Source organism: Sceloporus occidentalis, unplaced genomic scaffold (assembly GCF_023333645.1).
Source record: "Sceloporus occidentalis isolate IW3139 unplaced genomic scaffold, rSceOcc1.0.p SCAF_2, whole genome shotgun sequence".
Classification (NCBI taxonomy): Eukaryota; Metazoa; Chordata; class Lepidosauria; order Squamata; family Phrynosomatidae; genus Sceloporus; species Sceloporus occidentalis.
In genome coordinates, this window is record NW_028316982.1 from 216161759 (window position 1) to 216305937 (window position 144179).

The 144179-nt window shown below is 39.4% G+C and overlaps 1 long non-coding RNA gene and 1 pseudogene across 1 annotated transcript; both read left to right on the plus strand.

The window, feature by feature from the left end:
* Positions 1–49223: 49223 nt before the first annotated feature.
* LOC149319685 (uncharacterized) lies at positions 49224–104020 on the plus strand. Its single transcript, XR_016279890.1, has 3 exons — positions 49224–49292; positions 102359–102468; positions 103847–104020. It is a non-coding gene; the product is annotated as an uncharacterized LOC149319685 (long non-coding RNA).
* On the plus strand, positions 68049–68138 carry LOC149319686 (U2 spliceosomal RNA; annotated as a pseudogene).
* Positions 104021–144179: the final 40159 nt, after the last annotated feature.

Below are 144179 nucleotides of genomic sequence, written 5' to 3' on the forward strand. Positions count from 1 at the left end.
AATGTTTGTATTGGGTAGGATTTACTGTTATACTTTAGAAAGCAGATGGAGCAACGATACAATTTTGAAGAGGCTAGGCACATGTACTATGACAGGAAAGTCACCATACTATAATAAGATTCTGGTGCATGTTTCTCAACAAATTTGTTCTCGGAGCAAAATTGTTCTCAGGGCATGTTCTCAGAATAGAGCAGTAAAACAGATAGATCATTTCTTCCACTCATACCCATGGCAGTGTTGTTGATAAATATACACTAATAAGGGTTAGCAGAACTATGTGGACCCACATATAAGTGTCTACCTGTCTGCCAAATTTATTTCCAATGAGGTAAAGGGATGTATAAATGCAGTTATTACGAAAAGCAAGCCAATCTTTATTGGCTCTATTTAGCTAGAAATCATTAGAATCAGGGAGACAGTACAATATAACAGAAAATAATTCATAATAAATAAAATAAAATTCTATCTACTTTTGAACCATTTTGGAAATGGACCATTTCTCCATAAAGCAGATATGCCAGCAATCCTTTATAATTAACAAAAAGAAGTGCATAATTTCCTGGCATCCAGAGAAAATACTACTACAGTAGAGTCTTGATTATCCGACATAAACAGGAAGACTGATAGTCGGATAGCCGAAAATGTTGGATAATCCGGAGGGTCCAAGAAAAGCCTTGAAATAACTATGAATTACAAACGTATTGAAGTTTTACTGCAGTAACAGTAAAAGTAATGTTGCAGTAACATTACAGTAACAAAATTGTAACGTATAAACAGTCCTCTGAAAATGTAAAGAAATCACTGATCAGCACTGTGATGTACAGTATGTACTGTATAAACAGTTTAGTCCTCTAAAAATGTAAAGAAATCACTGAGCAGCGACAGCGGATAATCCGGAATGTCGGATTATCAAAGGTCGGATAATCGAGACTCTGCTGTACTATACAATTAATACAAGGTTGATTATTTTAGTCATTACACCAAACTAATACCTTTGATATTAACAGAGGAGGTGTTACTATTTAGATGCCCATGCAAGAGAAAGTCCAATATGCTGTGTGTGTAATCTTCAGCCTGCTTTCAGCCAAAGATACAATTCTGTTCTCACAAAGGGTGTTTGTTAGAGTGTCTCCCCTCCATGTATTAAAATATATGAAATCAATGTATTAAAATCTGAAGCCTAAATTTTGCAAGGGCACTATGAATGAGGTAATGCTGACATTTTAAATGTACCAGATTTCATTTTGGGAGACAATGAAATCAATCTTACTTGATAAATTTTTGCTGTAATTCTGCTCTAGTTTGTTCTTTTACTATCATCTGGCCCAATCTTGAATAAACAACAAATGGCTTACGTACCACTTCTTGCTGCTCAGGAGACTTTCTGCACATAAGACGGATTGACTGAAGGTGACCAGTTGAACCCTGTAATATACTCCAATGAGGGTTAGTGGGCCAAGTAATAATAATAAAAGAGAGAGAAGGAGCATGGAGATGAGTTTTACACCAACTTGTTTTGCCGCTCCACCACATTGTGATGTATCTTCACAGTGTTCCTGCTTCTTTTCTTCACCCCAGGAGGACAAATGGTGGTCCCATTCTTCATCAGCTACTGCTACTGGGAATGTGAAGGTAAGGGGCTGGATTATGTTGTCTACAGTTTTTAGCTACCATTTAGTAAAAAGAAACAGGAGATTTAATACCTGGACGATAGGAAGAGCCATTAAGGGAGGGTGTGGCTTTGATGCCCTCCATGATAGGAGACCAGGAATTTTAAAAATAAGCAATGCTCAATGGGCCAAGCTTGGGTAAGTGATGGGGCAAAATCCTCCCCATCTTTCCTCTTTTTTCTAAAACAGCCTGTCCTCCCTCCCTAAATGCAGTGTGAACTTGGTTGGTCGCTTCGGGGCCGGATAGGAATTTTCTCCCCTTTTCCTGGGATTTTTTGCCCACCCCATACTGTGTCAGGGACTGGTAATGGGCTTGGGGCAGCTGTTAAATAGGTTTCACTGGCCCATATGGGGTTAAAGAACTATTTGGTGCACACCATTGACACCCCTTTGTGGTGACAGGTTAGGCTCTGGAACAGGTCAAGCGACCTGGAGTTGTGAAAGAACCTGTCTTTGGGGTAGACATGGTGGTTTTGCTCAACCTTACAAACTTGAGGGAATTTGGGGGAGACTTCCTTATGTTTACCTTCCTATGACTGGCTGAGGATGCAATTTGAATCATCGGATTCACCTCAGGGTCCAGTGTTTGTGCCCAAAGGGAAGGCTGGCTAGGATTTGACACCTGGCTTCAGCTGGACTCGCACCAGGTTTTCATTTTAATCATTTTCTCAAAAGTTTGTTTAAAGTTGAAGAGCTTAGCATTAAATAGGATGCAGGTCAAATAAATGGCCCTTTATTCATCCAATTTACCTGTCTGGTCCCTTTATTTCATGGTTGAGTGTCAAAAGATGAGGGCCACACTGGACCCAATATGAATTGCATACAAGCAAATAATGTTACTTCTATTTTTGTTACATCAGGCCCTTAAAGTGAATGTCTACTCTTCAGTATATCCATCCAGATAGTTAATCTATTCAGAAATCCTCGAGGATTCACCTTGATCTGTGCACAGTATGTTTTTCCACACTTGGTTTTAGATGCCAAAAAAAGGTTTGGGTGATTTGATATTTGAAGACGCTGTTGTGTTTTGCTGACATGGTCTGAAGGACAGTAGGATTATCTATTAAAATGATGAAGATTGTTCTTGTGAATATCAGCCACCAAGCTGTCTCAGAAATGATTACAGTTATTTATTTGTTTTCTGTTTTGCCCTAACAGTTTTTCACAAAATTACTGATGCCAGAAGGCTTGAAAAACATACTGTATCACTGACAATGCATGGAGGAATAGTCAGTGCGAGATTTTTTTAAAAAACAAACTTATTTCATTATTTTTCCCCAGGATATTACTGTTGTCTGATGGGCTGTAGGGAAAGGAATAAATAGAAACCGAAAACAAAAGAATGGCAGAGAAAGGTAAGTAGAAAAGATGCTAAAGGGTACAAAAATTGCTGCAAGCAAGATTTACCATAATCATTCAAGGAGGACTTACAAAAAGGCATTACAGCTACCTGGGAGACTACAGCCTAAGGCCATTTTGGCAAGCAAAGGTGGAGAGAGACCATAATGCAATAATACATTAATGGAGGATTGATCACAGAGGAACATTAGAAAGCAGAAAATTGGAGGAAATAGCTGGCATTCAATGAACCAACTAGTTCACATCCAGCTCACCCAAGTGACTATTGTTTGGACATTTTAAAAACCTTCATCATTTATGTAAACTGATTTCTTAATGAATACATTAAAATATCTTTAATACTTAGGATAATAGATTATCAACTGGTATAAACTTTTTCTACTACTCAATGTTTTATTCTCTCAATCATGAACAAACAAAGGATAATGCAAAATGGATTATAATTATTCTTTATGAAGATCACGAGAAGCTGCCTTACAAAAGGTTATTTTTTCTCCTGTCTAGATTTCTTTGCAACTATTATAAAAACATATTTTTCACAATTTACTGTAGGGTTTTTTTTAGCTATTCAGTGGTTTTAAAAAATCAGACAGTACCTGTATTTGCTATTGTACTATAAATCACCAAAGTTCACTAAAAATTCAAGTGGAAATCCAGTCTTAGCATATCTTTGGCCTTCCATTTCTGTACTAGAGGCAATTGATAATGAAGTGAAGGAAAAGTCCTTGATCATATGGGAGCACTATATATGCACTGAGCTGCCATACTGAATGTAACCCTTTCTGTTCCACTCAACACTGACACCCCAGCCTAAAAAAAAAAATCAATTGTGTAAAAGGCTCTTTTCAAATACGAATTTAGGGAGGAAAATAGTGGAAGACTTGGAAAAGCCAAAATGAAATTAATAGACTTCCTTTTGGAGCTTAAAAAGAGACAAAACACTAAGCATTTAATATTGCTGAAAGGGTCTTTCAGGTGGCCTTGGGCATGGCCATAATAGTATACACTATACAAATTGTATATACACAAATTGAAACTGACTTAAATATTGTATCTATGGTGAAATAAGAAGATATAGTTTCATAGCTTGTTTCTTCTTTTTCAGATGATATCCGGTGTTTGTTTGTTTGTTTTAAAAACCAATTCCTTACTTAGGAACACTCTAAATAAAATTAGAACTTCTTTCAAGTGAAAGACTAGAGTCTTAGCTAACCCCTCACACAGGTGATCCAATGAGAATGGAAATGCTAACTGGTCAGTCACAATGGCTTTCATGTATTTCATATAACTGGTATTTGGATTGTCACCATATTATCTTTGAAGTCACAAAAATTCTTGTTCATTTTTTAAAAAGAAAAACTGACATTGTTAATTTTATGTATTCACATAAGATGACATTAAAATATAGATTGGCGCGCTACAGATGCACCTAAAGTATGTACCGTGTACATATTGGGTTGCCCCAAACCCTAGTACATACACGGTACGTACAAAATGATGGCGCCCATTCTAGATGGGCGCTGCCATTAGGACGTCACGAATGTGCCACCTCCAAACGGGGTGGCGTGGACGTGATGTCCTTGTGCCGCACGAGGGCGCCTGGAGCGCTCTTTCCGCGGCCCCAGAAGGAGCTCCGAAATGGAGCTTCTTCTAGGATTTGCATCGCTGGCACAGCCTTTAGATGGCTGCGCCAATGACGCAAGGCAGAAAGGGGCCGAGCGGCTCCTTTCTCCTCCTTGCCGCCACCGTCGGGTGTCCTTGGGGCACTTCAACAAAATGAGGCCTGCTTAAAATGTAGGGTAAAAGACCCTAAAGACATATTTCATGCTAACAATGGCGCATTACAGACTGCCCGTTTGGGCCGGCCTGTATCTGGCCCTTTCCCCGCCAGATTGGGGCCTCAGCTGCCTCAGTGGCAGCCTCTGAGGTCCTGATCCGTCCCTTTCCAGGCCACGGGGAAGCGGCCTTTTGCGGGCAGTCTGTAACATGCCATTGTTAGCATGAAATATGTCTTTAGGGTCTTTTACCCTACATTTTAAGCAGGCCTCATTTTGTTGAAGTTAGTTTCCTATGAGACACCAAAACTGTTAGCTGTTACACTTGTAAGTCATTCCTAAAGTTGTTGATATTTCAAATCCTGCTATAACTACAAACTTTTGATCTCAGAGTCAACTAAACAAAGTGGTGATGGCTTCCTCAACTCTGAGATTAGGGGGGGAAACAAGCCAGTGTCCCCATCCTGTAAGAGTTAAGCAGACCTTGTTCTCAGAGGGTGGCATGGACAGAGGGAGGAGGGGAAAATATTGGTTTAATGTCTGACATTTACTTTACATATGCTTGCTTAAGCTGAAAAGTTCTATAAATGTTTTGTGTTTTAAGAATAAAGTGGTCCATCTTCACCAGCCTGAGCTTTTGGTCAGACTGAGAGCTTCAGTGGGTGGGATTAGAACACCTTGCTCAATGCTGTGTTTGTGTGTATTTCTTACTGCCTAACCTGATCCAGGGCTCATCCCAGCTCTGTATCCTACTTGAGGAGAAGCTAATATTTTGGTCTCTCCTGACAAGACTATCTCATTAATTATATAGAACTTTATTTGAAATATTTATAAGTGTTGATATAAACTAAATAAGGACACAGAGCAGAAGGCTGAGAAGGAGTGGCCTCTGGCTGCTCTGGCTACAATTGGGCCGGGACAACAGTGACTACATGGGCTCCTCCCAAAATGGACTGCTGCTTGCAATGCCACGAGGAATCAGTTTAAACCAACTCCATTTTGATCCAGTCCTTTGGACTGGAGGGTGATGTCAGAGCAGCTTCCTGCTGCTTTGGGAGCCTGCATCATCTAAATGTCATGCCCCCAAAGTCGTTGGAAGCTGCTTCTTTTGGCCATGTGTTCTGGGTCAAAGTTAACAAGATTTATTGACAAATAATATAATGCAGTAATTCTGATTGCTATCATTTTTGTCTTTGCTGGTATATGTTTGGTGAATACAAATGTTATTTAAAAATGTATAGATTATCCCAGTTAATTTAAAGTAATAGCACCTTTTCGTTAATTTTCAGATCTCTACTTGGATCCAGCTCAAACAGAATTTATATGAAGTAGGTTTTTCCTTCAAAATTTCTCTTTTTTGTCAGGGGCATACCTTTTGGACACTAATTGTAAATCATATCTAATTAGTGGGAGTTTTGGTCATAAGATGTAAATGTGGCAACTAATTTAGATGGCATTAAAATAGATTAAATATAGTTATTCAGGTAATGGTTACTATTCATAATTCTTGCATCCTATGGAGATAGGAAATACTTGTCTTTGAAAAGAGTTGGTGGTTTGATGTATCGAGACACCTTTTAAGAAAATGTTATTAGATTTTTTTATTTTTTTGCATTTGGTATTTTTTGTGTGCGCAATTTTTTCATACACACACCACTGTCTGAAATCCTGTTGGTGACATATCACTAATGACATGAAACTCATATCACTTAAGATATTGGTTGTTGTGAGGTGGGGAATAGAGCAGAAGAGGCTATTCACTAATTCCTTGCATTTGGCCCCAAACCTTTTGTGTGTGTTTGTGTATGTACACGTACACGCCAAAAAATAAACAAACAAACAAACAAACAGGTGCTATACAAACACATTTTTGCTCAAAAAACTCTACAGTATGAACATCATTTTTAAAAATGTGCAAATACTGTTATAATCTGACCTAGTGGGCAGGAAATATTTGAAACTGATTCTTGCATGTGACAAATAAAAAACCAAAAATGTTCATTGATATGAATGGTTGTTTCTGTTACCAAGTTATGATGGCATTGGGCTACAACAGCATACATTGAACTTATGCTACTGTCGCCCACTTTGCATTTTGTTTGGGCTGCACAATGACCAAAACCCATTCCCCTGACCCACTTTTTCATTTATTCAGAGCACCCAAAATATTAATTTCCACTTAGTGGAGAGCAGAAGTAGTAATAGAGACATTCCCATCTTTAGCTGGATTTCATCATTTTTAGCCGAATGCATAACAATGATATCATATTCAGGGATCTCTGAGAACTCCTGGGAAATCTCTGAGAATGACTGTGTGTCCAGCTAAAAGAAAATAGGTGGATGCTTCTCTGCTCCCCCTCACCTTATTATCACAGAAATGGCTGCCATGGGTGTGAGTGCACTGTCACACTGAAAAGGTGGGTTGGGAAGGTTTGCACAGGCTGACTATCATAGATACATGCCAGAGATATGTCTGCTGATGCAAGAGCTCAGTTCATATTTAATCTTGAGGCTCAAAGTGATGCCAATGCTGCTGAAAAGCAACAGTTATGGTTGCTATTAAGCTGTTTTAAGGTTTCTCTAGAGCAATTTCCCCAACTTAGGAAAATGTACTTTTACTTTTCTGGAGGACATATCTCAGAATCTGCCAGACAGCAGTCCAAAATAATTTATCACAATGTCTGATGATATGACTGATCACCATGGAAAGCAAAATAATGACTAGATTATATCTGAGGGAGAGAGAAGGCTGGCCCAGTTCCATCAGGGGCTAGCCTGAAGAAAGAGGCTCCTCCCTCCCTAACTGTCATCGTTCGGCCTCTGAGGGAGAGAGAAGGCTGGCCCAGTACCATCAGGGGCTAGCCTGAAGAAAGAGGCTCCTCCCTCCCTAACTGTCATCTTTCGGACTCTGAGGGAGAGTGAAGGCTGGCCCAGTACCACCAGGGGCTAGCCTGAAGAAGAAGAGCCCTCCCTCCGGTCCACCTGCCTTGGTCCAGGCCTCAGAGGGAGAGAAGAATGCTGGACCTGATTCCCTCCCTCCCTCACCATTCCCTTCTCCTTTTATGTCGTGTCTTTTAGATTGTAAGCCTGTGGGCAGGGAACTGTCTGTTATCCCCTCTATTGTAAACCTCTCGGATTCCCAGTGATTGGGCGGTATATAAATAAAACCTATTATTATTATTATTATTATTATTATTATTATTATTAGATTGATCCCTAGGCTGGGACAACAATGCTCTCTTCTGGATACTTTGCATGTTATCCCAAAGTACTGAATGTGGAACTAATACAAAGACGCATTGTGTCTTGCTTTTGCATCTCCCCCCCCCCCCCTCTTTTTTTGGTATTATTTTAACATGCTAAGATGGTTTCAGAATTATGCCCACAAATCTGTGATATATATGGAACAAAGCAATAATCCTTATGGAACTGGCTAAACAGCAATTAACTGAATGCAGTTGTTTAAGATTTGTCCTTCCTCTTTGTGGTGACTTTTTTTGACATTAATTCTAAATTGACCTTGGCCCTATCAGCTTAATCTGTATTTAATTCTTTGTTCAAGGCACACATTTATTCAGTCTAATAGTGTTGCTATCTTAACATTGCCATTAAATGTACAAATTGAATAAAACCTCTAACTAGTTTTTGACTAAAGATGTGCAAAACAAAGAGACCTTTTTCACAAATACATTTCTGTAGTTTTTCCCAATTGCTAATTCTGAGCAGAGCTACTGTATTCAGTGCTTTCAATGTCTACACTAATTAAGTTTCTAGTTTAACTTCTATCACAGACTACTCAAAGATTTATAACACTATGGATCAGAAGGATGTATCAAGGATTTAATAAAATGCATTGGACAAAGAAGAAGTTGTATAGCTGCATAGAATAATAAAGGTTCATTAAAGCATTGCTGATGTGGACATAATGATAATTGCTACACATCTATTGAAATTGATTTAGTGTTTAGCCTTACTTAAACATGTCATTAACTAATTACTTTAACTAAACAGACTCAGAACATTGCTGACAAATCTCTGAGAAACATACAATGCTAAATGGTTTTTTCTTCTTCTTCCTGTAACAGACTACTACATGTCAAAAGAAAAGATGGTCCAAGAAGCACAACATTCTTTTCCTGACCAACTCATTGAATAATGAGACCAGACACAGGGAACTGGGTTGTAAAATGGGCAACTTTATTAAAACTCAACCTATTTAATTTTATTTATTTGAGAACTGCAAGCCCAGGGGGGAGAACCTTGTGTAGGAACAGCTGGCGGATGGTCTGCTCCAAGACCAATTCCCCAGCTTCCAAAAGGGTGAAAACATCCGAGCCCCAAGGGCAATCCATAATTTGGGTTGCTCCCTGGCCGGCTCTCATCCAGAAGGCCAACCCAAGACTCCCCCATTTAACTCTCAAGACTTAAGTGAGGGTTTAAATCTCAGGCCAGCCCTAAAGCAAGTCTCTATCCCTTTGTGTTTAGTCTCAAGATGTAAACCTCAGTTCCAGAGACCCACCTTCACCCTTTAGGAGGGTGTTGAGGTGTTCACTGAAATGTCTATCTCCCCCCGCCTATGCCACAGATAAGGGGCAAGTATAACTTAGCCCCTATCCTCCCAAGGCTTGCCAAGCAGGCCGCCACCCCAGCTTGCAGATCTTAAAGAAAGAGGTGGTTCCTCACTTCAGAAAAGTGGATGCCATCCGCTCAGTAGAGCTCAGGCTTAAGCAACACGATATCATCGTGTGCCAAGTAGAAACCCAGTCCTCTATTCATCGTGTTCTGGATCTCATTGTTGGCCCTTCTACAGACCCTACTGAAAAGGTGTGGATCACCTCCACTGCCCCAAACTTAGCGTGGCAACATCGCCAACCCTAACAGCATAACAAAAGGCCATCTCTCATGAATGTACCGCATGTCGTAAATGGCCTGATAAACAAGGGCCCTGCCCTTCACCAAAACCAAATAATTGCTTACCAAATGTATCTCCAAAACAAGAAGGGGCAGAAACTGGCCTTTGCCAAATAACAGAGACAGGAGCCCGTGCCACCGCAGGCCATGTTTTCCTTTCCTTTCAACTATGGCCTTGTCTGATAGCCCCAGCTGGCTTCCAAAATGGCACCTCCTGGCTTGGCGGGCCACCCAGAACACCATGATGTGTCCACAGATCCACACACGGTGTTTCATCACAGGGCGTACTGCATCTGAAACAGATCAAACAAAAACACCATCAATAAGTCAGAGGTCGCAAACATGACCCATAGACTTGAGATTTCCATCGACCAATCCTCTGAATATCTTGTTGATGTACGCCCAAGGCAGCCGCTAAAGATGCAGCCCCTGTACAAAAGGAGTGTGTGGCAAATCCAACTCCCTTAAGGCATCTAACGTTTTTGCTGTGACTGACTAAAACTGGAACCTGGTGATTGGTAGCCCATCCAAATGGCATAATAAAGAGCCAGGGGTATGACCTTTAACTTGTAGGAATTTGTCTAAGGCTGTAATAGGACAGAGCAATTTATCACTGTATGATAGTAGTTGCAGCTCCCTGCCATTTATTGCCTGGTCTGATTTGGAGGATAAAAAGGACAGACTGATTGGATAGAGTAACATCTTGAAATAACAGGGCCTTATTTGAAAGATCGTGTCTTGAAGCTACCACTAGCTTGCTTATCCTCAGCACGCCAAAAAAGACAGTTAGTGCGGCTGCATGGAAAAGCATCACCTTATAGTGTCAGGGAGATTGGGTGGGAGAGCCTCAAGCAGGCTAAGCCCCGCACACTCCCTGCTAACAGCCGCAGAAGTGCGCCATTTTTATTTAAATTTCTGGACTCTCCATTGAGAGGCCAGCAAAGCCTTCTCCCAGGACCAATAGATTGGGAAAAGTATTCTCAGGTCATGGTCAGGGACAGCTAACATTGCCCATGCTCACAAGTATTCATTGCATATGCTATATTAATTGCAATGTCAATAACTTAATATTGCAGTGACTGTAACATCTGGGTTCAAATGGTTGTAGTATATAATAAGAAAATACAAGACTGGTCTTGCTACCTGAAATAAAGGCCAAAATATTGCCATTTACTATCATGTACAGAAGCAAACTGCTCTACAGTTGACTATTATTTCCACACTAGTGAAAGAACAGTGTCTTCTACTGCATCAGTAATGCAGTAATGCATCAGAAGACTACTGTAGAACTTAGGGGAGGCAATATGGAATCTATTGGGTGACCTTTTGCAATTCACACTATCTCAGTCTCAGAGGAAGGCAAAAACAAATCCCCTCTGAAAAAATAATGCCAAGAAAACTAGGTGTACCTTAGGTTAGAAATGACTTCAAGGCATAATAACAACAACAGTGACAGATACAGTTCTGTCCTCCAACAATATGGAGTGGCCAAGAATCAGGATAAATGGCTGGTCTTGCTGTCTTCCAACATCAGCCTCACAAGAGAGAAGACTGATGGCCAAGAAGAATACTCAGGCAAACAAATAATGCATAGTGCTTCCATTTTCCTTCAAGCAGACCACATGTGTCCTGCAGTGAGATAAAGAAATAAATGGGATGGCTGGTATAGACCGGCCTGAAAAACTGGATTCCACCCGGCATGGGGGTGTGGTGTACCCATGATGCATGCTCCCAAGTTGCCTGGAAGCCAGCTTCATGGTGCCTGGCACTTCAGGGCACGGTAGCAGGCTTCAGCAGCACATTTTGTAGCTTCTTTTTGGGCCAGCAAAAAGACAGATTGGGGCCATGGCATGCAGTTGCCATAGCCCCAACCTGGCTCTCCCAGGGTGGCTTCAAGCTGTGCCTTTGGGGTGGTCTGTTTCACCCCATAATCTCTGTATTAGGATGTGAAACTGCCAGGAGTCCAAGGGTTTCACAAGCCACCTCACAGGTCACCCAGAGGTCTGCTAGCCCTGTGTACAAACCCCCCCCCCCCCAAATTTACAATTTAAAAAAAACCCAAAGTGCTCTCTCCTAAGACCTGTGTGGGAAGAGACAAATTTTGTCTAATACTTTGGCCTCCTGGACTGATTTATGGCCACAACTGACTTCCCTCCCAATTCAGGAAGTGAATCAGAAGTTACTTCCAGTTTGGGGAGGAAAAAAACCTTACCAAGGTTAGAGCAACCCCCATATTCCTGCCTGCTAGAGAGAGCAGAAGGCATTTGGAATCTAAAAAAAAATATTTTTCAAACATAAAATTAAAAATATAAATCAAGGAGCATGAGGAAGCCAACCATACATTGATTACTCTATGTCAGCCTATGTTATCTGTAGTTATGGGGAGTGGTGATGATGAGAGAATTAGACAAATCCATGGAAGATAGTTTTATCAGTGTCAATGATATCACCTGTTAGTTCTAAGACAGCTTCATACTAGAGACCACTTGATGGAGTCATCCTATGGGTCCCCATGATAAGATTCCTGGAAATGTTAGACAGCTCATTTTTGAAGCCAGGACAAGGAATAAGCAAATCTGCTAGATTCACTTTCTCTCATATGAAAAAGTTATGAATGTTGATAATTTGTGATTTGTTTTTGTTTGTTTTTAAAAAGGACACCCCTGAACTAATTTTTCACCCATCACTGAACAGAAAGCTTTGATCCATTGAACAATGTTCTTCTTAAGAATCCAAGGCATCTTATATACCTTTTAGAAACATCAATATCTTTACAAAAGTGACAGCATGGGAAGATAATGGGGAAAAATCTGTTCTCTGGCATAATACATATGGTTTAAATTAATCTGATTATTAAAATATGAGCAGGAGAGAAATGAATTCAATCCAATTTTGGGACATGCTTTTGTATTATTATAGTAATTTTTATAACTTAACGTAATTTTTATCAGTTCAGCTTCAGCTGTGAATCAGAGATTTCAAATACACTGTTATTAATAGCACTGCTAAGGTCTTCAAACAAAGCTTCCTTGATTTAATCTCCCCACTAGAGTTTCAGTGTAAAAACTGGAGATGGCTCCTGTACCTTTAATAAATGTGTAGAAGAGGGAATTTCAGCAGGTGTTTCTTGCTACTAGGTTGCCTCACAATCAACAAGTGCAGCAATTACCTCTTCAATACAGCTATTAAAGCTACAGAAGCCATTTTTCTTTTTTAATTGGACAACCCTGCTTATACGTCTGTAATGTGAGCTTGCTCTTCATGTTGTCTCCCACTTAAACAAAATATAATATTTTCTAATTAATCATGTCATCTCATGATATGGGCAAATTGAAATGCTCTCAGTTTAGATCTTTTGGCCTCTAATGAGGGAATTATTTTGATTTCTTGAGTTTTTGGACCCATTTATTGGTCTCTCTGGCAATCCATGGTGTCTGCAATAATATTTATTTCAATTATAATATTTCAGATGTGTTGATTCTCTTTCTGTCAGCTTTCTTCACTCTGCAGCTTTACATAATCATACACAGAAATCAGAAATACTACAGCCTGGATGATTTTTACTTTGGTATTTAGAAATATTGTTTTGCATTTGAGGCTTTTGTCTAGTTCCTTCAGAGTTCATGTTTTGTTTTTGTTTTTTGCTAAAATCTATTCTTGGTCTTGTTTTGCAGAGCTTCTCTATAAATGACTGTCAGTTATTTGTCTGTTTAATTTCTACATTGACCATCAGGTGATGTCCATGTATACAGTTGTCTCTTTTGTTGCCTGTAGAATGTGTTTGCAATGAATAGATGGTTGGTCTCACAAAACATGATTAAATAACCCTCTTGTTTCATTTATTGACCCTAAGCCAAATATTCCAACAATTTTTTTCTTTTCTCTTTTCTGCTTATATATCCCAGTTATTTAGGATTATCAACATTTTCTGATGAATTTCCTCCTGGTTTCCAGCATAGAATCTTTCAAGCTCTTCTTCTTTTGCTTCTATATTTGGAGCATCAACTTGGATTGTATGGTTATAATAATATCACCACCAGTAATACTGCTGCCCACTAGCAATTTGACACATTTAGTCTGACTCCTCAGAAAAAGCTTGTTTGACTTAGTAGACCTTATGAACAGCAGTGCTACCAGCAGCATAGATAGGTTCACTATCTATGGAATAGATAGTACCATGACAGGCATGTTAACATACTGCTTTGGGGGAGGGATCCACTGGAGCAAATCTCTCTCTCTCTCTCTCTCTCTCTCTCTCTCTCTCTCTCTGTTTGTGTGTGTGTGTTATTATGTGTGGTTAGGCTTGAATGAAAACAATATGCTAATTTTAAAAGAAAAATAGCTATAAGCAATTTTTGAAGAAAAAGGATATTTATATCTGTCCTTGGAAATAATTTAAAAGCAAAACAAACAGGAAAGGAAAACTGTAAATAGGTACCCACAGAATCAAGTGAATAAATATACTTTTTTTCAGCAGCAGCTGCATTATAGGATAAATAATTACTTGAAATATTGCTTTGTATGCCCTTAAATGCAGTATTGATTTTTGTTCCTTTTTTGGATGGAGGAGTTATGCTGCTAACAGTTTTTATTATTTTTCCTCTCATACTAGGAAAATGCAATGATAGTTGAAATGGCTGGGTAAATTACCTCTCTATTATGAGAAAAAAGAAAACTTTTTGTATTAAAGGAAGGCTAGTAGAAACGTAGGTTGCATGCTTGATTGCAGCCTGTAGCTGAGGTCAATACAGTCATGCTAACTTGGAGTCAGCTGTGTGAAATAGTTCACTTGCTCTATTTAGATTCCATTTAGATAGGAAGTCACTGAAGATGATAGTGATAATTACTACAGCATAGATGGGAACAAATCCATTATTTTTCTTCCATTCGTACTGGACAAGCTATTCACAAAAAAAAGTATGGCCTCTGTGATTACTTAACATTGATTCTACCCTAGGGAAAGTTGGATCTACAGTTAAATCTGCATTTTAAAAATATCTACATGACAAAAAGAATTTAAATATACACTGAAGTATGTACTGTTATACATAATTCATGTCAAAAGATTTTTATATATTTATTACAAAACATACATTTAAATCTATTTTTTCATTAAATATATATTTCAATATATATATTTCCTCCTATTTCTTTAAAAAAAAACTTTGATGTTTTTTTCTGCCATGAATTGTATTTCAGAAAAGAGCAAAAATTTCTAATGGGTAGTTCTTTTCTGCTCCCTGCAGCAATCAGAATGCAGAAAGATACATAACTATATCTATCCCTTGTTTAACACATCACAGAGAGGTATATCAATTGCAAGAATGGCCAAACAAAAATCTATGAAAACTACTAAACAGTCCTGAAGAATTAGTTTGTTGGCAAACAAAATTGGGTCCTGTTAAACTAAATCCTCAAAATTGACAAAGTGGGGGGGGGGGGGGTTAGATTGATTGGAAGAATAGCCCCTTAAATTATTCTTTCCCCAATGTGTGGTTGGACAGAAAGATCATGTGGTCATATTGGCATCTGTCTGAGAGGAATGAACAAATCTGTCAGTTCCACTTTATTCCACATCATACCATATTTATTTTATCTCAAGTTATTTCTGTCCCATTCTTTTAAAAAAATGTGTCAACCCTTGGCACCAGTGCAATTCAATACTTACAGACTTTACCAGCATGGAATGAACCATGTTGCACATGCAATTCATAGGTGGTAGATATTAAAGATGAGATGCCCATCAGAGACAGAAAAAGGGGGAAGTCTCAAATTCATACTGCATATGTTCTTCAATAAACTGATTCAAAGTCAGAATTTTTAAAAAAAATATTTTTATTGAAATTTTGAGACATAGGAATACATACATCTAATGGACATGTAACATATAAGTACATAACCATATACACTTAAAGATGTCATCATCAATTACTGCCACCCACCTATTTCCCCTTTATAAAACTTTGGGCAGCTTCAGATGGCTTCAAGCCAGCTTGGGAGCATGGTGTTTACATGCACCACGAACTCAAGCTGCACAGAAGTTGCACTGGCAATTACATGCTGCGCGGCTTCTGGTAACTTGAGGGTGTAGCATTTAGATGTCACATGCCTGGGAGCCAGCAAAAAGCCAGCTCCAGAGGTAAAGGGGTGGTTTTTTTCTGCCCCAAATAGGATTAGACTTTTTTTGTCTCACAAACTCCTGTAGGAACAGAAATGGTCAGTTCTGTACAATTGTTTCCATCAAGGAAGGCACAGTTTAGCACAGGCTTCCTTGCACAAATTGTCCCTTTCACTGCACTCCTGTCCTGCTCATGACATTGGTTGCAAAATTGGAAGAACAAAACTTGTATCCTACAATCGATGGAGTGCTGAATGGGATTTTTACAATGCTAATACCTTTATGAGGATGGAAAACTAGTACCAGGTATTACTTGGTCTATTCAATAGATAATTAGGGGCTAGTCTAAACATGCAAGTTTATTATGCAAACTGCTGTGGATTTTCACATTTTTGGATTGACATTTGTCTTAACTTTTCTGCACAAATCTGCATCTATTCACCCTCACTCTGCTGAAAATGTGCAGCCATGAGAATATGTGTGAAGTGTATAGATATCCATAATTTTGATAATTTGCATCCTCATGGATATTTTTGGATAATCTGGCAATAACTGCAAATCCTTTTCAGGGGCATTTCAGGAGTTTCGGCATCCCCTCCAAAAAAAGCCCCAATTTCTATGAATCATGTGTGTCTGAATTGCAGTCTATTTTAAGAAAAGGGTGAGTATTTAATTTGTGTAGACACACCCTAGGTCAACATGTGAAAAATGAATAAACACCAACTGCCCTTTGGGCTGTCATGTTTCTTATTACAGCTGGTGCTTACAATCACCTTTCGATCAAAGCCAACACTGAAAATAATTCATTTAGATACTCTTGATGCTAGCCAGAATGTGAGTTTTTACTGGTGCAGATATATTGGATGGTCTTGACTAGTCTCCATTTCTCTAAGGTTACACCTGCTGCTGAATGAGCTACCCATTCCTACTACACCTTCATTCACTAAATTTACTACAGACTGTAGCACTGTAGACCTACCATTGAGCAAGTCTTTGATTATACTATGCTTATAAAGCTCCGGTGTACTGCAATTTTGTCAATTATTCATACATAAAAGCACCAGGGGAATGTCATTTAGGCTGATGGGGAAATGCCTTACAGTACAGAGCCACAAAGAACTTTTATCTCTCAGTGGTGCTTTTAGATTATATTCACTTTGAAGCTCCTGAAGTTAATCCTAAAATATATAGTGAGATACTCTTTTGGAAGAGAAATTTACAGTGTTTGCAGTTTGCTTACATGATCCTTCCCTCCATTCATTTTTTTAAAATGCTTTTAACACCAAACAAATCAGTAATTTTTTGGAATGCAGATAAGGACAAAAATCTATCATTAATAAGATTGCAAATTAGATCCCTTGAACTGGTGGTATGGTAATGCCAGTACCATGCTGGCATTCTGAACTGCAGTTATAGATTTGTAAGGCTCCGTAACTGCTTCCTATTTAGTAAGAATACATAGTCACAATTGTGACAGTATTGCAACAACCAGAAACAACACCCTCAGCCCACCTTCGCAGCCAGCAGCCAGATTAGGCAAAGGAGTTCTGTTAAGCTGCTAAGGAAGCAGATGCTTCTAACCCCCTCCCAGCGGTGACCAAAGCTATGACAATTAGAATCAGGAACCCTGTTGCAATTCTCTGTTACAGCTTCACTTACAGGTTGGTAATGTAATCTTCCTTACACCGATGTTGGAAGCTGAGCAGACCTTCTTCACACAATCAGGCTGCTGACTGTTAAAAATGATCTTAGGGACTGGACCACAAGATATTACTTACTTACTATGTATATGTAACAAAGGGGCTATACAAACCGGCCATTAAGCCTGGCCTGGGGGTGGAGTCGGGGTGTGGCATCCACATGACACATGCACCAACTCTGCCCCCAGACTGGCATGATGCTGTGCACCACACCACAAGGCATTACGGTGCTCTTCTGCAACTGATTCTACATGATGCAGTGTCAAAGGAGAGTGGGAAGGCCGCACACCAGCGGCTAAGGAGTTCTTTCCAGGGTGCAAAAAGGAGCTAAATCATCCAGGACAGGTTCTTCATTCAGTTTCTGGACCTGGAACCACAGTCTATGGAGCTTTTATATTTACAGAATTCAGCTTCAGATGTGGGCTTTCATCCATCCCTTTTCACCACATATGTATATTAATCTGCATATCTGTACCTTTCTTAGGTTCAAAACACACTGCAGAAATAATCAATTTTGAGTCTGCTTTTACTATCCTGGCTGGGGAATTCTGGGAATTGTAATTTTGTAAGTCATTTAGCCTTGTCTATGAGAGAGCTCTGGTGCCGTAATAGACTACAATTATCATAATTGGACCTTGGATTTTAACAAAACACCGTTTGATTGAAAAACCTGAAGAATAATGTGTAAATGTTTGAAATGTTTTGAACCTTAGTCCCCAGCTATCTTTTAAGATTATCACCAATATTTGTTCCTTTTGTGTTTAGGTTTCTTGACATTTCCTTCCAGTCCCTGAACATGTATAAATATAGGTCAACCAAAGTGCCATCTACAGGTATAGAATGCGGGAATGCATGGCTCAGCAGTACCACATGCTCGTAAAATTAGATTGGCAAAATTTTTCTCTAGAACTGGTGTAACTAATGAATATATAGGACCCCCGGATACCGCTAGATATAACAACCTCCATAAAAAATCGAATTTCAGTCCTAATGTTGATGACCCATATATTAAGGTCTTCCAAGAAAAGGTGTTAAAAGACATGTGCGATATCTTTACCTCCACCTCCAATAGCTGGCATAATTTATCTAAAATACATAAAAATACTTTGGATAATTTGCAAAAGAGGCAAGACATTATCATTAAACCAGCGGACAAGGGAGGGGCCATAGTCATATGGGGGAGGGAAGATTATGAGGCAGAAGCACATAGCCAATTATCAAATGTTAAACATTATAAGAAATGTGTGAAGGACCCCACAGATGATATTTTGAAATCTATTAAAATCATCTTAGAAGAGGCATTGAATATGGATTATATAACAAGTAATATTTATGAGTATCTATTGGATTCCCCTGGTAGGATCCCTTTATTTTATTTATTACCAAAGATACACAAGGATAAAACCCCAGTTCCGGGTAGACCCATTTTCTCAGGTTGTGGCTCAATTTTAGAACCATTGGCTACATATGTCTCCTCTTTTCTGAAACCGTTCATTCTGGACATACCATCATACATAAAGGATACCAAGGAATTTGTCAAATACATAGAAGAACTTACACCACTTGCTGAGACATTCTTCTTGGTTACATTGGATGTGGTATCATTGTATACCAATATTCCTCAGATTGAGGCCTTGGAAATCTTGGAAGCAGTTTTATTGTCCAGACCTATGGGATTTCCCCCTGCTCATTTTTTTTACATCTTATAGAAATTACATTGACTAAGAATTATTATCAGAGGGAGCCATCAGGCAGACCCAGCAACATCTTGGACTGCCTGAAGGAAGAGGCCCCTCCCTCCTCAACTGCCATCTCGGCCTCAGAGGGAGCCATCAGGCAGACCCAGCAACATCTTGGACTGCCTGAAGGAAGAGGCCCCTCCCTCCTCAACTGCCATCTCGGCCTCAGAGGGAGCCATCAGGCAGACCCAGCAACATCTTAGACTGCCTGAAGGAAGAGGCCCCTCCCTCCTCAACTGTCATCTCAGCCTCAGAGGGAGCCATCAGGCAGACCAGCAACATCTTGGACTGCCTGAAGGAAGAGGCCCCTCCCTCCTCAACTGTCATCTCGGCCTCAGAGGGAGCCATCAGGCAGACCAGCAACATCTTGGACTACCTGAAGGAAGAGGCCCCTCCCTCCTCAACTGTCATCTCGGCCTCAGAGGGAGCCATCAGGCAGACCCAGCAACATCTTGGACTGCCTGAAGGAAGAGGCCCCTCCCTCCTCAACTGTCATCTCGGCCTCAGAGGGAGCCATCAGGCAGACCCAGCAACATCAGGGACTGCCTGAAGGAAGAGGCCCCTCCCTCCTCAACTGTCATCTCGGCCTCATAGGGAGCCATCAGGCAGACCCAGCAACATCTTGGACTGCCTGAAGGAAGAGGCCCCTCCCTCCTCAACTGTCATCTCGGCCTCAGAGGGAGCCATCAGGCAGACCCAGCAACATCTTGGACTGCCTGAAGGAAGAGGCCCCTCCCTCCTCAACTGTCATCTTGGCCTCAGAGGGAGCCATCAGGCAGACCCAGCAACATCTTGGACTGCCTGAAGGAAGAGGCCCCTCCCTCCTCAACTGTCATCTTGGCCTCAGAGGGAGCCATCAGGCAGACCAGCAACATCTTGGACTGCCTGAAGGAAGAGGCCCCTCCCTCCTCAACTGTCATCTCGGCCTCAGAGGGAGCCATCAGGCAGACCCAGCAACATCTTGGACTGCCTGAAGGAAGAGGCCCCTCCCTCCTCAACTGTCATCTCAGCCTCAGAGGGAGCCATCAGGCAGACCAGCAACATCTTGGACTGCCTGAAGGAAGAGGCCCCTCCCTCCTCAACTGTCATCTCGGCCTCAGAGGGAGCCATCAGGCAGACCAGCAACATCTTGGACTACCTGAAGGAAGAGGCCCCTCCCTCCTCAACTGTCATCTCGGCCTCAGAGGGAGCCATCAGGCAGACCCAGCAACATCTTGGACTGCCTGAAGGAAGAGGCCCCTCCCTCCTCAACTGTCATCTCGGCCTCAGAGGGAGCCATCAGGCAGACCCAGCAACATCAGGGACTGCCTGAAGGAAGAGGCCCCTCCCTCCTCAACTGTCATCTCGGCCTCATAGGGAGCCATCAGGCAGACCCAGCAACATCTTGGACTGCCTGAAGGAAGAGGCCCCTCCCTCCTCAACTGTCATCTCGGCCTCAGAGGGAGCCATCAGGCAGACCCAGCAACATCTTGGACTGCCTGAAGGAAGAGGCCCCTCCCTCCTCAACTGTCATCTTGGCCTCAGAGGGAGCCATCAGGCAGACCCAGCAACATCTTGGACTGCCTGAAGGAAGAGGCCCCTCCCTCCTCAACTGTCATCTCGGCCTCAGAGGGGGCCATCAGGCAGACCAGCAACATCTTGGACTGCCTGAAGGAAGAGGCCCCTCCCTCCTCAACTGTCATCTCGGCCTCAGAGGGAGCCATCAGGCAGACCCAGCAACATCTTGGACTGCCTGAAGGAAGAGGCCCCTCCCTCCTCAACTGTCATCTCGGCCTCAGAGGGAGCCATCAGGCAGACCAGCAACATCTTGGACTGCCTGAAGGATGAGACTTCTCCCTCCTTTAACTGTATTTTTATTGTATTAACAATTTTACTGTACACCGCTGTCATCATCGCGGAATAGCGGTCTATAAATAAAACATATTATTATTATTATTATTATTTTAAATTTGATAACCAATTTTATTGGCAAACCTCTGGGGTTGCCATGGGGTGTAGGTTTGCCCCAGAGTTGGCTAACCTCTACATGGATCATTTTGAACAAACTTTTATATTAAATAATGAGTTTTTTTCTCCTCATATAAAAACATGGAAGAGATTTCTGGATGATATTTTTTGTATGTGGGTGAGTTCTGATACCTTACTTAGGGAATTTTTGGTTTTTCTTAATGGGCTCCATGACAGTATTAAATTTGACATGATATATGACCCGTGCACGGTGAATTTTTTGGACATTAATATACATACAGAAAGGGGTTCTTTTGTACCCAACTTGTACAGAAAACCAAGGGATGTGAATTCATTTCTTAGATACGATAGCTATCATCCCAAACCTCTCAAAAATAATCTTCCTTATTCACAGTTTCTACGGATTAGACGTAATTGTAATACGGTAGAAGGTTTTGAAAGGGAATCAAATATCACGTGTCTCCAATTCTTGGAAAAGGGATATCCGTTGAAAGTTATAAAAGATGCACAAGCTAAAGTTCGGAGGTTGGATCGTAGGAGACTACTGTTTGATTCTAAACCCAACAGAACATTGGAGAGAGTGGTCATTCCACTCACTTTTAATATTCACTCTCAGAGGGTTAAGGAAAGTATTGTGAAACATTGGTATTTGCTGGAGAATATTCCTGGTTATAAAAACAGACCGATGTTTGCATACAGACGCACTCAGAACATCAAGAATATATTGGTAAGGGCAGATTTTGCAAGTCCGGCTAAACAAATAAATTTGACGGCCAAAGGACATTACATCTGTGGACATTGCTCAGTGTGCAGACATAGCAGCAATTTAAAATCTTTTGTTAATATTGCTGATGGTAGAAGTTACGAATTGTATAAATTCACCACATGTGCAAGTAAAAATGTTATATACATGATTGAATGCCCTTGCAAATTAATCTACATAGGGATGACCAGCAGGGAGGTTAGAACTCGGATTATTGAACACCGGAGCTGTATTAAAAACCGAAAATTGGAAGCCCCTTTGGTTAAACATTTTGTAGAGAAACAACATTGTTTTTTTTTAATATATATATTTTATTGAAGTTTTCCATTCACTGCATCAACATTTACATTTATCACAGATTCTGAATTCTTTATATTTATTTTTTACATTAAGATACCTTCCAAAATCAAGATTTTCTACTACTGTTATTCCACTTCCCTTCCCCAAATTTATAGAATTATTTTCTTGTCCATATTTTTACATTGTCTGTTCTTGTGACACTTCTGAACATAGCCGTCAATATTATTTCCTTCCTCCCACCCTTTTTTCCCATATAACTTAAACCGTAACTTACTTATTCGAAACATTTCATATGTTATCATATGACCATGACATTTTAGTCCTAAGGTTTCAGGGTCTCCCCTTTGCCTTATTAATTTGTTTATTTGTTTCTTAATTCCCCTGTTTTCTACTAATTTACAACTATCTTTTGGTCTTTGTTACTGTATTCCCTTATAACTTCAGACTTTCAGCTAAGTAACTCAAAACCATATTTCGCTTATATATTATGTTAAATAATACCCTCAATATTTGATTCCCAGTTTACGACCTTACCCCAAACTTTCCCCATATATTCCAAGACTTTTTCCCAACAGACTCTCTATTTTATATTATTCTTATTTTGCATTTTATAAGAAAGTAGATCCAATTCCATAATCTCATAAACCTTTTCTTGCCATTCATCCATCTCAATATTTTTATCGGACTTCCAATGTCTTGCAAAAGTCAATCTAGCAGCGGCTAACATGTAAAACAAAATTTTGCCATGATTGGTTTCGTCTTTCTCATCAAACATACAAAGTAACATAATTTCAGCTCTCATTCTTAAATTAACACCCAATATGTTATATATTTCAGTTTGTATATTTTTCCAGAACTTTTTTGCTTTATTACATGACCACCATAGATGGTAATAAGTACCAACTTCTCTTTGACAATTCCAACATAAGTTCTTACCCGTCTTATACATTTTGGCTATCTTCTCTGGGGTCAAGTGCCACCTATATAAGATTTTATAATAGTTCTCTTTGACATATTGTGATGGTGAATAGCTCATTCTTTTAGACCATGATTTCTCCCACTGAGACAATTCAATATTTCTTCCACAGTTCTGTGCCCACTTGACCATTGAGTCCTTAACAATTTCATCTTCCGTGTACCACTCTAGTAATTTTTTATAAACCTTTGACATTGTTTTTGACTCTGATTTCCAGATGATTTCTTCCATTTCATTATTAACACAAATAAATCCTACCTGTTTTTTATCTTCTTTGTATCTACAACTAAGCTGTCTGTATAGAAACCATCCTATGTCCCATCCTTCCTGTTTCAAGTTTTCATATGTTTTCATAGTCCCATCATTATTTAAGAGATCTTTGTATCTAATCCAGTTCTGGTCTTTTTTAGGGTCATAGCAATATAGTGCCTCATGTGGCGACAGCCACCAAGGAAATTTAGGCGAAATTCTTTTTTTATACTTATTCCATATATTAAATATTGCAGCTCGAATATAGTGGTCATTAAAATTGCGGTTAGCCTTAATTTTCTCATAAAACATAAATCCATGCCAACCAAATCTAGTGTTTGTGCTTTCTAGCTTTAGAAGCTTACTATTTGATAAAGTTATCCATTCCTTTAAGTAGATTATGGCAGAGGCTTCAAAATATAACTTCAAGTTTGGGAGGGCAAAACCACCTCTTTCTTTTGCATCATACATAATTTTTATTCTGATCCTCTGTTTTTCCCCGGCCCATACAAAGTCTGCTAGTTGCTTTTGCCAATCTTTGAATATTTTTTCATTTTTAATGGTGGGAATTGCTTGAAATAAAAATAATAATTTGGGGAGCACAAACATCTTTACTGCAGAAATTCTACCTAGTAACAAAAGATTTAATGTTTGCCAGTTCTTCATATCTTTTTTTAATTTCTGCCCATTTACTCTGATAATTATTCTTGAATAAATTAGTTTTTATTAGTTAACATTACCCCCAAATATCTCACTTTATCTGTAATTTTAAGACCAGTTTTCTTCATTAAACTATTTTGATCATTTTTATCCATATTTTTTGTGATCACTGCTGATTTTTCTATGTTGATTTTAAGACCCGCTATTTTCTCAAAGTTTTTTAAATGTTGTAACAATTTGTCACAGCTTGTCACAGGGTCCTCTAGTGTGATCACAATATCATCAGCGTAAGCTCTTACTTTCAAGCATTCCCCTTTAAATTTCACTCCAGTGATTTCATTATCCTCCCCCAAATTAATTAACAAAGATTCTAATACTGTACCAAGATGAACAATAGGGGGGATAAGGGGCATCCCTGTCTGGTACCTCTAAACAGTGAAATTGAATCCATCCTCTGATCATTAATTATAACTCTTGCAGATTGTGTAGTATATACAGATTTTATCCAATTCACAAATCTTTGACTGGCTTTTAGCCGATTCAATGTGATAACAATAGAAGACCAGTCCAGAGAATCAAAGGCCTTCTCAATATCCAGGAAGATCAGAGCAAGTTTTCTTTCATTGTACCAATCATAGTGTTCTATCACATTTAAAATATATCTTAAGTTGTCTTTCAGTTGTCTTTTTGGGAGAAAACCGCACTGATCTTCCTGGATTATTATCAACAACACCCTTTTCAATCTATTTACCATCACATCTGCAAAGAGTTTATAATCCACATTTAACAACGAGATCGGTCGGTAGTTCTTTAAGTATTGGTGGTCTTTTCCTTCTTTCGGGATCAGGATGATGTTAGCTTCCTCCCACGTTGACGGCAAGGTGTCTCCGTTGATCGAATTCATCACTTCAAGCAGATGTTTACCTATTTCCGTTTCAAAAGTTTTATAGAATCTAGCCGTGAAGCTGTCTGGCCCCGGTGCCTTGCCTGGCTTAGCTCGCTGTATTGCCTCTTTCAACTCCTTCAAAGTGATATTCCTGTTTAATTCTGCAATCTGCTCCTCTTTCAGTTCCGGGAATGGACATTTCTGTAAATATTTCTCTACATCTGCTTTAGAAATAGGTGTCTTTTGAAACATACTAGTGAAATAGTCAAATGTTGCTTTTGTAATACTCTTTGTATCCATATAAAGTTTTACTCCATCTGTAATTTTAGCAATTGATTTTTTCTCATTAATTTTACATATTCTTTGGGCTAGCCACTTTCCTGGTTTGTTTGCATGTTGAAAATGTTTAATTTTAGCATTCTTCATCATGTTAGCCAAATCCTGTGCATTTTGCATATTATATTGTTTCTGTAACAGCTTTATTTCTCTTAATATCCTGACATTTTCTGGATTTTGCTTTAATTCTCCTTCCTTTTTGATTTTTTGCTCAGTAATTTGTTTTATATTATGTCTTCTTTTTAGTAGTATCTCATGGTGTTTTTTAATAAAGAAACCTCGGAGAACAGCTTTAAAGGCCGCCCAAACTGTTTTCACATCTGTGCCTTTATTCAGGTTCTCTGCAAAGTAATTACTAATAGTTTCTTTAGCTTGTTGCACTATTTTGGGGCAAGAAAGTAAATAGTCTTGTAATTGCCACCGAAATTCCGTACGTTCCTTCCTCATAGTCAACCCGACAGGATTATGATCAGAATACGATTTCATCAAGATTTCCACTTTATTCACCATTGCCGCAAATGATTTTGAAATGAAAAACATATCGATTCTAGAAAAAGTTTTAAATCTGTCTGAAAAGAAAGTAAACTCACGTTTATCTCCATGCTTGTATCGCCAGGTTTCAACTAATGACATTTCCTTTATTAGTTTAAAACAAGAAGCCGGCAGTTTGCCTTGGTTTTCTTTGATTGCTTTAGAAGACATCCTATCTTTAATTGGGTCCATTACCCCGTTCCAGTCACCACAAATTATAATTTCTTTATTACAAAATTCTTGCATTGTCTCATTTAATTTCTGATAAAATCTTGCCTTCCCATTGTTTGGAGCCTATAATGCCACCAAGAGGATGCTTCTTTCATTTAGTTGGATCTCTATTCCTACATAGTGACCTTCATTGTCACAAAAAAGTTGCTTAGAGGTTAGTTTATTTCATACATAGATGACCACGCCCTTCTTTTTTTGTTTGTTCGCTGAAACATAAGTGCCCAATTTTTTGTTTCTCAGCAGTCTTTCATCCTTTTGCTTTATGTGCGTTTCTTGTAGACATAGAATCTCGTAATTCTGTTTACCGAGAAGGTGAAAAACTTCCTTTCTTTTAGTTTTATTATTTAGTCCATTTATGTTCCAAGATAAGATTCTTATCTTTTGATCGAAATAAGGCATTGTCTGTTCCTGTTCTTAGTTTATTTAGCCTTAGTCTTCTTATGTTTCCTTCTTGGCTTACTTTTAGTTTCTTCAAAACTAACCTCCAGATCTATCGTTTTTCCAGGTTGTTCGTCTAACCTTTCATCTGTTCCTTCGTCATCATCAGGTTCGGAAGGTTCCAAGCCTTCCTCTCCCTCTCCTTCTTTATCATCTGAATCTGAAAACTCCTGTAGCTCTTTATCATCTGTTTTCTTAAGATGTTCCTCCTCTTTTTTGAGTTCCTCTGATCGTCCATCTTCACTGCCCTCTTTATCCATCTTTTTGATACTCTCTATTTCCTTCCCATGCCGCTTCCAGAATTCTTTGGCTTTAAAGGTTGAATTCAATTTAATCCATCTCTGTTTAAAGAAGACCGAAATTCCTTCCAATTTTTCCCATTTATATATAACATTATGTCTGATTAAGTGATTAGTGAGAAATTTATATCCCTCCCATTTTTGAAGAATCCTTTTTGATCTCGCAGTCCTCTATAGTCAATTTTTCCTGATAGCTAGTTAGTAAGAGTTGTTCTTTCACATTTTGTCTTAAAAAATATATTACAATGTCTCTGGGAAGGTCTTTATCTCTAGCAATTTTGGAGTTGATTCTATAGATTTTATCAGTGCTCCAGCTTAACTCCTGAATTGAGATATTCATGTACTCTGCCAAAGCTGGAATCAACCGATCATATATGTTTTCTCCTCTTACCTCTTTAAGACCTCTTAATTTCAGACAATTTTGTCTCATCCTTTGATCATCTAAAGCTCTTGAGTCCAAGAATCTTTCCCTGTCCGAGTCCTGATTTGTTTTGATATCCTTTACCATTTCTTCCATAGAGTCTGTTCTATCCTCCAGTTTTCAAACTCTAGAGCTAACATGACCAATCTCTTTAGTTATTGTTTCCAAAGATTGTTTAAATTCCTTCATTTCAGACCTGAAATCCTTCTTAATATCAGCCCTCAGAGTCTTTATTTCCCTTGCAAGGTTTTGTTCCATGTCCAGTCTCAGTTTTTTAATTTCCTCCAACACTGAAGATTGTTCTTTTTCTTTTTCTATTGAGTATCTCCTCTGGGAGTAATTAGAGGAAAAAAGCTGCGTCACAGCTGCTCCTTTTCTCGCAGCTGTAGCCATTTGGCCTTGAGAGCTGTATGTCTTTAAGTAATAGAATTAAAGTTACCACTCTCTTAGTATATTGGAATCTATATTTTAATTTCACTGTTGTTATTCAATAGTCCAGGTTAATAACCTATGTTCTCATTCTTTTATTTCCTCAAATATGATAGATTTGCCCTTTTCAGCCAGCAATTCCCAAACTAAATAACTATTTCCAAACAGTCAAAGAGGGGAGTTTGTCTGAAAAAAGGGGAACTTACTTTTCTTCAAAGTTCAACCAGCTTATAGTTTCCAAGCTGAGAAGGTTTTGAATTTCTTAATAAATGTATCTAATTCGCAACTTTCTCAATTCCCCTCTGCCTCTATTCTCACAGGCAGGATAATAAGTTCCAATAATCAACATTCAAAGTTCCCCTCAGTCTCTTCTCTCATAAGCAGCTTAAAAGTTCCAAACACTCAAAAAGGGGAGTTTGTCAAAAACAAAGAAGCTTTTTTTTTTCCTTCAAGGTTTAGCAGTCTTGTATTTCCCAAACTGCAAAGGTTTTAAGTTTCTTGTTACATGTGTCTAAATCAACAATAGCAACAATGTTTCTCAAGCTCTTTACTCATATGCAAAATAAGCAGTTCCAGTAAACTACACTCACTTTTTCCCTCAGGCTCTTCTTTCACAAGCAAATTAAGTTGCAAACGGTGAGGGAGGAGAGATTGTTTGGGAAAACAAAAAAAGAGTACTTCATTTCCTTCAGGGTTCCACAGTCCTTTGATTCATCAACTGATAAGGTTTTAAATTTCTTATTACATATGTCCAATAAACCACATTCACATTTCTCCTCCGACTCTTTTCTATATAGAATTCTGGTTATCAAATTGAGTAATGAGCAGTCCAAACTCCTTCCAGACAAGAAAAGAGGGGTATAAGCTATCTCTACCTGCTTGTGTTTTGTCGTCTTGAGAGGCTTAAAGATTAGTAGAGTCCTTCTTCCCTTATCTTCATCCCAGTTATTTAGGGACCAGAGTATTTCAGTAAGTTGCTTTATTGGCTTAAAAGCCTGAAGCTCTTATAACAAAGTTTGGTGCAGGCGTTTATGCCCAAAAGGCTGCTACCGCGCCGCTGGGTTTTTCAGCTCAGGTTTCAGCCTGAGCTATCTCCATGGCTCCTTGGCTTACCTCGCCCCCTCCTCCTCCTCTACCAAACTGGGGCTGGTCGCCTTTCAGAGCCTCTGCGGGCTCCCCACCGAGACCCCTATTTCTGGGGGAATTAAGGCTGCTTTGGGGTCCGTCAGAGTGATAAATTGGCCCCGCTCTTAGCACAGCACCACCGCGCAGAGCAAATGTTCCCCAGAGCACCGGGGGAGCACTCCTTCTCGCTTCCGCACCAAACCAGGAAGCTGAGAAACAACATTGTTTTGATTCATTTAAATTCTGGTGCACAGATGGGTTACCTAATATGAAAAATATTAGACAGCTATAGATATTGGAGCTCAGGTGGATCCATCGCTTGAATTCGGAATCCCCAGGTGGTTTAAACAAAAATGTAAATTGGTTAGTCTAATTATTTTCAATTTTGGTTTTCTACTGTCACTTCACACCTTATTTTTCCTGAGACTTGTTTGAGTTTTGACAGGATCAGGCTTATTGCCAGCACAGCTGGTTATATAAGACACCCTGATAACGAACTGAGCTCACTGCAGCTTTTGAATTTAGAGAGTGCACACACTTTGTGGGCTGAGGAATTGTTTATTGTAATTGTTTTTATTGAATAATGGTAGGCCACTGAGGAAGGCTTCGGCCGAAATGCGTTTGGCCCTTATTTTTCCAGTTTTAAATCTTTTTATAATTACCTTAGCATAAGTAAGGGGTGGAATTCTCACCCTTTTAGTTGTTTATTTGGCTTTCTTCCAGGGCTAACTTCCCTGGTTAGGATAAGTTTATTGCTTACACTATATTAGCCTCAGCTTTCAGATACATCTTTGTGGGGTATTTACCCTTTTAGAAAATATTTTTGTTTCCAGGGTTACATTTTCTTCAGAACCCCTTGGTTTTGGTTCATTACTGACTTCAGACAATCATTCAGAGGGGAGTGTTAAAATATATTTCTATTTGTATTGAAAATGTTCAGATGTGTCAATGATTAACTAAAGTTTACAATGGTTCCTGTTGAAAGCCAGAAAGCCTAGGCCTGGAAGAGCAAGTGCTCAAGGACATTGGCTGAGACAAAATATAAACAAAATATGTTATTGTTATGCTCTTGTGTTACATGGTGACTTCATGGGAAAGAGGTGTGTCCACTTGGTGGGAAAGTTGATCTTTTGAGAGAACAAAGACTGATGTCATATTCAAGTTTTTTTTCTTCTAGCATGGACTCTGAAAGGAAAAGATGTATAGTAGCCTGCTGTGAAAGTGTAAATAGCAATAAAGTGAATAAGCCCTCATTTGAGTGAAAATCTGTGTTGAAGTTACTTTGTTCCTGAGTTCCAGAGAAGACTGCATCTGTTCCAGTTGGTAATAGTTCAGAACCACCGGCAGCAAGAGACATCACCCATAACAAAGAATTTTTCTAACAGGGAGATACCATCTTTGGTCACTGAAGCCGTCCGAGACATAGAGATTTGGGTGTCATCAGCGTATTGATAACACCCCGCTCCATGTCTACAGATTATCTCACCCAGTGGCTTCATGTAAATATTAAAAAGCGTAGGGGACGGAATGGTGCCCTGAGGAATGCCAGATTGTAGCTCTCTCTTAGAAGAGCAACTGTCTCCCAGCATCACCATCTGGAACCTACCTGAGAGGTAGGAACAGAGACACGGCAAAGCTGTGCCTCCAATTCCTAGCTCCCTCAGGTGTTCCAGAAGGATACCATGGTCAATGGAATCGAAGGCTGCTGAGATGTCCAAGAGCACCAACAGGGTCACATTTTCCCTGTCAATGCCCAGATGGTGATCATCGACCAAGGCAATCAGGGCAGTCTCCATTCTGTATCCCGACCTGAAGCCAGTTTGAAATGGATCGAGATAGCCGGTCTCGTCCAAGACTGCTTGATGACGGCCCTCTTGATCACCTTGCCCAAAAACAGATGAAGAGATACCAGCAGATAATTGGACTTTTCCAGGGGATCAAGGGGAGGTTTCTTTAATATTGGTTTAACCACAGCCAGGTTTAAACAGGTTGGAAAAAAGCCTTCCCTGAATGAGGCATTGATTAGATAGCTCTTAACAGATTAATGGTTGTCTCACCTCCCTGGATGGCCAGCCAAGATGAGAAGAGATCAAGAGAACAAATGGTCTTTTTAACTTTACCAATCAGCTTGTCAACGTCATGAGTACTCATAGACTCAAACCGATCCAAAATAACCTCATTAATGGAGTCACTGGATGCCTCTCTTATTGTTTCTGCAGTAATGCCAGCGTCTAAGTCGGTCCTTAGCTTGAAGTAATCATGAAAACTGTCACAGCAGGCCTTAGTGGGTTGTAATAAAGGATTCAGAGTGGAAGGAGTCTGAGTTAACTTCTTTACCACCCTGAAAAGCTCTTTCCCAACAAGACTTCACATGTGTCTTGTCTGATAGGTGCCGAGTCTTTCGCCAGCGGCTCTCTAACCGTTGTTCAGCTAGGATGCCTTTCACTCATAGTCTTGTTCAGCTAAGTGTTCCCCATCCTGTATCTATACATTTCATTCTTGGCCCTAAGTGCTGTACTTTACATTTCTCTATGTTCAAAATCATTTTGTTATCTTTGGCCTAGCTTTCTAATCTATTAAGGTCATTTTGAATTTTGATCCTGTCCTCTGGGGTATTGGCTATTCTTCCTAATTTGGTGTCATCTGCAAATTTGATAAGCATGCCCTCTATTCCTTTGTCCAAGTCATAGATAAAGACTGATAAAGTGGTATTCACTGTGCCCAGGACAGAACCCTATGGCAAGCCATTGGTCACTTCTCTCCGGGATGAAAAGGAGCCATGGCTGACCACCCTTTGAGTTTGGCCGATCAACAAATTATAAATCCATTTAACAGTTACCTTGTGTAGCCCACACCCACATTTTACAAGCTTGTTTACAAGAATGTCATGGGGCCTTGTCCAAGGCTTTACTGAAATCAAGATATGCAATATCTCCCCAACTCCATCCGGGGCCAAAGAAGGCAGTAGAGGCAAGGCAGCATTGACAGAGTGTGTTCAGGAGTGGTAAGCTTGAAAAGCCATTCCCCCAGCCCTCAGGAAGACCAGCCAGCCAGGCAGGCCGAGGATTTTATCCACGATTGCTCCCACTTCATGGAATGTCTTGCCGGAGGAGATCCATCAAATCACCAACCTAGAGAGCTTCAAGAAAGCTGTCAAGATGGATCTCTTCCAGCAGGCCTTCCCAGAATAGAACCCGGCCACATAAAGCTCCCCCCACAGACATATATAAATGAAGACTCTGCCCACAGTTAATTTATTATTGTATTATTGTTTTTAGATTTTATGGTCTGTAATTTTAATGGATAGAATTGTTTAATCCTTTTTAAGGGGGGTGGTGGAAATTGTATATATTGTATTTTTTAAATGTATGCCTCTTTGATTGTGGTAACAAAAAGCGGGACATAAATTAAAGTTTTATTATTTATTATTTATTACAGCATTGCCTTCATCTACCAAACTGGTAATTTTTTCAGTAAATTGACTGAGTTCTAATGGAGCAAGATTTGAGAAAGGGCCTAGCTGGGCATCATATGGCAATAGCAATAGCAATTACATTTCTATACCATTATACTGGTCAATGACCGAATAAAATTTTATTACTATTACTATTACTTTCTATACCGCTTCTCAGTGCACTTAAGCACTCCGTAAGCTGTTTACAATGTATGATCAAATTGCCTCCAACAATCTGGGTACTCATGTTGGCCACCACCGCAGGATGGAAGGCTGATTTGACCCTGGAGCCCCTGGCTGGGATTGACCTCACAACCTTGTGGTTTGTGAGTGAGTGGCTGCAATACAGGCATTTTACCACAGCAACACTACAAGTGGATTTGTGGTATTGGCTTTGCTTCAAATTGTTTTAGAATTGCTGTATATAATGTCATTATTTCCCCCTGTAAAATTTTCTATTCAAGGCTTTTTTAGCTGAGCATTTATTGATTAATTTTTGAGATACTACTTTGTTTAATTAAGAAGTTGGATATAGGTTGCAAAAAGAAAAATGAAAGGGGGAAAGAAAAGAATAGTACCCGTTATACTGGCTAAAGACCGAATAAATTTTATTACATATTACAAGAATAGTACCCATGTGTGATGACTGGGTCCTCCAGTCATTTGAGGACTTCTTCTGAACCACAAAGGATTAATCTGGGGGGAGGTACATGCTAATGAGAGATGACATCACATGCTAATGAGCAGCTACATCATAGCTGACGTAAGACCCAACTGACCAATCAGAGAGTAGGACCGCGAGATTCAAGAACATTCCATGAGAAGCCTTTAAAAGGCCTTGGTGGCCATGTGGTCCTTTGTCTCTCCCCTTCCTCATCTTGAGGGGGGGGGGACCATATGCTTTTGTTCTCCATCTTTGTATTTGTCCTGGGAACCAGCTGTGTGCCTGCACTGAGGCAGGCCGAAGGGATGCAAGTTGAGCTAGGCAATGAGGGCCAGCTCCTTGCATCCAAGAACTCAACAAGGACTGCAAATCCCACCACTGTGTGAGTAGCTAGAAAATGTGTTAGCTAGCATGTTTAGGCTTTTGTTATATTATCTAATAGCTTGCCTGAAATGAACAGTTTGTAACTGCTTTCTGTACCTGCAAGCCAAGGGGCTTTGCAGGAATGATATCTTCTTATTCTATTCTATTTCTTTAACATAAATATCTTTCTTTAAAAGTATCTGCTGTCTCTCTCTGCTCCTGTGCACGTGCCTAGCTCGGTTATTGATTGCTTTAAGTTATCAAGGAAAGGAAAGTAGAAATCCCTCTAGCAAGTCCCAGTGTGTGCTGAGGAGGGAGATGTAGTTTGTTGAAAATTCACTGGGTGGTGGCAGCAAAAAATAGAACATCTCAAGGGGTCTCATTCAGCTTGGCAGGGAGCGGGAATGGAGACCTAGGAGACTCTAGGAGGGAAAGTTTAAGGGATCCCTTGAGGATCAAGAGCCAAGCACAGGGTGGCTGGGGTGGCTGCTGGACCCCTGGGATCATCACACCATGCTACATTTGCAAGTAGCATGGGTACTATTTGGGGATAATAGTAATAGTACCTATCAAGGTACAGGTTTGGATTCACCTGTGGTCCCACCCTTCTCTCTGATGGGTCCCAGTTCTTCCACCTGCCCAGTACTTCTTCTTTTGACCACCCCATTCTATGACAGGAGCACAGCTTTCTTGTAAGACTGATGCAGTACCAGTTCCCTACATACACAGAGCAAAGAAACTCATGGGAGTTGGAGTTGGCTAGAGATCAAGGCTGGAACTTGATAGTGAGCAAAGATGTGAAGAAGGGAAAGTAATAGTTAGTGAATTGTATTTTGTATGAGCATTATTATTATTATTATTATTATTTTGTTTTCTTAGCTGACTTAAGATGGTTTTACCTCCAAAGGCAGTATAAAAGACATTTGAAATGAATAAACAATATAAATCACAGACAAGGTGAGGGGGGATGAAAATCTTTCTAAAAGAATAATATATTATTCAACAGAGAAACACATTAGAGTTACAATTATGACAACTTTAACTAACAACCTTCCTTGTGCAAAACACTTTGTCTTTGGTCATGTCTGTTTTTCCTACCATTACCACTGTCTCCCTCCCATGCCCTTGCATCACTACATGAGCACAGAACAGGAACCTCTGCATGAATTTATCTTCATGGATTGCATTGATTGCAAATGTAGTAGTCTGACAAAGGAATATGATACCATGTCCTACAACTGCAACATAAAACCATTGTGTCCCCTTGTCCAAAGTTTCCTTTACAGGGAGTTTGGGGACATGTTGACCACCGACTTGCCTCTCTGTCGGTTAGCTGTAATATATATGTGGACAATGCTGTCTCCACAACCTCCACATCCGAAGATATTTGTAGTATTTTTTTGTGAATATGGGTTTACTCAGGATTCCTTCTCTTCCTTATCTTTCTGTTCTTGCAAACACAGTTCATGTGCCTGGCTACCTGTATGCCTATCCAGGACCTTGCTGTCTCACTTACTATGTTACTGCATTCCTCACCACATATGACTGCATATACGTTTAATATCGTGTGTATTCCACAGTCATAGGAAATTTTTTGTTGTAGTGTATCCTCACATAAAAACACCTTCCATTCTTTCAAGTCTCTTTGCAAGGTCACCAATGCTAACTGATAACAGGCTACCGCAAGGCACAGAAGAATGTGTCCATGCTGTTGTGTTCTTTCTTTGTTTTTCATTGAATCAATGATAATTACCTCTTGAGTTGCAAAAACTATAATCCCAAGTAGCCAATGCTGGCCAGGACCAGCAATATCTGTGTTAAATGGTACCAGAAGAAAGTTTTTGTTGAGAGCAAAATTTGTCTGCAGAAAACTGTAGAAAACATCTGCATTGCCTAAGGCAACACTTTTATATATGTATGTTGGGCAGAGCAGGATTTTATCATTTAACTGGGGCTGGCAAATGAAACTAGAAATAGCTTCATAAATAACTTCATCTAATACCCATTTTCCAGGGTGTAATGATTCCTTTAGTACGGTTGGTAGTTTTGTCACATATTTATGGTCTTTTACGCTTGGTTTTGTATTCCATGGTTTCCCGTGTGTTGCAGCCTGCTGTTGTTCTGTGACTTCCTTTTTTGGTGTTGAATGTTTTATTAACCCAGCCTCTTGTGCAGCCACAGAGAAATCTGCTCCTTCAATTTCTGAAATATCGAGGACTATGTCAGGGATCTTGTGGTTACCTGGAGGAAGATGTTCATGGTATGACATACTGACAATGGAATCAGGTGCTGGGCTTACCCTGTAGATCTGGGTTGTTTCCTTCCAGCTTTCTTTGATCTACCTTTCTTTCTTCTCATAAGTGTCGATAGGGAATAAGCGCACTTATCAACTGGTGCCATGTAACAAACGGACATTTGTTTTTTTTTTAAATTAAAGTTTATTATTAAAAAACACACAATACAATACAATACAATATAGTATATGACAGAGCAACTCATTGACACATTGACAATACTTCCCATTGACAATTACAGCTAACATACATACATTTTATACAATTAATTGACACACTCTCTGTACAACCCTCTCCCCCATGACCTACGAAAACCCCATACACTAATACAATACAGACAATTACAAACAACAAAAGTAAAATTTCCTTCCTGGAAGTTACTGCATGCTATCTTAAGCAATGAATTCTTCTACATTTGCTAACTCCAAAAGCCCTTTTACATTCAGGATATTGAACTTTGCTGACACCTTAGATATGATTAAAAAATACTTCCTGTGGGCGTGGCTAAGCGTTAGCAGCGTTTCAAAGGAACTCCTGAGAAACGCTGCTCTGACTTGTGAAGGGAACAGCAGACGCCCCCCCCCCTGAAAACAACAAGGGGTGAGTGACAGTAATCCTCTTGGAAAGAGGTGTCCGTGGGACCCGCAGAGGCTCCAAGGCTGGGGGTGTTCTCCGAGAGGAAGAGAGGTGTTAGAAGGGAGACCACCCAGAGATAGCACTGGAGCCACAGGGAAAAGCCCCAGCAAGGCAGAGCTGCAACGGCGGGGAAACCGCAACGCAAAATGCCCTGACTATTAAGAACAAGAATAAGTGGAAGCTTGGGGCTGTACCCCAACCGGAGAAGATCTATCTGAAGTAATAGGCTTCACAAGCAGTAAGAACAAGAGGACTGTAAGAATAAATAAACAAAGATGAGAGGAGGAGAAAGAGGAGCGAGGAGTTGGAAAAGAGAAACTGATTAAGAGAAGTAAAAGAAAGAAATCCCAAAGAGCGCAAAGGGCTTGAATCCTCCAAAAATAAGGGCCATTAGAAATAGTCACCAGATAAGCTTTGTACTAAAAATATAAAACAAGAGGCGAAAGATCTGGGAGACTTTGTTGATATTATTGCCTTTCTGTTTTTTCCTGACCGGGACTTTAAGCTAAACAAGGAACGGATCGGGTTGCAGCAGGAGAAAGCTGAATCAGCTGGAGGTAATTAGTTGCAATCCGCATAGGCAGAGATAAACTTTCCCTAATCTCTTGACACATTGTTGTTTTGAATTGCCTCTGACTGTGAAACATTATTGCTTTGGTCAAGGAAAAAGGTCATATAGAGGCAACTGGGAAGCTTAGAGAATATTTTGAAGGGAAAATAAAAAGGACTGAGGAGAAAGTAAAGAATGGCGACATCTAGAACTTTTACAGCACCAACACAACAGCAGAAACAACCCCAAAGGAGACAGTCCTTTGACCAGATGTCGTTACTGGAAGAATTAAGGAAAATGCAAACACAAATGCAGATAGAAATGGATCAGAACATGAAGAGGGAGATTAAGGCGCTGAAAGCAGACTTAAAACAGGACTTTAGATCCCAAATGTCAGAACTACGGGAATCTTTAGAAGATATATCCAAAGATATGAACAATGCCAAACAAAGAATAACAATCCTGGAAGACAAAACAGAGTCTATTGCAGAAGAAGTAGCAAAAATGAAGGAAAAAGACAAAGAGGAATTGGAAAAAAGACTTGATGAAAAAGCCTTGGAAGATTGGAAGGTTAGGGAGAATTGTCTGAAAGTAAGAGGTTTTAAAGAAGAAAAAGGAGAAAATCTTTATGATCGTTTAATCCCTATTTTAGCAGAGTATGCAGAAATTCCAAGACAGGAACTACACTGGGATGTAAGTAAAATCTTCAGAATGAATTCTGTAATAGCCAAAGAAAAGGATTGGCCACGAGACATTGATATTTATTTTCTGAGAAAAAGGATAAAAGATCAGATATTGGAAACAAGCTATAAAAAACCACTTCTGGTGGAAGAAGAGGAACTTAAAATCTTTAAGGACATCCCCAAGAGGATTTTGAGGCGGAGAGAAGAGTACAAATTTTTAACCATCTGGTTAACTGAGAATGGAATAATCTACAGGTGGGAGAAGCTTGATGGACTGTCAGTATTGTATAAACAGAAATGGTATAAACTAAATTCTGTTCAGAAAGCAAAAGATTTCTGGAAAAGGTGCAAAAAGGACATTAAGAAGAATACCGGAAAAAACGACTCCAAAAACTACAAAGAAAAATTAAGATCCGCAAACAAAACAAAGGAAGAAACGAACCCAAATGAAGATTTGGAGAAAACACCAGACAAAGCAACGGGAAGTGGAGGGGAAGAAGAAGAAGAAATCGGCAGTGAAGGAGAACAGGGACAAAACTCAGAGGAGGGAGGGATATAAGACTTATTAGATTTTTTTGAATTCTAATAGATTTAGCCAACAGAAGGCTAATTGCAATGACAGAATTTAAGGATTTATGTTTTTTCTCATGGAATGTAAAGGGATTAAATGATAAGAAGAAAAGGAGGGAAATCTTTCATAAATTAAACAGTTTGAAGTATGATATTGTAACACTGCAGGAAACGCATGTAAGAGAGAAAGATAAAAGGATATTAAGGAACCCTAAACTAGGAAAGGAGTTTATTTCAGCATATAAGGAAAAAAAGAGAGGAATTGTGATATATGTATCAAAAAAATTGGAAGCAAAGGAAATTTTTAACGATACTAATGGATTTTTTTTAGGGTTAGAAGTGAATGTGCAAGGAAGAATAATAATTTTTGTGGCAGTATATGCCCCTCAAGAGAGGAAGGCAAAATTTTATAAGAGATTGGGAGATTTAATGCAGGAATACAATGGTAAAGATATTGTATTATGTGGTGATTTCAGTGGGGTATTAGACCCACAGATGGACAGACTGACAAGCAAAAGAATAAAGATAAGGCAAGGAAAATTACCGAATACTTTTTTTAATCTGATGAATTCAATGAATTTGATTGATATATGGAGGCATAAAAAAAGGAAATGTCAAAGATTTTTCTTTCTTTTCTGAGAGACATAAATCATTTGCCAGGATAGATTTTTTTCCTAGTTTCGACAACACTCTGTACAAAGGTGAAAAAAGTTGATATTCAGGCGAGAACACACTCGGACCATAACCCAATAAGTTTAAGATTAAAGATAATAGAAAGTGAGTACAATTGGAGATTACAGGATTATTTACTGGATAATGAGAAAGTAGTTGAAGAAGCAAAGAAAGCTTTGAAACAATACTTCAGTGAAAATATGCATAAAGAAGTGGGAATGGAGACAGTGTGGGATGCCGCAAAGGCAGTTATTAGAGGGTTCTTTATACAAAAACATAAACAAATTCAAAAGAAAAGAAGGGAAAAAATAAGTAAAATAACAATGGAAATCAAGCGAAAGGAATCAGACTTAATTATATGCTCTAATCAGGATAAGGAGAAAATTATACAAGAAATAAAAATCTTACAAAGACAATACTCTATAGAAAACACCGAAGAGATAATTAAAAGTATGAAAAAACTAAAAGCTAAGCAATTCAAGGGAGCAAATAAGGTAGGGAAATGGTTAGCCTGGAGGCTAAAAAAGGAGAGAGATAAGAATGTGATAACAAAAATTAGGAAAGATGGAAAGACCTTTACTGAACAAAAAAAAAATTAAAGAAATCTTTTTTCAATACTTTAAAAGATATGGAGGAATATTTAAAGAGATGCAAATTACCCAGAATAGAAGAGGATCTTAGTCAACAATTAAATCAACCAATTACTAAAGAAGAAGTAGAGAAAGCTATAAGGAATCTTAAAAATAATAAGAGCCCAGGTCCCGACGGTTTTACTTCCAAATTCTACAAAACCTTTCAAGATGAAATAAAGGATCCTTTAACTCAAACTATGAATAACATCAAAGAAAGAAATATGCCTAGAATATGGGAAGAGGCCAATGTCTGTTTAATATTAAAGGAAGGAAAGAACAAGGAAGACATAAATAGTTATAGACCTATTTCTCTTCTGAACGAAGATTATAAACTATTTGCTAGTATTCTTTCAAACAGACTTAAGAAAATATTAGAGAAGATAATTTCTAAAGAACAATGTGGCTTCATCCCCAACAGGCAATTAAAAGATAACATTAGACAAATTATCAACATAATAGAGTACTATGAAGTTCATAATCAAAAACAAATGGCCTTAGTTCTATTGGATCTTGAAAAGGCCTTTGACAATTTGGACTGGAATTTAATGAAAATGATACTAAAACAGATAGGACTAGGGGTGGGGTTCCTTCAATGGATAAATGCAATATATAGAAAACAAACAACGAAGGTAATAATCAACGGAAGCAGAACTAAAACAATAGAAATAAAAAAGGGAACACGGCAAGGCTGTCCCCTTTCCCCACTTTTATTTGTGATCACTTTAGATATTTTCATCAGGCGTATAAATCAAGAACCAGAAATAAAGGGGGTGAATATAAAGGGTGATTTCTATAAAGTCCGATGACATTGCAGTATCAATAGAAAATCCCACCACTTGTATATCAGTTTTGTTAGATCATATTAAGGACTTTGAAAAAATCTCAGGGTTAAAGATAAATTTAGATAAAACAAATGTTATCACCAAGAATATGAGGAGAGAAGAAGAGATACAATTAAAGGATATGACAGGATTTAACATTACTAAAAAAGCAAGATATCTAGGCATTATAATAACAAATAAAAATGCAGACTTAATTTGGAATAATTACGTAAAAAAATGGGAGGAAGTGAAGAGGGAGATGAAAGAGTGGAAAAACCTGAAGTTGTCTCTCTTGGGAAGGATTGCAGCTGTTAAAATGAATTAAATTCCCAAGATATTATTTCTGTTTCGTACCATACCTGTGATAAAAAATGACAAACTTTTTGTAGAGTGGCAAAAACAGATTTCAGAATACATTTGGGATGGCAAGAAACCAAGAATAAAACAAAATTATATGCAAGATTCAACAAATAGAGGTGGGCTAGCAGTTCCTAATGTGAAAATTTACTATGAAGCATGCACTCTAGAATGGTTAAGCGCTTGGGCTAGATTAGAAGATAAGAAATTACTAAAACTAGAGGGTCATGATCTTAGATTTGGATACCACGCCTATATGTTTTATGGTAAAGCCAAAGTACATGCTGCCTTCAAAAATAATTTTATAAGAGCTTCCCTATACAAAATATGGGAGATATATAAAAGATGGATCAGTTCAGATATCCCCCTCTGGTTATCCCCCCATGAAGCATTGTTTAATACTGATGTACAAAAAAAAGAAAATTGGTTGAGGTATAAAGATGTATTAACAAAAACAGGTAATGGATTTGCAATTAAACCTTTAGAACAGATTAAAGATGAAGGCTTTAAGTGTAATTGGTTTCTATATTATCAAATGGAAGCTAGATTTAGAGTGGATAAAAGTACAATGAAAATTACAGAAAGTCTCTCGAAACTAGAAGAAATAATGTTGAAAGAGAAACCAGCTGCTCTATCAAGATTCTATAAGACATTATTGGATTACCAGATGGAAGGAGATCTAGTTAAAGAAAACATGATCAAATGGGCGATAGACTGTAAAAAATCATTGGAATTAAGACAACGGGAAATATCGTGGGGACAAAGAATGAAATATACTGTAAGTGAGGATATAAAGGAAAATTTTGTTAAAATTATGTATAGATGGCATTTATCTCCAGAAAAACTGTGTAGAATCTATGGTAATGGTCAAATCTATTGTTGGAAATGTCAAAGGGAGAAAGGTACGTTTTATCATTTATGGTGGAATTGTGTATATGCAGAAAATTTTTGGAAAATGATAGTTAAAGGAATTAAAGAAATATTGGATATAGAGTTAAAGCACAAACCTGAAATTTTGTTATTAAATATGTTGGAGGATGAGATAGAAAGAAGATTCGGCAAAATAATTTTCTACATGTTAACAGCTGCCAGATTAACGTATGCAAAATACTGGGAAAAAAAGGAAGACATTATGTTGGAAGAATGGATTCTCAAATTGTTAGAAATGATGGAAATAGATATAATCTCTGAAGGATTAAGAGATAACTTAGCCATAAATGCAGAAGCTAAAGAAAAAAGGAAGCAGGATAGAAAGGTCTGGGAAAAACTGTATAGTTACATAAGGGGAAAATGGCCTAACATACAAGACAAAATCTAACAAGGGACTTACGTAGGTAAGTCAGTTTAAAAGAAAATGAAACATTTAAGAAAGTAATATAAACAAGGAGAATGAATTAAGATCAGGAAAGTCAAAAGTGTTATCGGTGAAGTCAAAACAAAATCAGTTACGGCTAACAAAAAGATAGACAATTAGAGTCAATAAAATAAACGGTAAGGGTTCAGACCAAGGAAGTCAGTTTTGTGTTGTCTAGTCTAGGGAATGTATGAAGAGGAGTATGGAAGGAATTTTAAGTCTAGGGGAGGGGGAGGGGGGAGGGAAGGGGACGATAGAGATGAATGTTATTGGTTTATGTTATATGTTATATGTTACATGTTATGTATGTGTACTTTATTTGTAATAAATAAAATTAAAAAAATTTTTTTTAAAAAAAGATATGATTAAAAATAAAAGTGAAGAGTTTTTATAAGTGTATTCTTGGGATCTTCAGCAAGTTATATAATCATATCGATTACTGCAGGAAAAAAAGGGAAAAAAAGGATTGCAAAAATATTCTCTAATTCTCCTAAAGAAGCATTCACAATTTAGATTACGTAAATAATAAATTCTTAAATCTTTAACACATGGAGTAATACCAAGATCCTATGAGAGTCAATCAATCGAACATTTAATTTGCTTTTCTTTTTCCAAAAAGCTAATGAATGGTTTCCAGTTTTCTTTACAGGTTTCCCAATCAAGTCCTCTTAATCTACAGGTAATTTCTGAGAGGTCTAGTACTTTTAATGGCCACTTATTATAATCAATATATCCTTTACTTTTCCAGTTACCGGCATAAATTATCCTCGCAGCTGAGGTCAAATAAAAGTCTTCCAAATATTTTCTCTAAAATGTCATCCTTTACCATACCCAGTAGATAAAATTCTGGATACATATGAAATTTATAACTTAAGATTTGCTGCAAACACTTATGTATCTGTTTCCAATAGCTATTTGCATAGTAACAATTCCACCAAATGTGGAAAAAAGAGCCAGGAGCATTATTACATTTCCAACAGTTTGGGTTTACATTGGAATAAATTTTGGCTAATTTTAAGGAGTTAAATACCAAAGAAATTGCATCTTAAAATAATTTTTGCTGAGAGCGTAGCTTGCAGTATATTTAATTCTTATTTTCCAATTTTTCTCCCATTGGCTTAGAGGGATATTATGTTGCAAATCTTGAGCCCATTTAATCATTGAGTTGTTTATATGATCTTCTTCCATCTCTAAAGATAATAAAGCCTGATATAGTCTAGCAATTTTTTTAGGGGTTTTTTTTTTGAGAATAAGATGTCTTCCAATATTGACCCAGCTACCTCTATGCCAGTGGCGTTTTTGTCTTTGATATATCTCTCCTTAATTTGTCTATAAGTAAACCAGCTAATCAAATATAATAATAATAATAATAATAATAATAATAATAATAATAATTTTATTTATATACCGCCCTTCCTCAGATCAGGGCGGTTTACATCATTTAAAAACAGCATACATACAACATTAAAAACATTACAATAAAAACAAAAAGCCCCGAGTTAGCCGGTCCTCTTGCCGGTGTGGCGGAAGGAGGTCCGTAGGACAACTTAATCGGGGAATGCGTTGCCAAAAAGGAAGGTCTTCAAATCCTTTTTGAATTGGGCCAGGGAGGTGGCCGAGCGGAGCTCTATGGGCAGCGTATTCCAAAGGGCCGGGGCGGCGATGGAAAAAGTCTTCCTAGTCGTGGAGACAAGCCTAGCCCCGGGAACCCTAAGTAGTTGCTGCCCAGATGTTCTGAGGGTGCGGGACGGAATATATGGGGAGAGGCGGTCCTTCAGGTATCCTGGGCCCAAGCCATTTAGGGCTTTATAGGTCATTACCAACACCTTATATTGCGCCCGGAAGCGGATGGGCAGCCAGTGCAGATCTTTTAGCACCGGTGTAATGTGGCTGGCCCTGGAGGTGCCAGTGACCAGCCTGGCTGCCATATTTTGTACCATTTGTAGCTTCCGGGTTTGGTACAAGGGTTGCCCCATGTAGAGTACATTGCAGAAATCCAGTCTCGAGGTTACCAGAGCATGTACCACAGTTTCAAGGTCCCTCTGGGCCAGGTATGGGCGCAGCTGGCGAATAAGCCGAAGCTGATGACAGGTGCTCTTGACCGTCGCATTCACCTGAGCAGTCAGGTGAAGGGACGAGTCAAGAAGCACCCCCAGACTGCGCACGGAGTCCTTCACAGGGAGCGTGACCCCGTTCAGGATGGGTGGAACCACCGCCATTCCTGGACCAGGGGAACCTATCACGAGTACCTCCGTTTTCTCTGGATTCAGACTGAGTCGGTTTTCCCTCATCCAGCCCATTACTGACTCCAGGCAGGCCACGAGAGGAGAGACGCCATCCTCAGTCACTGCATCAGTCGGAGACATAGAGAAGATTATTTGGGTGTCATCAGCGTACTGATAACCCCGCGCCCCATGTCTCCGGATGATCTCTCCCAGCGGTTTCATGTAAATGTTAAATAGCATGGGAGACAGAATGGCTCCTTGAGGGACCCCAGTTTTAAGGGCCCTCTCGTCGGAGCACACGTCTCCCAGCTGCACCATCTGGGACCTCCCAGAGAGGTAGGACCGGAACCACTGAAGCGCAGTGCCCCCGATACCCACCTCTGCCAGGCGCCCCAGAAGGATACCATGGTCTATGGTATCGAAAGCCACTGAGATGTCCAAGAGCACCAGCAGGGACACGCTTCCCCTGTCGATGCCCAGACGGAGATCATCGACCAAGGTGACCATGGCCGTCTCAACCCCGTAACCCGCCCGAAAGCCAGTTTGAAATGGGTCCAGATAATCCGTTTCATCCAAGACCGCCTGAAGCTGGAGTGCAACCGCCCTCTTGATCACCTTCCCCAAGAATGGCAGCAGTGAAACTGGCCGATAATTATTATACACCAGGGGGTCGAGGGAGGGCTTTTTTAATAGAGGTTTTACAATGGCCAATTTAAGGAGAGATGGAAATTGCCCTTCCCTCCTGAATAAGCTCTTCATGTGTTTTTAGTCTCAATTTTTGAGTCTCACCATTCATAATCAATAGTTGTTTATAATTAATCAATTTCTCCGGTATAAATTCTTGGTTTTTATAAAAAGCTTCATTTACAGAAACCCATAAGGGTATTTTATTAAACAATCTTGGCTGATACCGATGCCATACTTTAATGAGGGCCTTCCTAATGCAGTGGTTCTCGAAATCACGATTTGCTTTTAATTTATCATAAAATAGATACGTGTGCCAGCCAAAACTGATTTTATGTCCCTCCAAGTTTAACAAGCTTCTATTTTCAAGATTACACCAGTCACTGATCCATTCAAAGCAGCATGCGTGAAAATAAATTTTGAGATCTGGAACTGCCAATCCACCTTGTTTGGAGAAGTCCTACATATCCTTGAATCTCACTCTAGGCTTCTTCCCTCCCCATATGAATTTACTAATATCTCTTTGCCATGTTTTAAAGGATTTTTCATTAATTTATATTGGGATATTTTGGAAAAGAAACATCATTCTAGGCAGGATATTCATTTTAATAGTAGAGATTCTGCCTAACCAAGAGATTCCGATCTTATTCCATTTCTCCATGTCTTTTTTAATAGCGTTCCATGTTTTTTCATAATTATTTTTGAAAAGATCAATATTTTTTATCGTAATCTCAATACCCAAGTATCTAATCTTATCCTTAATTTGAAAAGAAGTTTTTAACTTCAGCTCATCTACCTCTTGCTTTGACATATTCATTATCAACATGGAAGTTTTTTCCTTTTTAATCTTCATTCCTGATACCGAACCAAATTGTTCGAGAATTTCAATAAGATGTTGAATATCATTCAATGGGTTCGATAATGAGATGACCAAGTCATCTGCATATGCCCTCAGTTTAAAATAATCTTTTTTCACTTTGATCCCTGTAATTCCTATATCTTCTCTTATCATGTTATTAAGAACTTCCAAAGTAATTATAAAAAGTAACGGTGACAAAGGGCGTTTTTTCGTTATATTTATTATTAATTTTGTAGTTTGTGGCTGATATATTTTGTTTATCCAATTTTGAAATTTATTGCCCATGTTCATCTTTTTAATTAACGCTTTCATGAATGCCCAATTGACGCTGTCAAAGGCCTTTTGGAAATCTATGAAAATCAAGGCTAATTTTTTATCCACCCTTTTACCATGATATTCTAGAATATCTACTATGTGCTTTATGTTTTCCTCTAGTCTCCTGTTAGGCAAAAAACCACATTGATCTGGATTAATTAAATCTGAAAGAATTTTTTTAAGTCTGAAAGCCATAATATGTGTAAATAGTTTATAATCAGTGTTTAATAGAGCGATCAGTCTATAGTTAGAGATATTAGATGGATCCTTTTCTGCCTTAGGAATTACTATCGTATCTGAGTTCAACCATGATTTTGGTAAATTATCATGCCAAATATTATTTAGGACTTTAAGCAGGTGAGTTTCCAAAACATCTTTAAATATTTTGTAATACTCTGAAGGGAACCCATCTGGGCCGGTTGTTTTCCCACTTTTATTCATTTTGATCGCCTCCGCTAATTCTTGTGCTGTGATATCTCTGTCTAACATTTGTTTTTGTTCTTCAGTCAGCATCTTCAAAGTTCTGTTATGTAGAAATTTTTCTATTTGTTCATTATTGATATCGTCTTTTTTAAATAACCCCAAATAAAATTTGGCGAAGGCATTTTTAATGTTACGTTGATCAGAGTAATTTATACCCTCTATTTGAATGGAATTAATACTATTTTTTTGTGTTTTTTCTCTTAATTGGAATGCCAAAAGTTTACCAGTTTTATTAGCATGTTCAAAGTATCTTTGTCGGACCCTCCTAGTTTTCTTATTTACTTCATCCACTAATAGGATAGAGATTTGTTTCTGAATATATTTGATCTCATCTTGTAGATGTTTATTTTTTGGGGATTTCAAGAGTAATGTTTCATTTACATTTAGTTTATCTTGTAATTCCTTAAGTTTTTTCTGTTGGTTTCCCCCCAATTCTGATCCTTTTTGTATAAAAACCCCCCGCATTACTGCCTTAGAGGCGTCCCAGATTATATTCATATTAGTATCTGTGTCTAGATTTTCCTTAAAGAAATTAATCAGTGTGACTTTAGCTTCCTGAACTATTTTATCATTTTTAGAAGTAAATTATTTAACTTCCAATCCCATGTTTTATGTCCTATCGACAGTGTCATAATTATAGGATTATGATCTGACATCACTTTGGATAGAGTTTCTATCTCTTTTATATTAGGGCAAAGATCCTTTGATACCAAAAACATGTCTAACCTTGCCCAAGAGTGGTGTACTTCTGAGAAGAAAGTATAGCTTTTAGCCTTGTTGTATTTTATTCTCCATCCATCTTCCATTCCACAAAATTTCAACAGATCAAAAAAAGACTTAGGTAGCTTACCTTGTGAACTTTTAATGTTTTTATCAGAGAATCTATCTAGGGAGGGGTTAATTACCCCATTCCAGTCCCCTAAAGCAACTATGTTATCGAATGGGATTTCTCTGATTTTATTTAATAATTTCACATAGAACCTGTCTTTTTTCTCATTAGGGGCGTAGACTCCTACAATTAGTATTTTTTTATTTTGAATCTGAGATAGAACCGCTACGAAATGCCCATTTGGGTCATTCAAGACCTCCTGTGATGATATATTATGTTTAACATATAAGGCAACCCCTTTCTTTTTCTTATCCGAGCCACCCGGAAAGCACTGGCCAAGTTTAGCATTCTTAAGGAAATTTAAATCAGATTTTCAAATATGAGTTTCCTGCACACAGCATATATCACATTTTTGTTTCTGTAGGTACAAAAATATTTTTTCCTCTTAATCACTCTATTTATACCTTTCACATTCCAGGTCACAAATTTGAGTTTTTCAGTCCTCATCTTGATTAAGGCCAAGATCATACAAGCCGATGACTGAATCCTCTTCTAGACTTTTATTTCCTTCTTCTGCTGGAGTTTTGTTGAGCGAGCCATTATCAAATGATATCATTGGCATATCAAAGGGATCATTATTTAAGTTCTTAGAGGCAAATAAAGAGTCAGCAGAATGAGCAGGAATATTATGCACAGAAGCCTTGTATCCTTTTTCTCCCGGTTCCGACTCAAGGATGTTCTGGTTTTTTGCCTCTGACTTCTTAGCTTTTTTTTTTTATCTTTCATATATTTTTCCCAAAAGAACCTCGCTTGTTGAACTGTTCTCAATTCAATCTTTTTCTTTTTATACCAGAAAATAATCCCTTCCAGAATTATCTAACGATAAGGAATATTGTTCATTTGGAGGTCGTTAGTCAAAAACTTATACTCTTTACGTCTTTGCAAAATTTGAACAGGAACGTCCTTAAACAAAAGTACCTCTTGACCGTCGATTTTAAGTGGATTCGCTCTATGAATTCTCAGGATATGGTCTCGCATTTCTTTCCGCAAAAAATAGATCACAATATCTCTGGCTATTTTTTGCTGTTTAGCAATCTTCGAGTTCAATCTGAACATTTTGTCTGTTTCCATCAAGCAAAAATGTTCTTCAGTTTGTAAAAATTTTGCCAGTTCTGGGATTATCCTATTGTATAAATTTTCACCTTCTTTTCCCGCAAGACCTCGAATCTTAATACATTTTCCCCTTACTTTAGCATCTCTGATCAATTGTTCTTCTTCATAATAATTTTGCCTTACTTTAATTTCTTCAATTTCTTCTTGAGCATCTAGTTGTTTATCTTCCAAATTATCAATCTTATCTTTCATATTTTTCAAGTCTGAGGATATTTTTTCAACTGTACTATTAATTTCCTTCAGATCATCCCATAGCTCTTTCTTTATCTCAACTTTAAAAAGTTTATTTTCTTTATTTAAATTTTCCATTTGTTGGCTGAGTTGAGATGTTATTCTACGAATATCTTCAAAGTATAAAGAAAAGTTTTCAGGTGAGAAGTGAGATGATTGTTGATCAATAGGTGTTCTTCTTGGCGGATTCGCACTCATTTTTGCACTTTGCGCCTGAAGCTGGGTTTTCTTCCGAGTGTCCATAATAGTCTTATGCTTCAAATTAAACCCAACCGGCTTCAAATAATAAGAATAAATGTGTAACAATGTGCTATGGTATCTATAATAATCCTTGGTTAAATCTTGGTATCTTAATAGTTTTATTTATCCTTTGTAATATCAAAGTATTTATGCTTTTACAATATTACTCCACTGCTAGGATTATAGGACTACACTTCCCAGCATGCCAAGCATTTGCTTCCTGTGCTCCTTGTGCTTGCTCTCCTGCCCAGCTTCCTGTAGCCTCACACAAACGCAGAGAAGCTGAGAAGCCCCAATCACACAAAGGAGTTGCTCACAGGTAATTTTGAATCAAATCCTTGTTCTTACTGTTGTTATTCCTTCTATAGTAGAGTAGGTATCATAAAGAAAACAAAGGAGAGATAGAGCAAACTTGCTTACTGTTACCACTGCTTCTAAGTGCTTCTGAAGTAATTCTTTGTTCAGTCTTTTAAGTCTGCTGGGATCCCCTTTTTCCTCCAGTCTATGAAATAACTTAATATTATTTGTGTGCGCAGAGTTCCATTCTGGAGCTAGCTGAGCGTCAGCATATAGTCAACTTCCAGCCAATTAGGGACTAGGGAACCCCCAGGCCCATTAAAAGCTTCTCCTCGTATCTTGAGTAGAAAATTGGTGGCGGGTCTTCGCGGTTTTACCCGCTGCGGAGTAGTGCGGTTGTGGATGGCTGCTCCCCTACCTTCGTCCAGAGTCAAATGCCGAAGGTATTGGTGGGGATATATGAGCCCCCTCCGAAGTCCACTCCTTATGGACTATTCTGCTGCTTTTGCTGGTGATTTGAAGCAGCTTTACCCGCACCCCACGGACGAGTTTGCGGAGCCTCTGCAAACGCGTCCATTTGACCCGCTTTCCAACCCAAAGGCCCCGTAACAAACTCACATTTGAGCAGTAATAATATGATAACATTTCCCTGTACTGGTGCAGGAACAGTGTGCAGGTGGTAGAAAAAGTGTAACTGCTTGCATTTTCCTACTGCGAACATCACGGACATTGAAGGTGCCTGACTGATAGCAGAGACTGACTGCTCCAGAGTCCTTGCACAGCTTAGCTAGAGATGTCTGGCTCACGCGATAATTCTTTGACTTTTTCATACCTGTCCTGGGAGGGTTCTGATCTTGAGTGGATTTTATGTTTTCAATAATTGTTTCAAGAGGGTAAAATAAAGGGAAATCTGTGTCCAAGGGTGATTTCTGTAGGTGTAAGAATTGCTTTTTTAGAGAATAATTTCCCAGTCCACAATATGCTCGTTTGAACTCATAGAGAAAATATGTTTGCATATAGTACATTGTGAGTACCATAGCATCAACTGGTATTTCTTTCCAGTCCATCTCATCCTTAATCATCTTGTTCATGCTCTCGCTGATGTTATTAGTTGCAGTTAGGTCACGTCTGAATGCAGCAAATTTTTCAACATGGAATTTTGCAGCATATTTGGGAATGCAATCATTCAGTTCTTTATCAAAATATTCTTTAAATGGCTGACTCCACAGCACACTATATTCCTCATATTTTGACTGATATTGCTTTTGAGATGATGAATTTAGCATTTCTGTCACATGGTTTTTTAAAACCGTCAAGTCATCTTTTTTCTCACCATGAGCCTTTACCCACATCCTCACATCTCTGAGGATATGATTTCTGCAATATACCCTTGGAATCTGTGGGAATTTCTCTGCCAAAGGTTGAACAATACCTCTTTCTTGGTCTGTTACAAATGGTATTTTTTCCATTTTGTCTGTTCCCAGTTTGGAAAGTATTTCACACAAAAAATCAGCATGGTATGCCATGAATCTCTTGGTATGTAGGAGAAATGCAACAGGGAGTATTGGATCTTCTTGTAGAACAATGTTTCTTATCACTATGGGAGATAAATAGAAATCACGTAGTTTGAAAGTTGTGTCATAGGACACAAGTTGTGGCAAGGATGCATCTTCACATGAGAGTGAGAGGAGAGCTTTTGCCTTTGCAATGATATCAGGATGTCCAAAGGAAACTATGAGATTGGGAATTAGGGTGAACTTCATGATAAAATTTTCAAGATGGTATGAGAGTTCCACAAGGCTGAATATCTCATCATTGCTAATTCTTTCCTTCTGCTTGAGTTTGTATAATGCATTTTGAACCTGTTTCAAATCACGTGGACGATCAGTGGCCATATGTCTGTGAGAACTGCCCAATGATGCAATTGTTTGTAAATCTTTATAGGCTTTCAATGGGTTTTTGTGTGACTTTAATTCCATGTCTATTTTTTCTAAAGTTTGCTTCATAGTGCCAGTAAAAGGCTTCTTTGAATGCTTCCTGTTACCATGAATGGAAGGTTGGTGCAATGTTTCATCACCCAAATAGTGGATAATATATAATTTTCTTGGCTCTGTGCACTCCCTGAGGCAGTATATATGTTTCTTGAAACCATGCAGCAAGTCTTTCCTGGATCCATTTGGGTCCTTTAGATAGTAGTATCTTTTCAATACAGCTGGGGGGTGCAACCTCTTCTGGTGGAAATTTGACCCCTTTGCTGCCCATCTGTACTGGTCAAAATGATAATCATGCTCATATTTAGGAACAGGAGAGGAAGAACAGTAAACAAACACATCCTCACCCTTTGGTAGCACTGGTGGTAATGAAATAACTTTACTTTCATCTAGGTCTTCTCTCCTGAGAATTGCTAGTACTTCTTCCATTGGAAGATCATCTGTCCGACCAGTCATATATGGGTTGCTACATGGATCCATACCTGTAGTGTTGCAGTCTCTCATCTCTGTAGTTGCTGGCCCAAGAATGAGGTTAGTTGCAGATATTTGAAAAGGTGGTAGGAAGTTCAGGAAAAAAAGATCTATAATCAAACTGTATCTGCAAACAAGTCCCCAAGCTTCATCCAGGCTTCCAGAAATTAGGGGAGCATAATATTATGAAGTCAAAGGCTGTGCGATTCTCAGTCTTCTGTAAAGTTTGATTGGACTGAGACCAGGTGCCAGACATCCTCCATCTCCTGGACAGATCCTATATTATAACCTTATATCTGGGAATCTGGGAGGAATTGTAAAATGTCCTCCATTCTGGGAGAGATAGCAGCAAAGAAGATATTCCACCAAGCCCCTTCCTCTGCCAGGCCTTTTCTGCAGGGGCCTCCTTGCTGTTCAGGGTCTCTTCTCCCCAGGCAGAGTTGCTCACAGGAGTGAAGGGACCAAGGACTGAGACATCCCTGAGCTCTCCTGTCCCCTCCCCCATTCTCATCCCCAGGCCATTGGCTTCTTCCAGTTGCCAGGTAAAATTCAGACTGTTACATTTGCCCTTCAATGGAAATTGAAACTGCCTTCATGGGTTGAAGTGGAAGATGTTTTTATCTGCTAGTTACTCTTCCCCCTCCATCCTTTTGGGTGTATTATTTTACTTATTTAGAATTGTAGAATCATAGTTGGAAGAGGCCACAAGGGCCATATAGTCCAACCCGTCATGCAGTAACTCTCAATCAAATCCTGCCATGCAGAAACTCACAACCATGCAGTCCCTGCCTTGCAAGAGCTCACAATCAAAGCATCTCTGACAAATGGGTATCCAGTCTCTGTATAAAGACCTCCAAAGAAGGACACTCCACTACAATCCAAGGAAGGTGTTCCATTGTCTAACAGTTCTTACTGTCAAGAAGTTCCTCCTAATGTTGAGGTGGAATCTCTTTTCTTGTAGCTTGCATCCATTGTTTCAATCCTATCCTCTGGAGCAGAGGAGAACAGGCTTGCTCCCTCCTCAATATGACATCCCTTCAAGTATTTAAACAGGGCTCTCATATCACCCCTTAACCTTCTCTTCTTCAGGCTAAACAGCCCCAGCTCCCTAAGTCATTCCTCATAGGGCTTTATGTTTTCAAGACCCTTTATAACTTTGGTCACTCTCTGTTGGACATGCTCCAGCTTGCCAACTTCCTTTTTGAATTTTGCTATCCAAAAGCAGAGACAGTATTGCAAGTGAGGCCAGCCTAAAGCAGAATACAGCGGCACGATTACCGTATATACTCATGTATAAGTCGACCTCATGTATAAGTCGAGGGAAGGTTTCAGGGTCCAAATCCTGGATTTTGATATGACCCGTGGATAAGTCGAGGGTAAGATTTCTATAAAGAAGGATGGAAAGGGGGAAATACCACTTACGTCCCTCCTTCTCTGGACCTCTCCCAGTCAACTCTCAGGTGCTGGAGGAGAGGTTTACTTTTAACAATGGATTGAGAAAGGAAGCAACTGGATTTAAATAGAGAGGTTTTCCCTGAGGCCAGGTTTTGCAAAAGGGAGCAAAAAGAGAAGCAAGTGGATTTAAATGGAGAGGTGTTTCTTTGGGAAGCCAGGTCTTGCAAAAAGTAGCAAAAGAGAAGCAACTGGACTTAAATGGAGAGGTTTTTGGGAAACCAGGTTTTGCAAAAATAAATAGAAGCAATTGGATTTCAATGGAGAAGTGTTTCTTTGGGAAGTCAGGTCTTGCAAAAAGTAGCAAAAGAAAGGCAATTGCATTCAAATGAAGAGGTTTTTCCTTGGGAAGCCAAGGCTTGCAAAAGGGAGCAAAGAAGAAGGAATTGAATTTAAATGGAGAGTTTTTTCTTTGGCAAGCCAAGGCTTTCAAAACGGAGCAAACTGGATTTAAATGAAGATGTTTTTCTTTGGCAAGCCAAGGCTTTCAAAACGGAGCAAAATAGAATGGGGAGTGTTTCTGCTAGAAAGCCAAGGCTAGCAAAACGGAACAGAGAGAGACGAGAGTGCTTTGAAATGGGGAGTTTTTGCACTAGGAAGCCAAGGCTTGGGAAACAGAGTGGAGCAGGGAAGGAATTGGTCTTCAAGGGAGATTAGGGTGGCAGGCTTGCTTGCTTGGGGATGCTTCTAAGCACTGCCAATCAGTTGACCCTTCTATAAGTCTATCCCAACATTTTAGAGGCAATTTTGGGGCATACATTTCTCAACTTATAGTCGAGTATATACGGTACTTCTGTTGAACTAGAAAATATACATCAACTGATGTAGACTAAATTCACATTGGCCTTTATTGCTGCAGCATTACACTGCTGACTCATGTTCGAACTGTGGCCTGCCATGAGTCCTAGATCTCCTAGAATCTCTATGCGCACATAATACACATGATTTCCTATATGCAAGCAATTACCATGTCTTTCTATGGGCAAGTGATCACCATAATTCTATAGGGGTAAACAATCCCCATGCATCTCTATCAGTAAGCAATATCCATTATTTCCTATGGGCAAGCAATCTCCAATGAATCTCTATGGGCAAGCAATCTCCATTATTCCTTATGGGCAAGCAATTTCTTACGTTTCCCTATGGGCAAGTAAATACTATGTTTCCCAAAGGGCAAGCCATCTCCAATGAATCTCTATGTGCAAGCAATCTCCATTATTTCCTATGGGCAAGCAATCTCCAATGAATCTCTATGGACAAGCAATCTCCAATGGATCTCTATGGGCAAGTATGCTTTCCCTATGGGCAAGTACTGTCCTTTGTTTTAGTACGTCCCGTTTTAGGCTATGGAATTCTGGGAGTTGGAGGTTGTGGTGGGGCCCAGACCTCTAGGCTTGATGCTTTTCCCTGACTTTAGGCTATGGAATTCTGGGAGTTGGAGGTTGTGGTGGGGCCCAGACCTCTAGGCTTGATTCTTTTTCCTGGCTTTGGCTTTGGAATTCTGGTAGTTAGAGGTTGTGGTGGGGCCAAGACTTCTAGGCCTGACCTTTTTCCTGGCATTAGGCAATGGAATTCTGGGAGTTGGAGGTAGCGATGGGGTCCAGACCTCGAGGCTTGACTCTTTTCCTGGCTTGGCTATGGAATTCTGGGAATTGGAGTTTGTTGTAGGGCCCAGAGCTCTAGGCTTGACTCTTTTATGGCTTCGGCTGTGGAATTATGGGAGTAGCAGTTTGTTGTGGGGCCCAGACCTCTAAGCTTGACTCTTTTCCTGGCTTTAATCTGTGGAATTCTGGGAGTTTGAGGTTGCTATGGGGCCTAGAGCTCTAGGATTGACTCTTTTTTATGCCTTTAGGCTATGGAATTCTGGGAGTTGGAGTTTGCTGTGTGGCCCAGAGCTGTAGGCTAGACTCTTTTCCCGGCTAGGCTATGGAATTCTGGGAGTTGGAGTCTGTTGGGTGGCCAGGAACTCATGGCTGGACTCCTTTCTGGCTAACGATCATGCAATTCCGGGAGTTGGAGTTTGCTGTGAGGCCCAGAGCTCTAAGATAGACTCTTTTATTGCCTATGCCATAGAATTCTGTTAGTTGGAGGTTGTTGTGGGCCCAAGGCGGTTGTGTCCATGGTCTTACCAGAGCATGCCTGGCACATAGGCTCAATGTCCTTCGGGTCAAGTTCTTTTCAGGTAAGGCCGCGGCCATTGCCTATGACACAGCTTTATGTCAGCACGCCCCACTAAATTCAAGAGAACTGTGGGTCCTGCTCCACTAACAGATTTGGCTGCTCGTTGTGGACACCCAAGCCAAGTTTTAGCTTCCACGTCCTGCTGTTTTTTCAACCTTCTGTTCCCCCTTTGGGGATGGTTTTTAAAAGCCCCAAGAGAATTCCATCTCTTTCATCACCTCTCCCACCCTCCTGGGGCCTTGGGGAATAATGACTTCCCCGCCAGCCTTGCCTCGTTCGATATGCTTCCTCAATCATGCGATACACCTGGAAGACAGGTTTCGCCAGCTGGCTCCCGAGGCAGATCCATTGCCGACCCCTTTCCCAGAATTCCTTTGGGAGGTTGGCTGCTAGAAATAATGCAAGGAGTTTTGGCATCAGTTGCTCCCTCTACTTTCTAAGTGTACAAGCAAGCCATTACAAAACTGTGGGACTTCTTTCGTGCTGTTGGTATGCAACCTAGATGGCCTGTTGACTCTGACACTGTCATGCAGTTTCTTGTATGGTTGAAGCGTACCAACAGCATGACTAAGACTATGGCCATTCATTTAGCTGGCCTTACCTTTTTCTCCAAAGCTGGTGGTTTTGTGGCTCCATGTTCTTCTTTTCTCATGCAAAAGGCGATCGAGGGCTGGAAGCGTTTATATATCAGGGCCAAAGATGCCAGACGACCTATTTGTTTCCAACTGCTTTCTAATATTTGCTCTTTATTACCTTCTGTTTGCTCCTCTGATTACGAATATGCTTTGTTTTTTGCTGCATTCATGGTGGCATTTTTGGGGCTTTCAGGTTGGGAGAACTGGTTGCTTCTTCCAAGGTTGATGTATCATTTAGGGCGTTTAAAGCTTGCAATTTGTCCTTCATTAAACATGCTATTTCTTTGGTTGTCCACAGGTCCAAGTGCGATCAACTTGGCCGTGATGAAACTATTGTTCTTAGGAGGTTGAAAGGGTCTACTATGCGCCCTGGCATTCATTCTTATCTGTTTGTCCACTTGGATGGGAAGCCTCTCACTCGTTTTCAGTTTGTTTCAGTGTTGTGCTTGGCTGTCAAGTGATTGGGGCTTCCTCCTGCTGAGTTCAGTGGACATTCATTCAGGATTGGAGTGGCCACCTTGGCATCTCAAGCTGGCCTAGCTGCTGATTCCATCAAGAAATTGGGCAGATGGAAATCTAAGGCCTATGCAAGCTATGTTCGGCCGCACTTGGACACGTGTGTTGGACACTGACAAATTTAGGCAGGGTTGGCGGTAGGCGTTCTGGCTGGAATGGCCTTTGTGGCGGCAGCATAGGCCAGGATCTGGTTGGTTTGGTTACCAGGGCTATGGAGCACTGGTTTGGGAGTCAATAGGGATCCAGGGGCGAGCTGGGCATTGTGGGGGCCACAACATGGTTAAACCACCCGGTGTCTAGGGGCTTTGAGAACAAGAGAGCACCTGGTGTGATGGCAGCTAGTTGGCGTTCCTTAGCCCCTAGGTCATCCCAACACCTGGCGGGCACCAGGTATGCTGCTTATTGATTAACCTTCTTGAGAAATCCATTGTTCTCTACCTACAAAGAGGCCTCTGACCTCAGAGGAATGGAGACATATTGGAGGGATCCCTGTTGAGATGCAAATAGACTTTAAATTTCACAACTTTGAAAGTCTCCCTATTGCCACATGGCCAGAAGGAGGAGGAGCCTGCCTATAAAAGATATCCTCCCCAGCATAGTATCTTTATTAAGGACTGAAAAAACATGGAGGCATCTGACTATCATCTCCAATTGTGTTTTTCCCCCTCCTGTTTGGTTTGTAACATCTTGCCTGATGAAAATGTCAATGGAGCTTCAAAAGCTTGCAACAAGTATATTGTACATTTCGGTTGGCCAATAAAGGTATCACTAATGGATTTTTGTTTGTATTTGTTAAATGACCAACACAGCTACCCCTGCATGTTTTTAGTATAGTTTCTGCTATCTATGTGTCGACTCTCAGGCATGATCTATATAGAAGATTGTTTAAATTCAAAACTTGTTCTTATTTGCCATATTACCTTGTCAGTAGATTCTACACACACAGTCATAAAATCACAATGATAAGATATTTTTGTCTGTTTTTTTTTTTTTTTTTTTTTTTTATGAACAGGACCAGAAAAGCCTTGTAAACTGAACAATCCTTTCTACTAAACCAAGAAACAGCAGGTTATATTTACCTGGACAACCACTAGTTATATTTTGCTGATTATCAAAAGAAGTCATGTTGGTTGGAAATAAAAGTGAACTGAGACAGGAGGTCAAGATAGCTGCCTTTTCTCAAAAACCCTAAAGCAAGAGAGTAATTCATTGGTGATAAAGGCCATTAAAAGCAGTGTGCCCACAATTTTCCTAGGCTGACAAGGTTAAGGGGATGGTTCCAGGCTTGTTGGATTCCATAATTACATTCCAGTATTAAGTTATAAAGCCCCACAGGAAACTGTGAGATCAAAACCATCCAATATCTGCTTAAATGATTTGACACATAGAGGCTGTGGAGACACATGGTATAATGAATGCCTGGAGAGAACACTGGCACAATTTAAATATTCAGGTTGCTCTTTGGTAACTCCATACTAACTGTTAACCTGAGTCTTCAGACTACTTTGAAGGCTGCTGTTACTCAAGGAAGTATAAATACTGTCAAAAATGTGAAAGCGATTAGGATACATATATGCTGACATCTTAGCCCATTTTATGTTTTGGAAACTAAACAACTATCCAATGAAGAGTTGGTCATTATGATAATATCCTTATAAATAAATAACTAATTTAAGTTTATATCTTTCTCTTCTGAACATCCTCTTTTGCAGTTGCAAAAAGTCATAAATCAGGCTTTGCACAAATTATTTGGCCAATACTTTGAGAGCAAAAGATCTAAGAAAATAAGAGCATCTCAGTGAAAACTGTGCTGAAATAAAATTGAAAGCATTGACAGACAGGGACCATTTTTCATGGGCTGAGAACAAAGGGGCAAGATCCAAGCAAATCTAGTGTATGCTTCATTTATATTTGCTGTTCAGTAAAAGTCAAATAGATGGGTCTAACAGAAAACAGTGTAAAGAGGTACAATAGCTGGACCTGATGAGAATAGAAAACCTTGACTTTCCCTGCTTTCTGATTTTAATTTCAAGATATGAAGACCTCTAGAAATTTGGAAGCAAAGGTTTATGCTTCCAGTCACAGTTGCCATGGCCCAATCCTGCTCTCTCGGTGTGGCTCAAGATGCCCCTTCAGAGTGGTCTGTTCTGCCCCTAAGTGATCTTCCTTCCTTCCTTCCTTCCTTCCTTCCTTCCTTCCTTCCTTCCTTCTAACACTGATATTGTCCTTTTTTTATTCAATATGAAACCTATGAAACATTGCACACTGATATGTAATCCTCTATCAATTTTATTTTCTTAAAATGAATATATAGTCCCGTCCCCCCACTCAGTATGGGATATTTCAAACAACAACAAAAATTTTTTGACAGTAATCATGGTTCTATTTCATCTTCAGTTGTAATTTACCATCTTTCCTATAGTGAGATGCACAAGATATGTTTATGTTTGGAACGATTATTTTTGATTAATGGATCCTTCTTATGAAAAGATCATAGAATAATAGACCACAAGGGACATCCAGTCCAACCCCCTGCCATGCAGGAACTCAGAATCAAAGCATCCCCAACAGATGGCCATCTAACCTCTGTTTAAAGACTTCCAAAGAAGGAGATCGAGTGGAACAGTGTTAAATGTCTGTACTGCAGCCACTCACTCAAAAACCATAAGGTTGTGAGTTCAGTACTAGTCAGGGCTCAAGCTTGACTCAGACTTGCATCCTTCTGAGGTTGCTAAAATGAGTACCCAGCTTGTTGGGGGCAATTAGCTTACAGTTGTAAACCACTTAGACACTGTTAGTTCAGTATGAAACGGTATATAAATGAAGCTGTTTTTTATTTTGTTTTTATATCGTTAAGTAAGAATTTCAAAGCAAGAGAATTAGATATAGTCCAGGCAGAGGTCAGCCAATTTGGGTTTCAGGTTCACTCATGTACCCATATCCTGTCATCCACAGCTTTATTTCAAAATTGCTAAACAAATTTATGTAACACATAACAGGATCTCTTAATCATTTAAGCAAAAATCATTTAGGCTTTAGCTGATTAAAACAATATTCTTCTAGTTTGGCACTCTTTTTGAGAATCCCAATAACAAATAAGGGCCGGGTAGCCCACAATTTATTTCTGCCCATTCATGCTGTAAATATGTGGCTGTTCATTTCTGAAATGAATAATGTTTTTAAATATTAGACATAGCTTTTCTGTGTTGTACATTTCTTTTTTCAAATAGGGACACCATACAGGTTCACAGCAGCTCTGATTAAACCCAACACACTATTACCATGTATGTTACACAACTGTATTAAAAACTTTACATTTTCCTCAATAAATCCTATGCCTTTCATGTTTTAAAAGAACATTAATGGAGTACAGTAATTGAAGGCTGTGTTAATATTACTTGTGAACCATACAAGAAATATAATTGCTTTACATGAAGAAAGAAAAATCAAATTTACTCTTGAAATAATTTTACTACAAAAGAATTAATGCAATGGCCAATTAAAGGGGGCATTTGAGTATAGTTATTACACTGTTTGTCATGAAGAGGCACATCAGCTAAGGTTAAAGGTGTTATTAAAACATTAAATCCTTACACCTAACATAGATAATTATAATAAAATACTACAGATGATAACGAGAAGCACTGTAATGAAGTCTTGGCTTAATTAGAGAGAGTGTTGCTATAATATATTTCTAGTAAAATGATATATAATACATTTTCTTTTCATTGTTTCATTATGCCATATTTTAATGGTTTATTTAGCCATTTCCAGAAAGACATATGGTGCCATTTACAATACTTGCCACATATAGTATATGCATCAATACATGAGAGAAACTGTTGAAGACAACCACAATGTGCCGTTGCAGGATCATTAGGAGGTGGGCTGCTCTTTGCTGGGGAGCCATCAATAACTTCTATATCCCACCTTTCTCTCAATATAGGGACTCAAGGCCGCTAACAACAAATGTACACTAATTGTGTTAAGACATTCAGACCTCCAGAACCTCCAGAAATCTTGGTAAGCTTCCTAGTTAATATGAACAAAGAGAAAATGATTTTAATAGAAGAAATTTTGTAGCTGTTTACTCTGCGCTGGATTCCATCTTTTCTAGATAGATTTTCAGATAGGATACATGTTTGCACTGTCCTTGAATATCTGACTTTTCCTTGCTGCCTTCCTACTTTAGCATTCCTTCCCACTCTTGTCTATCTCTTTCTTACCGCCCTCTACCACAAACCCATTGTCTCTCAACCTTTGCCTTTTCTCTTTCTTGACCACTTCCACCTCTTTCTTCCCCTCTTACCTCCCTCCCTGGCTCTTACTCCCCCATCCTGGTTGCTGACTCCTTTCACTATCCACCTGTCCTTCGATCTCTCTGTTTGCTTCAGTTAGATCCTCCCAGTCCTTCATTGCCCTTTGCTGTCACTGGCTCACTTTCTACTTCCCCCAGTTAGCCCTCTTCCTCTTCCTATGTTCAACTCTCTCCCCTGGTGGTGCAATGGTTAAATGTTGGTACTGTGACCACAATGTTGTGAGTTCGATCCCCGGGCTCCAAGGTTGACTCAGCCTTCTATCCTTTCATAGGTTGGTAAAATGAGTACTCAGCTTGTTGGGGGCAATTAGCTTACAGACTGTAAACCGCTTAGAGAGTGCTGAGTTCATTGACAAGTGGTATAGAAATGTACATGCTATTGCTATTGCTCTTCCTCCCTTGTATCCCTCTTCCAGTCTCTCCTGCAATGTTCTTCATCCCCTGCTCTCTTCTGGGACCATTGGCATCTACTTCCTGCTTCTTCTTACTGGACTGTTTCTGGGTGTGGTTTTTTTCTGTTTTCTGCTCCCTATTTCTCCATTCCATTTCCCACCCACTCTTAAAACCCTAACCCAACTCCAACCTTTGCTGCCCTTCTTCCCATGCTGCAGCAGGTGATAGACATATGCAGCACATGTTCACTTCTTCCTCAGATGCTGCCACCTCTTGTAGTCTATGGCTGATCCTCTCAGGTAACCTCCAAACATGACAGACATCCTCTTTAATCTCTCAGAGAGTCAGAGGCACTTGTAGGAAACAAAAACTTTTGATTCCTCAATAGCTACAGGCAACTAGCCACACAAAGAGTTACTATTGGCTCAAGGTGTGTATGTGTATTCTATGTGTATCGGAAGATGCATCCAGCTAGCATTGCACCGTGGCTGGCTTTGCCAATAGGCAGGGTAAAGCAGCTGCACCAGTCAAAAGATTGTGTCATGATCATGAAAGGACAGTAAATTGTTTGCTAATTTATTTTTATTGTGTTTTTATTCTCAGTGATGAGAAAAGCTGATTCTGGGTTTTCTCTGGGTTGTATGCCAAAATAAATTAGTTGGCTTTAGATATGATACACCTTGATTATGCAGCTAGAATGGCGGCGGCGGTGGTGGATGTCTCTTCTGTTTGAGACAGCAAAATGATTTGTGCCAGAACATATCTCATGTGAACATCTTCCAAAGTATGCATTTAGCTCATCTGTTGTTGTTAGCTGCCCTCGTGTCAACTTCAACTCATGTCTATGCTGTGGATTCATCACAGCATCGTGCCGATGTTTCCAGGCTGTTGAGTGTGGAGGGCAGTTGCAGAGCACATGTGGAAGCGTCTCATTTGGATGCAACGTTTGTTGTGGTTGCCAGTTTTAATGGCGCCGTTAAGAGGCATAACATTCAGACGAGCTCGGTGAACAAAACGCCAGTCAGCAAAACGGGTGAAATCTCCGCGTGGAATAAAGTGGTTACTTGAGTCCCATTGCGATGTCACCTCAAAGACCTTGCCCTGGTCAGGCTTGCTCAGAAGCGTGATGGTATATTTCTCCCTTAGAAGTTCTTTCAATGAACTTTCTAACAGATGTCTTGTTTTGTGGGAGAAATTCTGGACCTCTAGAGGGTTCCCTTTGGTGACGGTGAGCTGAGGGCCCTCTTCAACAGCCCACATCCATTTGCAACCAATAAGTTTGTTTAAGTGTCGGGTTGAGTTCCGGGTGCGGGTGAAGAGGGAAGAGAAGTCACCGCCATTGCGTCCAAATTCATTTTCCAGCGAACCGGAAAGATAGGTTGCTAGGTCGCTCTCCGATGGAATTCTAGCAATTTTTGGACGACTTGTTTTAGAGAGCCTAGAGCAATAGATTTTACAGTCTTGTCAGGGCAGGTGAGAAGACGATATGCGTGGATGATGGCTGCAGCATCCCCTGAATCATCAGGGACTGCCTGAAGGAAGAGGCTCCTCCCTCTTGTAACTGTCATCTTGGCCTCAGAGGGAGCGATCAGGCAGTCCCAGCAACATCAGGGACTGCCTGAAGGACGAGACTTCTCCCTCCTTTAAGTGTCACCTTGTATTTGTATTGTATTCAATTTTTACTGTATACCACTATGATCATTGTGGAATAGCGGTCTATAAATAAAACATATTATTATTATTATTATTATTATTATTATTATTATTATTATTATTATATTTTTGTGCTTGAAGATCTTATCTCGTTCCTTCATATCTGCCCTTCCAAGTCTTAATCTTTTTTCCCCAGATATCCTGACTACACTCTCACTTTTTATTAACAAGTGAGCCAGTGTTTTTCTATCTCATTGTCTCTAACGTTTTCCTTAGATAAATCATCTGTGGTTATTATTTTTGTTTTCTTGATGTTCAGTTGTAACCTTTCTTTCCACTTTCTTCCTTGACTTGCTTCAGTAGTTTTTCAAAGTCTGATATTTTCTGGTAGCATCATCTCCATATCTTAAATTACTGATGTTCCTTCCTCCAATTTTTACACCTCCTTAGTTCAAGGCTAATCCTACGTTACCTGATATGATCAGCAAACAGGTTAAAGACACTGGGTGATAAAATGCAGCCTTGCCTGACCTTTCTAAGGCTCCTAGCTCAGGACGAGTGAGAAGGATGTCATTTCTGCAACAGCGTGATACTTATAAATTTATTCTATTTGTTGCAGGTTACATGTCTAAAGGTGTGGGATCTTTTGTTAACAGATGGTCTTAGCAAGAAACAATTAAGGATTAATGGCCCAGCAGACCATGGTTAATGATGCATGCTGTTGGTTTGTTTTTGTTTTGTATTCCCATTTTCCAGGTTATGGGCAACCTTTGCAGTGTTGAACTATAATTTGCAGAATACTCATGTTTTTATATTTTCTGAACTCTGTAGGTGTCTTTTGGAGATGTGGGCACAGAATTGTGGCCATACTATGACATTTCCCCTCAAATGGAGTGGAGTGAATGGACCACACTCTACTGGCCAGGGAGAAGAACCCTCCATTTGACTAGTTTGTCTCTTATGTTAATGAGTGCAGTAGGCCTCCTCTGCATCTTTCAGTCATTCAGCTCAGTGGGAATGATTTGGGCTTGCTCAAAAGCAAGGTCCTCTGTTCACAGGCTCTGTGTGGGTTTATTTTTTTAGTTGTTGTCATGGCAGATGTCCTCATGTATGTCAGGAGAGCTGTGGGCCTCTTCCATACATTTGGTCATTCACCTTGGTGGAATGACTTGGAATTGTTCAAGGTCAAGACCCTCATTTTACAGGCTACCTATGTTTTCCTGGAAATCCAAGGTCTGGCATACCCTTGTTTGGGCTATTTTCCCATGCCAAGTTTTGTGTGGGCTAGAGGATCCTTGATAGATTGACCTTGTCCATGGAAGGGTGAATAGAGAGGTTTGCAATGTCTTGTATGTGGGGTTGGGCCACATCCCACTATTTGTTTCTGGCAGCTAGAGCTCTATAGGACTGATGCCATTTTTTTGTCTGAAGAGGGTAATCTGTTATTTCTAAAGATTTGCTATGGCGGTGAGGGCCATGTTGGCTGGCCTGGTAGGGGAAAGGGACTAAGTAGACTCTTGTCCTTTCTGTCATACCCAGTGTGTAAGAGGACTCAGAGGATGAGCCAGAGTCCCTGGGACCTGAGTCTGCAGCTGTGGAGCCTGAGTCCGACCATAGCTCTGCTGGGCCTGCTCCAGCAGAGTGTGGCCTCTCAAGAGATTCAGCATATTCTGTCGAGGAATGCAACCAAATGGCTGCTAAGACCAGCTCAGTTCCCAAACAAACAAAACCCCAGGCTGGCAGAGCTAGTTCAAAGCAATAGACAGTCTCTGACTCCAAGTCTTGGTAATACAAGAGGTATTACCAAGAAATTTGTCCAGAAGTCCGAGGTCCAGGGTATCATATAGGCAGGTCAATAATGCAGTCCAAAGGTCAAGGGTTCGAGATAGTCGAGATGGGTCAGCAGTCCAAGAAGCAAGGTTTCAGTCCAAAGAGGAATGGGACCCAGTGTCAGGCTCAGCTTGGAGGAGGACTTGGAGAATGAGCCAGAGTCTCTGGGACCTGAGTCTGCAGCTGTGGAGCCTGAGTCCGACCATAGCTCTGCTGTACCTGCTCCAGCAGAGTCTGTGGCCTCTCAGGAGATTCAGCAGCCCAGTCTCCCTGTGGCAGAGTCTTTGGACATGGAGGAGGATCAAGGGAGTGTGCCTACCTTCAGTCAGCATCAAGCTAAAAGGAAGTGCCTTTGAAGGTCAGAGGTTTTATCAGAAACACACTGGCAATCACACTTTCTCAATGGCAGGTTATGGGGGAAAATATCAGACTTCAGTGTAATAATAATAATAATGATAAATAAATAAATAAATAAATTTTATTTGTATTTCCCTCCTCTCCTTGCGGATCGAGGCGAGATTACAGCAAAGAATAAAAACCACAATACAAAATACAATATTATCTAAAAATACAGTTAGTAAAACAACAACAATATTACTACCAATCACTAAAAAGGCCAAATCGTCATCAATTTTCCCTGCTATTAAGTCAGAGTGGGAATATTCCATAAAATCAGCTATAAAAGGTCAGGTGGTAGGCCCACTAGAAGAGATCCATTTTAAGTGTCTTTTTAAAGGCTTCTAAGGTGGTAATGAGACAAATCTCTTCCAGTAAGTTGTACTATAATTTAGGGGCCGCGGCTGTAAACACTTTATGGGAAGTTGTAGTTAGTCTAGTTTTCATATGTTCCAATAAATTCTTCCCTGATATTCTAAGAGTGGGGGGGGGGATTGTGTAGGGAGAGGCGTTCCTTAAGTAACTCGGGCACGAGCCATGTAGGGCTTTAAAGGTAATAACCAGCACTTTGTATTGCACCAAGAAGCAAATTGGCAGCCGATGAAAAGATCTTAATATTGGAGTAATATGGTCAAAGCTTGATGTTCCTGTGACCAATATGGCTGCAGCATTATGGATCAATTGAAACTTCCAAACTTGGTACAAAGGTAGAGCGTGTTACAGAAATCAAGACAAGACATTACCAGTGTTAATACTACTGCTTCAAGGTTCCTCTGGGCCAGGTAGGGATGCAGTTGGCATATCAACTGAAGTTGGTTGGTACCAAGCACTCCTGGCCATCGCCTCCACCTGAGATGAGTCCAGGAGTACTCCCAAACTGTGAACTTCATCCTTTAGGGAAAGTGTGACCCCGTCCAGGACTGATTGGAAAATCGCCGTCCCTGGACCAGGAGCACCTATCATGAGCACCTCCATTTTTTCTGGATTCAACTTGAGTTTGTTTTCCCTCATCCAGACCATTACCGACTCAAGGCAGGCATTTAGAGGAGAGATGCCATCCTTAGTCACTGCAACAGTCGGAGACATAGAGAAATGGATTTGGGTGTCATCAGTGTACTGATAACATCGCGCCCCATGTCTCCGGATGATCTCTCCTAGTGGCTTCGTGTAAATGTTAAACAGCATGGGAGACAGAATGGTGCCTTGAGGGACGCTAGATGTCAGCTCTCTTTTACGAGAGCAACTGTCTCCCAGCATCACCATCTGGAATCTGCCCAACAGGTAGGACCAGAACCACTGGAGCGCAATGCCCCCGATGCTTAACTCCCTCAGGCATTCCCGAAGGATACCATGGTTGATGGTATCGAATGCCGCTGAGATGTCCAAGAGCACCAGCAGGGTCACACTTCCTGTGTCGATGCCCAGACGGAGAACATCGACCAAAGTGACCATGGCAGTCTCAACTCCATGTCCCACCCTGAAGCCAGTTTGAAATGAGTCTAGATAATCGGCTTCATCCAAGACAGCCTGGAGTTGGAAGGCAACTGCCCTCTTGATCACTTTGTCTAAGAATGGTAATAAGGAAATCAGCCTATAATTGTTTCTTATCAAAGGGTCAAGGGAGTGTTTTTTTTTAAAAGTGGTTTTACCACCGCTTGTTTAGGCTTAGATGGAAATTTACCTTCCCTAAGAGATGCGTTAATTATAGATTGAAGTAATGCTGTTACTGCATCCCCTCCCTGAGTGGTCAACCAAGATGGGCAAGGATCGAGGCGGCAAGTTGTCTTCCTTAAATGTCCAAGGAGCTTGTCCACTTCATCGGTATTTACAAACTCAAAATGATCCAGTCTAACATTGCCCATGGACATCTCTCTTATAATTTCTGCTGTAATACTGGTTTCCAAGATCGACACTTATCTGGGAGATTTTATCAGCAAAAAAGTCATTGAATTCATCACAGCAGGCTTTAGTTGATTCTAATAGAGAGTTCAGGGTGGGAGACCGTTGAGTTAACTCTTTAACCAGCCTGAACAGCTCTGCTGGACGAGACTCTGCTGATGCAATACGAGCAGCATAGAACGAATTTTTTGCTGCATCGATTGCCACTCCATAGGAGTCAAGAAGAGCCTTGTGGCATGTCTTGTCAGATAAGTGGTGATGTTTCCACCAGTCGTTGCATGGCCTGCTTCATTTTCCGAAGATCTTGAGTATACCATGGTTTCTTATTGGAAGTAGGTTGGAAAGGATGCTCGGGAGTGATAATGTCTATGGCCCTGGTAAGATAGTTATTCTAGGTATCAACCAAGGCTTCGACAGAATCACAGTCATTCCCAACCATAGAACCCTCTAGGGCCTCCTGGAACCTTTTGGGTTCCATCAGCCTTCGAGGGCAGATCATTTTAATAGGTCCTCCATCCGGAGGGAGATCTGGGTAGTGGCCTTCAATCCCACCTTGACCAGAAAATGGTCTGTCCATGACAGGGTGGAGGTTTGAATTATCTCCGCCCACAAATGTTCCTGATCCATACTGAAGACCACATCGAGTGTATTACCTGCACAGTGTGTTGGACCTGAGACTAATTGGGGCAGGCCCATAGTAGTCATGGAATCCATGAACTCCTTGGCACCTTTTTGGTGAAGGAATGGGCTATGGAACCTCCTCCACAGACTGGGGGCTTGGGAGGTGAAGGAATAGACTTCGCCTGAGGCTGACCAGGTTTATTTATTCTTTTTTTTTTTTTTTTGCTCTCTTCTGTAAAGTGTATGGATTTGAGGGGGTTCCCTCAGTTTACCTTCCAGTAAACGGCCAGCCGGAGATCACCCAATGATAATGGATTGCCCTCAGATGTTTTACCCAAGGGAACCCTGGGGAGGTGGTCACAGGCTGACACCTGGGCCTCAGTTGGATGCTCATTAGGTTGCTCCTTCCTTTTGTTTCTTATATCACTTCTTGGCCCTTTGGCTAAGATCAAGTGTAGTACCTTTCGTTTCTTATTTCCAGGTTCAGTTTAAATAGTTTTAGGTCACCCTGTTTCACCATATTCTTTCCTAATTGTAGCCTCTTGTCCTGAGTACAGGTTACAGAGCAGGACAATCAAATATTGTGGCACATGAATTTCTTAAACAGTGATCCATCGTTTTTCATGATCTACACAACCAAAGACTTTTGCATAATGTATAGACCACAGGCTGATTTTCCTCAGACATTGTTTGGATTGCTAAATCATCTTATTATTCATCAGCGCTAAAGAAAATTCTGCCAGTTCATTTGTATGAAACCTTTCTAACATTTTAAAACCTTTTAAACATGTCAAAATGCTCTCTCCAATGAGTTAAATCTACTACTCATTTTACAATAGTTTTTTAAAATAAAATAATAATGACAATTGTGTTACAATATTTCTGGTACTAGTTGAAACTATTTAACCAGGCAGTTTAATTTGTGTTGTAGCTGTGTAAATACCCTTTGTTGGTGCTTCATTAAATCCTGACTCAATGGTTCCTAACAAGAATACATGCATCTTAGATTCAAAACACTGCCTCACTTGCAGAGTGATTAGTTTTACAGACTCAGAAAACCTCTGAGCTGCAATAACAGCATAATGGAAATCTTTAAATTGCCATAGTGAAAGTGAGCTATATATATGTAAAGAAATGCTTTCCAAACTCTAATAGTATATGGGAAGTATGGATGCAGTTCTTCACTAATTTGTTATTAAACTTAACAATGAGTAATTTAAAGCTTTCTTTTCCCCTGCTGAGAGAAAGGCTTTGAAAACTGGGTATTTTCCAAAATTATTATTAATTTTTAAATAATATTTCTGCTCAGAAAATATTTTCCTGCCAAAAAAATCCCTGTGAATTTTGCACTGAATAGGTTTGCAACTCTGAAGGTTTTACATCAGTCCAGCTTTGATTGATTGATTGATTTTTTTAAAAAAATGATTTTATTTTCCTATTTTATTAATACAAAAATTGAACACCCAAATTTAAACACACACAGCATGCACAATAACCAAAGTGGCTGCTGGGGAGGGCAGTCCCTTCTATTTGGGCTTCAGTGCAGCTGCATCCATGGCAGAGCACAAATGGAATTCTAAGGGCTAAGACAGTCTGTTCAGTCCTGACTGCCCCCTTCACCTTATGATACCAATTCCTGGTTTGCCACTGGCACTATTAAGCCTAATGGACTGGAAGCCAGAACACTGGATTGAAGCCAGGAACATTGTGAGGGAAGAATGCTTCATTTCCCTTGCAAAAACAAGACCAGGAGCAAATTGTAGCACAGACCATAAATTGATAATATCAAAAAATAATAGTATAAAGGGAAAATTAAACCAAGTGTAGCGATTCTATATGACCACCCAGGAACACACAATATGATGAAAGCAAATCACTGAACAACAATATAAAGGAAATGAAAAGATGACAGATTATTTCCAAGAAGAACCTTTTAGATAAGAAACTCACAATTTTTAGAGAGTGAATCAGAAACCACTCTCCACGTACTTGAGAGAACTAAAACCCCAAGAACTAATGGCAAGCCAATAGAGTTGTTTCAGGTTCCAGGAATCTAGTCAGATTCTAGCTAAAGTTGGTAATGAAATATGGAAAACAAAATAATGGCTCATAGATTGGACACAATTCAGTACCAAAGAAAGGGAACACTAGGAACTGCAACAACCATGTTCTATGCTAGCAAAGTGATGCTGAAAATGTTACAAAAAAGTTTTACCATACAAGAAGGGAGTAATGCTAGATATCCAAGCTAGTTTCAGAAAAGGATAAATCACTAGGGATCATATTACAAACATACCTTGGATAATATTGTTCACTGAAACATTTCAAAAGAAAATCAGCTTGTGATTTATAGATTATTGCAAATGCTTTGATAGTTTAGATCATGAAAAACTATTGGTGGCTCTTAACGAAATGATTTTGCCACAACATTTTAATTTTCCTAGTGTGTAGCCTGTACTCATGACAAGAAACCACTGTCAGGACAGAATATGAATAAATAGAATGGTTTTAAATTGACAAGAAGTCAACAAGTCTGCTATATATATTCCTGACTGTTTAATCTGTATGCTGAACATATAATGCATAAAACTGGATTAATTTCAGAGGCTGGAGGTGTGATAATTGGAGAAAGAAACATCAAAAATGTATGGAGAGGATACTATACTGCATGCAGAAATGAGGAAAGACTTGGAATGACTATTGAAAAAAGTTAAGGAAGGCGATTGAAAGGAAGTCTTATATATGAAAATTAAGAAAACAAAAGTAATGACCACAGATTTAACTTTAAAGTAAACAATAAAAACATTGAGATAGTAAACAATTTCCTATATCTTGACTCAGTCATCAATGAGAGTGAAGACTGCAATCAAAAAATCAGAAGACTAGGATTTGGAAGGACTGCTATGAAGGAACTATATAAAGCCTCAAGTACAAAGATACATCACTAAGATGTGAGGGCGATCTGGCTGTGACATCTGTCACCCCATTGATCACCAGGGTTGATTCAGCTGATCTGGCTGGCTAGGCGGGTGTCCCCTTCCTCCCTCACCGTTCCATGTGCGTCCCTCCCAAAGCTACGCGCTCAGTGGAAGAGGACGACCATCCCAGATAGAAGGAATGTACCGTTCTTCGGTCAAGGGTATAAGATCCAAAGTCAGGATTATCTTAATTGTATTTCTGATTTCTATGTGTGCTTGTGAAAGTTGGATAATGAAAAAAATATGGTGATAAGTGAATAATGCCATTTGAAATGTGGTTCTGTGAATACCATGGATTACCAAAAAGACAAATAAATGTGCTGTAGATCGAATCAAGCATGAATTCTCATTAGAAGCCAAAATGACTAATCTGAAAGTGTCATACTTTGGACATATCAAGAGAAGACATGACTTGGTAAAAACATAATAATGCTTGGCAAGGTTTCTAGGTCAGCAAGAAAAGAGGAAGATTATACTTCAGGTAGATAGTCTCCATTAAGGAGGCCACAGCCCCGAGTCTGCAAGACCTGAGATGGGTTGTTAATGACCGTTTGATTTAGAAGTTTTCCCTTCATTGGGTCACCATAATTCAAGATCAACTTGATAGCATTTAACAAAGACAACAACTATTGGAGTATTATATATCCACAATAATATTTAGTGAAGTAGCCATCCTAAATTCATTGTCCACATGTGGGCTATTTATTCTCTCTTAACTATATCAAAGGATAAGATCCAGAAGAGTTTGATTCATTCAAAGATGCTAATTTCTCAGTTGGTTGAAGACTTTCCTTGATGGAGGATAAATGCTTCTGTGAAAGAAGAAACTCCTCTCAGTTGAATCCATTTAATTTATGTCTGTCAGATTTTAGCATTAGGATCAATACTGTCCATATGTCCCCTGAGATAAATGGAGCTTATTCGCTGGCTTGTGTTATTGGATTGCAGTCTTAGGGGAAATATTTCACATTTGCTACTGGTGCATAATAACATCAGCCCTGTTTGTACTGGAGCAGGAGACTCCAGGTTATCCTGGGTCCAGAGCTGCCATAGCCCTCGTCTCTTGCAAGGCCCTACATTCTGAATTTGGGTAGCTGACTGCCCACACATCCTCCTGAGCTGCCCAGCATGTCACCACTGCTGTAGGTCACTTTGCTCTGAGTTCAGAACAAGGTATTGAGCAATGGTCACATGGCCCGGCACCTCAGTTTGATTTCTGAGTGAGTGATTGGCAGCAGCAGCAGCAAATGCTCTGGGCGGCTCAGAAAAACATTTCAAACAACCACCTGACATCAAAATGAAGGGCTCTGAATCTTCCTGGAAGATTTGGAGCCAACAGGAACTTACAAAACTGTGTAAGAAGAGGTTTAAAAAAAGGGAAAAGAAAAGAAGAGGGGACATCGCCTGGTCTGCTTGCACCAGAAATGGGCTTTAGGCCATGCATTGTCCAATCTCCCTACAAAGGGAATGAGGGAAGGCTGTTGTATTTCACCTATGGACAATCATTGAATGGTACATTTTCCATATTGAATGTCATCAGCATCAGCTGTGAGCTAATTAGTGAATGCTATAGTGGAGGAACCTACCTGTCGATGCTTTGAGGTTTCTCTTACGTTTCTGAGTCACACTGTCAATGCCACCTCAGACAGGGAAAGACAGTTTTGTTCTTACTTGAACAAAATCTCTTGAAGTTGAAAATCTAGTCAGTTATCACCCATGGTCACATTCAAAAGGGACAGACACAGTGAAACAAAGCGTATACCATCAAGCAGCAGGATATAATTTTCATGTCCAAAAAATAGGGGGTATAAAGGCAGATCAGTGGCTGGAGCAGTGGTAGATAACCCAATGCCTTCTTGGCTTTTTCACAGGTAAATTACAAATAAATTTTAGTTTATTTGGCTTTTGCAAAAGTAACAAATGAATTGTGGATTTAGCAATGAGATATAATACATTAGAAAATGGGGCATAATGCAATTGGAGACACTTTAAGGCTTCATAGTAAATGCATCAGTGGAGATTGCCATTACACGTTATCATACATATTTTTGCTGATTTCAGTTGTCTGTCGTTCATACTCAGAATGTGCTTAGACAAGGATGTGTGCTCTGAATGTTCATTCCTCCTATGTAATACAGCAGCTAATTCTCCATCTGTAACAGTAAACCCATCTGTCATCATAATCATGAGCAGAGTTTTAAATCTAAGATGCAGCCCTTAACATGTATTAGCTTAACAAAGTAACTCACTTTGGTTGAAATTTTGATTGTTGCAAATGCAGTTTTGCAAACTGAATTTTACAGTTACAGAAATTTTAAAGTTACAGTTTTTTTAAAGACAAAAATCAGTTTTCCAAATGAATTCTGTCTCTTTTAACAGTAGCAAAGAGAAAAATGTTGCTGTAAGAAGAATTCTCTATTGCCATTTCCTATTTACCTCATCAGGACATACCGCATCAGGATTTTATACCTAATCAGAACAAAGGGATAAGGTGGCCAGACTTGCTGCTCTTGTATTTTAAGCTTGCCAAGAATTAGTTAATGCTTAAAAAAAAAAAAAAAATTGGAAACTCTCCAAATACTACCCAAATACTCTCTTGCATCTTCATTCATGTGGTTAAAGAAATCACCATAATACAATCGTTAATAAGACATATTTAAATGTTTTCTAGCTGAAACATCAATATTCCCAGCTTCAGAAAGTAGCTGACACATTTGTAAACAATCAAATATGAGCATTTACCAGATTTAAGTTCCTTACACTTCACATACAAGAATTATATTTGTGAACAGTATCCCAAATACACAATTAGTAAGGAGACAGAACTTTCCCTCTATAATTATATTGGAAGCATATAATTTACTTTTGGATGGAAAGGAAATGGAATCATGATGTCTGTGTTAAGAATTGCAGCTGTTAGATGTTAGAACTAGATAAACTGTACAACCTGTTACATGATATATAATTAACTTAGCAGTTTGACCGTATCTGGAACCCCAGAAAGCAATTTTCCAGAGAAAGGCAGAGAAAAATCCATATTGATCAGTGCTAAGTAGTAAAAATTTATTGCAATGTTGTCAGTTGCCTTATTCCAAATCAATATAAACCTCACCCAAAGCTTTTTAAATGCAATAAGAGTCTGACAAGGCATTTTGGTCAGAGATTAGTGTTAAAACAATGAAAGGACCCTGAGGGGAATGACACATCTGACCAGAATGTTCTTTGTATTTTTGCTCCATGTGGCCTCAGTTTGGAACAGAACAGATTTGGCAATTTGGAACTGGGGGGGGGGGGGGGAGAGCTGAGAATTGGTCTGTGATTTAATGCAAATACTCCCAGACTTCACTACACTGGATAAATAATTTTTCTCAAGCCAGGAGGCATAAACAAAGGAAAGAAGAAAATGTCTGTTAGCAATCAAGGTAGAAGACATGAGAAACACATATATTCGTTTTTCAGCTGGATGTGCTAATGAATAAAAATATGATCATGCACCAAAACAAAGACCCTTGTGAATATAATTCAAGCAACAGAATCTTCCGCTATAACAAATTCTGTGTATTTGCTTCACACCAGAATGAGAAAATAATTGTCCTCTTTCTTGAGGCATGGTGAATAGGTTTCAGTATGCCGACTGTGCTGTGTGCTGCATTCAGAATGATTTCAGCCCAGCCTCAATCTAAATGTAGATTGTGTAACATGAAGCAGGTATCTAAAGTAGTGGAATCTAATTTGAAGCTACAACAGGAGCAAAACAGAAGCCCTTAGACCTTTGAGAGAAGTGATGTTCCATGAATCCTGATACTGCCAGAATTTAATAAACTTGGCAGTTCTGACATGCTAGTTTGCATAAAAGGGTCCCTAGAGACTTTCTGTTCCAATGGTCATTGTAATAGCTTTTTAATTATTAGGGCAGCAAATGGAACACATATGTCTTTATAAAAATCTTAAAGATGAAGGGAAGGCAAAACACTGGGGAAGCTCATATCTTTCCACCAAACAACAATAAGTGTAGAAGTTATTTAATCAATATTATTACAGCAATGAGACTTTCAAGAAGCACAGAACTTTGTTTTTATGCCAATTTTATGTAGCATTAAAGACATACAACAAGTAATTTTCTCCTGGAGTGACTGGCTAGGTACATTTTAAAGGGGTGACTTAAATAATTCAGAATGGAAAGCATGACATGCCTGGTGAGTGCAAAAGATTATTCATTTTGAAAAACAATGCCATCCATGTAAGCTTTTAATGGCTGAAAGGGATTCTTTAAATTTCTTGTACAAAATTCTAAACACCAAGTTAAGCTATCTCAATAGTAAAGTTAACATTTTGAAAACATTACACACCATACAGAATTCTGTCATGATATATTTTGATAGGCATCTCCTTATATTTAGCTTATTAGTTCAAACAAGAATGTCTATCCTGAATATTGTCCTTGTCTTTTCAAATTAATCAAGTTTTTCAATAAACCCTGATATACTCTTCAGGTTTAGTACGTATATGAAAGATACATACAGACACCTTTCATACAGCACATAACACCAAAAGGCAATGTCAGGTGCAAAGGTTCTTCTCAGAGTCAAACTAGAGATTGCATTAATGATATTGTTAGCAACTATGGAGTTTATCACAATGAGGTACTTCCATGTGCTAAACGTCATGCAAGCGCCCCCCCCCCAATGTCACACAAGTGCTATGGGTGTGATCCACCATGGCGCTATGGAAATGTAATTGCAGCTCCCACTCCATTCCCATCATGCACTCATAACCAGGGGAGCCTCCTGGAGCACTTTTCTTATTAACGTGACGTTTGGAGGGTGCTTGCATGATGCTTAGCATATGGAAGGACCTCCGTGCGATAAACTCCTATGACTGGTATTCAGTACTGCAGTGACAAATTCATAACATAGAGTTACAGAACTGTAACTTATTGGCATTCAGAAGACTATGTATTCTTACTGGAAACCTATGTAAATGCCTCCCCGGTCCACTTTAAGAGCCAGTAGCTGGATTGGGTCCCTAATTCACTGGTGGGAGGGTGTACACTAGGCATATGAAAGTTGAACTTAAAAAATAATGTTTCCTTTATTATAAATCAATGAACTATTGCTTAAAAACAAATAATAAAGTGTTAATTCCTCTAAGTTTTTTTTTAAAAGTCACCCCCAAATCAAAAATCTTGTTCAGTTTCAGCAGTCACATAAAAAAAAGAAGTAATGTGCCTTAGAAGAATGTTCTCTAGAAAATAAAAGCAGAATACCAGTGCAAACACAAATTGTTGGGAGATACCAATGTCTTGGAGGAGAAATTAAAGATAGAAAGGAGCAAGTAATGGAAATGTCTAAGGAAATTACTAAATTATGGGAAAACACATTAAATTTCCCACGTGTGTCAGATCAGGTGATACAATCAAAGCTTGTCAAGGCTAAAGATTTATGATGAATATGTTAAGAGGGGAATATATGATGCCCTGTATAAAGTTTTTGATATTACAAAAATAGAAGGGGAATGGTTATCCAGTAAAGACAAAAAAAAAGTACCTTCTTCAAATGGAAAGCCAGGGAACAGTTGGGTACTTAACAAGTAAAATTGCAAGCAAAGATACAATCCACCTATCAAAGAGACAAAAACCTCAAGATCTATCACTACCATCAACATCTTATGATCTTGAAGTTACTGCTAATGGATCTGAAACTGAGTCTGAAGAATCTGAATATGGAACTGATGATGAGAATACTTCAAAAGTGCCTAGGAAATACAGCAAAAGTAAAATTGCAACCAATCTAGTAGCATCCATCCACAGGTGAGTCAAAAAGAAAATCAGCTAAAATATGCAAATAGTTGTCAAATGATGGAAAGAGGAGCTATCCATTATAGAAATACCAAGAAGTAATCAATGTTCAGAAAGAGCTATTAAAGTGGTGGAAGAGCTATATGAATAAAATAAGAATAATAAATAAATTTTATTTATATTTTCCCGCCTCTCCCAGGTGGATTGAGGCAGGATTACAACCCAGTATATATATACAATAAAAAGTACATCAGTAAGATATATAGCATTTAACAGTTAAAACAATGTAAACAATACAATCAAAATGATGGTGGGATAGAGTGTTCTAATCCTAAACAGAGGGATGGACCACTATTTCTTATAGTAGATTGGGAGGGTAGGCTCACCGGAAGAGATCCATCTTAACTGCCTTCTTAAAAGCCTCCAAGGAGGTAATAAGACAGATCTCTTCCAGGAGGCTGTTCCACAATTTAGGAGCCACTACTGTGAAAGCTCTTTGAGAAGTTGAGACTAGTCTAGTTGAGTATAATTCCAGCAGATTTTTCCCTGATATCCTGAGAGTGCAGGGCGGATTATGTAGGGAGAGGCGTTCCCTTAAGTAACTTGGGCCCAAGCCATGTAGGGCTTTATAGGTAATAACCAACACCTCGTATTGAACCCAGAAGCTAATCAGTAACCAATGAAGGTATTTCAGGACTGGTGTTATATGGTCAAAACTTGAAGTGACCAGTCTGGCTGCCATATTTTGGACTAATGTATGAAGTTTGCAAACACAAGGACAAACTGTAACTACGGTTCATCTTAAGTAATAAGAAATGAAAAAATGTTGGTTTTTGTAAAGGTATAGTGTTTAAATGTTTATAGTACAACAGTACATGTTTGTTGTGTGATAAATAAATAGGCTACTATGTTGTTTCTATGGAAAAATCATGTATTCCATTCTTTTTAATTTAAGGGTCACCCTTTTTAAAGACAAATAAGAATTAATAGGTTCTTAATTGTTTTTAGACAAAAGTTCATAGAAAAATAATACAGGAGTATGAAGTTGTGAAACTGTCATACCCCTGGTGTAGACACATCCTCCTCACACCCCATTCAAAGCTGAATGAATCTACTTTGCCCAATCTGGCTGCTGGATTTTAAGATGAACTGTGATGAACAAAAATATTCCTCCCTCTCTCCATGGCACTCAGACTTATTTTAAAAGTGTCTTCTCCTTCTGAGTTTAATAGGTACACTAGCTGTGCAATTTTGTTGGGACAACAGAGTTGCTAGTTGCCTTACTTTCAACCTGTTGCATCACTAGGTCTGGCTTTCATGTCAGTGTGAAGGTGAATCCTCCTAGGATGGTATGGACTAAAAAAATTTCTCAGTTGAGGAACTAAGCCTAAATCTTACTTCCTTAAACATAAGAATAGCTCTCTGATGTGTCCTTTCCCTTTAGTTCATGCAAGTATTTATTTGGCGCAAGAGGTGTTCTTGCCCATTTAAACAGATGTGAAGATAATGCTGGCTTTCCAAGCCTAGTTGTTGAGTGAATGATTGTGCCACAAAAAACTCCCCATAGTGCTAATGCACTAGTTTTTGAAATGTCCAAAATTTACTTTCCTTTGTGTGGTGTTTCTTCATGAAATAAAATGAAAGAAAGGAAAAAACAGACTGGTGCAGGGTTTTGTTGTGAGACATTTATAAGCCCTTGCCATCTCTTTAGATAGCTTAGTTACCTTACACATCTGATTATAGAAATATCCTTATGTTCTGTGAGGAATAAAAGGGAGATTTGCAGCTTTGGACAAAAGAAGACGTGGAGTCCAATACTAAGCAACAGCTGCTGTTTACTTTAATGCTACTTCTTCACTATAAAACACATCTCAGAGATACATTACAAAGGAAAGAGATATCAAGGTCCAGAATGTAAGAGCAGATAACAGATGTTATGGTCATATGGTTAAATTAAAATATGTGCTTAGATAGAAAGTGTATAAAAGATTTATAAGAAACATATACTACTTGATCCAGGAAGCTTATCTGGATTGGATGAAGCACATTAACATTTACTTTTTCTGCCAAGAATACTGTTTGATAACAATTAGTATTGCTCAAACTAAAATTAATAATCCAATGAATACATTTTTAAAGTTAACTAAGGCGAGGTACAGACGGGCAAAATGTGGTGTGGCGGTGGCGGGTACTAGGGTTAGGGAGCGCGCACCATGCAGACGCTCCCTAACCCTAGTATGTACTGGCAGCGTCAAAATGGCGATGACCTGTCTACACATTTTGACGTGATGGACACTTACCGTCCACACGTCGAGGCACACTTGTGACATAATGAGTGTGCCATTGGAGCACTCGGGCATCACAAGTGCGCCAGAAAAAGAACGTAAACCATATGCATGTGTTTGATTATCTGCTTCAATTTATAATTATTGTTATTATTATTGTTGGTGTTATTATTATTATTATTATTATTATTTATATAGCACTGTAGATTTGCACAGCACTGTACATAAAAACAATAAATATAAAAGAGTAAACCTGCCTATGGCATACAATCTAAGAAATAATAGGGTAATACATATAAAATACATAGCAATACAGGAAATGGTTCAATAAAACAGGCAACAAAAAAGAACATCAAATAGCAAGTGACAATCACGCAATGCCTGGGAACGCTTCTCTGAACAGGATGGTCTTCAACTCCGTTTTGAAGATGGTTAAAGAAGTGATGGCCCTTGCTCGCGGGGGAAGAAGGTTACTATTATTGCTGCTCCTACGGGGCAACAACAGAGACCACAGAGGCATTGCTTTTTATGCATACCTTCTCATATGTATAACCTATTGAGATTAATGGGATATAACTGCTTTTAATGCTTGGCATCTACCCTATCCCTGTCATGGTTTCAGGCTTAGAAGCAATTGTGGTCATTGTGATCTAGTTCCAGAGATCTGCCGGGACTTTGACAGAATCACCAGCCAAGGCAACTTCCTAAAGAATCATGAATCTACAGTGGGAACTTGATATCCATGGATGATCCATTCACGCCCCCCCCCCCGAAGATACCAAAAACTGTGGGACCCCAAGTCCCATTGTCTCTAATGGTGCCACTGCCATTAGGGACAACAGGAGATCAGGTAAGTCCCTGTTGTCCTCCAGCACCAGGGGAAACGGAGCCAGGATGAAACTAGTGATAATGCTGGTGCTAGTATTCCTTCTCCTGCTCTTCTTCCTTCTCCAGGCTCTGTCTCTGGAGCACCTGGATCATCTCTAGAGGCAGGCTGAGGAGAAGCACAGCACTGCCATTTCCAGATCCTCGCAGCCCTGCATCCCAGGCTCTTGCCAGAGTGGGTTCTGAATACCTAGCCTCACCAATGGGGAAGAGCTGATGATGCTGTGGTGGCTGCAGGGGCTGTTGGGGATTCTCTACGGTTGCTGCCTGAAGCACTTCAGCTGTGTGGCCTGGACTTGGGAGGGAAGCACTGGACCACTAACTGGGAAAAGGGCCCTGGAGCTCAGAAGGGAGTTCCCTGAGCCCCTCCCAAGGAGACTGGTCTGGGAGAAAGGGAACACTCATGATGACTCGTTTCGTGGAGCACCTGTTAGTGGAGATGGTGAGGGCTTCAGCTTCCTGGACTGGAGTTGGAGACAGCACCAGATGGGGGAAGAGGGACAAGGCACCCACTGCAGGGGACCCTCACCTCCTCCTCTGCTTCTTTTGCTCCTCCTCCTGCTTTGCTGCTTCTTCTTCTTCTGCTCTCTATTTCAGTTCATCGTCTCTGAGGACATAGCAGCAGCATTCCCCATCTTCCTTCTTTCTCTTTCTCAGAAGCAATAATAATAATAATAATAATAATAATCGTGTTTTTTTGTGGGTTTTTCGGGCTATGTGGCCATGTTCTAGAAAATTTTCTTCCTGACGTTTCACCAGCATCTGCGGCTGGCATCTTCATAGCATGCTTTGCCTGGAAAAAGTTGGGTGTATATATACTGTGTGAGCCTGGGAATGCAGGAGTGATTTGCATGTGTATTGTTCTGTGCTGATGGCCGGCCTCAGGCTGGGAAGCTAATGCAAAAGAGGATTAATGTCTGCTAATTGGTGATCAGTTATCTGCTGGGAAAGCCTCTGACTCTGAATGGTTTTCCATTTGCATTTGCTGAGTCCTTGTTTTGCTATTCCTCAGGACTGGTAGCCACATTTTGTTCACTTTAAGGGTTTCTTCTTTCCGGGTGAAATTATCCAGATGTTTGTGGATTTCAATGGCTTCCCTGTGCATCCTGACATGGTAGTGGTTGGCATGGTCCAGGATTTCAGTGTTTTCAAGCAGTATTTTATGCCCAGGATGGTTTGTGGCATGTTCTGCTACTGCTGATTTTTCTGGCTGGCCCAGTCTGCAGTGCCTCTCATGTTCCTTGATTCTTGTTTGCAGACTGCGTTTGGTGGTCCCTATGTAGACTTGTCCGGGGCTGCATGGTATGCAGTAAACTCCTGTGGATGTGAGAGGGTCTCTCTGGTCCTTGGTTGAGCGAGGCATTTGCTGGATTTTCTTCATCGGTTTGTAAACCATTTGCAGGTTATGCTTCCTCACCACTTTGTCTATTTTGTCTGTGACTCCTTTAAATAAAATAATAAATAATAAAAACTTTATTTTTAGCCCACCTTTCCTGGGATCAAGGCGGGTTACAACAGCGAGAAGCACAATACAATCAATAAACAATAAAATTAAAAATACAAGAATTACAAAATATAAGAACTATTAAATACAGGTAAGAATTATCCAACGAGCACAGATTTACAAAAACAATGAGGAGAGAGAAGGGGGTTACATTGATGTATGGTAAAAATACCTTCCCTTTGGATGACTGCTTGTCTCCACTCCTCTGGGTTTTCCTGGGCCTGACAGCCCTTCTGATGTCTGAGCTGGAACGACCATTAGCCTGTAGAGCCTGATTAGAGGCTGATTTTTTTGCTGCAGCCACTATTGTTTGTTGTTTATTAAGTTATATTTTATACTATAAATTGTTTAATTGTATTTTAAGGAAGGTGGGATTGGGGGATATGGACTGTATATTTTAAAGTTGTACGCTGCCCAGATTGTGTTGCATAGAGGGGTGGGATGATGATGATGATGATAATAATAATAATAATAATAATAATAATAATACAGAAACTCCACGTTTCCATCAGTCTAAAACCATCAGGTGGTGATTTGTCCATGACAATGGGACTATAGAAAGTTCTTTCACACCCAGATCACCATAACCTCATCGAACAGAGAAGACTAGCTGCAGAATGTGTCCCACTGCATGTGTTGCATCAGATATTACTTGGGAGAGACACAGGGTCATCATAGAGAATATGAATTCCTGAGCCAGTCCCAACAGAACAGTTTTAGCATTAATGTTGGATGCCTTTGCGCCGCACAACAAACTGCAAGGAGATCAACACTATTGCCTACACAACTAGTTCAGGAAGTGAGACAGTTAAGCAGCAGGAAGGGCAATACACCAACAGAACTCCTATACCACCCATCTTTAAGTATACACAAACCCACCAGATTGTGGGGTGATACATCTGGTGAAGGAATAGAATCATGACAGACCACTGCAATTCAACTTCCCCCTGGCCTCATCTGCTGTTGCACATAGAACCCAGGAGGACAACGGTAGGAGAGGTCACTCCTGCCCTTCATTCACATAAGGCCTTATTGAGAGCTTATAGCAACCACTCTGAAGAATCAGCAGCAGCAGGTACCACAAGCTGGGTGTTTTTAATCTTTTCAAAACACCACTCTCATCCTACAATTATTCCCTCACTCCTAACATCCAAAGAAGAAGGGATAGACCCTGAAACCTGAGAACCCTAGTCTAATGTTCTCTCTCTTTCTGCCTTTCAAAATCTAACTTATTTATATAACACAGACCGAATTTCTCACTCCCTACTCCCTTCTTTCTTTTTACTGATGATGTCTACACAACAATAATTCTATTAATTTGGAATAAAATTTAGATTTGATAAATTAAAATATGGTACAGATGAAACCACCCATAGAGTAGATGCATTGGGATCAGTGGGCCTACTTGAGATATGTTCTCAGTCCAGGCTGGAAGCAACCTGATGGAAGCAACAGGTATATAAAATTTGTTTAATGATTATTTGAAAGTGTTTTTGAAAGAGTTTTTGAACAAACTCAAGAACCATTTTTATGGTTAAAGGATAGAATTCTGTACATTTTAAAGATAGAGGCATATGCATACACCATGTTCTCATAACAAACAACACTACTTTTTCACCTGGTGACAATGCACTAACTCTATGTCAATTATAATGGTAACTCACCAAGAACCTTTCTCAAAGAGATGAAGTCTTTCCCCTTTATTAGCTTTTTGATCTCACAGACAAAGTGCAGTCAGTGAAGGTGTCATTCTTGTTCTTTAGAAAGAAGTAGATTAGTCCATTTCCTCATGGGGGTTTGCAAAGTCCTTCAGTAGACGTGACTAGAAGGGGAAGAGGCTGAAGATGGTGGCCTAAGGGAATAAACTGCTGACTTGATAAATCTTTAGGTCTTAAGAGGTCATCTCTTGATGTCTGGAAGAAAGATTGACTTACTAGCAAATATGAACAACAGCTTCTACTACTATGTGCATTTAAAGTAGAGAGGAGGGGGAGGATGTAAGGATGGATGGATGGATAGATATTTGTCTATGAGTCTAATAGTAAAAAAGAGGGAAATCTCTCTTTTCTGAGCATCAGGTCAAGTAGCAGGGAAAGAAAATCTAAATAGTTCTGCTTTAAACCTTTATCCTGACACTGAACCATGGTTGGATCATGGTTAATTTTCATGGTTAATTTTCACCTCACCACAGTACTATTAAATCACATGTTTTTCTCTTTGTAAACATTTCTGATGCTCTCCATATCTTAATGGGATTATTTTTAAATTTCATTGTGGATTATATTTAATGACATTAGGGATGGAATGGAAATTCATCAGTTTCTTGATAATTTGCAGGAATGCAGGGGGGAAAAAATAAAAGCAGCAAATTGAAAGGTCCTGCAAATTGAAGGAAACTTTTGTGTGTGTATGTGTTCCTAGCAAAACATAAACTGTTTGTGTTTGAATGTTTTGAGAATTGAGCAAGAGTTAGAGAAACCGTGCAGCTTTCCACAACTGCCCTACACTTGCAGTCTTTTTGCTGTGCATGGAAAACTGTGCTATTTTCTGAGGGAGGGAAACCCCAACCCACTTACCTTTTTTCCCCTTCCCCCCCCCCTTTTTTTCCCTTTTGCTATGTATTTGGGATCCATCCCGGTCCCTTGAAGCAACCTGCCAAGAAAACCCTGAGAAATATTCTTCTTAGGGTCACCATAAATCAAAAATGACTTGAAGGTACACAACAACTTGGAAAGAGCGCACAAAATGCAAAACCAAATTGCATTCTGTACCCCATAGAAAAAATATGATGAATATGACATCATGGCTGCAGCCTTTACTGGTTTGAATGTTGTTATATCCAGAAATGTTTTTGACTTTCATACACATATTTATTTCATTTTCACAGTTTCATAATGATGTTTCTGGTGAGTAGAATAAAAAAAATCTACCACACAGTGTTATAGATTAATTATTATAGATTATTTTAAACCCAGAAGTTTTATCCAGAAATCAGCAGGGAGACCAGGAAAGGAAACAATTTTATTTTTAGCTGCAGCTGTTGTCCCCAGAAGGAAATACATCCAAATTTCTGTGGCCACAATTCTAAAAGGAACCAAGTTTTTATAATATTTTGAATAAAGAAAACTAGAAATCACATTTCATTTGTTACATTGAATTAAACATTTACACATCATTGGATGTTCAGATATTACACCGAAAATACGTCTCTAACCTTTGTGGCTCCCATCAATCAAATCATTATCTATATGTTTTCTTTCACTGTCCTCAAACTGTTTATGCAGTACTTCCTTTTATTTGGGATAGCAACTTAAAATGTGGAGCCATTTAGAGTTGTTTAAATTCTTAAACAGAGCATTTGACATGTCCTAGAATAACAATCTTTGCTCTTAGTTCATTTTCAGCACTATAATCTTCAGCTCCTAAGCATAAGTAAAATTCTGAATTTTAACCATTCTACCACAACAGTAGAACTACTTCTATTTATATGTAGTAACTTTTCCAGAAAGAATCCTCACTGAAATTGATAGGACTGTATAGAGTAGCAGAACTAGTTTTATGTCTAATTACTTACATTTTCCAAAAAAATATAGAAAGACCCTGAACCACCTATTTCTTGTTTAAAGCAAGAAGTTTGAATACAGAAACAGTAATATAAATCTAGAAACACACCTGCTGGCACTGATCTAATTGGAGATTCCTCACTAAGCAAGGTTATGGATCTGATGGCTGATAGGGCCCTTTTACCTCTATGATTATGTGATTCTATATGGCATGTATGTTCCACACTACACATGATCCTAGAATCATAGAATCATAGAGTTGGAAGAGACCGCAAGGGCCATCCAATCCAACCCCCTGTCATGCATGTAGTGTTTGGATGTAGTGTTGAAAGATGTAGTGTTTGGATCTGTATACAAATTAAATATCTGTGCAATATGCACACAGATTACACCTGTACTGAAAGCAACATAGATCTATAGATACTATTTATGGACAGAAGAGGTTTTCCTCTGTGAGACTATTGTCTTTCCATGATCAAAGTCTTCTCCCTGTCTATTCTCCATTTTAGGCTGACTGGATGACTGGTTGAATAAACTGAGCATGAGTGTGTATCCTCAGAGACATTTCCTTCTTCCTAAAAGATGTTTGGTCTACTCAAAGATGTTTGCCATGAAAGTACAGCAGACATGAATGGCAGCCAGGGCAGGGCAGCTGACACTAAAATTTTCCTAGAAAAGTTGGAAATGTGTTATATGGGCATGGAACCTCTCCTATCCATTCGAACATCATGTTGTGCATGATGTTCAAAGCCATCAGTTATGGACTATTTTTTTAGTCACTATGCAGTTGTGTAGTGCAGCCTGGTGGACTGGTCAATGGATTGGATAATTAATGGACTGGATGAAGGTAAGCAAACTGAAGCTTAATCCAGACAAAACAGGGATGTTTCTGGTCAGACAGATCTGGGGAAAGAAATTAAACCTGTATTAGATTAGAGTACCTGCCTTAGGAGAAAAGACAGATGTGGGTTAGGCTAGCAACAGCCAGTCACGAGCCAGCTGACAGTAGCCAATGAAATGCTGGTTGGGAGGGGATAAAAACCCCATCAGTGTCAGTTAGAAGTTAGATAGGGTTTGGTTTTCAGAGTGATGGGGTCTTGCTGTGTCCAGAGAGGGACAGATTTTTTGGAATTCCAGGGTACGACTCTTAGGGCTAAAGTGCAGAAAAGAAGGAGTTAGACAATTTTCACACCTGGCTCCAGCACTGCTAAAACATCCTCCAAATGATCCTAAAAGGTGGGGAAAGAGCCTGTGTCTGAACTCTAGATACCCTTCCTGAATCGCCATGGAAACTTGTCTCCCTCCTTTATGTTCCTGAATTGTTCCTGGGAGATGAATTCCTCTGAACGCAAAGTTTGCATTTAGAGGAAATCTGCTTCCCTTGCAATGATTCAAGGTCGCTAGAGGGAGCCACATTTCCATAGCAATTCAGGAAGCACTCCTGGCATTCAGACACAGACACTTCCTTTCCCTTTTAGCTACATTTGAAGGACATTTTAGCAGTGATGCAGGCAAGTTGCCAGCGCCAACGCCCCCAAGCACCGGGAGGAGCGTGCTCTGGGCGCGAGGACTTTTGCCTTGCTGCTTGCGCGGCGTTTGGAAGGGGGAGGAGCTGGTAGGAGTGGCTTCCTCCAAAAGCTGGCCCGCCGGCCCCTGGAGAAACGCCAGCGCCAACGCCCCCAAGCACCGGGAGGAGCGCGCTCTGGGTGCGAGGACTTTTGCCTTGCCGCTTGCATGGCGTTTGGAAGGGGGAGGAGCTGGTGGGAGCGGCTTCCTCCAAAAGCCGGGCCGCCAGCCCCGGAGAGACGCCAGCACCAATGCCCCCAAGCACCGGGAGGAGCGTGCTCTGGGCGCGCGGACTTTTGCCTTGCTGCTTGCGCGGCGTTTGGAAGGGGGGAGGAGCCGGTGGGAGCGGCTTCCTCCAAAAGCTGGCCCGCCTGCCCCCGAAGAGACGCCAGCGCCAACGCCACCAAGCACCAGGAGGAGCACCTTTTTTCCCCCTGCGCTCTTGGAAATTGAATTAACATCTATCTTGGCATTGGCCTATCTGATTAGCAATAGGGGAATAGACGTGAGGAAATAAGGGAGAATTTAGTATCAGCATTTTAGTTGTTAAGGACTTGATATTCCAGCTATTGACAGATTATATCAGATGTCCACACAACCGTAAGTTGTGTAATTTAAGTCATTATATGGCATCATTAGGAACTATAATATCAGGTTTCCTCCTTATTTTTTGTCTTATATCTGGATGTATCTTGTTGCTTGACCCTATTGAGCTACAACAACAACAACAATTGGAATATCTTGTGGAGGAGGCTATAGATAAGAGTATGGAGCCTAACTGTATTGATGTAGAGACCAACAACAACTATGGTGCTCCGATAAGAGTTGTGCGGGGTGTGGGGAGATATGGCGTTAACAGGCTGATTAAGACATTTAAAGGAAGTTGAGATCGATATCTGACACCTATCCTGTCTTCCAGTCACCCTGTTAACCCGAAAGAACCAAGGACTGTCCCAAGCATACCACAGACCCCTACCTTGCTCCTATGTAATGCCAGGTCAGTGAAGAACAAATCTCATATTATATACGATTTCTTGGATGAGCAAGCTCCCTGCCTGGCATGCATCACGGAAACCTGGCTGGGGGAGGATAGCTCTGTGACCTGGGCCAATGCCCTCCCAGCCGGGTATGCGTTGAAGGAGCAGGTCAGGGAATGTGGGCGATGGGGTGGTGTGGCAGTGGTCCATAAAAGTCACATCACCTTGACTAGGAACTTGGTTCCGAAACTGAGACACACCGAGTGCATTTACCTGACTCTGAAAGCCAAGGACAGTCTGGGGATTCTGTTGGTTTATCGTCCACCCCGTAACCTAACAGACTCCCTGGCCGAGCTGACACAGCTAGTCTCAGAGCTGGTGTTGGGGTCCCCTAGGCTTTTTGTCTTGGGGGACCTCAACATTCCCTTCGAGGCCGGCTCATCCGACTTAACCGGTGCGCCTCAGTTGTTCATGGAATCCATGACAGCCATGGGCCTGTCCCAACTGGTTTCAGGGCCAACACACTGTGCTGGTAATACACTCAATGCAGTCTTCAGTACGGTCCGAGATTGTCCGTGGGTGGAAATTAATGCTATTTCCCCCTTGTCATGGATGGACCACTTCCTGGTCAAGATAGGACTGAAAGCCACTATCCAAAAAACCCTTGAGGGTGGAGAACCCATTATAATGGTCCGCCCTCGAAGGCTGATGGAACCCAAAAGGTTCCAAGACGCCCTAGAGGGTATTATGTTTGGGAACGATGGCGACACTGTTGAAACCCTGGTTGACAATTGGGATAGGAACCTTACCGGGGCTATAGACAGTATCGCTCCCTAGCGTCCTTTCCAGCCCGCTCCTAATAAAAGATCCTGGTATACTAAAGATCTTCACCAGATGTAGTGGGCTGTGCAACGACTAGAGCGCTACTAGCGGAAACATCAGAACTTATTTGACAGAACACTCCATGAGAACATGTTACGTTCCTACGGAGTGGCAATCGATGCAGCTAAGAATTTGTTCTATGCCGCACGGATTGCATCAGCAGAGTCCCATCCATCAGCGCTGTTCAGGGTGGTTAGAGAATTAACTCAAGTCCCGGCCACCCTGAACCCTTTACTAGAACTAATGATAGCCTGCTGTGATGCTTTTAACAACTTCTTCGCAGATAAAGTCTCTCAGATAAGGGCTGATCTTGACGCCAGCTTTCTGACAGAACCTATAGTAGAGGCATCCAGTGACTCTGGTAGCAAGGTTATTCTGGATTGTTTTGAGTTTGTGAGTACTGAGGACGTAGACAAGCTCCTTGGATGCGTAAGGAGGATGACTTGCCCACTCAACCCTTGCCCCTCTTTGTTGACCATGCAGGGAGGAGATGCCATAAAATCTGCTCTCCATCTGATAATAAATACATCTCTTCGGGAAGGTACAGTTCCATCATCTTTGAAACAGGCAATGGTAAAACCTCTTTTGAAGAAACCTTCTCTTGAACCCCTATTAATGAGCAATTATAGACCGGTCTCCTTATTAGCATTCTTGGGCAAAGTGATTGAGAGGGCAGTCGCCTTTCAGCTCCAGGTGGTCTTGGATGAAACTGATTATCTAGACCCATTTCAAACTGGCTTCAGGACGGGTTACGGAGTTGAGACGGCCATGGTCGCCTTAGTTGATGACCTCCATCTGGCCACCGACAGGGGTAGTGTAACCCTGTTGGTGCTCTTGGACATCTCAGCGGCCTTCGATACCATTGACCATGGTATCCTTCTGGAATGCCTGAGAGAACTGGGTATCGGGGGCACTGCGCTCCAGTGGTTCCGGTCCTATCTCTCGGGAAGGTTCCAGATGGTGAGGCTGGGGGACAGCTGCTCTCGCAAAAGAGAGCTTACATCGGGCGTCCCTCAAGGCGCCATTCTGTCCCCCATGTTATTTAACATTTACGTGAAGCCTCTGGGAGAGATAATCCGGAGTCATGGAGCTTGGTGTTATCAGTATGCTGATGACACCCAGATCTATCTCTCCATGTCTCCGACTGATACAGTAACTAAGGATGGCATCTCTCCTCTGGACGCCTGCCTGGGGGCAGTAACGGGCTGGATGAGGAAAAACAAACTCAGGCTGAATCCAGAGAAAACGGAGGTACTCATGATAGGTGCTCTGAATCCAGTCAGGGAAATTTGTCAACCTGTCCTGGACGGGGTTAAACTTCCCCTAAAGGACAAGGTTCGCAGCTTGGGAGTACTCCTGGACCCATCTCTACAGTTATCATCTCAAGTGGATGTGATGGCCAGGAGTGCTTGGTACCAGCTTCGGCTGATACGCCAGCTGTGTCCCTGTCTGGACTGAAAGGACCTAGAAAATGTAGTACATGCACTGGTAACCTCTCGTTTGGATTTCTGTAATGCGCACTACATGGGGCTACCTTTGTATCAGGTTCGGAAGCTTCAGCTGATTCAAAATGCTGCAGCCAGATTGATCACGGGAACAGCTAGATCAGATCATATAACTCCCGTATTAAAATCTCTTCACTGGCTGCCACTTCGCTTCCGGTCCCAATACAAAGTGTTGGTTATTACCTTTAAAGCCCTAAATGGCTTGGGCCCGGGTTACTTGAGGGAACGCCTCTCCCTGCATAATCCACCGCGCACTCTCAGAACTACAGGGAAATTACTACTCGAACACCCTAAGGTGAGATTGGCGATTACTCATCAAAGAGCTTATACAGCAATAGCGCCCACTCTCTGGAATGCTCTTCTGGAAGAGATCCGCCTCAGTGAGACACTGGAAGCCTTTAAAAAGGCATTAAAAACCTACCTCTTCCTACAAGCTTACCCTCCCAATTCTTTGTAGTGAAAGTACTCCCCAATTGATTAAGCTATGTATTTTTTTTAAATTTTAATTTATATAATTATGCTGTTTTTAGATAACTGTATTTGATTGTTACATTGTAATATTATTTTTAACTGTTTTATATTGTATCATGACATTTGGTCATAATTTTATCTGCTGTACACCGCTTTGATCTCTGGAAAAGCGGTATATAAATAAACAATTTATTATTATTATTATTATTATTATTATTATTATTATTATTATGTGTGAAAATCTTCTTATATCCTGTGTATAACTCTAGGTGAAGGAGCTTTAGAGATGAAGATATCCTGAGGAATATAGTTAGCCTGACTGGCAAAAATATTACGGATGGTTTGAGTGTCATTAAAGATTGTAACCTTGCGATTCTGTGGAGATTTGTATAAGGAAACCATTATTATAACAGTCATAACTAAGAAAGAAACTTTATCATCTGAAATAAGAAACACAAGTGTTTATAACAACATTTATTTATTTATATTCATTCAAGTAACTTGTTAGAAACATCTGTACAATAAAGTTTTGATCTTGTTTTGGAATACAGAGTATCTACATCTTGAATTACATCCATGTTACCATTGCAAAGCCCTTTTTGATAGAGTTTTTTAGTTTGGGGACAGCAGTGGGGTAAAAAGCCCAGGGTGCTGTCATCCAGAAAAACATAGTGGTTAAAGAAGGAGTGTGCATCACACTGACCTGAAAATGTAGATTTACAGTTTAGGGGCATTCCTAGATTCAGCATTGAACCTAGAGGCCAAGTATCAACAGTGGCCAGGATTGCATTTGCACAATTGAGCCAGCTACACCCATTCTTAGATAAACTGGATCTAGCCATGATAGCACATGTCTTGGTTATAGCTTCTTTGTATTGCTGTATTGTCCTTTATGTCAGGCTGCCTTTGAAATTTTCTCAGAAGTTTCAATTGGCTCAAAGAGTTCCAGCCAGATTGTTAACTTTAGCTGGGTAGAAAAAGCACAAAAGCGCCTTGTTGCAACAGTTCCACTGGTTGCCAGTCCATTTCAAAGAACAATTCAAATTTCTGGCAGTGACCTATAAAGCCCTATATGATTTTGAACCAGCCGATTTGAAGGACCAAGCTATTTGAACCAGCATGGTGTAGTGGTCTGAATGTTGGACTAGGATTCTGGAGACCAGGGTTTGAATCCCAGCTCAGCCATGTAAACCCACTGGATGTCCTTGGACAGGTCACACTGTCTCAGTCTCAGAGAATGGTAATGGCAACCTCCCTCTGAACATCTCATGCTAAGAAAACCCCATTGTAGATTCACCTTAGGGACACCATAAACCAGAAATGACTTGAAGACACACAACAACAAACACCTGAAAGATCACATAACCATTTATTGGTCTATTAGACATCTAAGATTTTTGGAGAGGTTCTTCTCTCTGTCCTACAACCTTTTCAGGCTCCGTTGGTGGGAACAAGGGAGGAAACCTTTTTGGCCACACTACAACAACAAATACTTACATGCTCATATATACATACCCTCATATTTCAGCATGTTTTTCCCCTTCATTGTATAACACCTTATAACCACTTATTTTTATCTTCTTTTTTTAATTTTACATCGTATACATTTTCTCAACCTTTCTTCATTTCACATCCTTTTCTTCCCTTCACTTGCCTCTATTCATTACCTTTCCTTATCTTTCTTTGTTTGAATTCTAATATATTCCTGTAAGTGTTGGAAATCCCTCAGTCCTAACAACAATGGTGTACTATGATTTACTCTGATGCAGAATAAAACTTTTCTCAGTCTAATGAAGGTTTGTGTTCCTGAGGTGAAATTTGCTTTATATATTATTGTAATAGTCTATGCAATATGACATCTTGAAGACATCACTCTCCAGAGATGCTCTTTTATCATTTTTGCTGTCAGATTCTTCAACATGAAATTTACTGCTAAACCTCAAACCTTTTTCTAAATGCTGCTTTACATCACTAGCTACAATTTGTCAATAAACCCAAATATGTATTTTGAGTGATAAAGAACACTTCATTGAAAATCTTTAGAGAATCTGTATAATTGGAAGGGGGCCGAGTGCCATGTGCACTAATTTTCAGTGAACTCTCTGAGCTACCAGGATGAACATATATGTCTTTTAAATCTATCAGGAACAAAGGAATAATGTAATAAATAAGAATAGGAATTTAGAAGAATATATTTTTGAAGTGTTACAGCTGAAGCACATAAAATAAAAGCATATAGAATTTTTGTATCAAAAAGCAACCTGAATGGAATTCTCTCATTGGTCTATTACATACATCTATTCCTAAAATGAAGGGGACTATACCATGTCTTGCAGCAACTGAAGATGATTGGCCTGTCAGAGGAAAGATGTGGTACTAAAATTCAGCATCACAAATGTAGATGAATAGAGTGTGACTCAAGTTCAGATTTTTAAGATCCAAGTGGCAGGATCCATTAGAGTCCATGTTTATTATAGTGTGGCAGAGAGCCCCACCTGCCTGTTTCCCTATCACAAACTCCCAAGTTAATTGCAAAACAGGTTCAATTTGTTTGCCCATATATGCTGCATATGCACACATGAGTAAATATACACACAAAATTGATCTATTAGTCTCAGAGAGCAAAATGTTTTTGCACAATGTATGAGGATTTGTACATATCCATTTATTCTTCATTGTCTCCTAATTCAGTGATGGTGAACCTTTTAGAAACTGAGTGGCTCCCTCAACCAATGAGCTACCCCAGAGGAATGGGTCAGCCAATAAGAGGGCTTTTCCGCCCCATCCAGGCATGCTGGGAGCTTGGGCAGGCCAGCAAGGGCCCAGACAGTGGCTCGTTCCACCAGGCAGCAACAAGGCCGGCCTCGAAGATGCGGGGCGGCCTCATTTGATGAAAATCTCTTTCACTATTAATTGTGAATGACAATTACAAAAATTCACATTACTAATAAAACAGAGGTCAGGAAAATTGAGTATATATGGCAAGAATGGAAGATAATGAAGGGTAAGCATTACATTTACATCCTAACCAGGAAAATGAATGAAAGTTAAGGTGTATAAATGAACTGAGCCTCACCACAAATGGTCAGGTTTGGGGTTTTTTTTTACAGGTTTCTTTGTCCAGTTTCCATCAGACATCTTGCTAATTTAAAGTTAGCTCACATCCTATTTGTTAATAATCACAAAAACCAGGAAGAAATAAACATGTAGGATGGCACCTGCATAGCAATTTGTAGAGATAACAGCTGTAAAGATTGCAGTCAGTGAGCAGAAACTTGACAACTAATCAATATGCACATTTATAACCAGAAAGGACCAAATGAGACTAGGAATAAAACAGAGACAAAGCCATGAAAATACATGGTTCTTATCAAAATGCATTAATTTCATCATGTCTTCCAAATGATATCTTATTGCTCTTCATTTAATGTATTGATCTATACTGTGCCTGAATATAAACCATGCAAACACTTCATTTAAAGGATTTGGAATGTGCCACAATTGTTGCTAAAAGCTATACATGCCACATATATCCCTGCATTTGATAACAGAGAATATAGAACAAATGAGATCACAGCTTAGATTTTTCTATTTATTTATTACCTCTTCACCAACCTGTGACTAAAGATCACTTTTGTTGTTGTTGTTAAGTGCCTTCACGTTCCTCTTGACCCATGGCCACCCTATGGATGAGACATCTCCAGGTCCCCCTGGCCTCTACTGCTTTGCACAGCTCCTGCAAACTCATACTGTATTTGTGGTCTCCTTAATAAAGTCCATCCATCTAGCATGTGACCTTCCTCTTTTTCTACCTCCCTCCACCTTTCCTAACATTATTGTCTTTTCTAACGACTCATGCCTTCTCATGATGTGTCCAAAGTATGACAGTCTAAGTCTTGTCATCTTGGCTTCTAGGTATATTTATGGCTTGATCTGCTCTAGGACCCATTTGTTTGTCCTTTTGCTGTCTAAGGAATCCTCAGCACTCTTCTCCAGCACCAAATCTCAAATGAGTGGATTTGCCTCTGATCTTCCTTCTTGACTATCCAGCTCTCACATCCATACATTGTAATAGGGAATAGAGTGGCCTGTATGATTGACTTTTGTGCTGAGTTGTATGTCTTTGCATTTTAGGATCTTTTCTAGTTCTTTCATAGTCACCCCCCCCCCCCTTCTTAATCTTTTTCTGATTTCCTGGCTGCAGTCCCAGTTCCGATCAATGTTTGATCCCATATATGAGAACTCTATTTCCTCATTGTCTAGTCTGAATCTGTGTAAATTTTCTGTGGTCATTATTTTTGTTTTCTTTATGTTCAACAGTAAACGTGTCTTTGTGGTTTGTTCTTTGATCTTTCTTAATAGTTGTTCCAGGTCTGTGAAGTTCTCTGCTAGTACTATGGAGTTGTCATCATATCTCAAATTGTTGATATTTCTGCCTCCTATTTTCACTTCTCCCTCTTCCATGTTCAAGCCTGTTTTCCTTAGAATATGTTCTGCATACAAGCTGCAGCCTTGTCTGACTACTTAGCCAATTGGGAACCATTCTGTTTCTCCTTGTTCTTGTCAGGGATGATGGGAGTTGTAGCTCTTCACCTCTGGCTCGAACTCACCACCTTGTTACGCACCGGTGCTGACCAGTTTTGGCCAGTGGTTAAAGCTTTGCTCTAAAGCAGCAGAGTTACAGAGAATAGGCTGAAGACCCTGACAAACTCTCCAAGCCTTCTGACTCTTGCTTCCACAGAAGTCTTCACACTTCTTCAGGATCCAGCTGGCTCTTGTATCTTCACCCAAGACACCAGACAACTCAGTAGTCTTATACAAAAGATCTACTTTATTCTACTATATACAGCTCCAAAACTATCCAATACAACTCCTCACTACTATCCACTACTACCCACAAAATACATTGGGATTCATAGCCATTATTATAGTCATTGGATAATACCACCCACTGTTGTCTGTTTCCACCCAGTGGGCGTGTACATCATTCTCATTGGTTCTCTTGGTTCAACCCACAATTAATGATTTCATCATCTCACCTTGTCCACTTAACAATTCTCAGGTGTGTTCAATTATCCACTTTACATTTCTGTCCTTGGCATTTAGGACTTGCTAATTCCATTACCTTTTACACCTGTGTGGCTTCTAATTGCTTCTACTGAGTCATCCTGACTCTCACATACATGTTTTATTTCTTTCACTGTATATCCCATGTTGCATTTTCCTTAACAATCCCCTCCGAAATAAAATATTGTATGTGGCTTATAATGTCATTCCAACCATTTGTGTCAACCTTTCATGTTTTTCCACCGTTAGTGCTTTAGTAAACAAATCTGCTATGTTATTTTGTGTTTCTATGTACCTCAACTCTATTTCTCCTTTTTGAACCATGTCTCTTACATTTTGGTATCTTACACCCACATATTTGGTTCTGTTCTTTAAACTTTCTGTTTCAGCCATCGCTATGCATGATTGTGAGTCTTCCTGAATTTCAACAGGTACTCTGAAATTTTCGTTTAAGTCATTTAACAATTGTTCAAGCCATTGTACCTCGTTCACAATTTCGTTCAAAGCTGCAAATTCTGCTTCAGATGTGCTTAACGCTACGTTTGTTTTCTACTTCTCCATACTATTGGATTTTCACTATACTTGATTATCATTCCTGTGACTGACTTCTTGTCTCCTAATTCTGATGCAAATGAACTGTCTACATAGCAATCTAAATCTGTATTACTGCTTCTGATGATTAACTTTTTGTCTAGAGTCCCTTTCAAATACCTTAATAAATGTTTTACAGCTGTCCAATCCTCAACTTTAGGATCACAAAGTCTTCTGGATAAAACGTTCATGGCATACGAAATGTCTCGTCTAGTGTGGCAAGAAATGAACTGTAGAGATCCTATTATGCTCCTGAAAAATGTCTTGTCCTCAAAATCTCTGGTTGTTGGCTCAGATACAAAACCAGTTGTCATTGGAGCTCTAACTATCTTAGCATTCTGTAGTCCACACTTTTCAATCAAGTTCTCTATCTTCTTTCTCTGGCTTAGTAAACAATGTCCTTCTTGTGTCCATTCAACATTAATGCCTAAATAAGATTTCAACAAACCTAGACCTTTTAAAACAAACTTTTCTGACAATTCTCTCTTTACTGACTCAATTTCCTGTTTTGTCTTTGCTGCTACGCACAAGTCATCCACATAAATCACCAACACTATGTCTCCTTTTGTATAAACACAAGCATCTGCTACGCTTCTTTTGTATCCTAGCTTAACTAGCTCGTCATTAATGCACAAATTCCAAGCTCTGGCACTCTGTTTTAAACCATATAATGCCTTCTTCAATCTGTAAACTTTCTGACTTCCATTCTCCTCAAAACCTTGTGGCTGTTCCATAAAAATTTCTTCATCCAAATTTGCATTTAAATAAGCTGTTTCAAAATCAAAATGTTCAACAACTAAATTCCTTCTTGCTGCTACAGCTAACACCATTCTCAAACTTTCTGGCTTTGCTGTTGGAGAATAAGTCTTATCAAAATTTTCATACTGCTGTTGTGCAAAACCCTTAGCTACTAATCTTGCTTTGTACTTAATGCTTCCATCAGGCATTTCCTTTCTTTTATATACCCATTTACAACCAATCACTTTCTTATCTCTGGGTCTATCCACAACTTCAAAAACATTTTTGTTCACCAAGCAACTAAATTCACTATCCATTGCATCACACCATCTTTCCTGTTCTTCCCTAGAAAAGGTTTCTAACTCTTCAAAACTCTCAGGCTCTTCTACAACTGTACAAGCCCTTGCCTGTGTCACAACAAATCTATCTGGTGACTTTCTAACTCTGTGACTACGCCTGGGTATGAATTCTGTCGATCTGCCTCTCTCTTCATCACTATCTGCACTAGAAGTTGTTGTCTTTCTGCTAAATCTCTTGTCTTCTGTCATTCTAGTGGTTACTGGTCTTGATTGTGTCTCCCCATCTGAGGTACTACCACTACTGCTAGTAGAGGCTTCTGGCTTGACTGAACCCCCTCCGTTTCCTGAAGTTGGTTCAGTCTGGGCTTCTTGCTCACTTGAGCTACCTAACCTTAAGAACACTTCCTTGTTGGCATGCAGCTTGTCCCAGCCAGCATGTCTTTCAAAATTTGCAGACCTGGAGTACTGTACTTCTCTTCCTCCCAAATGAAATTTGTAGCTGTTCCCTGAATATCCTAAAAACCTAAGCCTTTTACTCTTGGGTTCACCTTTTCTCCTAAAACAAGCAGGTAAGTATACATGTGCATATTGTCCAAAAACTCTTAGGTATTTAAAATTTGGCACTCTCCCATACAATACCCTGTAGGGAATGTCTTCAATCTCTGAATGAAACAACCTGTTACTTATGTGTATGGCAGTCAGGGTTGCTTCACCCCAGAAGCTGTCTCCAACCCCCGCATCTGCCATCAAGCAAGCAGAAATCCTTTTAATGTCTTGGATTTTCCTTTCAGCTAAACCATCCTCACTAGGACAAGCAGGGTTAGTGGTTTCATGTCTTATCCCCACCTTCTGAAACCAATTATACAGCTGGTTGTTTAAAAATTCGCCACCTCTATCTGTAACAATTGTCCCAACTCTGCTATCAAATTGTCTTTCTACCATTCTTACCCATGCTTTCAAACTTTGCCCAGCATCAGACTTATTTTTCAATATTCTTACAAAAGCATATCTTGAATATCTATCCACAATTACTACGAAATATTTGCTTCCTCCTAAAGACAAACAATTAGCTTGGGCTACATCAGCATGGTCTTTGAGCAATTCTCTTAGATTTCTTAGCAACTGGAAAAGCTCTGACCTTCACTTGATTACAAACAGTACAGTCTAAATGATTTTTGCATTCTGCTACTTTTAAATCTGGACACATGCTTATTAAATTCTTTAAACACTTAAAACTTGCATGGCCAAATTTCCTATGGAGCTCATGTATGCAGTCTTTGTGCATCGGAACATTATCAATACTATTAGCATTCTCTACCTTGTAATTATCAACATTTTCTTCTAAGAAATAAAGCTTATCCTTTCTCAAACCTATGCCACGCAGTTCCCCATTCAATGTTATTTTACACAAGTTCTTTTCAAATGTGACTATGTAGTCTCTGTCTGTTAATCTGCTCACTGATAACAAGTTGTTTTCTAATTCTTTTACATGCAAAACATCATTAAAATTTTCTTTCAGCCCTGGAATGTAAACTGTCCCCATTTGATTTACAGTACTAAGCTCATTCCCATCAGCCAAAACTACAGCATTTACATTGGCTGGTTTCTTATCACTAATTAAATTAATGTTATTACACATGGAGGTCGAGGCTCCTGAATCTACAAGCCATTTGGAGTTTGCATTTCGTTTTTCTTTTATCATGGTCGCAAACCCCTTATTATTATTTCTATTGTCCTTTAAAAATGGCGGCTTGGACTGCTTCTGCCTCTGATCATGCCGTGGTTGCCATCTGCTCTCTTGTTTGCTTCTGTCAGCAGCCAAGTGCTTGCAGTGCCTCTGCAGATGTCCAATCTTCTTGCAGTAGAAACATTTTCTTTGCTCCCTCGAAGAAGCTGCCTGGTTCAGCCCACGCACATCAGGCTTCGTTTGCTCACTTGGCACACTCTTAGAAGTTGCTGCATCATTTCTCTCAGACAGTCTCCTCTGGTTTTTTTCCAGAATCCTGGCCACAACTAAGTCTCTTGTCAATTCTTCTGCCGGTAGGTTTTGCAAAGCATTGGTAATGTAGTCCCAAGAAGGATCTAAGGACTCAATCAAAATATAACACTGCTGTTCTCTACTTATTTCCACTCCTCTTAGCTCAGCCTGCACAAACAAGTTTTGCATTGTTTTTAAATGTTCTATCACACACTGCCCTTTTGCCATCTTCTGCCTATAAATTCTCTTAGACCATAGCATTTTTGCAAAGGCAGTCGAAGGAGTGTGTAGTCCTTGAAGTGTTTCCCACACATCTTTCGTGGTCTGTTTATCCCTTACGTCATTAATCAAGTCTTCTTCCAGCATTAGAAAAAGACAAGCTTTAGCTTTATTATCTTTCTCTTTCGTGGCTGCATTGGCATCTGCTGGCAGCCCGGCTTCAACTGTGGCCCACAAACTTTCTTTTACTAGTAGAGACTGGGCATAAATCTTCCAGGTGGAGTAGTTGCTTCTATTCAATTTACTAAACTTCAAAATCTCCATCTTAATTTGTGCAGTGACTCAATTGACACAGTCCTTCTGAGTATGCACAGCTGATCCCTTTTGGGCTTAATCAAGACACAGGAGGAGTTACTCACAGAGCTTATCAGTGCAGCGCAAACAGCTTGCTCTGATCTGTCTTCCACAAAACTGTCTTCCATTCTCTGGAACTTTCAGCTTCTGTGGATGCTGGGTGCTGCAGTAACTGGGCCCATAACCCTTGTCAGGGATGATGGGAGTTGTAGCTCTTCACCTCTGGCTCGAACTCACCACCTTGTTACGCACCGGCGCTGACCAGTTTTGGCCAGTGGTTAAAGCTTTGCTCTAAAGCAGCAGAGTTACAGAGAATAGGCTGAAGACCCTGACAAACTCTCCAAGCCTTCTGACTCTTGCTTCCACAGAAGTCTTCACACTTCTTCAGGATCCAGCTGGCTCTTGTATCTTCACCCAAGACACCAGACAACTCAGTAGTCTTATACAAAAGATCTACTCTATTCTACTATATACAGCTCCAAAACTATCCAATACAACTCCTCACTACTATCCACTACTTCCCACAAAATACATTGGGATTCATAGCCATTATTATAGTCATTGGATAATACCACCCACTGTTGTCTGTTTCCACCCAGTGGGCGTGTACATCATTCTCATTGGTTCTCTTGGTTCAACCCACAATTAATGATTTCATCATCTCACCTTGTCCACTTAACAATTCTCAGGTGTGTTCAATTATCCACTTTACATTTCTGTCCTTGGCATTTAGGACTTGCTAATTCCATTACCTTTTACACCTGTGTGGCTTCTAATTGCTTCTGCTGAGTCATCCTGACTCTCACATACATGTTTTATTTCTTTCACTGTATATCCCATGTTGCATTTTCCTTAACAGTTCTGTCCTGACAGTAGCTTCCTGAGTAAAGATTCCTCATTAGGATTATCAGATGTGTTGGCACTCCTATGTCTTTAAGGGTGTTCCATAGCCTTTCATAATCTATGCAATCAAAGGCTATGCTATGGTCTATAAAGCACATGCTGGTTGTCTTTTGTAACTCCCTTGTATGCATCATTAGTTATCATACGTTTGCAATGTGATCCCTGGTGCATCTTCCTTTCCTGGACCCTGCTTGAACCTCTGGGATTTCTCTCTCCATGTATGGTTGGAGACTATGAAGATTTTCACACAGCATCATTATATTGTTCCTTTATCGTCCCAAAGTGTAGTGGAATAGTCTTAACAGATAGACGATTCCAAAAGATTTTCACATGAGGCTGTTAGTGTTCTTAAATCGTTGCTAAATCATTCTTAAATCATTGCTGTGTCCAGTGTGTGAATGTAACTGTTTTGAAATCTTTTTGTAATCATTTATTGCTGAATTCTGATATATCAAAGTTTTACTAAACTGATATACAGCAGCTAGAGTACAGACAGGACAGTAGAATGAGTTCTGGTAGATGGAACAGAGCTGTTTCCAGTTCTATTACTTTATAAGGATGCCATTGGATACTCTAAGTAATGCATTATGTCTTAAATGACTGAGCATCTTCACTTATAAAATTGCTTCAGAAAGCAAGAAACTCAGGCCTTTCAGGAAAATGGAAATGAGACAGTACCGTTTCACTGAATGCCTCCCTAGCTCTAAGAATGATATTTCCTTACCACCACCATCATGATTAGTCTAGATTACAGGCTCCTCCATAATAACAGCAAAGTATGGGGGAGTATCATGCTTCATTTCAATTATACCCTACAGTAAGTTTATCATAGATTGGATTCACTGCTGTGAGACCATGACAGAATCACAAAGCATTTCTACTAAAAAAAAAAAAAAAGTTTTTTTTTTTGGTTGTTCATGGAAAAGAAAGTGCTTCAATTTTATTCTTGCAGCAATCTCTCCAAGAAAGAAATGATTCCAACACCAGGAAAGGAACTGGCCCATCGAACTGAAACCATTGCTTTAAAGAGAAATCTCTTTTATAAAATGCTATTTTCCTCTTTGTTGCTCTAGTACTTACATATGTCTGAATACAGAACACCGACAAGGATCAGCTGCATCTTAATGAAAATATGACATGAAATAATGTTAAATAACTCTGGACCATTCAGCTCAAATGACTGGCAATGTGAAGTATATCCTCATTCTTCTCATATTAGTATGATAATGGAGATACAGAGGCTACAGGATATAAAAAATAAGTTAGAGAAAGGTGTCCATCACTAGTTATCAAATGACAAATACACCTTTATCTTCCAATCTCTATTCTTGCTCTTCGGATTAATGAATCTGATAACTATCATTCCTTGGCACCTACAGATACAGATTAAAACATGCAAAATAATTCTGGTTTTAAAAGAATGAGACATAATATTTTTTTTCTTGTTGTTCTTTAAGCACCACTTGATTGTGAGCAAGACTTGTTGTAGTATGTTGAAAGAACAGATTTTTCTTGGCAGTATGCAAAAATGTGAACATATGACATTATCTTGGGAATGCACAAGCAAAAGGGGGAAATGGATACATTGCTCTGGCTGTATATTAATTCTATATATAAATCCTGTGCCTAATTCTAAAGGCACAACTATATTACATTATGCTTATAACACTTTAAAAAAATAATGGTGCTAATTAGTTACATTATAGTTATGGGATGTGGTCTTACTAAATGAGGGAGAAGGAATGCCACATTGTTCAAGTGCTGGCATGTGATGTGTCTTGTGGTGCTGACAATGTTCTGCTTGGGATGAGGAGAAGACCATGAGTGGTTTGGAAGACAGTGCTTTTTTTTATCAGAGTTGAATGGCTTATAGCTTTTTGTTTAATGAATGTTTTTTTTAAAAAAAGTTATATTTGCTTTGGAGGAAACAAAAGCCAAGAGATTCGTTCTTTTTCATTTTAACTATATGACAACTTTTTTTGATTGGTAAAATAACTGTAATCAGTTACTTTTTAAAAGTAACTCCAAAGCTCTGGTTCTTTACTGTACATCTGGTCATTGCAGATATATAATAAAGTGGCGGATTTGATCAGCAGGTGAGATAAACTGGGGAGGGGGGGAGACAATGCTTACACTTACTATCTTTCCGTCCCCTTCATTCCTTCTCAAGACAGATTTTTGGTTGGAAAATGCTGATTACCTGCATAGATGGTGTAACACAAGCAGCTTCCAAATACTGGATGACTTTTCCCCCCATCATTTGTTGGCACCCTTCTGCAGGTATGTAAAAATATAAAGAAAATATAAAGATAAAAATCTGTGTTCAAAAACTAGTTTCACATTTGCCCAAATGAGATAGATTCTTGAACTTATTTTCATTATATTGAGTATACTGTGCTGGACAAAGGGAATGGAAAATATATTACAAGTATAAAGAAGTATACAAAATTATACTCTGAATATATTCCATCATTGAATATTGAATACCTAATAGCCCAGTAAGTGTCTGCTAAATTCCTTCACCAATCATTTCTGTCCAGAGATTGAGAAAGCAACTTTTCAAACTATGCATCTGTATGTTATCTTCTGGCCTGAAACTTATTGTTAGCCCAGCTTGAGTAAACTAATTGAATCAATGGCACTTACATGAGAGTTGATTTACCAAGTATCCATTGATTTGATCTATGTCTTCTAGAGGAGACTGATAATTAGATTTAGACCTGGGTCTACAATTTTAACTATTTGATAAATACATTGCATTTTCAATGTAACAAATCTCCCCCACCCTGTTTTTCCTATATATAGTGAAAATTGTAGTCATATGCACAGTGCTTAATTCTGGAAGTTCTCTTTAACATACCTTGCACACAGCTTTAACATCCTGCAACCTGCTGTGTGTCACAGATACATTTCTGTGTTGTTTTGCCACCAGCTATATTCTTTACTAAAGTCTGCAATTTATTAAATTGGTTGTATAAAACCAGAACTTTAACAGCTTCATTCTCTATAATATTTTAATAAATATGTGTGCTTACGTACTTGTATGAAAATTGTGAAACTGTTTTTTTTTTTAAAAGAATCTCCTTTTCAACTTAAATTGTACTGTATTATTCTTATAAACTGGAGACTTGAATCTCACAGAATCATTAGGGACTTTCAATCCCTTAAAACTGTTGTGATTTTTTTTAAATGTTTTTTAAAAATTATACATCATGAAATTGTAGAGATAGCTTTCAAGGTATATAATTTCTATTCCCTTTTTGGACCAAGTTATTGTCCTTGAAGGAACCATTCAGAATTTTTGTAGGGAATGCATTGTACCAGTAAGACCAGAATTGAGATGATTCAAATCCCATTTATTTCCCTTTGAGACTGAATGAATTTGACATTTTTCAAGACCTTAGGGGATGTGGCAATAAACCATGGGAGCTTGGTCCTGAGTGGCTTTGTTTTTTAGAACATTTTTGTTAGCTGGTCTGATACTCTTCTCCACTGTTTTTCATTCATCATCATTTCCCGCACACCATTGGCAGCATAGTATGAAGTTAAGATTTCTCCTTCTCTAATATCAATCATCCACACTGCCCATGAACACTTACTTTCTCATGACTATAACTGTCAAAACTTTTCTTTCTCAAATTCATCTTTATCTTTATAGACCAAGAGCCCATGCTGAGATAATTACTTCATAAGGTGCAGAAGATATGGGCATTTAAACATCTTGCAGCAGGGGGACAGCATTTCCATTGTAATGAACTCTGATGAAACTTGTTTCAGCATGTATCCCTCGTCTTCCTTGTCACAGAGGAATTTTTATTATTCCTATGCCAACTCTTACGTAGAACTAAATATAAATTGAACTACTTGATGTGGCTGCAGTTTGTAACAGTTTAATAAATGGAAGCCTGTGTAGTGCACCATTTTTCTGGTTTCATTTTTCCTTTTTTTGCATCCATATTTGTTTAATTTAAATTATTATATATGGCCTTTGTGTGGTTTGTAAAAATAAAAACATAAAAATCGTAAAAATGTATTTAAAAGACTAAAATTATCTTTACCTGTTGTGAGAAGGATAACAATGTTGGCATCAGGTAGCTTCTTGGTAAGGAAGTTCCGCAGATGAAGCACTGCCACTGGGGTTAGCCAAGAGGATTCTCTCTGTCTCTTTGTAGTTAACATCTGTCTCACCATCAATAGCAGGATACCTGGAGGACAGCCATTGAAGATGGCCTCAGTGTATTGGTTGCTTGATCTCAAAGCAGATGTTTCTTAAGGGATCTCGTTCCCGATATTTATAGGCTTTCAAGGTAAAGATGGCCATTATGCTTGGCAAGGGAGTGGAAACCAGTAAAGTGCAATATGTATAAGATATGGTCCCTTTCAAAAGCCTGGTAGCTGTATTTTCAGCCATGTAAAACATTTGTTATGTCTCTTTACTACCACTGAGTTGCCACATCCTGGCATAACCACTTGCACTATAAAACTGTATGCTGTGTCACGCTTACAATTAACACAACAGCTGCTGCCTTGTGCTAATGCAATGAATCATTAGCTATAGACATTTGTCTTAATCCAAATGAGATGGTTTCCTTACCTGGTAAGGAATGGCTCATGGTAAAGAGCTTGAGAAAGCAAATGATATCCTTCAGTGATTTTGGCCTGCAACTCTCATATGCACCAATTAGAAAAGCCAAACCTGTGGATTATGATAATTGTAAATTAAAACATTTCAAGAATACTTAGATATGTAGGAACTGAACATGATGTAGTAGATGAGGTTTCTGTTTCAACAAAAAGCTAAAGAAAAGTTTGTACTGAATCCTGACGAATGAGATTTAAGACTTAGGGTTATTGACAAAAGTGCTTACTACTGTTTCGACACTTCACATTTCAATCAATCAATCAATCAATCACAGTCATAGACCAAATATAAAATAAAGTGCATAAAATTGATAAAATACACAAATACAACTAAACATATCTAAAATTCATAAGCCACTAAATACAGATACTATTTATTTCTAAAACCCTGAAATTAATAGCTGAGACAGGTAAAAGGTTAAAATGTCATGGCTAGAACTAAGGTTTCTTTATTGAAAGTACAAGTAGTAATGACACAGGCACAGAACCTAGTAACCTTCTTTCTCTTCTCCCTGGAAAATTGTGTAAAATTAGAGTGATTAGTCTAAAATGAATACTTTAGTAAAATGGACAGTATAATAAAATATGTTCAATTGACTTTATTTCTAAATTTAAATATGGGCAGGTACACTTGTCAAATGGATTTTTTTTTAATATTTACCTTCCAGTACAATTGATGGCAGCACATTAAAGCATGCCATAGAAAAAGCATGTCTAAATTTAGCGATTATTAAATTAGTCAAATGATAACTTTGGCGGGTTACAGACCGCCAAAAAATACGTATTCCATACGTATTAGGGTTAGGAAGGGGCGGTGCTTCCGCACCCCCCTAACCCTAGTACGTATGGAATACGTACAAAATGGCAGCGCCCTGTTCATACGGGCGCCGCCATCTTTACGTCTTGGACGCATAGCGTCCAGACGTGTCGCGGTGCCTATGATGTCGCGAATGTGCCAGCGGCGCATCGTGACGTCATAGAGGCACCGCAAGAAGGAGCTCCATTTTGGAGCTCTTTTGGTCCGCACGGGAGCCGTGCGGTGTGGCTGCTACGGCTCCCTCATGGAGCAAGCGGCGGCGGCAGTCTGTAACCCACCTTTATATTATCCAGCATAGAAATTTTTCTAATTAGACAATGATGATTTTGTAGTTCAGTGTCCCATATACATTGTCTCAAGAGCTGATTTGGCTTCCATAAATCCCATTTGTAATAAGACATTTTGTGACAAACTGCCTAAGAATAATTTTTTTTATTTACCATCTGTTTGCAAGAAGAGAGGTAATTGTCTACTAGTGTCAGTGGAGCTAACACACAAGGTGTAAACATAAGCTTTAACCTATAGTTGCACATAAGAATCCAAGCCGTAACCTCAATAGAAATTAGGCCTGCCTCAAGTCATATAGCAGCATTAGAAATACAACATGGAACTGCAGAAATGTTTCTCAAAAATTTAGTTTGAATTACTTCAAATATACTGTACTTTTAATAAGCACACATTTGGGCACCATATAATAAATCAGAAATAACTTTAACTACAAAAACCTGTATTGCAGCAGGAATAAATTTCCCTCCCTTAGTAAAGAAAAATCTGTGCAGTGCAAGTATGCTTCTTTGTGCACTTACTTTTACTGAATTTGCTTGCAGTTTCGATGTGCCCAAAGTGTGGAACACTACTGCTAAGCATTTCTAGTTGTTAACCTGTTCAATTGATACCCCACTTATTTGACAATTATATGTAATCTTTTTCTTAGAAAAAATCATAACCTTTGGTTTATCATAATTAATAGTAAGAACTTCTTCCTGGCAATGACTGGCCAGTTCCTTTAATAATCTTCTTAGACTAATCGCTGTAGAAGATATCAGAACATCATCCACATACAGAAGACCTGAAATTGGATGGTGAGCTAGTTGTGGAGAATGAAAATTTTTACCCTTTATGGTTTTAACCATCAAATTGATGCATAAATTAAACAATAAAGAGGCCAGAACACAATATTGCTTAATAACCCAATTTGTAGGAATCTTATTAGTTAACTGTCCCATATTATTACATCTTATTCTGAGGGATTTGCCTTCATGCAAACCACAAATAAGTATCAATAATATTTTATCAATTGAATTGTCCTATAATTTCCTCCAAAGTTTATCACTTGGTATTAAATCAAAGGCAGATTTAAAATCTATGAAAACTCCATAAAGTGCTCCTCCTGATGGGGTGGCATATTTTTCAGCTAGATGTTTTAGGATAAGCCCTTGATCCATAGGTAATCATCCTGCTTGTTGTTCTTGTTGTGTATATTTTTTCAAATAATTTTTATTGAAACTGAAGGTCATACAATGAATTTTATACGATACATAATTTTATATATATATATATATATATATATATATATATATATATATATATTCTACATTCTATTACAACTTATCTGAATATCTTTTATATCCCACCTCAGTGCTTCCCTTCCCTGGAGCCATTTTCACCCTTATATTCCATCCAAAACCTCAGTTCTTCTTGTGAAGATACTCTTCTATCTTCTTTTCTCAATACTTTCTCAATGATTCCATCAAAGTCACTTCTTTTCCATAATTCCCTTTTTAAACTTTTAATCTCCATGTCAATTACCACTCAAATCTTTTCCCTCTTTTTTCTATTTCTCTGAAGAATATAATGATAATAATATTATATTAGGACTTCTATCTATTTTATATTCAAAATACTTTCTATTTCTATTATCACTTTTTCCTAAAAATCTTAACCTTCTCTTCTGCAGGCTAAATGACCACCACTAGCTTTACCTTTCTTTTTCACTGGGTGTAGCTTTTAATGTAAACAATATAAAATCATTTATCCTTAAATCATCAGTGACCCATGTCTCTTGTAATAACAACAAATCAAAATTAGTAATGAAATTAATAAAACAGGGGTACTGATATTTATTGCTCCACTCTGCTATATTCCAGGATAAGAAAGTAAAATAGGAATCTTGCTGTGTCACATTATGGGGCAGATTGTGTCAAGACAAATCGTTTGCATCATCATTGACAATGTTGACCTTATTCTTTGCATTATTCACAATGGATTCTACTGTTGATAAATGCCCCCCAATTCTCTGTTATTAGAAGCACATTTAGACATTTAATTAACTGAGGCTGTATAACCCTCTCCACTCCTCAAAATCTATAAGAGATTGTGATGGTTCCAACAAGGGGTCTGCATCTATAAGGTGTACTTGTTCAAAGTTAATAAAATCCACCAGTAGTGCTGCCACATTATTTGTTTGTTCACTAGTATGATATTCAGCAACCAGCAGTATATCCGATTCCTCCTCTTTTTCCAATTCTATACTAGGGGAGAATTCTGGATGATATTTACATTTTTCAAGTGTTGCCCAACATTTCAGAAAGGTCTAAGTTTGCTACGTTGCTCTCTGTTTTTGTACATTCTAGACTTTATTATTACAATGTATTCTATTTTTAGTGGGTATTGAAATGAAATGAGAAGTTTAAGCTGGTGCAGAATGTACTTGCATAATTTTTGGTGATATTCGTACTTGACAGATGTGTTTATTATAAATGATTTGTGCCAACTTTACTGGGGGATTTTTTTGATTGCATAAATAGAATCTTTTATTACTTATTTTCATGTTGATGATTTCTTTTAAAAATTGCTGCACACTGTTGTTCATAATTGTTCAGATATAAATTGTCCAGTTTAAAGCATGATGGGTAAGGATTAATCAAAATAATACTTTTTTTCAACCAATTTTTTTTTATCTACTCCCTATTTGTTCTCTTTTTGTTAATAAAAGCATGTCTGGATGCCATTTCTTTACATTGTTCAAAACTAATTAAAATACAAAATATGGCAATGCACAACATTCAACACAGAGAATTTCCCACCTTCAGAGACAGTAAGAGCAATAAATATTTGAAAGAGAAAGCATAACTTCTTTAATACAATAAAAAGACTTAATACAGTAGAAGCACATTAAAAAAAAAAACCTGAGCAGCCATTTGAAAATAGCTTGCCAGAGATTTAGTGCTGGAAGGTGTCTGTCTATTGTGAAAAAAACATGCTTCAATGCACATTATTATCCACCCATTCCATGTTTTCTATTTAAGAATATTGTTTCACTCTGTTGAATTAATTCTTAGCCTGCCATTAAATTGTAGACTAATGCTAAACTTGTGTACTCAGATGGAAGCTTCACTAGGTTCAAAATTGTTACATAGATTTAGGGTGCAAATTTGCTTGTAATACTCCATCCTCAGTTTCATCACTGGCAAGTTAAATGTCCTGGTACAAAAAACCAATGCTGATAGCAGCCTGCTTGTTTTGAAGACAATCAGCAATAGTTGGGATAATGAGTCCCATTGCAATGCAGCCTGCTGTACATCCCACATATGTGACTGATAGTAAATCCCTATGTCCAAACTTATTTGTGGAACCCCCTGATAGGGCAGGTACGTTTACCCATTTTCCACATATACCCTGGTAAACTTGTATATTAACAGTGATTTTTTTAAAAAAAGACATTTATTGACATAGAGAAGGCCAATTGGCATGTAATTAATTAAAATCCATCCCCAGCCCATTGATGAGTTTTAGAAAACATAATGAGGATATCCACAAATCAAATGTAAATATATTACAAAAAAGGAGAGAGGTGGAGAAGTTAGAGGTGTTTATCACACTATACTCTTAAAGTGCTACTATTCCACTTTGACTGCTCTAGCTGCCTCCTGTTGCATTCTGGGATTGGCAGTTTTAAGGAGGGGTATTTAGAATTCTCAGGCAGAGAAGTTCTCTGCCTGAGAATTCTAAATACGCCTCCTTAAAACTGCCAATCCCACAATGCAACAGGAGGCAGCTAGAGCAGTCAAAGTGGAATAGTAGCACTTTAAGAGTATAGTGTGATAAACATCGAAGACAAGACAGTATTGGTAATGTTTCCTCTTTATGCCTGGACAGTGTACCTGACTGAATGCTAGTGCCTTCAAAATCTGATGCACAAGGCCTGTCCTCCATGTCAGTGGTCAAGTGTCCTGATTGGTGACATATGAGGTGAACGTCTAGTGACCACTTCACCAGTATACCCATGGAAATGCCAGATGAGGATGCTATCAGGAGCATGGCCACACTCTCTTCATGTCTCCATGTCCATGATAAATAAAGAGAGCTTGGGATTGTAATCGTCTTTATGTTATTCAGCATCAACACAGTGACTTTATTTTGGGAGATTTGTGACTGGTTTTGCAAAAACACAATCCATTCTGTCATCTTCTATAGAACTGCAAAAGTAAAAGTAAAAACCAATGCCAGATATGTGTGCAAATCTACTTTAAATGGCAGACTGAAACATTTAAGAAAAATGAAGGGAGAGCAGGACACGTGGTTTGGGATCTGATATCAGCAGAGCATATGGTCTCTGAAGCATTATTTCTTCCACTGGTTATCCAGAATGGAATTATTAATGCTTCAAATTGTTGGCACTATTTTCAGTCCACTCATTTGTGAATATTTTAAATAATACAGCAAAAATATGTAATCTCCGTATGTTTTTGTAATTAAAAAGAGTGAAAATGCGGTATCTGCTCCAACAACTGAACAATATGCCTTCATTTAAATCAGCAAATGGTGTTTAGCTATTTTATTATCCCCTGAACCCATTCCATGAAACCAGAGTAGTTAATGGAAACTAAATTTATTCCACCTTAGCCTTGTTAAATGCTTCTGTATTATTGAAGAGGTAAAAATACAGCCCCCTATATAACTGTGCCTCTCTTTTCTCACAAAAAATTCTTAAATAACAGTCTAGTACTTACGTATCATTGTTGACAAATGAAATAGTCATGAAACAGTTCCTAGGAAAAATTAGCCATACTTCCCTGACAGGCATACACATGCCGTTTTCATCCTCTGCAGAAACTCAGGGGTTTACTTGTTCAGTCAGGGAGGGGGAAAAAAGAAACACCTTCCCAGTATAGAAAAATGCTTGTGGCACACTTATGCTTTGGGGAAATAGTCTTAGATGTTATAGCATTAGCATTAACTTTAGGTTCAACAAGCAGCTTGATCCCATATATGACTGTAAGGGATGAACAAAATCAGCCAGTTTTGCTTTTGATAATATTTTGGGGAGTTCTACTTTATTTTTCTTTTATTCTATCTTGTTTCTGTATTAAATTGCATTTTTTTTAAAAAAAATGTGCAAATAAAAAATTCTCATTTGTTTCCCTAATTTGAAACATCTACATTTTGGTGTGCATATCTCCCAAAGCATGTGTTTTTGTATCATGTCTTCAGTACTGTATGCATTTTGGATGAATAATCTGCATGGCAACATTTAAAGGAGTACAAACACTGAAGCATAACGGAATTCTGATTCTCATATTACTTTGAAAAGTGCAAATTAAAACAGTTTATATTACAATGCAAACCAAACAAATTTCAATTCCAGTTCCTAATAAGTGAACATATGAGCATAATTTGTATTGTTTATTAAGTTACATAGGCTTCCTGGACTCATTGGTGAGGCCCTTTTGTAACACAAATAGTTGGTTGTGAAGGCTAATACATTTTGTTTGAGAATTAAACTGGATTTGTCTGGGTAACAGAATATGGCCAACTTCTTATAATCCACTAGGAGAAAGCTACTGGTCATAGTATAATGAAAGAGGGAAGACAGAGGACAACAGAAGAATGGAATTGCTACTAGGCATCATAAGTGGAGATGTGAAATGCTATAGTCTGGGTCTGTACTTGTTTAATAATTCATTCCTGCTAGGGAGAAAAAACCATTTAATTACTTTTCTTCATGCTGCTGGAGCTTCTTTAAAAACTGTGTGGTTTTTTTTAAAAAAAAATCTTGCAGGGGGAGAAAGTATTCTCCCCCTTGACTCATAGCACTTGGGTTCTCATCTTTCCACAACAATGACATATAATGACTTGGTAGGAGGGCATAGGGGAGTAAGGATGCCATTAGGGCAGTAATGTTCATTCAGCTCCTTTTCCTTTGACAAGCCTGTTAAGTGGCCAGTTTGAGGGGCTGAGGAAAGTCCTATCCAAGAGTCTAGTAATAAGGATTACTGTTGGTGGCAGCAATCTTCATTCATATGTGGGAATCTGAATGAGGATCATCATTCATGGCAGCTAGCCTTCCTTTGCTTCCATCCTTCCCCCTCCCCTGAGGTGGCCATGTAATGACTGATGGAAGGAGAGATGAAGCCAAATGATAGACATTGCCAGTGATCGTTGCTCCCGAAGGGAGAAGCGGGAGATATAAATAAAATTTATTATTATTATTATTATTATTATTATTATTATTATTATTATTATTAACTGTTCCCTGTTCCTCCTGACAGACATGTAGTAACCAATGAGGAGATATGAGCAGATTCTGAGCAAGGATTGTCACATAATGATGCCAGCATCCTTGGACACCACTTGATGTCCTTTGGCAGTCCAAAGGGTGATGTCATCATTGTGTGCATGCTACTGGAATGACAATAATTTTTGGCTGCTCTCCCCTCTCCATTGACAGAGCACATCTATGAGAAGGGATGAAAAAGGTAAGTCTGGACTGGGGGTGTGTGGGAAAATTCAACCTTATTGGGGTGGAAGGAATAGTCCTTGCAACTATTTGAAGACTTGAGGGTTTGTGAGGAAGGGGCTTCTTCAGGATCTTGGGGCAACCTGACATCTAAGAAGCCCCTTTTCATTGTTGCCAATAATATTGTTTACACCTCTACTATAATCAACACCTGGCAAGCAAATGGTGACTGAAAAACATGATGATCAGCAACCTGGCAAGCAAATGGTGGCTGAAAAACATCCAGAAACACAGCAGCTATGTGCTCACATGTACTGATTGTGGCACTTTACAGTGGCATTATCACAAGGTAACAGTTTTTGTGTCCCATTGGTGTTGTGCTTTCATGTTGTTGTAATCAGTGACCAGTTACCAAATAAATAAACAGAATGGCTGTCATTGTGCCATTCTATATATTTACTGTGGAGATACGAATCAATAAAATGTGGTAGGCCTGCAATCACCACCAATAATCTGTGGAGAAACTAAAATGTTAAGGATGCTCAATATTAAGTAATGTTACTTAATGTGATATGTGTCTTTATATCTTTAACATTGTTAATATAATCATCATGATGTCATTATCATCATCACTTTTACTTCTACCTTTCCCGAAGGCTGGGAGTCAAAGAAGCTTATAAATTAAAATGGTCACAGTATAGTTAAAAACATGGCAAAGTAATCATTGAAACATAATTAAATTGTTAGCAATATTAAAATAATTTTAAAAATTCACTTAAAGAGGATAAAAAACAGATAAAAATAGTACTAAAAAAACAGCACACTTTTAAAAACCCTTTCCCTAATAGCCCCAGTTCAATTTCTTTAAAGATCCCTTATTTCTGTCTTTCTATGGGCCAGGAGTCATTCTAGCCTTCCTAAAGATGGAGTTCCAAACTTAAGTGCAGCCACTGAAAAGTCCTCACTAACTATACTTCTGTGGATGGTGGGACTAAAAGAAGGACCTCTCCCAAAGATTTTGGGATCTAGGCAGGCTTATACTGGGATATAGAGTATATTGGGCAGTTTGAACCTAAGCTGCATAGGGCTTCCTAGATCATAACTAGGACTTTTGAATCATGCTCAGAAAGAGACTAACAGCCAGTAGAAATTCTCCCTTTGTCTGAATAAACTGCCATACCTTTTTCCTATGATACCATCTGATGAGGTTCAATATCAAGACCATGAAATAAAATTTAGCATAAAATAGTCTCCATTAATTTTGTTGGAACTGATGCAAGAATTAATCCTTCCACAGAAATTTCACATTGAGAGTAATAAAACACAGTACCAGAATCTATTTAAGTTTCTAAATGAGATTTTTATAATAAATGCTAAATTGTAATGTCATTATGGAAAGGTTACCATCTTTCATTACATAAAGTTAAGAACTTAAATTTTACTAATGGAGCAATTTTCCCTCTAATTCATCTTCAGCTTAATTGTTTAAATAATGTTTCAGTCCTTATAAAAAGAAGGCATTGTTAGTACAGAAAACCATTGTTGTAGATAATGTAGAAAAAGGTTCAGTGAGAAGAAAAAAGTTTCTTTTAGTTCTCAAAAAGGCTTTATTTCAGGAATGTGTAATGGCTATAGATAGATCCTGAAGCATGATCTAAATCTGGATGATTTAGTTTTCGTGATTCCTGAGGCCAAGTTGCCTTTCCTCTGAAGCCACCAGAACTGAAACTAGATCTCTGAGGAAGCTTATTTATAACTTCAGAAAAGAAAAATAGTATATTTTAGGTTTTGTTTCCATGAAAACAGGCAGGATGTGGGACAGCAGAGAGGAAAGGAGTGGAATTGAATAACTCATAGATTCATTTTATAGTCTATGGATATTTTATAAGAAGCTGTACACTCGTTGAGCTGTGGGATACATCAAGGTTCAGGCAGCCATATGACCATTCTTCTAGGCTTGCCATATCCCGCCTGTGGGCGGGACTTTCCCGGTTTTGGGCAGGTCCGCACGGTCCCGCCCGGGGTTGGCCCCGCCCCCGGGATTTCCCCCACCCCCGGGGCTTTGTTGCAAAGTGTGCAACAGCGTTGGCGGGGGAAAGAGAGAGAGGCCTCTGTAGGCCTCTCTCCTTTGGCGGGGGGCTTCCCTCCCCTCTTTGGCTCCGCTGGAGCTGAGGGAGGGAAAGAAGCCTCGCCTGCCGAGGCCAGACTTCTTTCCCTGCCTGAGCTCCGCCGGCAAAAACGGAGCCGAGGCGGGGAAAAGAAAGCCTCCCTGAGGGGAGGATTCCTTCTCCGCCTGGGCTCCGTCCTTGGTGAGAACGGAGCCCAAGTGGAGAAGGAATCCTCCCCTCAGCGAGGATTCTTTTCTCCCTGGGCTCCGTTAGCAAAAACAGAGCCCAGGGGGGAAAGAAAGCCTCCCTGGGGGCGGATTCCTTCTCCGCCTGGGCTGCGTCCAACGGAGCCCAGGCGGAGGAGGAATCCTCCCCTCAGAGAGGATTCTTTTCCCCCTGGGCTCCGTTGGCAAAAACGGAGCCCAGGGGGGAAAGAAAGCCTCCCTGGGGGCGGATTTCTTCTCCGCTTGGGCTGCATCCAACGGAGCCCAAGCGGAGAAGGAATCCTCCCCTCAGAGAGGATTCTTTTCCCCCTGGGCTCCGTTGGCAAAAACGGAGCCCAGGGGGGAAAGAAAGCCTCCCTGGGGGTGGTTTCCTTCTCCACCTGGGCTGCTTCCAATGGAGCCCAGGAGGAGAAGGAATCCTCCCCTCAGCGAGGCTCTTTTTCAAATGTAGGACCAAAAAAAAATAAAGGTCCTACATTTGAAAATTTTGTCCTACATTTGTCCCGGTTTGGAGGTCCGGACTAATGGCAACCCTACATTCTTCCAACATGGTTCATGAATTTAAAACTCTTAAATTAATTTTCAAGCATCACTCTCTCTAGTCCTAGCATCTATCTTTCTGAAGTTTTTCATATATTTATTGTTATTAACTGCCTTGAGTCAAAGTGTGTATAAATGAGCAGCTTGGGGTATTTTTCATTCTAAAGTGTTTATCTTTTTAAAATGTATTTTATTCGTTTAACAGGAATCTATTTTAATATTATAATAATTTAATTCCTTTTTAATGTACCTTTTTTCTATGTTTTTAATTGTATTGCTCTTTTGCTATTGTTGAGCCACTTTTAGTCCTAGTTCTGGGAAAAGAGTGGGATGCAAATAAAAATCATCATCAACAACACGGTGATCCTGTGGATAAGACATCTCCAAGTCTCCCTACCCTCTGCTCAGCTTGTGCAGACTCATGGGCCAGGAGTTGCAGGACTGGGACCTAGAGGAAGAGTCTGCTGAGGGGGCAGAACCTGCAGTTCTCCCTGTTGCAGAGCAGCCTCAACCATCTCTCCCTGAGGAAGAGACTCAGCTAGATCATCCTGCTGAACTGCAGCCTCAGCCAGCAGGACAAAGGGAAGACTCACTTGCTGAAGAGGCAGAGGACACATCTGGGATCCTAAGCCCTCAATCAAGGAGGAGGGACAAAATGATACCACAAAAGATAGAACAAAGATGCTTAGCCAGGCTGTGGGCCAAGCAGCAACAGGGAAGCTCTGATTAGAACCCACTGGCATCAGACCATTTAAGAGCTGAGTGTTTAAGGCTAGTGCTGGAAGCAACTTATCTGTTTTCTGGCCAGCATTCCTGTCCATAATACTGACTCCTGCACTTGATACTTCAGATTTTCTGCCTTCTTCAACCCTTGGACTGTGTTGATCTTGATTTTTGTTGCCTCCCTTGGTTCAGACTGCTTGACAAATGCCTTTCTCATAATGGCCTCCCATGGGCAAGGACGCTTTCTAGCTGCTGGCAATTAGCTGCCTCTGCCTGCACTATCAGTTGATTGTTCCCTCTCAGTCAGACTGTGCAGGTGTTTGGTGAATCAGGACAGGTCAGGCCTGTGACTTCCCTGATTGAATCTAACCATCTGGCATGTGGTTTTCCTCTCTTTCTACAGCTTTCTACCTTTCCTAGCATTATTGTCTTTTCTAATGAGTCATACCTTCTCATGGTTTGGCCAAAGTACAACAGCCTCAATTTAATCATCTTGGCTTCCAGGGAGAATTGAGGGTTTTGTTTTTTTTCTAAGGTCCATTTGTTTGTCTTTTTGGGCATCCATTCTTGATATATAAGGCAGACTGTATGTTGAACATCAAGAAAACTAAAATAATGACCATGGATAAATTACATAAATTCACTCTAAAACAAAAAGACATTGAAAGATTTCCCATATCTTGAATCAGTTGTTAGCTCAATTACACCCCTCCTCTTTTGATATCAGAATTGCAATAAAATGTGGGTTAAATCACCGTTCTATGACCCTATTATGGATGTCATTACTAGGATTCTTCCATCACATGTAGGCTAGGCTAATTGAGCCCAGCAAGCTGGGTACTCATTTTAGTGACCGTGGAAGGATGCAAGCCTGAGTTGAGCTTGAGCCCTTGACTGGTATTGAATTCACAACCTTGCGGTTTGTGAGTGAGTGGCTGCAGTACAGCAGGCATTATCTCTTATCCATATTCAACCATCCATGGTTTGAACATATTTATGTGTGTGTGTGTGTATACCCAAATGCAAACCTTGATTTTGCCATTTTATATAAGGGACAAAATTTTACTGTGCCATTGTATTTAATGGGATTTGAACATCCACAAACTTTGGTATCTATGGGGGGTCCTGGAACCCACTGTACACACTGTAACAAGGGCCCACTGTATTTTGTATATTTGGAAATCACTGTTTCTTATCATTGCTGTAGTGCAAAAAGCAGGGTATTGATACTGGACTTCCTCATATATTGGATTGTTCAGTATCCATAACCAAGTTGCACTAGAAATATGGCACAATGTTCTGTTCTTAATTAGATCTATCAATTAATCAAGTGTAAGCTTGGCCAAGAAAGATGCCTCAGTGAAAAGGAAGGTGAAGGGTAAGACAATGAGATGGATGGAAGACTTTTTGAGCTCACTTAGATGACTCAGAAATTTCTCCAGTGTCCTTGTCACACACTTATGCTTGGTGGATTCACTGATGGAGTTTATTAGCGATAGTAAAGCTTTAAGGGAATGCAATACTGGGCTGCAATTCCTTTTCTTTACTTATTTAATAATTTATATTCTGCCTGCCTACCAATGAGTTCCCCAGGAAGCCACACAAACACATAAAAATAAAAATAAAATTGCAAATACTTTCTTGCTAGTATTTTCTTTAAATACCAAAAGTTTGATTTAGTTTGATTTTGATAGGATCCAGTTCTATAAATACATTACAACAGATACATAATGTTATGAAAACAATGTTCACTATCAAAATGAAGAAACATCCACTTCATTCTATGCAGGTTTACTGAGCATAGACCACAGGTACTCTATGATCGTCATCACTTATGCTTTCATTATTTGCCTGAGATCTTGGCATTCTGTCACTCTAATTGTTGCATCCCAGTTTGATGTTTCATTAATTCCACTGAGCTGTGTTGCATTTTGAGACTGTGTGTTGATAAAGCAGTCTTTTTAGACAATACCAGCTCTATGATTGACTTTTAGATCTTTGCACTAAATCCCTGTAAAGAGCTGTAAGAATGCTATATATTTGGATGTAGGGGTTTCAGTGAAGTAGGATGGACACACATACTATCAGTTCCATACATCACTGAGCTATATGCCTTGGTAGGGGGTCTTACTGTTTCCACTTCATGATGTCAGTCAAAATCAATGCAGCTGAGTCTCAATTAGCTTTGAAAATCTACAGTCACAATGATGTTTGATATAGCTTTGGTTTATTCCTAGAAAGACAGCATTGATTATAAATTTTAAGATTATGTTGTTGTTTGTGCCAATAAATGAAGATAAATAGAATATTGTTGAAATCAAAACCATTGAATTATATGTGTAGAAAACTCAGAATGCCTATTTACATTATTGTTTTAACCAGTCTTCATGTGTCCAACAAAAATATTTTTTGTTTTTATTTTTATTTCTGAAAAAAAATTGGGGGATTTTCTTAATTTTTGAAATAAAATGGGGAGTAGTACATTTTGGCACATGTGTATGTCAAATTGTTAAAGATGAAGCAGGTTTATTGCAAAATATTTGGTCTAGGACTAATTTGCTCTATCTACAGAGGCTATCAGGTGAAATCAATGAGGCTTGTGGTGGATTAATACCCTGAGGTTTGGATTGCTACATCTTCTGGAATTTCTTAATCTAAATAGAATTTTGAAGAACAGATATTATACAAAGGCAGAAGGGTTGTCAGTTTAAAATGTTTCTTCCTTTTGTGAATGCTGGATTGTCTAAGAATGATGCAATTCTACTGTCTATAAAAACAGAAACATACGATGCTGCCTTAAAGAACACAGACCAGTGTTCCTTTTAACTAATACTAGCATTGTCTGATGGTGGAGATCACCATGGTTTCAAACAGAAGTCTTACACAGCCCTATCCAAAAGCTGAAGTGCTTATTAAATTTGGGACCTTTCTGTATGCAAAGTGTGTGCCACATAACTTTCAAAGAGGGTTAGGTTACACTTCCTTCTTCTTATCTTTTCCCCATCAGGAAAAAAGTCCTTCCTTTCAGGCAGGCCTTCAATAAATGACTTCCTTTTACAGGCAAGGTTTTCAAATGCCTGTGCATTTATATAACATTATAAAAAGGAATAAGGAGAACCCTTGGCTTCTGAATGTCTGTCCATTAACAGTCAGGCCAATGAGAAATAAAAGATACAATAGTATCTGTCTTCACAACCACAATAAAAATAGCAATGCACAGCACTGTAATTCTTTGACACTTAGGTTCTATCTGAATGTAACAAGCTTTTTACTTCAGAACTGTGAGGTTTTGTGCTGTCTGCTCAACAAAATGTGTGGTGTCAACCATGCTTTCTTGCCTTTCTACCTTCCATTTAGACTACTCTTTCAGGTCAAGGCTGGCAAAGAATGGGAATAAGTGGACCATATAGTTGTTATGCTCCATTCTCAGCCTGCTGAGCAGATTGATGGCTTCCTTTGTTCTTAGCATACTCATATACCGACAAGTGTTTCCATTGCACTTGGCTCTAAATAAGGTAGCTGCAGGATTTTGTACTGGTCATATTCTCAGCAATCCTTGGAGAGGAAGATAACATCTGATGGTGGAGGTCCAATTTTAGGTTAGGAAAGGAATGGGTGCAATAAGCCTATTACCATCAGTAGAAAAGTGAAAATAAATTTTAGAAGACCATGTAAACATAGGACCTATACAGATTGGGAGAAAGGGGTGGAAAGAGGCCTCCCCTTTCTTCCCCGGATCGTGGCTGCACCAACCAAACGCTGCTGTTCTGCCACTGCTGAGGTACCATAAGTGCCCTGGAGTGGTGCTGTGACATCCCTCATGCACCGTGCTGTTTGGACATGGTGCACAAGCCACGTCATCGTTGCATGTGCCGTGTAAAGGGTGGTGCACCAAAATGGCATCTGCAGTGCACGGTAGGACTCAGGAGCATTCAGGCACTCCACTCTCCCAAGCCCTACTTTCGGCTCCAGTCTGGCGCCAAGCGCCGGTCTGTACCAAGCCTAAAACTACAGCAGCAAACCAAACAATACCCATTTATACAAACAATACCCATTCAGACACCAGCATGCCAGGTAATGGGAATGGAGATGAACGTCTTGTTGGGTTTCTATAAAAATGCAGTGATTGGATGTGTCAAGCGTACCCTCCCCCTATTTTTATGATTACATTGGTTTTTCATAAATGGAGATGACTTCTGCTAGGGATTGAAATTATATTCAATTATATTACAAATATTTGAAAAATAGGCAAAAATGACTTTACTGAGTGTTGAGAAACCCTGGCCATAAGAAGCTTAGACTGTCAAGAATCTTCACAGTTCAGTGCTTATTGTTCACAAATAACACAAATGTTTGTTTTGCCCAGGAAATAGCATTTTCAGCACAGGAGACAACAATTTATATGCAGGAAAGTGCTGGTTTCTATACAGAAAATGTTTTCTGTGAAAAACAATCACATGTGAGTTTTGCACAGTATAAGTCTTGAATTATGAATAGTCTTTGAAAACTGTTTGGTTTTTGAAGACTTCCTTGCAGTGAGAAAAGAAATAATAAGACAACACTGCATTTCCTTCAAATAATAATAAATATTTCATCCCCAACTTGTGCCCATTCAAGACTTCCTGTACATTTCAGAGAAATGCTAAATTGCCAGTGAACTTAATACTAGATTGGCAGTGATGCCTCATGTGGAAGCAAGCAGGAGTAACTTGATTGGAGAACAGCCTGCGCCTAATCTATTCACTTTATTTATTTGTTTGCTTGCTTATTTGTTTATTATCCTGACTTTTTCTTGAGCTGGGATTGGAAAAGCCTACTGGAACAGCCTTCCCTATTTTAAAAACTGAAGAGCGAATATGGGATGGTCACTGATCTTAAATGGAAAAGCAAAATTCCTAGTTTCCTCGGTGAAACTGCTACCTTTTCTGTTCTCTCTGTCTCAGTCCAAGTCATTTTTCTTAGAAGGGTGATAAATCACAAAGGAAAGACACCGTCCTTGGATTCTTGAGCTCCTAATAATTGTTGCTGGAGGTGCTGCCACTTCAGGGTTCACTTGTTATTTTATACTTCCTTTAAGTCTCGACTGTTTATGTGGCATGAAAAGTCAATGCAGTAACTTCCTCCATTTATCAACAACTGTCTTCTACTTTGTCTCTGCCATGGTTTTTCCCCTTCTTCAGTTTTTTTTTTAACTTCTCTTCTCTACTCAATTACATTGCTGGTTGGATGATCTATTCAAGATAGACAGGCAATTGAAATGGATAAGATCAGCCCCAATAATAAAGCACATTAGCAAATAAGCCTAAAACTGGAACTGAAGTCACCACAAGTGTGCACATTAAGAAAAATAATAATTGTTTTCATTTCTTTGAATTTCAGATTTCTTTATCTGATGTAATCTGTTGTTTTCTCATATTTCAAGCACATCTGTTGGTTTCTGAGACACAAATATCCTCAGCATAAAATTGACATTTATTTATTGCATGGTTCCCTATTGGGTATAGCCAGTTTGAGGGGAATTTACATCTTTTCACTGCTCTAAAAACATAAAGAAAAGTTTAGCAGAGATTCTGGTTCCTGTTAAAAATCTGCAAGACTCAAAATGTAGCTTTTTGGACCCAGTTGTTATTTATTTCTTTTATTGCTCTTCATAAAGAGTGGCTTTATACATTACATGTTATTTGGTATGAATAAGTCATTGCATGACTTAGATCTGCTATTTAAATATATAACAGTGTTAGTCTGCTTCACCCTTAAAAGATAAAAAAGGCATCCTTTGAGAATTCTGAGAAAAAGAAATTTCTAGCATAAGCATTAATGAACTCCAACTCACTTCATCAGATGCTTTTGATGAAGTGAACTAGAGTCTATGCAAGATTATGCTAGAAATTTATTTCAGTTTTTCTCAAAAGTGTTACATGATTCCTTTATGTGTTTTCATTACTAGCTGTATGTATATTATTGGGACCTCTTTGAATCCCTACTTTGGGGGAAAAGTGGACTTACACAGTATAATAGAATAGAATACTTTTTGTTACTGGCTCGCAATTTGCTTATGTTGTGAGTCAACAGTGATGGTGATATTATCCATATGCCAAAATAATCTGGAATCTCAAGACCCAAAGGTTTACCTCTCCGTATCTGTTTGCCCAAGATCTGCTGGAAGGAACATCTTTTGTGTCACAGGAGTGAGGGCAGAAGATCGTGTGAGGATGTGGAAGGCTACAAATGTTGTATCCTGATTTGTAGAGTTCCCTCCCCTTACTGGCCTGACTGGCACCAATCCTGGTTGTTTTATATACAAAGCTTTTGGGGCTTAATTGATTTGTTCTAAAATATATGTGGACATAGTTTTAAATTAATATATTCTAGCCTGTTCAATTATTGAATGTACTTTTAGTCTGTTCAAATTATTTCTATTGTTTTAAATTTTACATTGCTTAAAACCACTGAGACTATTTTTGCTAATAGATTGCCCCAAGATCTTCTAATATAGGGGAAGACACAAATATTTTTCTAAAGAAAAGGGAGGAAGAGAAGAGAGAGGAAGAGGGAGGATTAAAAACACAATATACATCTGAAGTCACCCTAGCAATCCCACAAATTGACCATGTTGTGAATAAAAATTTTATTCATTAGAACCCCCACCAATTACTTTTTAAATGCTACCAAGCTGGCTTTGACTTATGGTGATCATATGAATGAGAGGCCTCCAAGACATTCTGGCTGCATCTGCACTGCAGAAATAATGCAGTTTGACACTTGTTTCACTGCCATGGCTTAATGCTATGGAATTCTGGGAATTGTAGTTTTCTGAAATATTTAGTCTTCTCAGTCAGAGAGCTCTGGTGTCACAACAAACTACAAATCCCAGGATTCTATACCATTGAGAAACTGCAGTTAAAGCCTTGTCAAACTGCATAAATTCTGCAGTGTAGATGCAGCCTCTATCATTAGCAGCCCTTGTCTGCAGGTCCTGTAGACTTAGAGCTGTGGCTTTCTTATTTGAATCTGTTCACCTGTAATGGAATCTTCCTCCCACTCTACCACAAATTATCATCTTTTTAAATGAGTCATAAATCATGATATGTCCAAAGTACGATAGCCTCAGTTTGGTCATCTGGAAATCTAGACAAAGTTCAGTCTTGACGTGCTCTGCTATCCATTTATTGTTCATTTTGGCAGTCCTATTGCTATTCATACAGCTCTTCTCTAGCAGCATATTTCAGATGTTGACTATTTTCCTGCCAGCTTTCTTTGCTGTCCAGCTTTAACAACCATACACAGAAATGAGCAGTATGATGACATAGATGATCCTGATTTTGTTTTCAATTATATATATTTACACTTCAGCATTTTATGTAATTCCTTCATAGGTCTCCTTACAAGTCTTAATCTTCTTCTAATTTCTTGACTTTATTTGAATTTATGATTGATCCTAGATACAGAAAGTCTTCAACTATTTCAATGTCTTAATCATCCTTTTTAAAGTTATTTGAATCATTCCTTTTAAAAGTAAGTATATTAGCAATTTTGTTAGCTGAAAAGTAAAATTTTACAGGTAATGAAATTTTGATGATGAACCATTCGGTTAAATAAAGGCCACTTCATTTGACCAAGAATCTTTTAAAGCTGTGTTGAGCCTATATCGGGGGGGGGGGGGGGGGTGATTTGGGATCAGCTAAAACCAGGCAGCTAAGGCCAGGTGACTACCTCCTCAGCCTTTCCTTGGGCAAAACATCTGAGCCCTGAGTGTAATCCAATAACTGGGCTGCCCCTCAGCTGACCATCTACTAGAAGAAAAACTTAGGGCACCCCCCAAGTCACATGACTTTATAATTGAGAGCTGAACCACTAGGTGGACCTGGATTGCAGACTCCTAAAGAGAAAATTTGATAGCCTTGCCCTTCACCAAATGGCTGCCAAGATGTACAAGAAAATCCTCATATTCTCCCCCCACTACCTGTCCTATTTACAGACACTGGCCATAGACAACCATCAAAGTCCCCCTGGGGACAAACAAAAATACCCAGGTAAATGGGGTGGAATTTCTACTTGGCCCCAAAGTTCACAGTGCACTGGAGGTGTAAAGGTGGACACCAAAGAGAAGATTTTAAAAAAATGCATGAAAGGGTGAAGAGGCTCTAAGTAGCCTCTGCTCCCACATTCTACATGCCTGTGCCAGATACAGTAATTCCAGGCCTCTACCCATGGAGGCTATCAAATGCATTCCCTTCCTTGCAGTGCTGTTAACCATACAGATTCAGGTTTGTATGTCAAACCTCTAGAAATGTGCAGATGCAGTAGGTCTTCAATTGTCTTCACCTTACCACAGGATCGTTGTGTGATGTTCAACTATGTCTGCAATCCTCAACACATTTAATATAAAGCAAGGCGTAGTAGTCTGAGTGTCACACTAGGACACTGGAGAGCAGAATTTGGTTTCCAGCTTGGCAGTGAAACCCGCTAGGTGACCTTAGGCAAGCCACATGCTCTCTCGACTCAAAAGACAATGGCAAACATCCTCTGAACAAATTTTGCCAAGAAAATCCCATGATAGGCTCACCTTAAGGTTGCCATAAGTCAGAAATGACTCAAAGACACCACACACACACCTACATTCCAATTGATACAGTGGAATTCACTTTTGAGTAAGTATGCATAGATTTGTGCTACTGAGGGTTGTACGTAATTGAATATGATGTAATTTCCTCTCACAAGCATGGGTACACACATTTGTCATTTGTCTCAATGTTGGCTCTGGACAAACAGGTTTTCCAGATTTTTAAAAAAAATAACAGAAAAGAATGAAAAAGCTTTTTACAAGTGGTGACAAATATTGACAACATAGCTGGCCAGTCATTAAATCTTAGATTTTCTATTAATATAAATAAGTCTATCTCTGGCAATAATTAAGGACTGAAAAATAGTTTTGTATTCAGTCTGGAATGGTGTCTACTGCTTATGATTATTAAACAATTTTCACTCATACAAACAACAAATCATGATCACAGGACACAGTCAAATACAACGTTCCAATTTATTGCACTATAGTACTTGAGGTGTATCACTTCACCAGCAGCTAGATTTAAGTGCCTTTTAATAACATTTTGGACTCATTGTATAACCATACTAACAAGTACAAAATTACTTGACCCTGCAATAGAGACTGACAGTTTTTCACTTCCTGTTTGTTGCTCCAGTCCCTGAGTTACTAGATACAAAATCTAAATTAGTCTTGAGAAAGAGGATTAACCTTTCCAATCACATTTGAGGTGAAATTGCTTAACTACAATACACAATGTCATGCTGGAGATAATCCATGTCCTTGATTAATGCTTTTATAATCAATTGATGTCTGAAAGCGACTCCTTCCCATCATCCCCTTTGGAAAAAGAGCAGATGGTATTTAAAAGGTTATGGCAAGAGGGCATTCCAGAGGTCAAATAGAACATCAATCAAGTGGGCAGAAAAATTGCTTTTTTCCTTCCCTTTCCTCTTATCCTCAGAATACATAGGGGAGTGGGACATATGAATCATAGCTTGATCTATATACTTCAAGCACTACAGTGTTTTCTTGTTTCAAATTTCTATGTTGTTTTGGGTAATGAACCTGGAAATTGGATTCTACTTTTTTTTCTCTTTTTGACCAGTAGAAAATTGTGCCATTACAAGCATTTCTTAGAACCTGAGATGCTTCTTTGCCTCTGTTCTTAAAGTTTCCAGGATGCTGCTTTTCTTATGTTAATATCTATAGGTACCTTATATTAGCTTTAGCAACAAAAATGCCTCTGTTTATGGAATTTTTACATACCGATGTTCTGTTTTACATATCAATTAAAATGGATATTTGAAGAGAGATTTAAACAATCTTTGAGCCTTATAAGGAGATGGTTACAATTCTATAAATTAATTAAAAGAGTTATTTATATTTCTTCATCTTTTTACTTGCATAGACAAATCCAAAATAAATAAATCTGAATACAGTTGGAAATGCTAATTAATAAGAATGCATATGAGTAAAGGAGTTTACTAGCAGAAGTGAACTAAATTATATAATCAGCAGCACACTGAAAATTCTATGTTATTTTTATTTTAGGGACAGAAAGAATATTTTAAAATATTTAAGATGTGGTTCAAAAATGGATTCCCAAGTGTTGGGAAATGCACATTTTATGCCGAAAATGGTACAATAGGTTGGCTGCACAGAAAACACAACATTTTCTCTACAAAAGATAGCGTATTCTGCACAGAAAACACAGTCTTCCACATAAATCTTATTTTATGCTACCTTTTGTATAGAAAATGCTGTCTCCTGGGCAGGAAACTTGTTTTCAGTTCCAAAAGCCATGCACCATTTCTTGTGTGTGTGTGTGCGCGCGCGCGCACAAAATACGTCCCAAGTACAAATAGTCTTCAGAAATTGCAGTTTTTGAGAACTGTCTCATAATGAGTAGAAAAATAATAAAATGCTAGCCTTAAAAATTGAAATTTGCAAAGATCTTCACTGCTGGAAACCGTATGATGCCTGTTTTAAAGGAACTGCATATACCCAATCCCATAGAGATGCTGGTGATGAGATGTAAAGAACAAAATGGGGTGGAGTCTTTATATTTGAAGAAGTATTTTTACCCATATATCCTTGCTGACACTAAATTTCCTCGGCACTAGGTTAAAACATACCTTTTATTCAAATAATTTATTACAGCTTTATATCAGTTTTGCTTAGATCTGTACAGGATTTCTTAGGCCCATTCCACACGGGCAAAAAGTACATACTAGGTACATACTAGGGTTCTGAAAGGGCGTCCCTTCCGGACGCCCTAATGCTAGTACACACCTAGTACGTACAAAATGGCGGTGCCCTATACAAATGGGCGCCACCATTTTGACATCATGAACGCTTAGCCTCTGCATGTCGCGGCGCAGAAATGACGCTGCAAGTGCACCATTGGCACCTTGCAGCATCATTACCGCGCCACAAAAAGAAGCCACTTTTTGCGGCTTCTTTTTCCGCCACCGGGAACCATCCCCGTTTGGAGGCTGAGGCTTCCTGGTGGTGGAAACGGAGGCACCGTCAGACCGCCTTTTTTGGGCGGTCTGTAAAGCGCCTTAGACTGTTTAAATAATTCCTCAGCATTTTAAGATTACATTGTTTTGAATTGATTGCATCTTTACACTGCCACAAGATCTTGTGGTATAAGGGAGGGAGGGAGGGAGGGAGGGAGGGAGGGAGGGAGGGAGGAAGGGAGGGAGGGAGGGAAATAAATAAATAAATAAATAAATAAATAAATAAATAAATAAATGCAACTCCCAGGCTCTTCCATCTAGTCGCCATGGTGTCAGGAGGATCTAGGAATTGTAGTCCAAATAATAACATTTCCAAACTCTGTTTTTATTTAATTGAGACTGCAGTCCAAGTTTCCCTTATTAGAGCATTATTGAGATTTGTTTCTGAGCAAATATGCTTACTATCAGGTTGCACACGACCCTGTTCGCCATGATCCTCTTAGTTAGCTCCTAGTAGATTAGATTCTTTCAATCAAGTATTGAATCATGATTCAACAGGTATGTAAATACAATCGATTCAATTCTGCTGTAGAGATTGTCTGCTCTAGTTACGACTAACCATAAGATTAGTTATGACTAACCAGTGAACATCTTATTAATGTTTAATACTTTCAATATTGCTAATAATATTTATCCTGGTCTGCTTTGTAAGATAAAGTATTAGATTAAATCCCTAAAGTGGTATAAACATTCTAGGGTTGTGTTTTGGTGTTGTTGTTGTTGAGATAACTAAAGCTAGGTGAATGACTTACAGCCAAATCATTAATGAGTGTAACGTAATGACAAGGGATGAAATTGCAGCCTCTTTCTATTGACCAAATTTAGACACAATATTTTATGAGCTACAAATTATACGTCTGGGTCAGGTCTGCCAGTCTAGATTCACATAAAGCTTATTCTGTTCATAAGAAGCTGCATAGTCTTTTAATAATGAAATCCATGAATTTGCAAAACTAAATCCTTTGTTCTACTAGAGCTGTCATCAATTATTCTGTGTATAGAGCTGATATGATGAATCAGCCAGAACATATAGTGAAAACAATTATGCAGTTATTAAAGCACTGTAACAATCATGCAAATATCATACCTGAAGCATTAATAAACATTTAGAGCAGCTGGGACACCACATCTGATGAAAATCTTTCTTTAAATTTTAAATAATAATAATAATAATAATAATAATAATAATAATAATAGTTTATTTTTATCCTGCTTTTCCAACTTTGATCAAAGTGGCGTACAGATTTATATAAAAAATACATCGAGATAAAACAATTAAAACAGCATTTAAAAACAGCCAAATAACAACAGCAGGGCCGGCTGAGTGGGGGAATCCGTAAACATTGCAAGGTCGTCAACAGAAGGGGTAAAACATAGCATGACATTTCATGGGGGGAAGGCTTGGGAGAAGAAAAAGGTCTTAAGATTCTTCTTAAAAAGATCTAAAGATGTGGTGGAACGGTGGTTGTCCGGGAGATTGTTCCATATTTTAGGGGCCGAAATAGAGAAGGCCCATTGCGAAGTCCTCGCATAACGCACAGTTGGGACCTCCAGCAAGTTCTTCCCTGCCGACCTGAGTGTGCGGGGCGGATTATATGGGGATAGGCGGTCCTCCAAGTACCCTGGGCCCAAGCCAATAATCTAACATTGCATAGTTGTGTTATTTCAAGCCAGCTGAATCTTCAAGTCAATTGAATCTTACATGGTGGTGGCGGCAATGACCTATCTTGAGCTGGCCTGGCACATGATAAATAATATGTTCAACGTTTTGAAGGCCAGGTCCATTGGTGGAGAGGTTGTGGTCATTCCTTATGACACTTCCTTCTGCTAGTGGGCATCCCAGAGTGAGTCAGAAAGATGGGACCTTACTGAAAGTGACATCTGGTTGCTTCAGGTCAGCCCCCATGCCAGGCACAGGGGAACAAACAGGTGGCCAGGCAAGAAGGGCCATCACAGGCTTGTATGCTGGGAATTCAACACAAGCAAGTATATGCGGCTGAGTGTGGGTTTGAATACTGCTGTGAACTCTCCATGGACCTGCATGCCAAGCTGGCATGTTCTTGACTAGTGGGCTCCCAACAGCCCTTTCAATTGGGATGCTCCACCTTGGTAGCCTCCAGCAACAAAGATGGAGCTTCTAGCTCTGTAACCAGAGGGTTGGTTGATCAAAAATGAGTGTGCCAAGGCTGCCTGGCCACCTTTCAACCTTGCCCCTCCTCCTGTGTGCTCCACGGTCCTGATTCCCCTTTTGCAGAGCTACTCTTTCAGAGAGGCAGCTGACCTCCTGGCAAATGACTTCACAAATGGCTTCAGGATCCCGGACATGGACCCTTACCTGGCCACTGATGCCAGGAACCTGAAATCCACCAGGGACATGCCCCAAGTCCTCAGGGCCAAGATCCAAAAGGAATGTGAGTTTGGCAGGGTGGCTGTCCCCTTCCCAGCCCCTCCAATGCCCAACCTCAGGGTTTCCCCCTAGGAGTGGTGCCCAAGAAAGCTCCAGGCAAATTTCACCTCATCCACCACCTGTCTCATCCTCCAGGGCAGGGGTAGGCAACCTGCGGCCCGCGGGCCAGATGCGGCCTGGCAAGGCTTTGGGACCAGCCCCAGCCCGGTCCTGCCGCTGATTGCCGCCGGAGCCTTTGGCCTCTTGCGTGAGGGCATGGGTCCTTTGGCCTATCAGGAGGAGGCAGGCAAGGGGGGGCAAGCGGCAGGCAAGGGGGGCAATTGTCTATAGAAGCCTCCAAAACATGCATTTATATTAACATTTTTTAAAAAATCAGCAATTTTTTTGCATGTCCTCCATTTTTTTAAAAAAGGTATCCTCCATTTGAAAATTTTGTCCTACATTTGTCCTGGTTTATTTATTTAATTAAGTTTTTTATTTATTTATTTATTTATTTATTTATTTATTTATTGGCTTCGGCCCCCCCAGTTGTCTGAGGGACAGCAACCCGGCCCCCGGCTCAAAAAGGTTGCCTACCCCTGCTCCAGGGTCTTCTGTCAACAAAGCTATTCCCCCAGATCTTTGCTCCATCCCCTATGCTTCCTTTGATCATGCTGTCAGACTGGTGAGATCTTGTGGGCAGGGGGCCCTCCTGGCAAAATTTGACATCCAGTCAGCTTTCTGACTCCTCCCTGTCCACCCTGATGATTTTTGTCTTCTTGGCTTCAAATTTGAGGGCCAGTGGCATTTTGACAAGGTCATGCCAATGGGCTGCTTGGTGAGCTATGCTGCCTTTGAGGCCTTCAGCTCCTTCTTTGAATTGGGGGATCAAGCACCGGGCCACCTGCTCCTTGGTCACTCACTACCTCAATGACTTCATAGGTGAGGCTGGAAGTGATGGTTGTGCAAAGCTTTTGTCCACATTCCAAAAACTAGCTATCAAGCTTGGCATCCTTCTGGCAACCAAAAAGACGGCAGGTCCCGCCACATCATTAACTTACTCTGGAATCCAGCTGGATTCTGTGCTGGGTGTTTCCTGCCCGCCTAATGACATGCTTCAGGCCCTACACTCAAAAATTCATGCCACCCTCCTGGCCTATAACGCCACTTTCAAAGAAGTTCAGTCCTTACTGGGTCACCTCAATTTTGCATGCAGGGTAGTCTCACCAGGCAGATCCTTCTGCACCCGACTGGCTAGGATCACTACAGGAGTCAAAGCTGCTCACCATCACATCCACCTCACCAAGGGAATAAAGCAAGATCTCACAGTGTGGGAGAGCCAGTGAGCGGTTTCTCACAAAATTTAACAGGGTTGTATTATTGCAGTGGCCTTGGAAACCTGGTATCCGACCCTCAGGTACATTCTGATGTTGTGGGAAGCCTGGGCTTTGGAGTCTTGATCCAGGGTCACTCGTGTACCCAGCAATGGCCCGATCACTGGGTGCAATAGGGGATCCTGTAGGACCTCATGTTCCTGGAGCTGTTTCCCATTGTTGTAGTGATTCACATCTGGGATGAGGCTTTTGCCAACAAGACCATGTACTTCTGGTGTAACACCCAGGCAGTTGTTAAGATGGTCAACCGCCAGAGCTCCAGGTCTGAGAGAGTATTGAGGTTGGTGTGGCATTTGGTACTCTGCTCTCTCCACAGAAACAACACACTCAAGGCCCGCTTTGTCCCAGGCCTCGAACATAACATTGCAGACTCTCTTTCCCATTTCCAGGAAATCAGATTCCATCATCAGGCACCAGAAGTAGGATCCTTGCCCACGCCTTTCCTGGAGGAACTGTAGGAGGTTGGAAATCTCCTATGATGCAGGGTGTCTTGTGTTCACTGGCTCCAGCCATCATCAGAGCTTACGAAAGAGCTATCTCCAAACTGTCAGCCTTTTTGAGAACATTGAATATCCAGGCCCACTGGCCTATTAGGTCTCAAAGTGTTTTGCAATTCCTAATTTGGCTAAGAGAGGTGGGAATAGCTCCATGGACAATGTCAGTGTATGTGGCTGGGATTTATTTCCTCTCTAAGGTTGGGGGGTTCCAGGACCCTTGTGCATCGTTTCTGGAGAACCTTAGAGGGTTGGAGGATGACACATTTGGGGGGGGGGGTGGATGTCAAGAGACCCATTTGTTTTGAGCTACTCTCCAGGATTTCTGTGCTGCTGGACCAGGGTTGCACTTCCGCAAGCAAGGCCATCCTGTTTATGACGGCCTTTGTAATTCTTTGGGGCCTTCAGGGTGGGCAAGCTCATGTCCTCTTCCAGGCCTGATTGCTTCAAATGGGCATTACAGAGGGAGGATGATTCTTTTGTTCACAACACTGTTTGTTTAGTACTTCACAGGAACAAATGTGAACACTATTGCAAGGAATCCTCTAACATTCTGTGAAGGCTCCGTGGCTCCCACCTACGCCCAGTACGGACCTTATGCAAATACATGGTGTGCTGCCCTGTTCACCCACACAGATGGCTCTCCTCTGACATGCTACCAAGTGGTATCAGTGCTTTGCTTGGCCTTGCAGCATGAGGGACTGCTGCCGGGAGATTTATGGGGGCCATTCTTTCTGTATCGGAGCTGCTATCACTGCTGTGAGATGCAGCCTGCTTGTGGAGTCTATAAAAAGACTGGGCAGATGGAAATCGGGAGCCTTTGCTGGCTATATATGCCCAGGAATGGATTCTTGTGCCAGACTCCATTGATGAGCTCATATAATAGGGTTGGTAGAAGGCGTCCCCAAGGTCGAGGACAGCCTTCAGTAGTTGTAGCATAGGTCTTGTATCTGGTGGTCGTGATTTCCAGGACGGGGGTGCTGAGATTGTTCCAGTGTTGCCATTGCGGGGGCAACACCAAAATCGATAGCCCCAGTGACAAGGGGTGAAGATGCCTATAAGTGATCAATCAGTTACCAGAGATACAAAAGGTCGCTTAACCAATCACCTCTTTTGTCATCCCGAAGCTTGGCTGTGACCTAGCAAATGGATTCATCAACCAATAATGGGTTGGTCGATGACAGATCCAGACCTCATCCTGTGCAGGCCAACCCTATGTTATAATGTTGCCAATAAAGTTGTGGTCTTTCATTCCAACTTAGTGTCATTTGTCATTATTGCAGCTTATCCCCCTCCATGGCAAAACATTTTTTTTAATTTCTTTATCAGATCTAAGGATATTGGCCAAATCTGCATAGTTGTAGAGTTTAAAACTACTTTAACTGTTTTGCATATATTTTACAATGTTTAAATTTAGAATGTGAAGTAATGCTATACTGTTTTACATTTATTTTGGTTGAATGCTACCCTGAGATCTTATGCTATAGAGAAGGAGCACCCCACCACATGTGAGGGAGAAGCACATTACTGTTAGTGTTGCTGTGAAGGTTTTCCCCTAACAGGCAAATAATTTGCACAGGGAAAATAGCTGACCATTCTGCACCTTTACAAATTCCTTCTTTCAAAATATCTTCCTCTCTTTGTCACCTTATTGTAGCTACATGGGATTGTAGCTAATGGATTTGGTTCTATGCCATTTGTTTTAATAGTGTTACTCTTAAATACTGAAATGTTGTTATTGATTATTATTTTGTGTTCCTTTCAGTAGAAAGAACAAAAAGTTGTTTATTTATGAGGAAACTTGATAAGAAACCCACATTTCTTTCTTTTTTCTTAACACAATATGCACTCTCTCACTCACTCTCTGTGTATGTGTGTGCATTCATGATTTTTAGCACTAAAACAAAAACAATATGAAACATAAATATTGAAATTTACTTATAAATGAAAATTTGTTTCAAACATTTGGAGGTTTGGAACATGCTTTCCCCAAGTTATTATTTTTAAAACAATGTTTCCATTTCCCATCTTAATTCATTGGTGTTTCAAGACTATTTTTGTTCATCCAAATATATTTCAGATTACCACTGGAAAGTGTAAATAGCATCTCAGCGTGAAGGGAGACAGAGCAAAATAAGAGCACCATTTACCATTAATCAAAAAATGATAGCAGAGAACACAGGGAACATTAAAGGAGTCTTCCAACTATCATTTTGCAGCTGAACCTATTACACTTCAGCACTCTTCCTTCTATCACTTCATCGCCACTCTGTCACTTCCCAAGCCATACTTCATTGTTATCTTTCATTACCTTTCATAACCACTCACATTCAGTTCCACTCTTATTTCTGCCTCACAGCATAGTGTATGCTGACTTTTCACTCCCAACAGCTTAGGTTCCTGTTGTTCTTAGACAGTGTATCAATCATATCCTGTATTGCATAGATCTGCCAGGCGATCCTTCTTCTACACCCAGAGAGTATTTCCTTGGCACAATTATATTCTTGGTTTAGATGTCTGTCTCTTTCCCAGAAATCTATTACATCCAAGTATCCAATGGGAGAAGAAGGAGCCTGAGGCTCCTTGGCTGTTGTTGTATTACAAAGTTTACATTGATACTAACCTCATAAATGTAACACTAAAATGAATCTATAGCACCAACGTATACATGACTATTAACAGGCACAATGTTCTGGTGGAATCAATAACGTATCGCGAAACAGTACATGATGTTCAAGCTATAAAAAAATACTTAGATAATAAAGTATTATATCTGCAAAAGAGTCAGTTGTGAGTCCATAGGTATTTCTATAAAAGGCTGGAAGGCAGAGTCTCTTGTATATGTGTTGTGTATACCTTGCGAAAGACAATAGATTACCATCCAAAAATTCACTAAGCACATGTATGAGCATTTACAGGATGAGAAGTACAATCTTTTAGTAAGGTACCATGCTCTTATATATCTAATATGTGTAATTGCTTAAATGAAACTTAATTGTTTTTATTGGGGAGAAATGGTCACAGTTCAACACAGAATTAAAGACTGCAATCTGAAATGTGACTAAGAAATACCAAGAAGGAAGGAAGGAAGGAAGGAAGGAAGGAATATCGAAGGTTTCATCCACTGAGAATCTTGCATTTGTTTGTTGCCAATATCTGATAATGGCTGAAACTCTGCACTGCATCATAGCTATGTAAACATAGTGACAAATTACCTAAGGAATTTCTAGAACATGGCCACATAGCCTGAAAAACCCACAAAAAACTACCTAAGGAATATTATTCATATTTTACCAATAAAAAGGGGTGTAAATCCTTGACCCAAGAGCCAGTATGATGTAATCGGTGTAACTATGATTCTGTAGGCCAGAGTTTGAATCTTTGCTTGGTCATGGAAATCCACAAGGTGATTTTGGGTATATCACGCTCGCTAAGTCTCAGAGGAAGGCAAAGGGAACCCCCCTACTCAACAAATTCTGCAAAGTAAACTGTGTGATAGGTTTGTTGTAGGCGATTTTTGAGAACTAATTACCTCCTCTGGGATGGACTGGGAATGGAAGGGAACGGAACGAATGAGGAACTTCTGTGTGCAGTAAAATGAGTGCCCCACTCATTCCCCACCCCTTCTATTCTGTTCTCATTCCGTTCTTTGGAGCCACTGTGTGGTAAGATCCAGGATCTCCATAAGTTGGAAATGACTTTAAGACACAACAACAACAACAATCCTTGAACATCCAGATCAAAAATGTACAGCTCTCCCTTATTCATATTAAACAGTCATTTATCCAGATTGAGCTTTGTAGAAATTTTGCTAGCAATGCCATTACTTTTTAACTGTTTCATTCTCTGGTGAGAATAACTCAGAAGCACAATAGGTTCTCCTCCTTCAATTACTTTCTTGATTTGGTAAAGATTATACAATCTCCTAGGAAGGATATTTTTAAAAATGAGTTAACAGTGACTGACCATATGTTTGGGGGGGGGGGGGGAGGAGAGAAAGAACAATAGACAAAATCCACAATCCAGTAGGCCAAAGGCAAGTGATATTACTGGTCTCTAAAACTTGGATGAGCAATCAACTTTTAGCTTGGTGGCAAAATGAGGCCAAGAGCCAACAAGTATATTGCTTGTAAAAGTGGGACACAAGGGATGGAACTTGTCAGATCTTAATAGTCAGACAGATATATACAGGCAGGGTCATTGCTTCCACAAAACAGTTTCCAGAAAAAAAAATTTTTTTGCCAAAATAATGGTTTTTGTGCATAACTTGAGCTTTTTTTGTACAAAAAACACATTACTGAAAACTATTGGTTTTTTTTTTTTTTGCAAGAAAAGAACATTTTTATGAGCAAAAACCTAACTGAACTTATGCATAGAATAATTTCCCAAAATGCATTGGGATGTGTGAAAGCTGAAGTATTTGTTTTCTCCTGCAGCAAGGAGAAAACCACAGAAATCATTGGTCCTCTCATGAAATAACAAAATAATCAGTTTTAAATGTCAAATTCAAATAATCATCACCTGTACAGCTTCACCTGACTCTTATTACAAAATATAGTTGGGTGTCACAGCCATACTGACAACATCCAACCCCAAATTTCTGGTGACTTACTCCAGCAGCTACAAATTTGAACTACACCGCTTCACTAAAGAGAGGATTGGAATGTGGTACTCCTTTCCCATACCAATCCATATAGCACAGCAAATACACAGCAGGCAACCTGGTGAAGTTCAGAAACATCAGCAGCTACAAAACTGACCAAAGGCAGAAATGGGGGGTCTTAATCCCAACACACAAAATCACCATTTTACTCCATCAAAACATCCATTTCACAGTAAGTAAAATATCCCTATCATAGAAGGGAACCTCTCACAGAGAGAGAGATATTCTGCCTGTCAGTGTTGGAGACAGTAACCTTCCATGGCTGAGTTCACTAGTATCGAGACTGCATGCACTCTCTAGGAGTTTAAGCAAAGCTTGTTTACGATTACTCCTAGTTGTTTGTTTAAATATTCTCTCATTTTCTGAGTCACATAGACATATTTTGCTTGAGTCTCCTCTGCATGCCACTTACTTCTCTCTGACCATTATCCATGAAGCTTGCGGGATGAGCTCTTTCTCTCTCTTTCTCTGAATGAGAAGCTCTGATATTCCTGAAATTATGTAGAACTCTATTTTTCTTCATCTTTCCTCATGAAGTTAAACCTGTGTATTTCATTATGCACAAGCATGATTAAAAACTCTTTTTATACCTTCTACAGAAGACTGAGTTTAAATCTGTTCTCTGCTAGACACGTGTGTGGTGTGTGGCAGGCTGGTTACTATTCTACCTTCTGCTTCTGAACATTTTAAACTAGTGAGATTCACCAAATCTCATATTTAAAACTTACGACCAATTCAATCATCCAAATTTCCCTCTCTTATCAAATACCTCCATTTCTTTCTCTGTTTAAGAAGTACTCCTGCCAAATATTTATTTTTCATTTACATGCCACTTCCTCACTTCTCTCTTATTCCACACAAGATCTGAACCTAATTCATATCACAATTCACACTCCATAAATGTACACTCTCTCAGCCCGCTGACATTTCTACCATCACCTGCCTCTCCCAGAAAACACTGGGGACCAGCAGAGAAACTGTGGAGACACAGGAGTCCAGCTGCTGAGGGCGTGGCAGACAAGCAGCACTTCAAAAAGCTTCCCTGCCACACCAAAACCATCATCTGCCTCTCCCATGTTCCCTCTTATGAGCACATTGTAGTACTGCTAGCAGTTTTGCTGCTTTTGGAGCATCAGAGATGCAAGGGCTTTTAAAAAATGCTTGGACACAAAGGGCTATAGTATTTTTTTTCCTCTGTGAAAGCTTTTTAGATATATTACCTTTTTCTCACTATAGCTTCAGATTCCCCTCTCCCCCCCCCTTTTTTTTTTAAAAAAAATATAATTTGCAGCAATGACATTTGGTCTTGATCCAGTTGAAATTAAAAAAATGCAATAACTGCCATGTCAACTGGTAGAATATTGGCTGTTGTCACTGAAGAGTCACATGTAATGCATACAGGACTTTGGCGTCCTTCATTCAGAAGAGCTTTTGAATGTCACTGATGTATGTTATCTACACAGCATGTTGCTGTTTTGCAATTCAGTTTGAAATTGTCTGTCAGCACTTTAAAAGGCTGAAAAGGGATGTGTGGAAGGAGTGCACTGACAAGCCCTATTTAGCTTTATTAATATTTTCCTGAAATGAACCTGCAAAAATATCACAGTGATTTTAGTGATGTGTCGGAATTCTTTCCTTTAAGATACCAAAGCCCAATGTGGCAGCATATTCCATGCACAACCAATGTGTATTATGTGTTGAGAATTCTGACAAAAGCACTAGAATGAAAATCTATTTTCAACCACTATACCTATCAGCACAGTCTTTTTGATGGTAAAGCACAATGGATTCCATTGAAGTGACTGACTTGGCCTTCCAGTCTTGCAAGCAAATGTGTTTTGAATGAAGGTGTAAAGTAAAGAACTTGTTCAATTTCTAGTCATCTTCTTGGGTCTCACACCTTTTTTGGTGTTATATAGTGAAACCTCCAAACCTTTTTTCATATCATCAAAACCACTTCATTATCTTGTCACACTTAACTTTCGAAAAGGGACAAACACATCTGTTTTTTTATTTTGCTAGTTGTTTTTTTTTCAATTCACACACTGTTCCCAAAAGAAAGGCAACTTTTCTCTGTGCCAAGAAGCCTTGGATTTCATAAAGACTAGATTTATTTTGCTATATAGTCACCAATTTCGTTATAAAATAAAATAAAATAAAATAATGTCTACTTGGATTGAAACCCTTCAAATTGGTCTTGGGTTTAGCAATAACTATTGACCCATGAGGCTAGTAACATCTTCCTGCTTCACCTTTATTTCGATTCCCATCACAGCATTCTATCAGGGTCCATATTGACCAGCTAATTATATCCCCTAAGGTGTGGAATTCCTAGCCTACCTACCAATAGTGTGTGGTCCCCATAACATTCTTAATTAGGCCTCAGAATCTTATTGCACCAAACAAAATTTAAACGAGAGAATTTAAACGCACCTCATAACCCTGTGTAAGTGTGGATTGCTATTGGATATACTTGACATGAAAACATCATTATAACGAGAGAGGTCATTTTGTATCTGTGTGGTTTACAATGACATTAGACCATTCCTTTCTTATTAAACTAAGGCCTGTTACAGACTGCCAAAATAAAGCTGCTTCGGGTCTCTTTGGAGGTATGCTGTTTAAATGATGCATGGGTCCTAAGAATCCAGAAGCTGCACCAAAGCTGCACTCCAGTGCTTAGGAATGGAATGTGACTTTGGCGTAACCTCCGGACTCTTAGGACCCATGCATCATTTAAATAGCATACATCCAAAGAGACCCGAAACAGCTTTATTTGGGCAGTCTGTAATGTAATTTACATTGTAATTCTTCAAAATTAGAAATTGCGTGCAAACCATGAACATCCAAGAACTTCTAAATTATGTTACAATTTAACCATATTTATTTCATTGGTTATAAAGCAGACATGCTGCATTGTTCTACACTTTCATGGCATAAGGTAAGACTTCCCAGCCAGCCCTTTCCTTAGCACTATACAGTGTTTAAAACTTTATTCTGGGTTTCTTTGTCTGCTAAACAAATCTAAATATCCTTTCTGGCACTGCACAAAAGATATTCCATTTCTTATAATAGAGACCTTTTGAAAGAACAATAAAATCTTGGAAAAACATTTATTTTTATTACTGCAATTCTACCCAAACTGGATACATTTATTTTCCTCATTTTTGTAGGTCTCATTTAATTTCTATCTAGACTTTTTTCTAGTTGTTTTGAAATAATAAAATGTTGTTCTTCATGACTGTAACTCCCAAATGTATAATCCTCTTTTTCCATTTTCAAATTTGAAAGATCAGTTGGTTCCATTGTCTTCTTCCTTTTTAGTCAGCAATTTTGTTTTTTCACAATTCACTTGGAATCCAGAGCATGTTCCAAACACCTTAACTTTTTCAGAAAGAGCCTTCATTGAATTTGATGAGTTTTGTATCATTATTACAATGTAATATTTTATTTTCTAATGTAATATTTATATGTGTTGTGTTGCTGTGTGCCTTCAGGTCATTTCTGACTTACAGTGACACTAAGGCAAACCTATTATGGGGTTTTCTTTGCAGTATTTTTTTTCCCAGAGGGGTTTACCTTGGCCTTATTCTAATCCATAGGATATCCCTGCATATTACAAGTGTGGCTGGTTACAGAATAATGCTTCCTGACATCACCATAGTAGTTTATCCAGCTGTCTCTACTTTTCCTTTATGCATCAGCATGTAAAAGGTGGTCATAAATTGTGATTAAAATTCACAAGATGCTCATAAGAATAAAATGAATGGTAGCATATGGTCCTAAGTGAACATTTGGACAGAATATATGGCAGAGATTCCCTGGAGAGTTATGGCTGCAGAGTTTAATAACATGAATGCTGATTCAAGGCTGATTCAGTTCAAGACAGGACAGGGTGATGTCTCTGGACTGACAGTAGAGACTTTTGTCTGATGAACTACATTATTACAGATATGTTATTTTAAAGTCCTGTTTGAGTGTCTATGCAGTTTTGTTTTTCTGGAATTTTATTATCCTAAAAAGCTTGTTTTAAGGATTAGCAGATGTTGTAACACGAAGCCATCCTTCAGTTTCACCTTTAGTAAAAGCTGAAAAGAATTTTTAGGATCATTCTCAGTCAATCCACTCATAGGAATGTAAATATAATGTATGCCAGTGAGACAGGCAAAGAAAAGGGACCCTGTCACAAATCCTTTTCATGCCATCACACACCTTGCCTATTCCTTTAAAAAAACAAAACAAAACACCAGTCATATGCACAGGAGGATTATCCACCTTTGCATGAGGACAAAGGGCCTGGACAGACCAGCACTTTGTGCCAGCCTGGGCCTGAACTAGGGCTGCTGTATCCTTGCTCACCAGCCATTCTATTTAATCAATGGAATAACTGTAGAGTTGCTAAAATATTAGCGAAACTATATGGGAAGTATATCAGTTACTTAGTTACTAACTGAGTAGCCTCTCTTGGCCTGACCTCCTTACCCCCAACCATGATAGAAACATCATTTACCTATGCTCTGATCACCAGCAGAATGGACTCTCCCCCTCCCCCACGAAGCTGATGCCCAGTAATCTAAATGGGGAAGAGAGTTATAATTGTGGCAAAAGTGTCTAATCATGACTAAGCAGCAACTGTGAATACAAAACAGTTGCCTAGATTTATTCATCTGTAACTATTCTGTATTCATGATCACTACTTAGTCATGATTGTGACATGATTGCCATAATTGTAACTCTCCTCCCAACGACTCAACAGAAACTAACTGAATGAGGAGGAGGAGATCCAGTCTGCTGGTGATCAGAATATAAATGAATGACATTTCTGTCAAGTTTGTGGAGTGAGGTCAGACCAGGATAGTTAATATACTTAAGTATAGTATACTTATCCAAGTAGCTGATATATAATACTGGCCTATATTCTTTCCCCCTTCATTTTTGCTAACATGCAGTGGACTTTAAAAAGAGCTTAACTTAACTACTAAAAAGTGTGTCCCTTGTGAATCTTTCCACCTGTACTTCTTCCTTCCCTCCCCCAAGAAACAAATACTGAAGATTTAGTGTGCTGCTACTACACCTTATTCAATTTTCCTATTATGTGCTGAATTATCTTCTGCATTTCTTTGCCATTAAAATTGGAACAAGTGAGGATCAAATGTGCATAGCTTTGGATTTTTGTTTAGTTTGCATGCTTATCACACAGTTCCTTCAAGTACAATATATTTACTCAGTGAAAAGAGGCTCAAAGTAAAAGAAGATTGATGTCTTTCCTGGATGCGCTGGCTGTAAAATGCAAGAGTTTCTTTCTTATTAGTCCAAGGTGTTATTATGGAGTCAGGCACTCATTGTTTTTCATTTCTCACTGTCTCTGCAAAAGATGGATGGATGACTTATAGTAATAATTATGCCTTCTTGCAGGCCTAATGTCAAGAATTAGAGAAAGTGTACACAAGAGCTGCAGCAAAGGAGGATCCATAATTGGTAACTATTAATCTAATAGTGAAAAGGAGTGATGGGTTAGGTGATTAACATATGCAACACATGGTGATAATTTGTAATAAAAATGATGGCTTCTATGCTACTAAGCTTGTCTCACAGACTACAAGAATATGCAATAACACACATCAATGAATTAAAATTGAATATTTCTTTTAGCAGTAAAAAATCTACCTGAGGAAAGTGTCAAAAATGTTTGGATTTTTTTCCTGCATAGATGATCAGAACAATTTTTTTAAAGAAAATCCCTAAATATTGGGATAAATGAAGGGATGCAGCTAAATATTTTTAAATGTATGTATTGGATTACTTAACAAGAGAGAGAGAGAGAGAGCCACAGTGTTTTTTTATGTTATTTCTTTTCATAAGGAGATAACTGGCCAGCAAATTTCTTCATGTGACCACAGCTTTCCAACTACTTTTCCCATGACTTTTCATGCATTTGATCACCATGGAAACAATGCTGTGGAAACCACACCTCAACTTTATCTCTACAGCAAGATATCTAACCCCACCCTAGACTAATTCTTAGAAATTTACCTTCCTATTCCCGTTCCAATGGACAACAGAAAGAAAGATCTAATGAAAATGCAGCCAAGTGCTCTAGGGAAATGCAAAGATACATTACAAGAACATCACCAAAACACTAAAAGAAATAGCTTTGCATTTCTGCTCTTTATTAATGTTAAGATTCCCAGCCCGTGTGTGTGTGTGTGTGTGTGTATTATCCCAGTGTTAATCACTTGTTTTCACAGATTTTGATGAATTAAAATGTTATTGTATTTATTTATTAATTGCCAGCATTCATATACTAGTTTTCATTTTAACAAACTGAAAACAGTTCACAATAAAAACAGGTACATGAAAGCAGTGGTTAAAAGTATAAAATGACAAAGCAATAAAATCATTAAAAACTACAAAACCATTGAGTAAAAATGGAGGCTGCACAAGAGGAGTGGCTCATCCATAAGATTAGGTGGCTGTTGGGAGGGAAGAACGAAGCTCCTAGCATCAATTGCATGACTGGGTGCCCTGTTCTGACCACAGAGTGAGCAACTCACTGTGGCAGGGGCTGTTCATGGGAAACATTATAAACAGTTGCCTGGTGACACAGAAGAGAGTTCAGAATCTTCTAGGAAGATTCAGAGCAAAATGTGAGTTTTAAAAAAATCATTATGGGGGAAGGGGGATACCCAAGGTTTGTTGCTGAATGGGCCACACATTGTCTGGAATTTTCATACCACAATTGGGGTTTGGGCCATGAACCAGAGTCCCCATCAAGAGGATGGGGGGATGGATGTTTTATTTGGCCCATGCAGACAGGACCTAGGTCTCATTGGATCTTACATCTGAGTAGACTTTTTTTTTTTACATTTTCCTCACACCTTTTAAAAAATTACTCTAAGTATCTAACAGATAAAATATGCAAAAATAAATAAATAAAACAATCCCAATAAAACACTATAAAGTAGCATCTTATACCAATAACAAATTAGGAAACTACTCAGTTGGCATAAGTAACCAAGCAACTGACTTGTATAGGATCACACTACACCTCTTGATCCATAAGTGTCCTTATGTTCTCAACAGAATTGATTTGGGCATTATTTTCCCTCAGATACAGTGTTGCCAATCCAGGAAATTTCCAGAAACAGGGAATTTTAAAATCTTTCCATGTCATTTCCATGTTTGCCAAATTTCCAGGAAGATTCAGGGAAATTCAGCCTTCAGGAAAATTCAACCTTCCTGCCCCAAAAAACTGGTCAAAAATACCTCCCTGCCACAAAAAGCCTTCCTGACATACCTCCCATCCCAGAAGTCCCACCCCTTTAGACTACCCATAGTGCCTTGCGCCCCCAAGCCAGAAGTACCACCCCGACCCAGAAATCCGGCCCCCATTCCAGGAAGCCAATTTGGAGGCATTTCGAGAAGCTAATCAGGGGATTTGCTTTGAGGGTGATTGGCAACACTGCTCAGGTATTCCCTCTTCTTCTATCAGATGATTTATTCAGAGCTTATGCCAGCATGATCACTCACTTAGGTTCTTCAGTGTGCAAATATACATTGCCGTCACATGTTTTTTCTATGTTACAAGTGAACATTTCAAGAAGGGAAGATGTCTCTTATACAGTTTCCAAAGTAATTCCTTTAAGACTGAGAGAGAGAAAAGTGCTATTCTGCAGGGTCCAGCAGAATTCCTCTGCACATTTGATATGACAGTACTGTACTCTAAACAGACCAGGGATTCCCAACCTGAGATGCCCCTGAAATTTTGGAGTGCAACAATGTGAGGTTTGTGTCATGAATAGGCACTCTTTTTTTAAATAAATTAAAATCTAATTGCTCAGTTTAGATTGCATTTTAGTTAAAAAAACCTATTTTTTGTGGTTCAAGTTGTGATTGGTTCAAAAAATAGAAATTAGACTTCTTCATCTTCAAATGTGACATTACCTTTTTAGGGGTGAAAACATTCATCAAACATTTCCTAGGATTGTGAGGCATAGCAAAGGTCGGGAACCACTGAAATAGACTGAGAAGATTGATAAACACAATCCTCCAGTCATTTTTCCTTTCCTAATAAATTTTTATACAGAACGTTTCATTTTTCAAACCCATAAAATGCCAGTACACATTCATAAAGGAATATGTAATTGCAGTTCTTATTTAGAAAATGCTACAAAATTCAAATATGGCTCCAC